This window comes from Ruditapes philippinarum, unplaced genomic scaffold, assembly GCF_026571515.1.
Source record: "Ruditapes philippinarum isolate M1 unplaced genomic scaffold, ASM2657151v2 ctg1364_1_1_1_1, whole genome shotgun sequence".
In the NCBI taxonomy this organism is placed as follows: domain Eukaryota; kingdom Metazoa; phylum Mollusca; class Bivalvia; order Venerida; family Veneridae; genus Ruditapes; species Ruditapes philippinarum.
In genome coordinates, this window is record NW_026852649.1 from 310,592 (window position 1) to 454,770 (window position 144,179).

At 32.0% G+C, this 144,179-nt stretch overlaps 2 protein-coding genes across 2 annotated transcripts; one reads left to right on the forward strand and one right to left on the reverse strand.

Moving 5' to 3' along the window:
- Nucleotides 1-5,996: 5,996 nt before the first annotated feature.
- Nucleotides 5,997-19,391, reverse strand: LOC132720141 (bactericidal permeability-increasing protein-like). Its single transcript, XM_060704176.1, has 15 exons — nt 19,149-19,391; nt 15,601-15,700; nt 14,958-15,080; nt 13,031-13,101; nt 12,384-12,538; nt 11,812-11,875; nt 11,228-11,319; nt 10,698-10,877; nt 10,383-10,457; nt 9,376-9,546; nt 8,555-8,622; nt 8,213-8,255; nt 7,640-7,703; nt 6,952-7,028; nt 5,997-6,459 (listed from the first exon to the last, which is right to left on the reverse strand). The coding sequence occupies exons 1-15, from the start codon at nt 19,270-19,272 to the stop codon at nt 6,349-6,351; spliced, it is 1,518 nt and encodes a 505-aa protein (XP_060560159.1). The 5' UTR covers nt 19,273-19,391; the 3' UTR covers nt 5,997-6,348.
- A 55,570-nt stretch (nt 19,392-74,961) lies between these two features.
- On the forward strand, nt 74,962-120,710 carry LOC132720155 (uncharacterized). Its single transcript, XM_060704201.1, has 7 exons — nt 74,962-75,093; nt 102,820-102,901; nt 112,679-113,598; nt 113,885-114,004; nt 114,855-114,966; nt 116,739-116,881; nt 117,888-120,710. Exons 3-7 carry the CDS (start codon nt 112,727-112,729, stop codon nt 118,417-118,419), a joined length of 1,779 nt encoding a protein of 592 aa, XP_060560184.1. The 5' UTR covers nt 74,962-75,093; nt 102,820-102,901; nt 112,679-112,726; the 3' UTR covers nt 118,420-120,710.
- The last annotated feature ends 23,469 nt before the right edge of the window (nt 120,711-144,179 follow it).

The window sequence follows — 144,179 nt, forward strand, 5'->3', positions numbered from 1 at the left end:
GCGCGTCCCTTTTTATTGGTTACGTCACCTGTATACAATGATTACGTCACAAATCTAAATATAGAACGTCAACAGTGATTTTGTTGCATAATAACACACACTTTCGGTTCGTATGTGTTCAATAGGGAAAATGCGGGTCGTGTTAGAATTTAAAGTAATAATTAATGTAGCAAAGTCGAACTCTTAACATATGCTGCCATTTGTCGTATAAAAATACATGTGATTTAAGCGTTTATGTATTAACAGTTATACAAGACAATACTTTAAAACACATGTACATTCGTATTAAAATATGTCTGCGTTAAGCGACAAAAATCCCAAATAGATGCAAATCTCTCTTTTTTTTATGAAGTTTTTAGTTTCCTATATTTAAGTATTTCAATTTATTAATGGTAGATCTATATTGTTTAAATCATTTCAGACCCCGACTGCTATTCTTTCACCGGCAGAAATGTTCGCCCTCAAATGGAGGGAGGTGCAGTAGTGCCATGCGACGGTAATGATGATTGTAAGAAACGTTACCAATGTGCGGGTTGTGGTTTTTGCTGTCCTGTGTTTGCTTATCCTCTATCAAATATTTGATGTAACCATTGAAGATTGAAATGAACTGAACAACAAGACTTGTAACAAATGAAATAAAATAATATAGAAGCATAAGTTCATATTTTGTTGTTTTAAAGTCATGAAAAAAACCTTTACATTGTATGACTTTCTTTATGCCTGAAAGGATGAAAGTATTTCTATTTAACCGTGTAAGAGATATGATTATAACCAAATTCGATACTAATAAAGACACATTTGGAGTCAATTATACCCACACATAATCACACACATAGCGTTTTGGAAAATCTGTCAAATTCTTCTTGTACTGGTATATGTTCCGATATTAAATTTTGGTTCTTAGGTACCATGCGTTAAGATTGACAAAAGAGAACACATTTTTTGTTAAAGGGCCTGCATTCCATATGTCAGAAGGATATAAATAATTTAAATAATCCTATTTAACCTTTAAAATTACGTCACATTGTCAAACTTGATCTCGTACCGCCTCCGTGGTCGAGAGGTTAGAGTCGATGACTTCTAATTCAGTTACTTCTCTGGCGTCGGTTCGATCCCCGGGAGACGTTTGAGTTTGGTAGTTTAGCGCGGAGGAAGGTAGTCTAGTACTGGTGTAACTCTCCAGGAACGATGGTTAGGAAACTACCCGCCTATATGACTGAAATACTGTTGGGAAAAGGCGTAAAATGAAACAAAGAAACAAAAAAAGATGTACTTCTTCGCAAATTGACGTGGAATACATATGTATGTGTATGTAGTCTATGTTTAATGCGGGTCCATCAGCCTGGTAAGGCACAAAAAACAGCTTTCGCTGTCGAGTACGGACCCCGGACATGTCACCAGTCATGCCTGTTGATTTTGAAGCACAAAGTGGTTATAATTTACCACGGAGTATTAGCCAAATACATGTAGATGAATTTTGAGCCAAAAGTATATGTCCCTGTACGGCGGTCAATAGGAACCTAAATGTACAGTAACCTGAGGGGTAGCCCTTAAAAGGGCTGACATTAGTGCCAAGCAAAGGGCATGTCTTACAAGCCGGCTGTCATTCAAACTAGGGGCTCACGTACCCTAGTACACCATGCTAATAGACTCTGCCTACTTTGTAAGGCCACTCTCTTCGGCTTCAGTCAGGACATCGGCAACTGGTCCCCAGTTGTTGACGAAGTAGCAGTCCCGATAACGGGCAGGGCAATTTATAGATTTACTACCCGCCAAGCCGCAAATCTTCTGCCGATGCTCTGAGCCTCCTCAGCGAAGTACACGCACCGCAGGAAAGTGAGGTGCTTGGAATACGTACCACACGCAAGCACTTTTATTTTGTACAAAACTTGATCTATATTCATCAAACTATTTTTTTAATATACCACTTTGGTACAATTTTCTTCATATTTTTAATTCAACTTCACAAACAGCTAAATTATTTTACAAAAGGGAACTCAGTAAAAGTGTTGAACATTTCTAGAGGTATTGTTTATATATGTCGTAGGGTCATATTGATGCGTTAATGTTCTTTGTTGTTTGTCAATGTATGTCCCGTATTGTACACCGTAGATTATGTTATTTACATGTCCATGTCATGTATGCCGTATTTGATACTGTATATATCTTGTGAAGTCCTATATTTGTGTCCTTTCCTATATTCCATCCATTCAACCTTTTATTCATTTACTCATTCATTTCTTCATTCATTCATTTGTTAACAAGTATGTACTAACCATTGGTACGGGTCTCAATTCTAAATATTCTATTTCCGCACTAAGTACCTTTACGCATGCGCAGTCCTACTTAAGATTTTCATGGCGCGAGCTAGACTTCGTATTCATTGATAATAAATATTTTCTGAGAGCGTATTTCTGTATTTTTATAGCAACCCTCAAGCCCAGAACCTCTTAGCAGCACCTTTCCCATATCGTTAGAGTGGACTGCGACATATACAATTTGATATAATTGATAGGAGAAATAAGTGATATCACCTGGACATAGACATTTTGACGTCAAGGTCAGATTACTGTATTGGCTGCAAAAAGTGCAAGGAAAACCGAAATATTCAATGGGACATCAGATGATTAGATGAAAAAAAATTGCGAAAAATTTGGTTGGTCAAACCTGTATAACAAGATCAATATAATGTGTAAGGCATGTCATTCTTCTAGAAAATTCACATCATTTGCATGAATACTCAATTTTTAGGTTGGTTTATGCCAGTATATGGGAAAATTAATTCAGAAGTCTGACCTTAAGATATCGACTTTTTTAACAAAAGAAAGGGCGTAAGGAGCAATTAGCTCCCTATCGGCTATACACACGATACTACGGTGGCACAAAGGTGACATGTGTGTGTGTTTTTATTTATCTCGTGCGCACGAGATACTATGACGTGGCCACGATTTACTAAGTCGTACCCACGAGATAGTTAAGTCGTGGGAACGAGATACTATGTCGTGGCCACGAGATACTATGTCGTGGCCACGAGTTACTAAGTCTTGGCCACGAGGTAGTTAAGTCGTGGGAACGAGATACCATGTCGTGGCCACGAGTGACAAAGTCGTGGTCACGAGATAGTTAAGTCGTGGGAACGAGATACTATGTCATGGCCACGAGTAACTTAATCGTGGCCACGAGATAGTTAAGTCGTGCGCACGAGATAAATAACCAATCAGATTACACTATTTATACGAATTTTCCTAATAAACTAGACATGTGCTATAGAACAAGGCTGCCCCTACTTCACCTGCTTGTAAAAGTGACATTTTATAAATACAATGTATTGATTGGTCAATGATTTTACATAAGCGTCATTGTGACTCTGATTTTGACTCAATGACCTCATAATTATTAGGTGTCATCAGGTGCAATGATCTTTCTAGGTTATTTAAACCATGGCTTATTCCTTCTAAATCATTCACCAGACAAGGATTTTACATGACGTGTCATGTTTACCTTGACCCTTGCCTTCAAACATCCTTATAGGCTAACTACTGTCCATGGGCATTGTCCCTACCAAATAAAATAAACCAAGACTCATTCCTTCTCAAGTTATCGTATAAACATGGTTAACAGACAAACTGACCAATTCTAAATAGAATTATCCCCACAAAGGGCGATAACATATCCAAAATTAATGTCTGATTTATGGGCCTTAGAAGGCGACTTTCTTATATAAACCTAAAGACATGTATCAAGTTTTAAGTGAACACTACAGTATTTTCAAAAATTAATGTTGCATACAAAACTTTAAACAGATTTTTTTTCTAGGTTTAAAAAATTCATAGTGTAATCTGATTGGTTAATCATCTCTTGTGCACGACTTAGTTATCTTGTTCAAACGACATAGTAACTCGTGACATCGACATATTATCTCGTTCTCATTAACTATCTCGGGGCCACAACTTAGTAACACGTGGCCATGACATAGTAACTCGTGGCCATGACTAAATTATCTCGTGGCCACGACTTAATTATCGACTTGTGGCCACGACTTAGTAACTCGTTGCCACGACATAGTATCTCGTGCGCACGAGATAAATAAAAACACATACATGTCACCTTTGTGCCACCGTAAATGACAGAGCATTGGAGCAAAATAAAGAAGACGCTAATTTCGATGTTAGATGAAGAGTTTATTCATAATGTTATAATCAAGTAAAATGAAAGACATATTCATAAGAAAACATAAACTAAAATGTGCTACCTTCGAACAAACACGTTAGCCCTATGACTTGTAAGTGGGTCTGGTAGGTAGAGCTGATCAAGGTGCATGTTCCTGTGAAGTTCTGAGGCCCTAGAGGTAAGGACTTTCGTGTTAGGATTAAGGTTAAAGACATACCAAAAATATATGTCTTCCCAATGTCATTTACATGTTTATATAAAATATATATGTCACATATTATACACGTATAAAATTGTTTAATATACAGAGATTCTACTGCTAAAATTTGTAAACAAGAGGGCTATGATGGCCCTGAGGTCGCTCACCTGTATATAGGCCCCCCCGACCCCCCAACGTTGCAGGGCCAATTTTAACCCAAGGGCTTTTATTTGCACAAACTTGGTAGACACCCATAAGAAGTTGTTTCATGCTATACATCTAACCTCTAGCTCATTGGGCTTTTTTAAAGAAGATTTTTTTTAAGTTTTTACTATACACATATAGTTAAAAACAATGACACCCCTGGGGCCGGACCAGTTTTGACCCCAGGGCTTTTATTTGAACAAACTTTGTAGACACTAACAAGAAGATGTTTCATGCTTAATATCTTAATTCTAGCTATTTGGGTTTTTTCAAAGAAGATTTTTTAAGTTTTTGCTATACACATATAAGGAAAATCAATGACCCCCGGGGCGGTGCCAATTTTGATCCCAGGGCTTTTATTTGAACAGACTTGGTAGACACCTATTAGAACATGTTTGGTGCTAAATATCTAAGCCATAGCTCTTTGAGTTCTTTAAAAGAAGATTTTTAAGTTTTTACTATATGCATATAGGGAAAATCAATGACCCCCGGGGCAGGGCCAATTTTGACCCCAGGGCTTTTATTTGAACAAACTTGGTAGACACCTATTAGACCATGTTTGATGCTCAATATCTTAGCCATAGCTCTTTGAGTTCTTTAAAAGAAGATTTTTTAAGTTTTTACTATATGCATATAGGGAAAATCAATGACCCCCCGGGGCGGGGCCAATTTTGACCCCAGGGCTTTTATTTGAACAAACTTGGTAGACACCCATTAGAACATGTTTCATGCTAAATATCTTAGCTCTAGCTCTTTGGGTTCTTTAAAAGAAGATTTTTTTAAGTTTTTACTATATGCAAATAGGGAAAATCAATGACCCCCTGGGGCGGGGCCAATTTTGACCCCAGGGCTTTTATTTGAACAAACTTAGTAGACACTCACTAGAAGATGTTTCATGCCAAATATCTAAGCTCTAGCTCTTATGGTTTTTTAAAAGAAGATATTTAAAGTTTTTTCTTTCGGTTGCCATGGCAACCAGAGTTCTGCATGGAATTAAATTCTTTGAACAATTTTTAAAGGTGACCACCAAAGGAACATACCTGTGAAGTTTGGATGAAATTGGCATAGTGGTTTATGAGGAGATGTCATTTAAAGTAAAAGTATACGGACGACGGACTGACGGACGACGGACGGATGCCGGACGAAAAGTGATCACAAAGCTCACCCTGTCACTTTGTGACAGGTGAGCTAAAAAATCAAACCATTGATAAATATTACAAGCTAATTTAATAAATGAAAAGGAAATAGCTCTGATATTAAAATTTTATAGAAAACATAATATTTAAAAGATCTCCACTGAGATATAAAAATCTAAAAAGAAAGAATTTGTAACAAAGAACAACTGGGGAAAATAACACGGAAATATATGCAAAATAGTAAAAAAATAAAATTGAAAGTAATTTTTATCTATGTACATGTATAAGCATTTAAACGTTTTTCACATTTTAGTCTTTTTCACAATTAAAATTATTAGATCTACTCAGCCAGTTAATGATCTGAAATTCTTCACACAAGTCACTGGTCCAGATCTACATCAAATGGTATATTGCTAAATTTCGAAAAAATATTTCCTGTCCAAGAACACCCTTTTAATCTTTGCTTATTTGAATTATCACAATAACTCTGTCAAAATACGACAGCATAAAAACTGCTTATTCTATAACAAATAAGATAAAACGTATAAATGTTCCTCTCATGAATATGAATATTAACTCAAGAGATTAACTGTATAAATGATGTGTTTCTCAAACATGTGTTCAAACATATAAGCATGTTTAATGCCTGATAAATGGCTTGAACTTCAGTGGACCAGACATGTCATGATCATCTATCTCGTACTCTGTTGATCGGCTGTATTTCAAATCTGTGCTGATCAATACTGTGTCCTGTCAAAATTAAAACGTATAATTTATAACACTGAAAGTTTTCTTTATGAAATATGTTTTTGTATACTATTTAAAGAAACACATCTCGGTGATCTTAAAAGATTCTAAAGGCTACCTTATAAAAGGATAGGTTGTATACCAACCATTTAATAATGCTCTCGTTTAATAAAGTGACACCTAGACTGATCGACATTATTGCAGGCACAGGCCTGTATCAAAGGAGAAGCACCAACTGTTTGTAAGTCAGATGATGAGCTTTCTTATAGTCTATAGCCACTAATGTTTATAAAATCTTAATAAAATTCACTTAAATTACAATAATTTAATCAGTTCCTATTTCCTAGTCTCATAAACTAAAATATTTAGCTGTATTACGTTAATTTACTGAAGTCGCTAACTAAAACGCTGTAAGAAACATGGCAAAAAATATAATAATTTCGTGTCACAGTTATGTAGTGAAACCTAAAAACAGGACCAAGTACTCATTATTACCTTTGCAAAAGAAATCTTAGTATTTTGGAATTTTATATCACCAGTTACTGGCAGTGGAAATCCTCTCTTACCAAGATCTACAAACATAAAAAATATGAAAAATATAAAAGTTGAAATTACTTAAAAAGATACTCAACGAACAATTTCCTGAACAACATTTTCATCACAACTATGATTCTTGAACATAACTAAGTTATTCCATGTGCCCTACGAAAGATGCAAATTTGGCAATTTTGCTAAATTTCACGGATACACTGAAATAATTGTTCTATGTTAAAGATTTATACAAATTTTCAAAGCGATTTGTAGTTAAGAAAGCTACAGGCAATAAATATTAAATTTTCTTGCATTATAGTATATCAAAGTATGGTTAATTGTTTAAATGCATTGTCTAACAGCATTCATAATTATATTCCTACCCATTAGAACTCGAACCGCGCATTATTCTACAGCAATGCACTCACGCAACATTACGGCCATTTCCGTCAGTCTTCGGATAAGTACTAATATGAATAATAGCCGAGGATGTTCCCATTGGCACTCATGTTTAATAACTACTTTAAAACATATAATTTTATATGTATATTATAGAATTGGATTGAATGTAAATCGTATAAAGTATATGATTTACATACAATTCAGCTGTGGTATCAAATAAGATTTTAATACATATGCATGATTTACTTACCATTCAGCTGTGGTATAAGGTAAGATTTCAACACTTGCTTGATCAAAAAGTTGAGAAAAAAATCCTATAAAATAAAGCATATATATATAATAGCATGCCTTTTCTATAATACAAGATACATTGAGCAGTAATTGGTTCAATTCAGTTAATTTACCTTAATATCTAATTATATTATTACTGAAAAAACAACTTGAATTTTTTTATAAAACTACGACATGTTAGGTCTTTTAATTATTGCAAACAACAAAAAACACACAGAAAAACAGCAAAGCATCATGTCCCGTTTGTCTGCTCTCTACATAAAGTTGACATATAAAGTATCAGCCTAGTTATAGCAAATATACATGTTTAATTAACTTATCTGCTTATAGAACACAACAGGTGGGTTGATTTACAAACTAAACAATGAATACCTTTAAGCAAGTCAAATTGTATATTGTAATAAAAAAATAAAATACAATTTTAAAGTAATATTGTTGGGCAACCTTAATTAGCACTTATGTATCAAGAAATACTATGTTAAGGTAAAAACTCCTGAAAGTTGTATTCAGTCAAATATGATATACGACTTACACTGACTTCCCCCACGGCAGATTTCTCAACTTTAAGTTTTAAACTGAAAAAACAAAACAAAATGAACTGCCAGATACAAATGCTAGTTATAATTCAAACATGAAAAATATCAACATGAAAGTAACATTGATTCCTCTCGGCCAGATAGGCTGTGGTCTACATTATTTTTCTGGGAAAACGAAAAAATAAATAAAAAACAAACACCCCCTCCCTCCCCGAAGATTTCACAAAATGTAAACAAAATGATGTCAATATTCAAGAATCACCTAAACACTGGTGAGAGGTGGGGAGATCTCCACTGTCCTCTTCCCCTTAAAATTATACTGAGAATAAATAACTTACTCTAGATCTTTGATTTTTGCAAACAACAGCTCCTTCTGCATATAAACATCAACTGTTGTAGACATTGTCTGTAATATAAAATAATACAGCCTTACACAAAATTACGTTCAGGAAAAAGGAGTAAAAGGTTTATAAACAAGTACGTTCAATTTCAAGCCCCAGACAAAACTTCTCAACTGACTGCCATATCCCCAGTACCACATTATCTGTCCCCGATCTGAACATATTCGTTGTTTTTCTCGCCTACATTTTAGTACCGTCCAGTGATCCTTGTCTACGGTCACGCTTATACATGAACCAAGTGTGCTTGGATAACCGTGCTTTATTTGCAATAACGCACTTTTTTTTCTAAAGAAGCATGCTATATCTGAGATATCGCACTCAGCGTTATTATTAATAAAGCATGTTACTGGCGTATAACAACTGAGGAACATCAAAGACAAATCGCCGCACCATGCAATAACAACAGCTTATTGCAATGACAGCCTCGGCCTTATTGAATTTCTCGCCCTTAGGTGGCAAGTTTAAAATGCGTCTTTACAGATTTTAATGCATGGAAAAAGGTGCACTATCGCTCTATTGGTAAGATTTATCGTGGCCTTGAAGTCATGTAGGCAATAAAAATGTCAAATATAACTGCAACAATTTATATTTCATCTTTATTGGCCAGCTTTAAATATTTTATAAATATTAATTAATATATTTTTTGTGTATACTAAATAAATAAAAAATAAGAAATAAAAACAAAACCTCATTAAATTCTAAGAAAAGTTAAACAATGAAACATGTGTATCAATAATTGACAAAAGTTGGCTACATACAGCATGTAGTGTCAGTAGAAATGGTGCAGCTGTAGATCCAGGCTTTGTTGCATACATATCTATCTTTCCTGCAAAACTGAGAGTAACACCACCACTGGCAACTTCCATTTTTGGTGCCTGTGTGCTGTTCATATGTAGTTCAACGTTCATATTTGGGAAGTGCTTCCCTATCTGTAACATCATAAAAGACATATTTCCTACAGTCATATATAATGTATGATGTACTATGTCATATCATCAATTTATTGTAAACGTCTTAGGCTTTACCTAATCCTGGAATATTTCAAATAATTATGAAAGTAAAATAGAAAACAAAAACAGAATTCATAATGAACGCCCCAAAACAGCTATATTGAAAATATTGCAGGCTCGGTTTGATTTAGCCTATTCATGGATGGTAATGCTATTTGCAAGGTACCGTCCATGCCCCCTAGAACCGTCTTTAGCAAAACTGAACAATTAACCACGAAAATTTTGAATTTAAAAACATCCGCAGATGTATTCATACGGCGGTTATCATGGAACCTTCAATGTGACACGTCTTATGGCTCATATTAAAAAGAGAGCGGGTGCCTTTTAGAGAAAACTGATTTTGGAAATCGCTGATTAAACAAAGAAACATAATGGCAAATTGATTTTTTTTCAATTGTATTTTAAGTATCTCATTTAATTACATGTTCATACATACCTGAGGACTTAGGACAACAATACAGCGATCAAATTAAATGTATATCTCAGGAATCAAGATGCAAATACACTATTTACAATCATGTTTATACATACCTGAGGAATTAGGATTATATGTTCATACACACCTGAGAAATTAGGATTAAATGTTCATACATACTTGAGGAATTAGGATTAAATGTTCATACATACCTGAGGAATTAGAATTAAATGTTCATACACACCTGAGAAATTAGGATTAAATGTTCATACATACCTGAGAAAATAGGATTAAATGTTCATACACGCATGAGAAATTAGGATTAAATGTTCATACACACCTGAGGAATTAGGACGCCAATACACTGAATACCACTACAGGTTGTATTGAGAGCACCCTTATTACCAGGTGGTAGCTGAAATAAAATCATTGATATATTAAATCAATTGTTGGAAGTTATAATTTCTTTGTTAAAAACATCATACACAGCACATAATGTTAAAGTGTTATCAAGAAAAAATACGTAACAAGTCTGACAAAAAAAAGTATGCCTATGTCATACATGGTTTTGTGCTATAGTTTTAACATGAATGGTTTAACGTAATATTAAACAAAGAAGTTGTTTACTAAAATATAAAAGTGATAATATACATACATCTTTCTGTGTAAGGTTATATACCAGGAAGCCATGTTTCTGTGCAGTATAACCTATTGTATCAAACATATAATCTGACATCCACAAATATAACATACTACTTGTATCTGTGTCATTAGGCATAGGGGGCGGGTTCATGGGGCTTTCTGTACCAGGATCAGTCAACCAGAACAGTTCTCCCTGAAACAATCACTTTATTCATAAAATTGTTTTACAGTTAACATTGTCAAACTCTAAGTGGCTTTCCATGTACTTTTAACATTCTTTTCTTATAAACAATTTGTAACAGGGATTAGAAAACATTTAGACAAGACTAGAATATTATTTAAATATAGAAAAAGTAGATCATTAGATTTTCATTTTTCATTTGACCTCTTTTTGTTCACAAAGACACATAATGAAGAATTCCAGGTACAACAACGAATGCACACTGACGATACACTAACAAGGCTAAATGAAATACAACTAAAGAAAAGTGTAATATTCTATAGTATATAGATTAATGAACTTTACTTTTATTTTTTTTGTACCTTATGAAATGTGTCCATATACTGAGGCTGAAATTCCGGTTTCTTTATTAGGCGGTAGTCTAGAAGAAATTTCTTTCCAAGAGGTGTTGTTACTAAAATTAGAAATAAACAAAGTAATTACTAAAACGAAAAGCTTTGCAGACATTTTGTTGTCTTATTGTGTACAATACAATTATAGTGAACATTAAACATTAGAATAAATAGTTTCAAATAATGATATACGAAATTAATTCATCGAAATGAAAATGTAAGAAAATTATTATATTTGTACTTTCAACACAACTGAATAAGAAAGGTAATTAGATAAAATATTATAAACATTACATTATTATTGCGATTTGTTTTATTCTCAATTCAAATGTCAAAACTGCTCAATCAAAAGTAATTCGTGTATAAAGTCATCATTATGTTGTAACTTTAAAATATTTCTTTAAAGTAATGATATTTGAATTAAAAAATATGCCGCAAAGACCAAAACGTATTAATATATAGGTACACGCATAGTTTACCCTCTTCGATCTGATAAACATTCATCTACGGCATACATTCATAATTATATTACATGTATACAGTTTTATAAATACCTTTCAATTGAGCAAGTTTATTTTTTGCATCCTCATTGATTTCCTTGTTAATCAATGTACACATCTGTAAAAATACACAAAACATAAGTCTACAATGCAGACTAATAATATTTTATTAACAAGAATCCTTAAAAGAGCCAAACTATTTGATCCAAATTTTTCAAAATAAAGTTAATTAAACTTGAGAATATATTTTGCTGTGAATCTTAAATATCATAAACGTCTGTGAAAATCTAAGAGAAGAAAATCCCCTATACCTTAAACAAAAACATTGATAATATAATTTTGTCGTTACTGATGATCATCAACAAACAAATGAGCCGCATCACGACAAAACCAACATAATGGGTTTGCGACCAGCATGGATCAAGACCAGTCTGCACATCCGCGCAGTCTGATCAGGATCCATGCTGTTCGCTTACCAACCCTATTACAAGTAGAGAAACTAATAGCGAACAGCATGGATCCTGATCAGACTGCGCGGATGCGCAGGCTGGTCTGGATCCATGCTGGTCGCAAACGCACTTTGTTGGTTTTGTCGTGACGCGGCTCAAATTTAAATTTCCCCTAACCTGTTTATTGAGAGTGTCTTTAATGAGTCTTCCAACTTTATCTCTAAAAAGATTGTATAGCCAGGACATGCCTCCTTTAAAGTGGAAGTTAACATGATCTATGTTGCTGGAACAACCAGTTGATGAAATAGTCGGTCTTCCATTTGTGTCTTCACCTATGTTATATGAATTTATATGAAAGGTTGAAAGGTAAAGTTTTCTGCAAGCATAACGGTGAAGGTAAAAGAGAAACAATGGGTAAATATATATAACATTGGAATAGACAAATATATTGCTCGAACATGGTGTATGTCTACTAATGAAATACTGAACGATATAACGAAGAATTAGGAAAAACCATTAACGGTGACGTAATGTTAACGTAAACATATGTGGCGTTATCACCCAACTTGATATTAGTCTTCTTAAATTCTACATAGCAACCAGTGTCTGAGTTGCCCGCTATTCACTAAGTTCATATTTTGAACATTTTCCCTATAAATGATGAATGCTTTAGTTGACACGTCCATTTAATATGTTAGCGTGAAGAGGGTTAATTATTGAAACTTGCTGTCTGGTACATTGTTTTTGTGACAAGTCAAAGAATATTTTTGAAAGGGTGTAAATGTTGACAACAACAATAAAGAGAATAAATTGATAACATTTACCAATGTTCAGTCCTAGACTGAATGATAGTCCGGATACATCAGCATCAAAACTGCCTTTATCTTTAATAAACCTGTTAATAGTAAATACGTAGTGAAAAATACTACACCACTTTTCATATAACTGACACTGTTAAAATATATATTGTAGCAAATGTAGATAATTATGTAAGAGCATTCAAAGTTATTCGGAATAGAAGTCAAAATACAGGCATTTTGCCTAACATCATGTTTGCATTTTAATTAAAATATTAATATGTTTGAATGCTATTTAGATAATTTGACACATTGTATAATCTTTCAATTTTTTAATATATAACATATGATACATACATACAAAAACAACTACCACTATTTTAAATATAACATACGATAAATTCATACATATAAAACAACTACCACTATTTTAAATATAACATAAGATAAATTCATACATACAAAAACAACTACCACTATTTTAAATATAACATACGATAAATTCATACATACAAATACAAATACCACTATTTTAAAGATAACATACGATAAATTCATAAATACAAAAACAACTACCACTATTTTAAATCTAACATACGATAAATTCATACATACAAATACCACTATTTTAAATATAACATACGATAAATTCATACATACAAAAACAACTACTACTATTTTAAATCTAACATACGATAAATTCATACATACAAATACCACTGTTTTAAATATAACATACGATAAATTCATACATACAAAAACAACTACTACTATTTTAAATCTAACATACGATAAATTCATACATACAAAAATCACTACCACTATTTTAAAGATAACATACGATAAATTCATACATACAAAAACAACTACCACTATCTTAAATAAAACATAAGATACATTCATAAATACAAAAACAACTACCACTATTTTAAATCTAACATACGATAAATTCATACATACAAATACCACTGTTTTAAATATAACATACGATAAATTCATACATACAAAAACAACTACTACTATTTTAAATCTAACATACGATAAATTCATACATACAAAAATCACTACCACTATTTTAAAGATAACATACGATAAATTCATACATACAAAAACAACTACCACTATCTTAAATAAAACATAAGATACATTCATAAATACAAAAACAACTACCACTATTTTAAATATAACATACGATAAATTCATACATACAAAAATCACTACCACTATTTTAAATATAACATAAGATTAATTCATACATACAATAACAACTACCACTATTTTAAATATAGCATACGATAAATTTATACATACAAAAACAACTACCACTATTTTAAATATTACATAAGATAAATTCATAAATTCATACATACAAAAACAACTACCACTATTTTAAATATAACATAAGATAAATTCATAAATTTATAAATACAAAAACAACTACCACTATATTAAATATAACATAAGATACATTCATAAATACAAAAATCACTACCACTATTTTAAATATAACATACGATTTATTCATAAATACTAAAGCAACTACCACTATTTTAAATATAACATACGATAAATTCATACATACAAAAACAACTACCACTATATTAAATATAACATAAGATACATTTATACAAACAAAAACAACTACCACTATTTTAAATATAACATAAGATACATTTATACAAACAAAAACAACTACCACTATTTTAAATATAACATAAGATACATTTATACAAACAAAAACAACTACCACTATTTTAAATATAACATAAGATACATTTATACAAACAAAAACAACTACCACTATTTTAAATATAACATAAGATACATTTATACAAACAAAAACAACTACCACTATTTTAAATATAACATAAGATACATTTATACAAACAAAAACAACTACCACTATTTTAAATATAACATAAGATACATTTATATAAACAAAATAAACAATTACAATTTCTTATAATGGAAGTCTCCATGAACCTTTATTCCTGCACCCGATGCTCTCCAGGACAGACCAACACCTGGGATAGTATTTAATGTACTGGCTGGGGCTGTAAACTGTACTACATTAATACTGAAACGTGAAATAATACAACATCAATGATTTAAATGAAAACAAAAGACATCAATTTTTATTCCTCATTGAAAACATAAAGTTCACGAAAGTATTTTTTTTTAAAAATGCCCGATCTCGCACTTGTTACTGTAATTACCAATTCATAAAGTATTTTGCATTATCAAAATGATACCTCACCTTTAGAAAAAAGTATAATGAAAAATCAATCAAGGTTACGCTTAAAATTCTTCGAATTTTCTTACCATTTGAAAGTTCTACACATATATGAGCCGCGTCACGACAAAACAAACGTTATGCGTTGCGCATCCGCGTAGTCTGATCAGGATCCATGCTGTTCGCTATCAGTTTCTCTACTTGTAATAGGGTTTGTAAGCGAACAGCATGGATCCTGATCAGACAGCGCGGATGCGCAGGCTGGTCTGGATCCATGCTGGTCGCAAACGCACTATGTTGGTTTTGTCGTGACCCGGCTCATATGTATTTGTCGGTTTTGACAAGGTAAATCTGCCAGACTCACTTGTTAATGGAGTAATCGAAGCCAGATGCCTTGCCTGATTGGTCGGGTATTTTCAGTTTCTGTACATTTTCTTTCAGGGCTTCAGTGGCAGAATTGATTGCTATTAATTTATAAAAATAAAGAAATTGAATTTATATGCACATCAGAAAAATATAAACAAGAACAATAAGAGAGACCAGAAGGCTTGTTTACAGTTAAATTTGATGAATCACTTGCGCTTAATTGCAATGGGTTTGAATCCCTCAAATGACTTAAAATTCCTTCTTGCTAGGAAATCTTCAAGCATCGAGGTTTGTGGTACTATTCTATTGCCATAAAGAAATAATAAAGTTGAAGAATAAATAAAAAAATTCAAAATTTAAGGGGGAAATAATTCTGGAAATATGGACGGTAGATTTACAAACCTTGTCATATCATTATGATGTATGATAATAAGGAACATATACTTAAAATCTGAAGTTGATACCTAAAGAAAGAAAGAAGTTATAAAAACAAACAAAATTTCTTTATGAAAGTTCTAAGTTCAAGGATGACAATTTTGTCAATTTAGGTGCTAGAACTATGAACCCTGCCACTAATGATTTGGATGATGATAAGAAACAAATATATGAAGTTTGAGGAAGATACATTTATTTATTTTAAAAAAAAATATATGAAAATTCTAAGTTCAATGAGGTTTTCTGACAGTTTTGATTAAATAGTTATGAACCTTGTCATATATGATGTGGTTGATAATCAAAAACATTTAATTCAAGTTCAGCTTAAGATATAAAGTAGTTTTAGTGAAAAATAAACAAGGTAAAAACTGCCGCGGTTGCGGACACTGGGTGACTAGAATAGTTCTGAGTATATTCTCTAAAGTCGAGGATAAATGAGCCGCGTCACGACAAAACCAACATAATGGGTTTGCGAACAGCATGGATCCAGACCAGCCTGCGCATTCGCGCAGTCTGATCAGGATCCATGTTGTTCGCTATCAGTTTCTTTACTTGTTAAAGGGTCTGTAAGCGAACAGCATGGATCCTGATCAGACTGCGCGGATGCGCAGGCTGGTCTTGATCCATGCTGGTCGCAAACACATTATGTTGGTTTTGTCGTGACACGGCTCAAATGTTGTGCATAATCTTCATACTGCCACCTATCTACATTTCAAGTTTCATAAAAATATATTAAGTGCTTTTTAAGTTGTCATAAAAATTGTTATATTTGCCATATCTAAGTCTATATGTGGCCATAGCAACCAAATTTCTCAATATTACACTAAGGAAGAAATAAAATGATGTGCAAAATATTAAGACTGCCATCTACACATCTGTAATATTTCATAAAACTATTTTCAGTACTATTTGTGTCATCACGGGACCCAGTTTTTATGTCTTATTTGCCATATTTTAAGTCTTTTTGTTGCCAAATTTATTCACAAAGAAAGAAATGAGGAAGATGTGCATACGCACCAGACTGCCACCTATCCATATTTCAAGTTATTTTCAGCACTTTTTGCGTTATCACGGGGTCCAATTTTGTGGACAGACTGACGGACGGACGAATGGTAAACCTAAAGAACTCTCCCGTTAAACCGATAGGAGACTTATAATGATAATAGATTTAAAAAAGAAACAACATGTGAAGCTGAATAAATTTGAAAGAAGTTCGAAAGTTTGTGGATGATGGAGAACATTAAATGCAACGGTATTCCCGGTGATAAGATGACAGAATAAAGTGTTTAACACAAAAATTAATTTAGCTGGAATTTATAATTATTGTATAAGAATTTATAAAATTTTATGACAAGAAACTATATATATCTAAGTTAAATCACAATGAAGAAATAAAATTGCATAAAACAAGTCATCAAAGTTATTTGAAAAGAATATGGGTTATTTTTGAATATTTTTTTTTCAGATTAAGATTATTGAAAGTAATTAAACTGCTTAAACTTGTTAGAATCGATTTAATAACAAGAGCTGTCGGAGAACAGCGACACTCGACAATTTGAAAGAGTTGTCACAAGGTTGTTTCATTGAGTATAATAATATTTACCTATATGAATACATAAAATTGTCCAAAAAGTACAAAGACTTGTTATTAACATGTTTTATCGAGTAAATCACTGCTTTATTATTATGAATGCATACAATTGTCTCAAAAAAGGCAAATACGCTTCAGTAGTTACGGAGATACCAGCTTACACGCAAAACTTAACCAAGAATTTTTAAATCAAACATGCAAAAAAGCAAATCAGAATTATGCGACTTAAGCCAATCATGTTAAATAATCTCAGAGAACAGGTGTGTCAAGTTTCAATCCATTCCCTTTAGATATTAATTTTCATAAGTTTGGAGAAACAAGCTAACACGTGAAAACTTAATCAAGAATTTCTAAGTCAAAAAGGGGCATAAATATGCAAAAAATAGCAGAGTTGTGGTACTTGTGCCTGTCATGTTAGATAATCACACAGAACAAGTGTGTGAAGATGCAATTTATTCCCTTAGTTATGGAGATACCAGCTTACACGCAAAAACTTAACCAAGAATTTCTTATTTGAAAAGGGGCATAATTATGTAAACAGCAGATCAGAGTTATGGGACTTGTGTCAATAAGGTAAAATAATCACTGAAGTTTCAATCCATTCGCTTCAGTAGCTATATATATATATATATGGAGATACTGCCTTACCCGTAAAAAAACTTAATCACAGGGACGCCGACTTCGACAAATGGGTGACTGAATTAGCCCGAGTTTTCTGCGAATAGTCGAGCTAAAACCCGATAAAGACTATGAAATTACCGTCGAGGTGTTCAGATTGCTTAAATCGATATTTTTGGAAATTCCCCTTATCACACAGGAGTTATTTTTGGACATTGAAACAGGAAGCTAACACTTATGTCATGTGTTCATTACGGAAGATATTACGACAGTTAATTTTATCTAATGATAAACATTGAAATAAAACGGGAAAGCACCCTTGGCCAGCCCAATATTACAACAAAATGTTAACCCTTTTAGCTGACGTACACAATAGTATATCTTGGAATATTACACTGTAGCTTTAAAATTAAAACGTCAGATGAATTCATTGCCTCAACTATAGCTTATCAATACACATTATATAGATAATTCCGGCCAAGCCTATCTTATTTATTACCCTCCAAAACTGAAAATAAAGATGTCCCTACCATGAAGGGACTTTAAAGTATTACATCTATTTTGAAAAAAAAGTATTATTAATTACATATCTATAAATTTGTCTCAGATGTGACTGTAATGTATTATAATTATATAACATTAACATAAATATGGGTACTAATTACATATGTACTTCATAATGAAAATCCACACCTGTAAACAAAATTCTTTTATATCGAATTAATCTACATGTACATGTATTTCTATTTAATAGCATTTATGTATTTGTTCTTCATGGTTACACAACCGGAACATTTATTGGAGAAATTACATAAAGCATTCCCGTTTTTAAGATATTTGAATTAAACCTAACTTTGCCAATCTTCAGTTAAATAAACCAAATTTGTTAGTAATAAACTTACCGTATGTAAATCCTTTCTGTGTTATCCTTGCCTTAAAGCCCGGGTTTCGAGCACACAAACCTTCTCGCAAGATAAACAGGAGCAAAAAGCACACAAATAGACACTTGGGCGACATGGCTGTCATCAAATTGAAGCTACAGTTTAAAATGAAATAAGATCAAATCAATTTTAACTTCCCCGTTTCTCCTAATTCTGTATTAGTTTATGATGTTTAATCTAGTGTGTCGAGATAAACAAATGTATGTAAGTGGAAACGGATAGAACATTTATTTACCTTTAACCTTTATTTCCGTTAAACTTACATAAAGGATTTGTGTCGCTTTGTGTTTTATATTGACCATCGTTTGTTTATGTTTGCCTGGTTATATACTGGTGTTTAATACAGGTACAAGCTTGTATCACTCGTCGCAGGAGAAAACTCTGTCTCTCCCCTACCCTACCCCCCCCCCCTGCCCCCTCCACTCTCGCCGTCTTGTGTTATCTATGCCCAACAAACTATTAAGAACACTTTTTTACAGAGGCAAAATTATAAACATATATAACATCCACATTAAATGATATATGTCGGAGATACGTACAGGTATTTGTACATTCAAAGGTGTCCAGTGCTTGAAATACGTGATCGTTTATTTTCATTAAATATTAAACAAAATATCGCGGTACAAGGTTTTCTCTCTATTGACATATATAAAGACTGAAAAACAGAGATGGTATAATATATGACAGCTATACATATATAATACTTGAGTTTAATGAATGTTTTACAGCATTCTGAGTTCTACAGAACATGTACATTAAGAAAGAATAAGAACAAAAATCTAATTTCAATATATTATAAAGACTAACCTTGATTCCCAACCAATTAAATTTACAATATAAAGCTAAATATTATTTAGAGCTAAAGGTCATTAAATCGATTATTGGACACAACATAATGTAGGAAATTATTTATTTATATCTTGATCATGTTTGTTCATGTGAAAACCTGATAACCACAAACAGACAGGTTTATTCCATGGATGATTGCTGTCCATAACCTATGGTTTGAGCAAATCTTTTACTGTTTATCTGTTAACTACGCCATAATTGTAAACCATGTATAATGGCATTATTTGAATAAAATAAAAGCAACATGTCACTTATAACAATTTGGTATTATAGTACTGAAATAAACTATTAGAACCAGCATAATATCATGAAATAAATCCATAAAACTGTTTACAATTCAAATATGATTTTTTTATATGAAATAATATATTTCACAAAGGTACATATATGTACATGTAACACTGTATACTCGTAACAAGTTTCTCACAAGAAAGATAGCGTATCGAGCGCCTTAGTATGTTAGATTAATTAATTTAACAAAGTTAAGTTATCTGGTGAATATAATGGTATATATTTGTTTTACCTTTAGATATAAATTCCTTGTTAAGACGCCATCTTGTAAACAAATGGATTTTCCCCGATTCGGGTCAACTGGCTTAAGGCAAGTAAACAAGGGAAAGGGGAGATAAAACAAAAAATAAATTTTTGTCAACATTTCAAAAACCGACTTTTAACTTTTATACAATTGAAAATTTAAATTTAAAACGTTTTTTACATCAGCCAGGGGGCTCGGCGGGGGTTAAACCCTTCAATGAAAATTTTTTCTTTTGGTTATTTTCCGTGGGGAATAAAAGAAAATTGGGTATTAAAAGCTTTACATAAAATTTATTAAAACATTTCCACATAAAAAAAAACAAAAAAACAAAACAAAAAATGCATTTTTAAATAAAGGGTTTAAAATAATTGTTTTGGAGGGGTATGGGGGTTGAAAGGGGGGGGGGGGGGGGGGGGGTAAAAGGGGGAGGTGAAAAATTTTTCCCCATGAAAAGCAAAAAGACAAAATAAATCTTTTTTAAATAATTTTAAAATTAACCCAAATTTTTAGACCTTGATATAGAGTAGACGAAGCGATTTTCTAGTTTAGGTCGGACAACTGTATTAATTTTCAAATAGACTTACAATATAAGGAATGATCCTTAAATCGATCATTCATGTTAAAGATGTGATTTTTCAAGGAGAACGACATGCCTGACCATCAAAATGATCTTGTTAACCCATTACTTCATATACACGCCTTTTAACGCCTTTTTCACCCCCCCCCTTTTTGTTGTCTCAAATGATGAAAAAATGCCTTATTTAGGCCCCAAACACTTGTGTTTGTTTGAGAAATGTTGTTAAAAAAATTGACCTCTTTTTCGGCGCGGCCCCCCAACGAAAAGATACATCAGGGGGTTGCCAGAAGGGGGATGTGCCCCCTTCTGTTTTGGGGGGTTTGAAGGGGGGCGGAGTCCCCCTCATCGCCAAGAAAATTTTGGACTTGTGAGAGGCTGTAAATGACCCCAGATTGATCATAAGGTAACGTGTAACCAACGCTGAAAAGCATTTGACTCTATCTCAATCCATTGATAAGTTGCAGCACTTTGAAATCAATTTTGATGAAAAAATCAACGCAAAATAGTGATTTTTGACAATTTTGAGATGTCCCCTCGTTGCCATGGTAACAGAAAATTTAAGTCTGAGCATGTTGTTGCAAGGACAATGGTCCAGTCAACATTTGTGCCAAGTTTGATTAGTGTTGAAGCAGTTTTTATAGTATTATAGCAATTTGAACTTGTAACGGGAGACTTTTCAATGAAAACAGCCATTTTTCACAAAATGCTCATGAAGCAATGGGTTAAATAGAGGTAACCGGCCACACTTCGAAACATGTTTATTATCCTCATTTCACTGAAATCTTCTGCTGATCACAGACCTGACGTATACCTTTTTGAAATGCAAATATCCAGAAAAAAAAAACATCCTAGAGGCTTATGAAACAGTTTATTTTCTTTAAAAAAAAAACCACAAAAACACCAAACAATTAAAAAAAAACAAAAAAACAAAACAAAAAAACATCAACAACAATGCATTGTTCGATTCTTAAATATTTTTCACATAACATTTAACATCACATTTTCATCCAATTACCTGATGCCCCATGGAATCTTACGTTTTTCCATCCTCTTCTTGCAGACCGTCGCTTGCAATGTTACAATGCAGTAATCTGACTTATATAACGACGCACCAGTATTTACCGTGCTATAGAAGCATTGTTCTGTATAAAGTCGCAGTACCCTTCTTGTTTTAAACGAATAAATTTTCTTTGATTTAGCTATAGCTATATTCCTGCTTTACACTTTATAAAGTCACAGCAATTACCTTATTATACAAGCTGATATATCTTGTTATAGACTCGGTTATTATGTCATATGAGCGGTGTCCAGCTAGACAAGTTTTATTTGTTACATCAGTTAAAGATACTTTAAAACCCAATGTCATTAAAAGGTAAAATATTCAAAAGAAATTTAAAACTAAAAAAGAACGTAAGCATATTTTAAAACACATCTTTATCAAAATGCATGAATTACGTCTATATTATATCATATTTATTCGATGTTTTATGTAATGATAAAAAAGAACAACTTAAACACCAAGAATATTCAATTCACAAAAGTTGAACATTTCACAGTGTGGAAAGAAAGTATCTTTATAATTTACTGAAAGTCTTCACGTTTATTGTAATTAAAAACACCATTTTACTTCCTTTGCAAACTGATACAACTCAAATTGTATCACTTCTTTAGATCACGGGAAGTATAATTTTTATGCGTTTCTACACAATGAAATTTATTCCAAATTTCCTTAAAGGCCCATTATGCCCCAGAAATGATTTTTTATATTTTATTTTACAAAGCATTTTTTTGTAAATTTTACTGCACGTTTATAGTTTCCAAAAAGTAACTCATTGGACAATGTCCTGATATGTCTTTTTCCTCTGTTGCTTTTTGGTAGTTGGTTCAGTTGAACCAATGAAAAGTATTTTGTATGGAAGTCAAAATACTACTTTGTTTATATTCTGCTATTTTTATGACAAATATTTTCACATTTAGAGCTATTTTCTTCAGATAACAAGCATCCAACATGCTCTGAAACCATTATTTAAACATTATAAAACTCATGTTTACTCTTTCAAAGAGTAAAGAAGTAAACATTTATTCGTTTCAGAGGCATAATGTGCCTCACAGTTTTCCTTGCTTTTGAAAGAAAGGTGGATGTAACAATACTTAAAATTATATTAATTAATGAACATATCTTGTCTGTGTGGCCTTTTTGTCGGAAAGAGAGAGAGAGAGAGAGAGTAAGACATGAAACTCTTGAAAAAACTAATTCCGTATATTCTTTTTTTATCTATCTTCATATATCAATGTTTATGGTGAGTTGTATCATGATTTCACGATCTTTTAACTAAATGTTGTAGTTTCTATGATTCTTTACATCAATTATTAATAAACATCTATTTTTCCTCATAGAGTTTTCCCGAACTTTGAATTTCTACACTATATTCAGCCAGAATATGTACGGATGACCTAATTGTCTATCTTTATTGATAAAGATATAAAACAGATATATCACAGGACCGTTGTTTCTGTTAATGACAGATAATTGTTCAATTGAGTTGTTGCCTGTCTTAAAATAAGCTGTAATAAAAAAGTAGTAGCATCTAGCTCCATTGCAATCTAAAACAATTTTCCTCAGAAAATATTATTTTCTGGAGAATAAAGCTGTTACTAAAACACTTGTTTTATTATTACAGGTACGGGCAACAGTGTAATGTTCAGTGTAATGTACAGTAAAATATTCAGTGTTATCAAAAGTGTAATGTTCAGTGTTATGAAAAGTTTAATGTTCAGTGTCATGTACAGTGTAATGTTCAGTGTAATGAACAGTGTAATGTTCAGTGTAATGTTCAATGTACTGTTCAGTGTAATGTATAGTGGAATGTTCAGTGTAATGTACAATGTAATGTTCAGTGTAATGTACAGTGTAATGTACAGTGTAATGTTCAGTGTAATGTACAGTGTAATGTTCAGTGTAATGTACAGTGTAATGTTCAGTGTACAGTGTAATGTTCGGTGTAATGTACAGTGTAATGTACAGTGTAATGTACAGTGTTATGAAAAGTGTAATGTACAGTGTAATGTTCAGTGTTATGAAAAGTGTAATGTACAGTGTAATGTTCAGTGTTGTGTACAGTGTAATGTTCAGTGTAATCTACAGTGTAATGTACAGCGTAATGTTCATTGTTAAGAAAAGTGTAATGTTCAGTGTAATGTACAGTGTAATCTACAGTGTTATCTACAGTGTAATGCTCAGTGTAATGTACAGTGTAATGTTCAGTGTTTTGAAAAGTGTAATGTTACGTGTAATGTACAGTGTAATGTCCGGTGAAATGTACAGTGTAATGTACAATGTTATGAAAAGTATAAGTTCAGTGTAATGAAAAGTGTAATGTTCGGTGTAATGTACAGTGTTATGTTCAGTGCAATGTACAGTGTAATGTACAGTGTAATGTACAGTGTCATGTTGAGTGTAATGTACAGTGTAATGCAAGCAGTCGATGTTTCACAAGTTAAAACATGTGACGATTCGCAACAGAAAAAATAATGCTGTAGAAACCAAGCTGTTAAATTATTTTGATATAATAATATAGATGATAAAATTTAATTGACTTAACTTTACCGGAAAACACAATGTTTGTGCTATTTTCTGAAGATATTGAATTAATAAAGATGTATATAAGTTGCAATTTCTAATTTAATCGATAGTTCACTATTAATATCTCAATATATGATTACATGTCATTTATCAGTTCTAGCCTAGACCATTACATCAGATTTCTCAATAATTTTAACGAGAATGTATAGTTTTATAAGACATATGATTGCCTACAAGATCGATCATAATCTATCAAAAGTCAGACAATATTTGTTCTTGACGCTGAAAGATAATTTATTATATGGATTTGGCGGGTGTATTGTCATATTTAAACTAATGCATAAATCATTGACGACATTATTTGTCCTTATATTTTGGCAGTTATTTTTAAGGAAATATTTAAGTGGCAAATACTTATTCACTGAGTGACATATAATTACGCATATTTATGAGCCTAAATATGGGTCCTTAGGAAAAAATAAGAAAATATTGAAGTTTCAGTTTTTAAATAATTTCATATTTGGTTAAAAAATCACATTCCTTTATGTCCCATTTTAAAACCCATTTTAACTTTTATTTTTAACCGGGGAAAAAAATCGGTTTTTTTAAACTCAGGAAGATAATATTAAAATTTTGGATAAAGATCGATTTTTTTATGCACACCATTTAATTTTTCTATAAAACGATGTTAAAAAGAAAATTTCCCAAAACCCTGGCTATTAAAGATATTTCAATGAATTTTTTACAGTTTTTATTATACCCATTCCTGGTTTGTTAAATTTTCATTTGGGGCAAAAATTTTTGTTTTTAAAAGAAAGCATCCGGGTGAGGAAACTGAGGGGAAAGTCGCACTCCCCACCTATAGTTAAATTTTCTTTTTGGAAAACATTGTCTTGGGAAAATTTTGGGAAAACAGGTTCCCCCGCCAGCCCTACAATATTCCCCTTTCTTTTTTTGCCAAAAAAAGCTCGCATGGCCCGAGGGGTTTCCATGTTAAAGCTTTTGAAATTTAATTTTTGGGGACCCTTTTTAAACATTATGTTTATTTTTAGCGTTTTTTTTACTAAAAACGAAACCATGTTCAGTTTTTAATTTTTGAAAAAAAGGCACCCGTAATTTAAAATGTGTCCCCTCAAAAGTTTGGGGCCAAATTTTATGTTGTGAAAATTTTTTTGGGCAGAAAGGACAGAAGACGGACAGGCGCCAAATAGACTTGGGAAATTTGGGTCATTCTCTGTAAAAGTTTGGATAAAAATTTTCACCAAATAGTTTTTTGAGGGGTAGTCCGGAAAAACTTTTGCGTAAACTGGGGAACACACGAAAAAAACAAACCTTTTTTTCAAAAGGGGCCATAACTAAGCCAAAAAAACTTCAACCCGAAAACCCGTGCCGAAAAAATTTTAAAGCAATGACTTGAGCTACAGATCAATCCTGTAAAGTTTCATTGAAATTGCATTAGTGGTATAAGAGAAGTAGTCCGGACAAACTTTAAAAATAAAAATTATTAAAGGGCCATAACTCTGACAAAAATCATTGAACCGGTAAATGCTGACAATATGCACAACTAGACTTGGTACTGATCATTCCCTTAAAGTTTGGATGAAATTCCACCAGTAGTTTATGAGGAGTAGTCTAGACAAGTTTTGTGACGGACGGACGGACAGACGGAAGTTCTAACAGGAGAGTAATTATGTGGCTACTCTATTGTTCTCCCTATTGTTCTTTTTAGCCACACAAAAGGAAATAGCCACATAAAAGCATTACGGAATGAATGACATCAAAGAGAAAGAACAGTTACCTATTGTCCCTCTAGCCACATAATTACTCACCTGTGAGTGCGGACAGACAGACAGACGGACGGATGGACAGACGGACAGACAGACGACGGAGAAGTGATCCCTATATGTCGCCACTACTCCGTAGAGGCGACACAAAAATGAACCGTGGGGTCAATTTTCGACGGGTCAAAATTGTATTTTACATCGGAACAAACCGAGCAATTAGTGTATTGGACTTAAGATCAGACAATGTTGTCTACGATAATTTGCTTTTGTTTTTAGTAATACAATCACGTGTAGCCTTCTTTAAGAAACATTTGCGCTTTAATGTATATCACAATGATGTAAGATGTCGGACAGGAATTGTATATACTGTTAAAAAAAAGGATACCGTTATCTAAATTTAAATATCTCAGTTCCTCGGATATGTACAGAAAGGCCGGCAGAAAATATAAGGTAAAGTGCAACAAGTTTAGTGACATGACATGAGTTATTTATTTAATTCATTTGTATAAAAACTGAAAAGCAGCTCTATTCTGTCGAGAACGGACCGACCCGAACCTGTCACCAGTAATTTCCTTAAAGGGTTACTTTCGAAACACACAGTGGTGGTTATATTCTTCCATGCAATTGGTACGGAGTATAAGCCAATGATATAAATTTTGAGCAAAAAAGTAGGTCATTGTACGGCGGCCATACAAATAATAAAAAAACTATAACAACACTGAAGTACAGAGCAACTTTTTACAGCTGTCACACGGCACTTGACGACTGCTGTTGTGATGTATGAAAATTTGTAGAAAGAGTTATCCCTCGGAGGCATAAATCACAACAAAATTACATGAACATTGCAGTTTTGGTTTGATTAAGTCTGTACAGGAGGTAAAGCATCCCTCATGTCCCCAAACACCGGCATGAGCGGTACTCAATTTTCTTCAACACTTTATTTATAAAAGTTCTGAAATCAATGATCCCGAAGGACCAGACAAATATAACAGCACTGAATTGGAGTACGGAGCAACTTTTACAGCTGCCACATGGCACTAGTTGGGTGGTTCAAATATTCCTGCTTGAATAATGTTGAATCACCCATAAGATATGTTGCCTGCTTTTAATTTTGTCTTAAAGTTTTTACTTTTTATCTGTGACAGGCAGGCTTCATAACCTCTGATCCCCTTTCAAAATTCAATTTTGTTTAGTTCCGGGAATCATATACGCCGCTTTTCTTCGAATGTCACGAAAGTGTCGAATTGAAGGTTTAATGATAACCGCCGTATGAACTTATCTGATTCGAAATTTCACAAGACAATTAGGTTTTAATACTCAGTTGAGTCTAAATAAAACTTAGCAATTCCTGGCAGATTTTTGAAGATCGGAAATGTTTCAGGAAAACACCTATCTATGAACAATATATATTAAATCATTAAATGATGTAAGTATTAACATTAGCTTGGAGATACAAATCGATTATATGTAGACGTAGATTAAAGTCGCAGCTTATAAATGATGTATAATCTTGTCTGTAATATAGAATATGTTATGGTGAATGGATGTCTTATTGATTTAATAAGACAAACTATTGTAATAAATTGTCTTACACCCAGACGATGTATTTAGAATTAAAAATCTCGAAAAACAAAGTTGGATAATTTCCTGCAAGGGGCGTAGCTAGCTATACGCACCTACGCACGTGCGTAACATTGATCCAGGAAAACGAAAACTTAAATATACTAAAAACGGTGAGAAAACTAAAGGGTATAGGCGTGGGTGGTGTTGGAGTGTTTTGAGCCATGGTTCCAACATTTATATAGATCTAGCTCTAATTATATCATTGATTCTAATATAAATATAGATATTCGAAGTATTTAGGTAGATATAATAATATAACGTAAGAGTATTAATCCATAAAGAACTATATGAAGCATAATACGGTTTTAACGGTGGTAATGCTCGCTCGAAATACACTTCGCCCGACGAGGCCAATGATGCGGCGCCCATCGAGCAAATAGCTAATGTTCTCGGGAATAGATAAACTTTATAGAGTTTCATTGTTCATTAATTTAATGTGTTCGTTTAAACGTTTGCATTGGGGGTGCCAGAAAGATAAATCACACGACGTCGCTTGTTATAACTACGTTTTATTCTGTCGAGAAAACGACCAATTATGCCTCAGAAATGAATATATTATTACTTCTTTAAAAAGGAGAAACATGATCGAGATCAAGTTTTAAAGCTGCACGCCTCCAAATGAGCAAAAATATTTCGATAAAATCAAACTTGAGAAAAGTGTACTAAGATTTTAGGAAAGGTATACAGTAAAGATTCAAAATTCTAGTAAAACTTTACATGTGATGTGCTATTAATGACCGAATTTTTCAGTATGTATAACTAAATTTTATTGCGTTACGAATGCAGTAAGGGCTATTTTTGCATATTTTGACCTCTTCATAGTAATTTACATAGGTTGTAAGTGACATTGATAATGTCTAAATTGCATTATTTTGGTAACTTTACAATATTAAACCGTTAAATACATTTTCAAATTTTCATGAAAATTAGCATAAATCCAGAGGTGTGCTGCTTTAAAACATTTTAATAATGGTTTCAGAGCTTGTTAAATGCTTCTAACATGAAGAGCGCTTAAAGTGAAATTATTTTTCATAAAAGTAGCAAAATGTAAACAAAGTAGTATTTTGACTTCCATACAAAATACTAAATCCCTTTAACTGTATTAATCGCCAAAAATGCACAAGAAGAAAAATATGTACCTATATAACAGTTAAATCGTTTTTCTTGTGTTTGTTGTTGTTGTTTTCTTTTTCAGTGATCCTCCTAAAGTATAACCTCAAAGGCCCAGTATGCCTCAGAATTATTTTATTTTTATGTCTCAAAGGCATTTTTTTACTTTTATAATTTCTTTCATCAGAACTTTACTTATTGGTAAATTATATAATCCCACACGAATATATCTGAAAGATGTATTCGTGTGAGATCATTATTAGATTTGATTGAACTCTTTGAAAAAAAATTGTGCTGGCGATACAACTTTTATTTAACTGTATTTATTTATACAAATTTGAATGCGATTTGTTGTGTAATAAAAAAGAAACTTACATTAGTTGGCATTACTTAAAAAATTCTTAAATACCGATTATACCGACCACTGAAACAAGTGTCTGCATTTTCCTTCAAGCAATGCCAGTGCTGAACGTTCCTTTATCAGTTTGAAAAGACTAAAGACTTTCTAGCGCTCAACGATGAGCACTGGTCACCTCTCTGGCTTAGGACTTTTGCAGATCCATAGATACAGGGTGATCTAGGCTGACGTTGTTGTAGATAAATTTGTGTTTGTCATTTTTTTTGTCACTAGTAAAAGCGTGTACACACGTCATTTGTTTGCGTCTGTTTCAATGTATATCCTTATATAACGTTTATCAAATACCTTGAAATATTATTATACGATCTATCAATTATATCTAAGACGTTCTCTAAATCACGTCACATATTAACACAAGTCATATCATTACATAAAAAGTTATTAATGATAATATTAAATTCCTTCTGACTTCAATTTGTAATTTTATATACCTCAAATGGGCATGAAAATGCATAATTTTAACATCTCTAAATGGTGAAAAATCAATAAGCTTCCGGGGGCTTCGCCCCCTGGACCCCTACCAGGGCTCTGCCCTGGACCTGCCTGAGAGTGCGTAATATCGATTTCGGCCTAGATGTTTGCAGACATATCTCTGAAATGTTTTCTTGGAAATACATTCCTTCTAAAAGACTGCATAAACAAGATATAAATCTGAAGAATATGTCGAGATCTAAAAGCTATAGATTTCCCCTTGCCAAATTTCGATGTGAAGTATAAAGTGTCTCGATCGAACTTGAGCGTGTGTAATAAAGTCCACTAGACACAACGCGGATATCAAAACTTGTCGTGCTATAATAAAACGCTACAACGGTTTAGAAATACAAAGTCATCAACATAGAAAAACTTTACTTTATGTGTTTTTATCATCTATTTCCAAATTTTTCATTTTGATGACATTTTATTTCAAAAACGTGAGTATGAAGAGTCTCGAGGGGTGAAGTGTCTAGTGAATGCCTGTGCTTTGTTCCCTAAATTGTAAATATATCCGATGTAATGGAATATTGAGACTCACAATTCTCAGTCCAATTTCTTTTTTCGAGCAATCCTCAAATAAAACATAATATATCAAATTACCTTGTACGAGTACTACAGTAGCTTTCAACTTTATACCAAACATAATTGTAAGAAATATAAATGGATTTTAAACATAAATAATATTCCTGACTTATGATCCCTTAAAGTTCTCAAACCAATTCCTAACTGAAATAGTTTAGTAATCACATTTAAACAATTTAGATAAATGTGGATAATATCCTAAATTTTGTTTCGAGCACACAATTTTTTTAGACATGAAATTAATACAAATTTTAGAAATGTCATTTTCATTGATAATTTTGTTAATTTCATAATATATATAAATCAATATCTATATAACCATGTCAGTATGTCTCGTATAAGCATGGTAATAAATTTATATCCATATAAGCATGGTAATAAATCTTTATCTATATAAGCATGGTAATAAATCTATATCTATATGAGCGTGGTAATAAATCAATATCTATAAAAGCATGTCAATAAATCTATATCTATATAAGCATGATAATAAATCTATATGAGCATGTCGATAAATCTATATCTATATACGCAATGTAATAAATCAATATCTATATAAGCATGTCGATAAATCTATATCTATATACGCATGGTAATAAATCTACATCTACTCGTATATACGCATGGCAATAAATCTATATCTATATAAGCATGGTAATAAATCTATATCTATATAATCATGTCAATAAATCTATATCTATATATGCATGGTAATAAATCTATATCTATATAAGCATGGTAATAAATCTATATCTATATAAGCATGGTAATAAATCTATATCTATATAAGCATGTCAATAAATCTATATCTATATAAGCATGGTAATAAATCTATATCTATATAAGCATGTCAATAAATCTATATCTATATAAGCATGGTAATAAATCTTTATCTATATAATCAGGTCAATAAATCTATATCTATATATGCATGGTAATAAATCTTTATGTATATAAGCATGGTAATAAATCTATATCTATAAAAGCATGGTAATAAATCTATATCTATATAAGCATGGTAATAAATCTATATCTATAAAAGCATGACAATAAATCTATATCTATACGAGCGTGGTAATAAATCAATATCGATATAAGCATGTCAATAAATCTATATCTATATAAGCATGATAATAAATCAATATCTATATAAGCATGTCGATAAATCTTTATCTATATACGCATGTTAATAAATCTACCTCTACTCGTTTAAACGCATGGCAATAAATCTATATCTATATATTATGGCAATAAATCTAAATCTATATAAGCATGGCAATTAATCTATATCTATATAAGCTTGGTAATAAATCTATATCTATATAAGCATGGTAATAAAGCTACATCTATATAAGCATGGTAATAAAGCTATATCTATATAAGCATGGTAATAAAGCTATATCTATATAAGCATGGTAATAAAGCTATATCTATATAAGCATGGTAATAAATCTATATCTATATAAGCATGGTAATAAAGCTATATCTATATAAGCATGGTAATAAAGCTATATCTATATAAGCATGGTAATAAAGCTATATCTATATAGGCATGTCAATAAATCTATATCTATATAAGCATGGCAATTAATCAATATTTATATAAGCTTGATAATAAATCTTTATGTATATAAGCATGTCAATAAATCTATATCTATATAAGCATGGTAATAAAGCTATATCTATATAAGCATGTCAATAAATCTATATCTATATAAGCATGGTAATAAAGCTATATCTATATAAGCATGGTAATAAATCTATATCTATATAAGCATGTCAATAAATCTATATTTATATAAGCAGGGTTAATTAAAAAATTTTCTTTTAAAGCGGGTAAAAAAATTTAAAATCTATAAAAAGCAGGGTAAAAATTAAAATTTATAAAGGGTAAATTTAAATTTTATTCTATTAAGCAGGGGTTTTAAATCTATATCTTAAAAGATGGTAAAAAACCTAATCTATAAAAAGCATGGTTTTAAACTATATTTAAAAGCAGGAAAATAAATTTATATTATATAAGATGGAATTTATAATTTAAATTAAGTTTTAAAAAAATTTTATTATAAAAGCAGGGTTTTAAATCTTTATCTTAAAAGGAAATTGGAAATAAAAGCTTAAATTCTTTTTTATAAGATGGTAATAAACTATTTAAAAAGAGGGTAATAAATTATTTTCTTTTAAAACATGGTAAAAAAATCTAATCTTAAAAGGATGTAATAAAGTATATTTTTATAGCAGGGTTTAAAAAAATTTTAATTTTTTAAAAGGAAATGTCAAAAAAATTAAAATTTATCTTAAAAGCAGGGCAAAAAAATAAATATTTATATAAGCTTTGGAAAATTTCTTTTTTTAAATATAAGCAGGGTAAAAAATTTTATTAAAGCATGGCAATTAAAAAATTTATGAAGCTGTAATTTTAAATTTTTCTTTTTTTCCTAATTTTTAAGAGGAATAACTATATCTTTTTAAAACCAAAAAATAAAAATTTTTCAAAATAAAAAAACACAAAAACTTTATCTTTTTAATAAAATTGGAAAAATTTTCCTTAACTTTAAAAATAAAAGGGAAAAAATTAAAAAAAATTAATTTTATTTTAAGGGGGGTTTAAAAATTTTCTATTCTTTTTTTAAAAATTTTTAAATTTTTTAATTTTTTATAAAACATTTTTTAAATAAATTCAAAAATTATTAAGCCAGGTTAATCTTTTCAAAACGAAAACAAATTTTAAACGCATGGTTAATTTACATTTATTTTTTTTAAAAATTTTTTGGAAATTTAAACCCTTTTTTTCCTTAAAGCTTTCAAAAATTATTTATTAAAAAGGGTTAAAAAAAGGCTACATCCTATATGTTTCAAAAATTAAAATCTTAAAAGCAAAATAAAGTTTTTTCTATTTTTGAGAAAATATATTTTCTAAATTGGGCTTTTAAATTCAAAATTTTTAAATATAAAAAACCATTCAATCTATTTATTTAAAGCAAATAAAAATCTTTAAGGAAATTTAAAACATTAATTTGTTAAACTTTTAAATCAGTTAAATTCTTAATAGATTTAAAAGGCTTGAAATTTTTAAAAAATTTTCATTTAAAAAAAATTTTTTCCCTTTAATTTAAAAAAAAAAGGGAAATTTTTGAAAAAGTGCAAAATTTTGGGGTCTGACTTTTGAAAATTCGTTTTTTAAAAATTATCTTTTTTTTAAACTTTTTTCCCCTTTTTCCCCCAATTTACCTTTTTAACAAATACACGTTTTTGGGGAATAAAAATTTTAAATTACTTAAAGTTTTACAAATAAGGAATTTTGCCTTTACCCCCGGGGAAATTTTTTTTTACAAAGGGAAACTTTTTTGCAAAATTTTTCCTATATGAAATTTGAAAAGAAAGGGCTTTTTAAAAACACCAATTAAACCTTCCTTAACTTTTAAAAAACACTTTACAGCATTAAACAATTAAAAGAAAGAAAGTCGCTTTAAATGGTTTTTGAAAAAATAGAATCATTGCATTTAATTGAATTTAACTGCTAAAAGAATTATTAAATATTGGTGTAGAATCTTAGAGATGGATGAGCAAAGATATGTAAAATAAAAACATACAATATAATGAAATGATTTGATAATAATTGTCAAAGTATTTGGTCAAACATTTTGGGTTACACATGTTAAAAATTTGCTTCTGGTTTGATCAGAGCATACCTAATGAAAAATTGTTCCTTCAACAATTCAATCTTAGACTTAAAGATCAGCATCTTCAAACTAGGCATTCTGATGTGGGAAATAGTTCTAAGCTTTCATTGTATGTAAATTATAAGTTAACGTTTGAACATGAAATATATTATGATTGTGTAACTGATACAAAATTAAGAAATATACTGGGTAAGCTAAGGATTTCTTTACATGGCTTAGAATTAGAAAGAGGGAGGTATTCACTGAAAAAAAAATCAAAGTATATGCAAACTTTGTAATACTGAGATTGAAACTGAATTCAATTTAGTTTTAAAATGTTAGAGAGAAATGTGTACCATCAAAATTATAATGAGACTGGCTGTGTTTGCACACTGTGCTTGTACTACTTAATGATTTTGTTTATATGTGAAATTATTTATTTATTCTAGATGGTATATACCTTACTCGTGTTAAAAAAATTTTGATTTTTGTCCTTGATGTACATTTATACAAAAACTTGTAAATTTAGTATTTTTAACTGTAAGTAAAACGGTTTTTCTGTTGAATCACCCCTTTGGGTATGAGGCCCCGCTTTTTAAGTTTGGGGCTTTTTACGTTTATCTGTGATATGCGACTTAAACTCAGATCCCCTTTTAAAATTCCATTTTTTTAGTTCCCCCATTGTTTTTTTCGTTTTGGGGCACACGCTTTTTACTTTGGGACCATATCCGCTTTTTATGAAGGCACTAAAGTGTCAATTTTAAGGGTTTCCATGTAACACCATATGAAAACATCTCGGATGTTTAAAAATTTTAAATTTTACCCCGTTATGTTAAAAGTTTAAAATTTGCTTAACGGGGCTAGGGGGGGTGGACGGTAGTTTGCACTTACATACATGTTAAAATATTTTGATTTCTGTCACTTGATGTACATTGATACAAATTCTTGTAAATTTGGTATTTGATCTGTATAGTACACTGGTTTGTAATGTATATGATTGTTTGATATGGGCGGAGGCCAGAATCAGATAAATCTTTTGTCATTGTCATAATCTGTTTTATTCCTATTGTAACATCAGTTTGAATAAATCTATTCGTTTTTTTCATCAGATGGTTTATGTTTTACCTCGTTTTTTTGATATTATTTTAATAATTTTACTCATATATGTCTTATGGATATGTTTAGTATTTGTGAAACTTTTTTCTAGTAAAACGCGAGATACATACTTAGATGAAATAACAAAAAGAAAGACAACAACAAGGTTTTCTTTTTTTAATTTGTTATCTAGTCGTATTAGTGATTGTGTCTAAAATTCTTTGTCAAAGAATTTAATTAAAATAGGATTACTGCAATGAAAGTATCAGAAAATATCAGCAAACAAGATTTCTATATCAGTTAATTGGCATAACTTGTTATTTTCATTGCGATTTAAGTGTTCTGCTGTAAATCAAGTAATCAGATTAGTTCACGATTTTAATTAAACATTTGTCAAATGCCATGTATTGCACGGTTCATTCGTCAAGCTTTATAAAACATAAGAAAGAAATAAGATGATTTTATTGTATGCTTTTGAGTGGATTACTGATTTATCCGTTAATAAAATTTTACACTTTTCAGAAAAGAGGCTACATTTTTATAGATTTTCCCAATGTGGTATCTATTTTTTATTTATGCTTATTACTCCGAAATATCCAGGGTTGTTTAGAGCAAAGCAAAGCTGTAATAGGTATATTTCAACGTAATCCAAGAGATAAAACTTGTTGTTTCAATTCATTTAATTTACTGCTCACCAAATTCGTCTCTACTGACTCTAGCTCGTCTCTACGTTTTGATTTCGTTCATAACACCCCGACTATTACTCTTCCTTCATCATACCAAACAGCTCTTGATAACATTCGTGCATATTTAAGTATTCTACGAGCAATAACTGTGTCAGGCACCAGCCCGAAGGATAAGTAAATAACCCAGCGTTCGTAAGACGGCCTTCCATGTTTTCCAAATTCTTAGCCGCTTCTTGAATGTATACACATATGTCAACAATTAATTATTGTCTGTAGCAATCCACAAATTAGTATCCTATCTTATGACAAATGTGAAATTATCAAATCCAAATAAAATCCCTTTGAATGAAACACATTATATTCTTTTCTCGCCTGAAATAAATAACTGAAAAATGGCGGTAGTGATAGAGACTAAATTCTTCCCCCGCTATATATTAGTGTATATAACAGAATTAAGTACCCCTGGATTAGGTGAGAACATCCCATATTTGGCAAGTTCCAGATAACATTTATTCTAAGGAAAGTTACATGTTATGATCAATCTTAATTCACACAGAGTATAACTCAATTGTCTTTTCCTTGGGTACACATAAAGAATGAAGAAGATCGTAATAATCTCTTTTTACGTCTGAATTGAATTAAATCTTTATAAAGTGATTAATTTTGTAGATTAAATTAAATCTCAAATGTGAGAGACATCAATTCTGAAAACATAATGGGGTGTCATAGAACTGAATTAGTTTCTTGTAATGCAATTGAAGATGACTCATTTGTGAAGAAAACATAAAGTTGAAAATTTAAACATAACAAAACCCGAAACAATCTCTAAACAAGAAATCATTCAACTCTAATAAACTTATTTATGGAACGCGTTGCAAATAATTAATATTTGAAAGAATGTAGAAACAGAGACGCACTTGAAGTTTAAGACACAGGATCTATGATTACTAATATTCATGTTTGGGGTTCAAATAAAAATAATGTAGACGTCGGACTTTTTTACTCATGCATAGAAGAAATACACGCCTAATTAGGAGTTTATAACTTCTCCGTATGACTTTATAACTTCTACGTTGGAGATATAGAAACCTAATTATAACTCCTATGTAGGACTTAATAACTCCTAGGTAGGGTTTTACAACTCCTACATAGGACGTTATAACTCCCGCGTAGATTTTTTAAACTCCTACGTAGGACTTTATAAATCTTACGTGAACTTAATAACTTCTACGTAGGACATTGTATAAATAAACTTAACCCCCACTCAACATTTCAAATCTCTGGGAATACTTTACATTTTAACTTTTGAAGACATTTAACCATACCCTACAGCCCCCCCATACCATTCCCCCCACAAAAAGATTATAGTAAAACAAATAAACAATTCTGTAATACTCTTAACCCCTTGGGTAAATGTTACACTATAATGCCTTAGATGAAGTGTCTGGGGTTTCTGGATTGTCATTTACATATTTCGAAGGACAACAAATTATTCATGTATTACACATATTTATATCTACATCATCTTTATTGTACTGTAAAAATGAACGTGATAATCGTATAATATTTATATTATTTATCATATTACAACATGAAAATATATCCACATATAATCATTGTCTAAACACAAAATATAGATAATTTTTTCCGTACCATGGGGCGAAGTATAAGTTAGATTGCTGAGTGTTTCGATATTCTTTCTCTTTTGTATCTTAGGCAAAAATAAATCACATTCCCTGTTGTCACAATGTAAAACCCTAGAAAAAAGTAACAAATGAACGAGCATCTGAATATGATATTTCTATCGCTATCGCTTTCTCTGCTGTCACAATAGGTAAACCCAAGTATGACAAAACCCCATTATGATACAAGAGATAGACATCACCCACTGAAAAGTATATATTTTGTTTTTAATACTTTAGGGTAATCTTCAACTGTGGAATAGTGAAACGTGTCATTAATTAAATTATATATTCTAACCTCGTCAGCATTTGTGATTTACACGACAAATTATGTCTTTTCTTTCTCCTCAATAACTTGCAAACTAAAAAATCAATTTAGCAAATTTCTAGTTTAAACGATTAATGTGATGTAACGGCGCCTCTGTGAATATGATGAATATTATAATTAAACTGAATGCAAACATGGCACCATCTTTCCTCAAAACTGTCAAGATTTTGCTTAAATTCTCATTCATGGGTATCAACACAAAAGTCGATGGTTATTTATTTTAATTTCATGCTGGAAGGATTAGTTTCTTTGTTTATTAGGAAAGCTGATTTAGTTACAGATTCGTATATTTGTACCCTTCCCTATGACTGTTTTTCTAACAATAAGAACAAGAAAATAATTCATTGAAATTCATAGCAATCTTGACGTGTTGAAAAGCAGTTTTTCTAGTTTATTGAATATCTAATATCTATAGCAAATAAAAAAAAACAGTAATCGTTTGGAGAATTTCCGAAACATTTGGCCCGGTAACGGCCATTTCAAAATCGCGAGCAACATGCCGAAATCGTTCTAATTGTCGCGGTAACGTATAAACTTCGATATTGTATAAACGTTGTTGGAAGCAGCAAGGCACATTTTTTACTCCAGGAGCCAGTAGCGCCAATGCTTTACCTCTACATTTTATCCTTCGTTTGTCTATATAATGTCGACAAACAGAAAGAAATCTGCGACATTTTTGCAAGTGTTGTAGAAATTCTACAAAAAGTCGAGGGTATTTGTTTTTCTACAACGGACTCATAGAAAATCGCAGCGGGTAATAGTAATTTTCAGCAGCGACTTTTTGGGCAGAGGCATATCCCCGCATAAATGCCGAGGGATTATGCTAAAACTTGACTTTTTACAAGGTATACTTCAAACAAAATATCGCAGATTATCATGGCCGCAATCGGCTATCTAAAGTTGGCATATGTTTGTGTGGCTTAGTCTACTATGTAGACAGAAAATGTCGCGGTTTCCTTCGTTAAGCTGGACTTTTAAATTCAGAAGTTAGACAGAAAAACTCGAGAGTTTCTAAAAGTTTCTTTTACTAAACAGTTAAACAGGTTTTTGATGGGCTCTTAACACAGAAAAAATACATATTAAAGCAAAATAATTAGAATATACTGTATGCTCTTATATAAAAAAGTTTTTTTTTTATAATATATTATATTAACTTCATGTTATATTTACTGTATTGTACCATGACGGTATAATTCTTGCAACAAAACAGTATTATCTTAATTAGAGTAGCAATTGAGTTGAGAAATTCACACTTAACAGTTTAATCAGTGGCATTGACGGGCGCATAATGACACTTAACAAGAATTCTGAACAAGTTGTATCATGGCGTTATCTCTTACGAATTCAGTAAATTAATATGATATCAATTTTGCCGTTTCTTTCTAATTTGATGTCGTTCCCGTTTCTGTTGCCGCCCAGAAAATTTAACGCTAGCCATTATATTTTTAATTTCTTGATGGATTGTCCTCATTCATAGACTCAACAACTCTTTTGGCAAGGCCTTCACGTAAATCAAATTTAATCGTGACCTTTAACTGACCTTGACCGTCAGGGTCAAATTAATTAAGTTAACTTAAATTTACATAACTGCGAGATTTATGAATTTTATTATTTTTTCACAAAAGAGCACTTAAGATATGTCTGATATGATGATTTATTCATATTTGACCTCTACATTTGAATTACCTGGTTCAACTACAAATTTGACCCACGAAGTGCTAAGATAAACTTCAAACCTCAAAGGCTCTAAATGGCTAATTCAAATTTCATTTACACTTTTTAAATCACAGGACATTTAAAATTCAAATAAGAGTAAACTTAAGTATATTCGAAAATGCATACTATCCTTTTGATATAACAAAACGTTTTTATTTACATTACAAAATGCTGTCAATCCAGATAAAAGTATCTCCTTGAAACAAGTCAAACATGGTGTAGCATAGGTATTTTAATTTTTCCAAACAATTGTTAAGTCTCGAGATTTTTAAAGCAAAACAGATATACTACTACTTTATCCTCTACTTGTGTCTGCTAATTATAAAAAATATTTAATAAAGCAGAGAAGGTTAAAGTGTTATGATAAAGGGCCATGCCATATTAAACATTATAGCAATATCAAGCTTCTAAATGCACATTAAATATTCAGTTATAATTAATACAGCTTTATTGATTGGAGTATTTTCACGTTAAACAGATAAATCTTGAGATCAAATTTGATGTAAATGAACCTGCAATTTTACAATTTATAGTTGTTTTCATCTGTTATATAATCATAAATACGCTTAAATGTGATTCTGTAGGAAAATGCCTCAAACAAGATAAGTATGAATTTTTGCATCAAATATGCATGAGTTTAGTAAACCTTTTATAATAATCATAGGATCGATTACGCAATATTAGATTTATTTAGGAACATTAAATCTTCCATATTTGAGAGTAAAATGACATATTAAAGGTATTCAATAATGTTGAATAATAAATGTTTTACAGTAGGATTGGGTAACGTTAATCGTTACACTATTCAAATCCAGAAATTATATGCACTTATCAAATTCAGTAAAGTTAATCCATGCACTACTCAAACATAGTAAAGTTAATTTGTTCACCACTCAAGTTCAGTAATTTAAATATCAATCTATTCACTACTAAAATTCAGTGAAGAATACGAGAATGATACTGTCAATTGTTTTCGTTCAATGCAATTATTGTTTTAGATTCGGACTCATTGGTTTCTAGGAAAGTAACATAATTATAAACGCAGAATAAACAAGACTGTGTATTTTGTATGTCGTTAAAAGAGGACGAGAATATAATCAATTATATCATAGAAATTAAAAACAAAACCAACATATTTTTATATCATAATTATTTAAGTTTTAGTATCTAGATTCAGCAGAATGCTTTATACAATGTCCAACCGTCCAAAGTAGTGTCCGCTGTTTAGTAACCAAAAAGTTAGCTAGTCATACGTTAACACACAAATGTTACTTATCTAAACTGTATTTTTCATTTGAATGTCATGTAATCTCTAACGGAAAAACTAAATAAGTAAATTGTGAAACGTCATGACAAATCAATGAATAATTTCAGGGGCAAAATTCATTTTTTGGCTAATATCAACTCTAGATTTTTTATGAGGTATTTACAATATGAATATTGATTGTATAGATGGGCATCTCTATCTTTTGCTTTGGTCTAGAAAATGAATATTGTTTACCTACAAAGGTTATAATGCCTTCCTCCAGAGACTTTTTGCTGGACATATGGCTTTATACGTTTGCTTTTTGTATTTATCTTGGCAAGATTAAATTAAAAGATTGGTCACAGCTACCATTATATTCAGAACGGAAATGATTGGATCTGATGAATTAAGATGTCGAGTGTCAAAAAGATTAGTTATTCATCAAAACTTAGATGTATTTTTTTTTACAGAATCAAACTCGAAAAAAGAAGAAAAAGAAAAAAAAACACCGGGAAAATTGCTGTTCTATTTATATATGTTTTTATTACGTTTTTGTGTATATAATATTGTTGTAAGATAGCAGAAATAAATAATTTACCAAATAAATCTATACTTGAAGTGTATAGGTCAATTTGTTTTGGAGTGTAAATAAGTTTACCGACAAGAACTAGCAACATTTACATAGTGCTGTGATAGATCCGTAAGTTACACATGTGCTAAAGTCGTGGTCATCCAGTATATATGTGAAATAACGAACTTTTTCCAATTTTCTTTATTTACAAACTTTCTATGTCAGAGTAAGTTTTTGTAATATGAAAAATAAGGATCTATTCATTTTTAGAGGATTTCATCACAGTTTCTATCGTCTGGTGTTGCAAATACAAAATGCGAATTTGATTTAATTATCATCTGTTGGCAATGAAAAAAGATCTCATCAGGGACATTCGAGAATTATGAATAATTTACTAAGGCAAAATTTAAGCAACGTCCGGTTAGGGTAAGGGTTACCTATAATCATGGTAATAAATTTTTATCAGCATGAAAAATCATACCAAAAGTAAAAAATAGTTTCCATCCACTGAAAAAAATATAATTTTGTTCAAAGCATAATTGTCAACAATGCAATAAAATGCCACCGTAAAAAAGATAATCTTTTAATTTCCAAGTTTTGATTCTGTTCTCCCATTTTTGAGTTTAATCAAATACAAGTCAAAAGCACGCGATAAATTATCTTAGGCAATATAAAATATGATTGACAGGAAATTTTACGAAATAATGAATTTTGCTGCATTCTTGGAAATTATCTTATCAGCGAAAGGAAAACATTTTTGACAACACATCACACTATATGCAATATAATGAAGATAGAAACGTTAAAACACAATATATCTTCTGTAACTTATAACAGACACTTTACAGCATTAAACTATTAAAAGAAAGAAAGTCGCTTAAAAGGTTTTTGAAAAATAGAATCATTGCATTTAATTGAATTTAACTGATGAATTATTAAGTATTGGTGTAAAAACTTAAGGATGGATGACCAAAGATATGTAAAAACATACAATATGTTGAAATGATTTGATAATTATGGTCAAAGAACTTGGGTGACACATGTTTAAAATTTGTTTCTGAGAAATGAATTTGGGCAAATTTGGTTTGATCAGAGCATATCAAATGAAAAATTGTTCCTTCAACAATTCAATCTTGTACTTAAAGATCAGCATCTTCAAACTTGGCATTCTGATGTGGGAAATGGCTCTAAACTTTCATTGTATGTAAATTATAAGTTAACTTTTGAACATGAAATATATATTTTATGATTGTGTAACTGATACAAAATTAAGAAATGTACTGGGTAAGCTAAGGATTTCTTCACATGACTTAGAATTAGAAAGAGGGAGGTGTTTACCGAAAAAAGAAAATCAAAGGATATGCAAATTTTGTTATACTGGGATTGAAACTGAATTCAATTTTGTTTTAAAATGTCCCAGATCAACCTATTTTAGAACGAAATGTTTTCCATCAAAATGATAATTGGATTGAATGTTTTTGCACATTGTGCTTGTGCTACTTAATGATTTTGCTTAAATGTGTAATGAATGCTAGATGGTATATATCTTACATACATGTTAAAATATTTTGATTTCTGTCACTTTATATACATTGATACAAATACTTGTATATTTGGTATTTGATCTGTAAAGTACACTGGCACTACATCATGTCATGTTTGTAATGTATATGATTTTTTTTAAATGGGCGGAGGCCTAAATCAGATAAATCTTTTGTCAATGTAATAATCCGTTTTATTTATTGTAACATCAGTTTGAATAAATATATTCGTTTTTTCATCAGAATGGTTTATGTTTTACCCCTTTTTCTGATATTATTTTAATAACTTTACTCATATATGTCTCATGGATATGTTTAGTATTTGTGAAACTTTTTTCTAATAAAACGCATGAGTTCGGGAAAACGGAGATACATACTTAAATGAAATAACAAAAAAGAAAGACAACAACAAGGTTTTCTTTTTTAAATTTGATATCTAGTCGTATTAGTGATTGTTTCTAAAATTCTTTGTCAAAGAATTTAATTAAAAAAGGATTACTGCAATGAAAGTATTAGAAAATACTAGCAAACAAGATTTCTATATCAGTTAATTGGCATAACTTGTAATTTTCATTGCGATTTAAGTGTTCTGCGGTAAATCAAGTAATCAGATATTTCAAGATTTTAATTAAACATTTGTCAAATGCCATGTATTGCACGGTTCATTTGTCAAGCTTTATAAGACATAAGAAAGAAACAAGATGATTTTATTGTATGCTTTTGAATGGATTACTGATTTATCCGTGAATAAAATTTTACACTTTTCAGAAAAGAAGCTACATTTTATAGATTTTCCCAATGTGTTATCTCTTTTTTATTTATGCTTATTACTCCGACATAATTATCCAGGGTTGTTTAGAGCAAAGCAAAGCTGTAATAGGTATATTTTAACGTAATCCAAGAGATAAAACTTGTTGTTTCAATTCATTTTATTTACTGCTCACCAAATTCGTCTCTATTGACTCGAGCTCGTCTCGACGTTTTGATTTCGATCATAACAGTCTGACTATTACTATTCCTTCATCATGCAAAACTGCTCTTGATAACATTCAGGCATATTTAAGTATTCTACGAGCAATATCTGTGTCAGGCACCAGCCTAAAGGATAAGTAAATAGCCCAGCGTTCGTAAGACAGCCTTCCATGTTTTCCAAATTCCTAGTCGCTTCTTGAATGTATACACATATGTCAACAATTAATTATTGTCTGTAACAATCCACGAATTAGTATTCTATCTTATGACAGATGTTTAATTACCAAATCCAAATGAAATTCCTTCGAATGAAACACATTATATTCTTTTCTCGCCTGAAATAACTTAAAAAAATGGCGGTAGTGTTAGAGATTAAAATCTTCCCCGCTATATATTAGTGTATATAACATAATTAAGTACTCCTGGATTAGGTGGGAAAACCCCATATTTGGCAAGTACCAGATAACATTTATTTCAAGGAAAATTACATGTTATGATCAATCTTAATTAACACAGAGTATAACGCAATTGTCTTTTCCTTGGGTACACATAAAGAATGGAGAAGATCGTAATAATCTCTTTTTTACGTCTGAATTTAATTAAATCTTTGTAAAGTGATTAATTTTGTAGATTAAATTAAATCTCAAATGTGAGAGACATCAATTCTGAAAACATAATGGGGTGTCATGAACTAAATTAGTTTCTTGTAATGCAACTGAAGATGACTCCTTTGTGAAAAAAACAACAACATGAAGTTGAAAAATTAAACATAACAAATCTAAACAATCCATAAACAAGCAAACCAATCAACTCTTATTTTATAAACTTATTTATGGAACGCGTTGCAAATAGTTGATAATTGAAAGAAAGAAAGAGGCGCACTTGAAGTTTAAAACACAGGATCTATGTTTACTAATATTTATGTTTGGGGAATAGATATAATCAATGTAGACAAATTGTATACTGAACTTTTGTTTTGATCATTTGCTGTTTATCTTAAAACAAAGTAAAAATAAGGAGTCATTGTGCGAGCCAAAATAAAAAAAAAATGAAAAAAAAACACAAAAAAACATAAAACAAGGACAACCATAATAAGGACAAATCTGTTAAGTCAAACGCAGTGACTAGTTTCAAATATGCATACCTTGATTTAATATCTACGGAAACGTTCTTGAGCCAATTTATAACCAGAGGGTATTTTTTCGTTTTAGAGAAATATGGAATATGTGGCATTTTATCATGTTTTGACGGTTTTTTGCGACTCTTTAAACATTTGTACTGCGTTAATGACTGAATTAAAGATATTGGTGTTCGGATTTATTTTCTTAATAATTTTTTTTCTTAATGATAATTTCTATTCTAGATGTTTTTCAAAACAAAATTCAACAAAAGTTGTATTTTATTCATCAGATTTTTCAAACAAAATGGCAAAAGAAGTCCCTGAAAATAAATATGATTTTTGACTCCGCCCACTTTCTTATTTATATTTCATATTTCTTTTTAACAAATATGAAATATATTTGACTGATATAGCACCATATTTCATGGGTAAAATTAAATAAAGCACCATATTTTACGGGTAAAATTAAAAAAATGTTCTATAAAAAAGGATAAAGTCTACATATGAGATAAAAAAAGTCTTTTTAGAAGTTTATAACTCCGGCGTCGGACTCTTTAACTCGTACATAGAAAAAATACTCGTTTAACTCTTATGTAGGACTAAATAAACTTTGGATTTAACTCAATACAGGATGGAGCAGTACCTCTAGACGCTTGCAGAAATCATTTTCAGAAAATAGACAAATATCGTTTTTTCGCCGATTTTTAAATTTTTCATTCATTATCGTACATAAATTGGAGTAAAAAGATGAAATAGACATTTTAAAGTTCATTCTGTTAGGTGAAAAGGCAAGATTTTAGCATTTTATCATTCAAGCGCCGTGTCCGGTGTATACCGAAATACGGTATTTAGTGCGGTGCTCCAAACCTTTTTTAAGTCTCACTCATAGGTAGGGTTTTATAAGTCCTCAAACTCCTCACAGTGATAAACTCCCTTGGCATGAAAGTCACATGACGTTACGTCGAAATTCAAACGTAAATATCGACCGTTACATAGAAAATCTTACTTCATTTTTCTCTTTCTATTTCATTTTTAACTTCTCGTGCCGTTATATTTTATCAAAAAAATATCAAAAGTATAGAAAATAATGAAAAATAAATTAAAAAGATAAAAAAATATAAAATATCAAAATATTGATATTTAAATGTTTGTGATGGCAGATATTTCGGTAGTGATAAGGAGAGATCACTGCGTTGGAGTTTGATAACTCCTACGTAGACGTATGTGAAAAGTTAGCAGTTAACAGTGAGCTAAGCAAAAAGGCATTACGATTTATATAGGGAAATCAATGATCTGCTGTTATGCTCAGCTGGGTAAGCAATCTAGCAGAGCATTCCAAAATAAAGTGTAGAAATGCTTTGCTGGTATGCTCTGAAAGTCTGCAAGTGTCCCAAAGTCAGTCGCAGACCAGCGAAATGAACTCTGGTGGGTCGCTAGAAGTAAAAAATGTCATAATCTCCATTGGCACCACAGATTCCTGAAAGTCTGCGAATGTCCCAGAATCAGTCGCAGACCATAAAAATGGACTCTGGCGGGTCCATAGAAGTAAAAATTGCCATCATCTCTTTTGGCACCAAACTTTCCTGAAAGTCTGCGAGTGTCCAACAATACGCTGCAGGCCAATGAAATGGACTCTTAAAGGTCCCTAGGAGTCAAAAATATAATTATTTCCATTGGCACCAACCATTCCTGAAATTCTGCGAATGTCCGAGAATCAGTCGCAGACCAACAAAAAGGACTCTGGAGGGTCCCTAGAAGTCTAAATTGTCAATATCAGCATTGGCACCAAAATTCCTGACAGTCTGCGAGTGTCCATCAAAAAGTCGCAGGACAATGAAATAGTCTCTTAAAGATCCTTAGAAGTCAAAAATATCATTATTTCTTTTGGCACCAAAAATTCCTGAAAGTCTGCGAGTGCCTCAGAAGTGCCTAGAAGTCGACAATGTCAATAAAACGTTGGCAACAATAAATCCTGGAACTCAGAATCAGTCTGCCAGCTGAGCATTCCAGCAGAGCTTATCAATACTATAATTCAGAATGCACCGCAAGATTGCTTATCCAACACAGCATTTTCACACTATTTTTCAGAATGTTCTGCTAGGTTGCCTAGCCAGCTTAGCATTCCAGCAGAGCATTTTTACACTATATTTAGTAATGCTCTGCTAGATTGCCAAGACAGCTGAGTATTGCAGCAGAGCAATTTTACACTTTATTTAGGAATTCCCTGCTAGATTGCTTAGCCAGCTTAGCATTCCAGCAGAGCATTTTTTCACTATATTTCGGAATACCCTGCTAGATTGCCTAGCCAGCTTAGCATTCCACCAGAGCATTTTTACACTATATTTAGTAATGCCCTGCTAGATTGCCTAGCCAGCTGAGCATTCCAGCAGAGCATTTTTTCACTATATTAAGGAATGCTCTGCTATAGTGCCTAGCCAGCTGAGCATTCCTGCAGAGCATTTTAACACTTTATTTTGTAATGTCCTGCTTGATTGTCTAGCCAGCTTAGTTTTCTAGCAGAGCATTTTTACACTGTATTTCGTACAGCATTTTTACACTATATTTAGTAACGCCCTGCTAGATTGCCTAGCTAGCTTAGCATTCCAGCAGAGCATTTTTACACTATATTTAGTTATGCACTGCTAAATTGCCTAGCCAGCTTAGCATTCCAGCAGAGCATTTTAACACTATATTTAGGAATGCCCTGCTAGATTGCCTAGCAAGCTTAGCATTCCAGCAGAGCATTTTTTCACTATATTTAGGAATGCCCTGCTAGATTGCCTAGCCAGCTTAGCATTCCACCAGAGCATTTTGTACACTATATTTAGTAATGCCCTGCTAGATTGTTTAGCCAGCTGAGCATTCCAGCAGAGAATTTTTACCCTATATTTAGTAACACCCTGCAAGATTGCCTAGCCAGCTTAGCATTCCAGCAGAGCATTTTTTTCAATATAACTAGGAATGCTCTGCTAGATTGCCTAGTCAGATAGCATTCCAGAATCGCATTTGTACACTATATTTAGTAATGTTCTGCTAGATTGCCTAGCTAGCAGAGCACTTTTACACTTTATTTAGGAATGCCTTGCTAGATTGCCTAGCCAGCTTAGCATTCCAGAAGAGCATTTTTTCACTATATATAGTAATGCCCTGCTAGATTGCCTAGCCAGCTGAGCATTCCAGCAGAGCATTTTAACACTATATTTAGTAATGTACTGCTATATTGCCTATCCAGCTGAGCGTTCCACAGCAGAGCATTTTTTCACTAAAGGTAGTGATTCTCGGCTAGATTGCCAAGACAACTGAGTATTGCAGCAGAGCATTTTTACACTATATATAGGAATGCCCTGCTAGATGCCCAAAACAGCTGAGCATTACAGCAGATCATTGACTTCCCTACATAAATAAAAATGCCTTTTTGCTTAGCTCACTGTTAACTGCTAACTTCTCACATACTACGTAGACATTATAACTTCCTGGTAGGACTTTTAAACTCCTACCTAGGACTTTATAAATCTTACGTGGACTTAATAACTTCTACGTCCTAAGTAGGATATTGAATAAATAAACTTTGTACAAACTAGGACAATTACAATTCAATCGTATGCATGCAAAATTGCATTTTTTTTCTGGACCGGTATATCAGCTATGGAAAAGGACACTTTACCCAACTCCAACATTTCAAATATCTGGGCATACTTTACATTTTCACATTTGAAGACATTAAACCATCCCCTACAGCCCCATACAATTCCCCCAAAAAAATTATTATAATAAAACAAATAAATAATTCATTCTGTATTACGCTTAACCCCACTCCATCTTTTCTTTTCTTGGGTAAATGTTTCACTATAATGCCTTAGGTGAAGTGTCTGAGGTTTCTGGATTGTCATTTACATATTTCGAAAGACAACAAATAATTCATGTATTACACATTTTTTTATATTTACATCATCTTTATTGTACTGTAAACATGAACTTGATAATCGTTTAATATTTATATAATTTATCATATTACAACATGAAATATATATCCACATATAATCATAATGTCTAAACACAAGATATAGATAATTCTTTCCGTACCATTTTCGATATATGATGAACAATTGCAAGAAATAGAAAGAGCATCAAAACACGAGGCTATCTGATTTGTACGATAGGGTGTAGCACCCCCCAACTCTCGAGTATAAATCAGATTGCTGAGTGTTACGATGTTCTTTCTCTTTTGTATCTTAGGCAAAACTATATGTTGTCACAATATGAAACCCCAGAAAAAAGTAACGAGCATCTGAATATGATATTTCTATCGTTATCGCTTTCTCTGTCGTCACAATAGGTAAACCTCAGTATGATAAAACCCCAGTATGATACAAGATATAGACGTCACCCACTGAAAAGTGTATATCTTGATTTTAATACTTTAGTGTAATCTTCAACTGTCAAATAGTGAAACATGTCTTTAATTAAATTATATATTCTAACCGCGTCAGCATTTGTGATTTTACACAACAAATTATATCTTTTCTTTCTCCTCAATAATTTGCAAACTAAACAATCAATTTAGCAAATCTCTAGTTTAAACGATTAATGTGATGTAACGGCGTCTCCGTGAATATGATGAATATAACAATTAAATTTAATGCGAACATGGCACCATCTTTCCTCAAAACTGTGAAGATTTTACTTAAATTCTCATTCATGGGTATCAACACAACGCCCATTTATTTTAATTTCATGCTGGAACGGTTAGTTTCTTTGTTAATCAGGGAAAGCAATTAAGGTGCAGATTCGTATATTTGTTCCCTTCCCCATGACTGTTTTTCTAAAAATAAGAACAAGAAAATAATTCATCGAAATTTATAGCAATCTTGACGCGTTGATAAGCTGTTTTAATAGTTTATTGAATATCTAATATCTATAGCATATAAAAAAAACAAGTACCGTTTGGATTATTCTCGAAACATTTGGCCTGGAAACGGCCATTTCTCACGAGCCATATGCCGATATCGTTCAAAATGTCTCTGGAACGTATAAACTTCGATATTTATAAATGTTGCAAGGAACACTTTTTTACTCCAGTAGCCAGTATCGCCAATGCTTTAGCTCTACATTTTATCCCTCGTTTGTCTATAAAATGTCGACAAACAAAAAGAAATCTGCGACATTTTTGCAAGTGTTGAGAAATTCTACAATAAGTCGAGGGTAAAATTATAGGCCGCGACTATTTGTTCTTCAACAATGGACTCGCGGCGGATAATAGCAATTTTCAGCCGCGTCTATTTGGGCAGAGACATATCCCCGCATAAATGCCAAGGGATTATGCTCAAACTTGACTTTTTACAAGGTATACTTCAAAGCAAAATATCGCGGATTATAATGACCGTAATCGGCTATCTAAAGTTGGCATATGTTTGTGTGGCTTAGGGGGCGGGGGACATATTCGAAAGATGGCCCCGGTCAATTTTTTTTAATAGACATGGTGTTTTGAAGGTACTAAACTTCTGATATTTCTCTGTAATTTTTGGGATTTTACCAGGAACTAAGCATTTTGGTAGCTTTATATGTATTTCTGAATCTCCGAATGCAGGTGAAAAAGTAAAAAATCAAGCTTTGGCAGTTGGCGCCAAACAAGTAAGAAATTTCAGATAAATTTTGTGAAATGCTAAACGTATGACAGACACTTTATTGGTCATTTTTGAAAATGCCATAGCTTGCACTGCGTGATAGTGATATTTTTAAAGGAATCGGGCGGATTCTGGAGTATGCTGCACCTTCATGAAGATTGCCCATATTGGTATTTTTAGGTGTGATTTTGGCTGGGTGGGGGTAAATATAAATTGCTGTCAGTCATTTTTTAAGGAGCAATGCATGCAACTATTATTTTCTTCAATGTTTGTCATAAATCATTGACTAATGCTGTGCAACTGGTTATCTGCCTGTGAAACAGATTTTGAAATATTCGGAATTGTGTTTCTGGTCACACTGAAATACAAAATTGTTCATTTTTAGGTCCCCTGCCCCCTTAGTCTACTATGTAGACTAAAATGTCGTGGTTTCCTTTGTTAAGCTGGACTTTTTACTTCAGAAGTTAGACAGAAAAACTCGAGAGTTTCTAAAAGTTTCTTTTACCAAACAGTTAAACAGTTAATTAATGACAGGATTCCATCAAACAAAGCCGGTAACATTTTCAATTTTTTGATTGTAATTATTTATAAACCCTATCATTCATTGCTACAGTCAGGTTGTCGTTTCTGTTGCTGTTGCCGCCCAGAAAATTTAACGCTATATTTTTAATTTCTTGATGGATTGTCTTCATTCATGGACTCAACAACCCTTTTGGCAAGGCCTTGGTAACCTGGTTCAACTACAGATTCGACCCACGAAGTGTTAAGATATAGCTTCAAACCTCAAAGGCTCTAAAAGGCTAATTCCAAATTCATTCTCACTTTTTAAATCACAGAATTTTTAAAATTCAAAAAAGATTAAACTTAAGTATATTCAGAAAGTAATGCATACTATCCTTTTGATATAACAAAACGTTTTTATTTACATTGCAAAATGCTGTCCATCCAATTAAAGGTACAGCCTTGAAACAAGTCAAACGTGGTGTAGCATAGATATTTTAATTTTTCCAAACAATTGTTAAGTCTCGAGATTTTTATAGCAAAACAGATATACTACTTCTTTATCCTCTACTTGTGTCTGCTAATTATGAAAAATATTTAATAAAGAAGAGAAGGTTAAAGTGTTATGATAAAGGGCCATGCCATATTAAACATTATAGCAATATCAAACTTCTAAATACACACTAAATATAAATTTGTAATAAATACAGCTTTATTGATTGAAGTATTTTCACGTTTAACAAGTTTACAAGTTTTATGTAAATGAACCTGCAATTTTCCAATTTATAGTTCTCTTCATCAGTTAAATAATCATAAATACGCTTAACTGTGATCCTGTAGGGAAATGCTTCAAACAAGATACGTATGAATATATACATCAAATATGCATGAGTATAATAATCATTGGATCGATTGCGCAATATTATATTTATTTAGGAACATTAAATCTACGGTATTTTAGAGCAAAATGACAGATTAAAGGTATTCAATAACGTTGAATAATAAATGTTTTTTACAGTAGGATTGGGTTAAGTTAATCTAGTCAGTAAAGTTAATCCCTGCACTTATCAAATTCTGTAAAGTTAATTTATTCACTACTCAAATTCAGTAAAGAATACGACGACAATGAGTCTGTCAATTGTTTTCGTTCAATGTAATTATTGTTTTAGAGTCGGTTTCTAGGAAAGTAACATACTTATAAACATAGAATAAAAAACACTGTGTATTTTGTATGTCGTTAAAATAACGAGGACGAGAATATAACAAAAATATTATAGAAATTTGAAATATACCATATTTTTCTACCATATTATTTAATTTTCAGTATCTATGTGACCAGGTGGGCTCCAGCCATAATAGTAAGAGTGGACCTAACTGGCCCCAGCCTGCAATAACTTGGTAGACCTGGGTTCCAATACAACAAAGTCTGATTTCGTTCTATTCTGTATATATTTTAAAGCCCTGTAAATAAGCAATAACTATTATAACATATTGCAATAAATAAAGATTAAGATATCATACATGTATGTCTATAAATGATTTCAATGAATATATTAATAGTCACACTTTAAATACTCTTGCGGTCAAGTCAGCCCTAGCCTTAAGTCAAAATAAGTAAGAACAATCATATTAATAACCTAAAATGAATTTATATTAACAATGTAGAGAATAGCATATTTACCAATTGTGGATCAGGTCCTTCATATACGAGGGACGGTCAGAAAATATCCGGACTTTTCATGCTCCTCTCTTTCCACGTGCAGCTATATACACACATTATATATTGGTGAAAACTACAATCATTCGCCAATAACGTGATCAGTTTATTTTCAATGATAGTTGTGCATTTTGCCCTCTGATATATGATAGGTGTTTCGTCTATCATGGACTCTTTGTTAGAGGAACAACGCTCTGTAATAAAGTTTCTGGATGCAGAAGGTGAAAAGCCCTGCCACATCTTTCAGAGGCTTAAAATAAGATTTACTGATAAATGTGTATCACGTTCAACCTTCTACAACTTGGTTTCTCAGTTTCGTGAAGGCAGAACAAGTGTTTGTGACAGGCCTAAGACTGGGCGGCCAGTCAAGGCGATGACCCCAACAATGGTAGCAAATGTTAAAGCTTTTGTCAACAAAAATCGTCGAGTAACTTTGGAGGAGGTAGCCAACAAGTTTAGCATCGGTAAGGCATCGGCACACAAGATTTTACACGAACACTTAGGAATGAGCAATGTAAGTGCCAAATGGGTGCCCAAACAGCTGTCCGCAGATCAAAAGGCAACCAGAGTAACCAATGCAAAGATTTAAGTCGTTTTAATCGTGAAGGAGATAAGTTTTTGAACCGCATTATCACTGGAGATGAGATGTGGGTTCATTATTCCGAACCTGAGACAAAAGCTCGGTCAAAGCAGTGGAAACGAGCTAGTTTCCCACCTCCTAAAAAGTTTAAGCTGTCTCCATCGGCTGGCAAAGTCATGCTTGTTGCCATTTTGGATTCACGAGGAATGATACTTTCTTTATTTAGGTTAGCCCCAAAAAAAAAGGGCCCTTTCTTTTACCCATAAGGCCCCCCCCCCCTACCCCGCACTTTCCCGTGGAGTTAAAACAAACTCTTTAAAAAAGGGAATTTTGTCTCAACCCCCATAAACCCAGACCTTTGCCCCCTGTGAAATTTTATTTTTTTCAAAAACTTTAAAAAAAAAATTCTGGGAAAAAAAAAACCCATTAATCTCTGTTACCCATTTTCCTTTAAAAAATATCTACTCATGGGTTTACACGGAAAAACAAAAACTCCCCCGAAATGGCCCAAAAAAATGCTTTAAAGTAGGGGGGAATGTTTTAAAAAAAGGGGAAAAATTTTTTTTTTAAAAGTGAACGGTTTTTGAAACGGTCAAAAAAACCGGATATTTTTTTTATTCCCCCCCATATAAAATGTAACAAAAACTATTTCCCAAACCCGTGACTCTCATCTGCTCATCTTTTCTCCTGGCTCACACAGTGCTCTAACTGTAAATGGTTAAATAACATTTGTGATAATAAAGGATAGTAAATAGTGGTTGCACCAATTACCAAATTATTAAATATATAGGCAGCCATCTTGATTACAATGTACATGTCAAAATATACATGTTAACTCAAATAATGACTTAATTCAAATAAAGCATTGCTCATTTGTGACTCAAAAGATACAAATATGAAGCAAAACAAAACCAACTAACATCAATCCTCAATTTCCAGGAATAACAAATAATTAAAATGGAGATAAATATAAATAATGAAATGTATAATTCACCAACTTCTCACTATGAAATTTGGCCTAAGAGGCCTAAGAGTGATCACAATGTCACATGACAGCAATAATATTTAAAAACAGCGGGAAACCAAATGCTTGAATAATCCTTCAAGTTTACAATCAAAGGGAAGTACTATACAACTCTGTCAAAATAAAATACGAAAAGGTTAAAATAAACGAAAAGACCAAAAACACGAACTGGTTACATCTAGATTCAGCAGCTAGAATGCTTTATATGTCCTAACATCCGCAGTTTAGTAACCAAATATTCAGCTATTCATACCTTTACACACATTTCTGTTACTTATTTTAACTGTATCTTTCAATTGAATTTCATGCAACCTCTACCTGGAAACGTAAATAAGAAAATTGTAAAACGTCATGACAAATCAATAAATAATTTCATGCGAAGTTCATTACTGTGTTTTGTTATGAGCTATTAACAATATGAATATTGATTGTATAGATGGGCGTCTCCTATTTTTGTTTGGGTCTAGGAAATGAATATTGTTTACTTAGAAAGGTTATAATGTCTTCCTTCAGAGACTTTTTGCTGGCATATGGCTTTAAACGTTTGTTTTTTGTATTTATCTTGGCAAGATTAAATTAAAAGATTGGTCACAACTACCACTTTCTTCTCAAGGGATCTGATTGGATCTGATGAATTAAAATGTCGAGTGTCAAAAAGATTAGTTATTCATCCGAATTAAAATGTAATTAATTCTTTTTTTCAGAATTAAAACTCCAAAAAGAAGAAAAAGAAAAAAACACCGGAAAACACCGCTGTTCTATTTATTTATATATCTATTAAGTTTTTAGTGTATATAATATTGTTATAAGATTGCCGAAATATATAATTTAACAAATCAATTTATATTTGAAACGTATAAGTCAATTTGTTTTGGAATAAGTTTACCGACAACAACTATCAACATTTACATAGTGTTGTGATAGATCTGTAAGTTACACGTGTGCTAAAGTCGTGATAATCCAGTTTATATGTGAAATAACGAACTTTTTCCAATTTCTTTATTTACAAACTTTCTATGTCAGAGTAAGTTTTTGTTTTATAAAAAATAAAGATCTGTTTAACGCATTTCATCACAGTTTCTATCGACTCGTGTTGCAAATACAAAATGCGGAATTGATTTAATTATAAAAGGTTGGCAATGAAAAAATATAATCCGGAACGCTGTGTTGAAATTGTTGAATATAATTCGTCAAATTTTATTTCATAGTGTGTACTGTTACTGATTTTTTGAATAATCATACCAAAAGTAAAAAAAAAATCCATCAAATGAAAAATGATAATTTTGTTTAGAGCATAATTGTCAACAATGTTATAAAATGTCATCGTTGTAAAAAGATAATATTTTCATTTCCTTGTCTCCCAGTGTAAGAAATTAATCCAATACAAGTCAAAAGCACGCGATAAATTATCTTTGGCAATATAAAACATGATTGCCATGAAATTTTACGAAAAATGAATTTTGCTGCATTCTTGGAAATTATCTTTCATCGAAAAGAAAACATTTTGACAAACACATCACACTATATGCCAATATAATGAAGATAGAAACGTTAAAACACAATATAATCTTCTGTAACATATAACAGACACTTTACAACACTAAACTATTAAAAGAAATAAAGTCACTTAAAAGGTTTTTGAAAAAATAGAATCATTGCATTTAATTGAATTTAACTGCTAAAAGAATTATTAAATATTGGTGTAAAATCTTAAAGATGGATGAGCAAAGATGTTTTACAAAAAAGGTTTTTGAAAAATAGAATCATTGCATTGAATTGACTTTAACTGCTAAAAGAATTATTAAATATTGGTGTAGAATCTTAAAGATGGATCAGCAAAGATATTCTTAAAAATGCATACAATTTGTAAAATATTTTGATAATCATGGTTCAAATTGCTGAATAGTATTCATAGTGTGTACTTTGAAAAATTCATACTTAAAGTAAAAAAAATATTTTTCCCTGCAGATGAAAAAGAAAGTTATTTTGTTCAGAGCATAACAGTCAACAATGTAATAATATACCATCGTTGTAAAAAGATAATCTTTTAATTTCCAAGTTTTGATTCTGTTCTCCCATTTTAGAGTTTAATCAAATACAAGTCAAAAGCACGCGATAAATTATCTTAGGCAATATAAAATATGATTGACATGAAATATTACGAAATAATGAATTTTGCTGCATTTCTTGGAAATTATCTTTCATCGAAAAGAAAACATTTTTGGCAACACATCACACTATATGAAAATATAAAGAAGATAGAAACGTTAAAACACAATATATCTTGTGTAACTTATAACAAACAACTTTACAGCATTAAACAATTAAAAAAAGAAAGTCGCTTTAATGGTTTTTGAAAAAATAGAATCATTGCCATTTAATTGAATTTAACTGCTAAAAGAATTATTAAATATTGGTGTAAAATCTTAAAGATGGATGAGCAAAGATGTTTTTACAAAATGTGTACAATATGATGAAATGTTTTGATAGTATGGTCAAAGAATTATAGTTACACATGTTAAAAATTTGCTTCTAAGAAATGGATTTGGGCAATGAAAAAATTATTCCTTCAAATTTGGTGTGATCAGAGAGCATACCCAAATGAAACATTGTTCTTTCAACAATTCAATCTTGTACTTAAAGATCAGCATCTTCAAACTTGGCATTCTGATGTGGGAAATGGCTCTAAACTTTCATTTATGTAAATTACAAGTTTCTTTTTGAACATGAAAATATATTTTGATTGTGTAAACAGATACAAATTAAGAAATGTACTGTGTAAGCTAAGGATTCCTTTACATGACTTAGAATTAGAAAGAGGGGGTATTCACTGAAAAGAAAATCAAAGGATATGCAAACATTGTGATACTGAGATTGAAACTGAATTCAATTTTGTTTCAAATGTCCCAGATCAACCTATTTTAGAAAGAAATGTATTCCATCAAAATTATAATGGGATTGGCTGTTTTTGCACATTGTGCTTGTGCTACTTAATGATTTTGCTTAAATGTGTAATTATTTAAGTATTCTAGATGGTATGTACCATACATTCATGTTAAAATATTTTGATTTCTGTCACTTTATATACATTGATACAAATACTTGTAAATTTGGTATTTGATCTGTATAATATACTTGCACTACATCATGTCATGTTTGTAATGAATATGATTTTTTATATGGGCCGGGGGCCAAAATCAGATAAATCTTTTGTCATTGTCATAATCCGTTTTATTCCTATTGTAACATCAGGTTTAATACAACTATTCGTTTCTGCATCAGAATGGTGTATGGTTTTCATCGTTTTTTTTATATTATTTCAATTATTTTACACATCTATGTCTATGTATATTATTTGTGAAGCTTTTTTTCTAGTAATAAACATATACGCGAGAGTTCGGGGAAACGGAGATACATACTCAGAAGAAATAACAAAGAGAAAGACAACAACAAGGTTTTCTATTTTTAATTTGTTTCCTAGTCGTATTAGTGATTGTGTCTAAAGTTCTTTGTCAAAGAATTTAATTAAAATAGGGTTACTGCAATGAAAGTATCAGAAAAATATCAGCAAACAAGATTTCTTTATCAGTTAATTGGCATAACTTGTTATTTTCATTGCGATTTAAGTGTTCTGCTGTAAATCAAGTAATCAGATTAGTTCACGATTTGAATTAAACATTTGTCAAATGCCATGTATTGCACGGTTCATTCGTCAAGCTTTATAAAACATATGAAAGAAATAAGATGATTTTATTGTATGCTTTTGAGTGGATTACTGATTTATCCGTTAATAAAAATTTCACACTTTTCAAAAAAGAGGCTACAATTATAGATTTTCCTCATGTGGTATCTAACTTTTATTTATGCTTATTACTCCGACATATCCAGGGCTGTTTAGAGCAAAGCAAAGCTGTAATAGTATATTTCAACGTAATCAAGAGATAAAACTTGTTGTTTCAATTCATTCAATTTACTGCTCACCAAATTCGTCTCTACTGACTCGAGCTCGTCTCGACGTTTTGATTTCGTTTTTAACAGTCTGACTATTACTCTTCCTTCATCATGCAAAACTGCTCTTGATAACATTTGGGCATATTTAAGTATTCTACGAGCAATATCTGTGTCAGGCACCAGCCCGAAGGCTAAGTAAATAACCCAGCGTTCGTAAGACAGCCTTCTATGTTTTCCAAATTCCTAGTCGCTTCTTGATTGTAGACACATATGTCAACTATATATTATTGTCTGTAGCAATCCACAAATTAGTATTCTATCTTATGCCAGATGCTATATTATCAAATCCAAATGAAACCCCTTTCGGGATGAAACACATTATATTATTTCTCGCCTGAAATAATTGAAAAATGGCGATAGTGATAGAGACTAAAATCTTCCCCGCTATATATTAGTGTATATAACAGAATTAAGTACTACTGGATTAGGTGGAAAAATCCCATATTTGGCAACTTCCAGATAACATTTATTCCAAAGAAAGTTACATGTTATGATCAATCTTAATTCACATAGAGTATAACGGAATTGTCTTTTCCTTGGGTACCCATAAAGAATGGAGAAGATCGTAATAATCTCTTTTTACGTCTGAATTTAATTAAATCTTTATAAAGTGATTAATTTTTGTAGATTAAATTAAATCTCAAATGTGAGAGACATCAATTCTGAAAACATAATGCGGTGTCATAGAACTGAATTAGTTTCTTGTAATGCAATTGAAGATGACTCATTTGTGAAGAAAACATAAAGTTGAAAATTTAAACATAACAAAACCCGAAACAATCTCTAAACAAGAAATCATTCAACTCTAATAAACTTATTTATAGAACGCGTTGCAACTAATTAATATTTGAAAGAAAGTAGAAACAAAGACGCACTTGAAGCTTAAGACACAGAATCTGTATTTACTTATATTATATTCTGAACTTTTGTTTCGATCATTTGCTGTTTATCTTAAAACAAAGTAAAAATAAGGTGTCATTGTCAGTTTAATAAGTGGCATTGAAAGGCGCATAATGGCACTTAGCAAGAATTCGGAACAAGTTGTATCATGGCTTTATCTCTTACGAATTCAGTAAATCAATATGTTTATCTTCTTGTCAGCTTCTATAGTGATTTCTGCTCACATCTCCAACATTTCACCATAGTCATAAATAAATGTTCAATACTGCTAAATCAGATTCCGGGGGATGATGTTGTACTGACCAATGCTATTTATGACAAGATTCCATCAAACAAAGCCGGGACCATTTTCAATTTTGCCGTTTCTTTCTAATTTGATTGTAATTATTTATAAACCCTATCATTTATTGCTACAGTTAGGTTGTCGTTCCAGTTGCTGTTGCCGCCCAGAAAATTTAAGGCTAACCATTATATTCTTAATTTCTTGATGGATTGTATTCATTCATGGACTCAACAACCCTTTTGGCAAGGCCTTCACGTAAAAAAAATTTGATCTTCACCTTAAATTGACCTTGACCGTCAGGGTCAAATTATATAAGTTTGCATAAATTTACATAACTGCGATATGTATGGTTTTATTATTTTTTTCACAAAAGAGCACTTAAGACAAGTCTGATTTGATGATTAATTCAAATTTGACCTTGACTTTTGAATTACCTGGTTCAACTACAAATTTGACCCACAAAGTGCTTAGATATAACTTCAAACACCAAAGGCTCTAAAAGGCTAATTCAAATTTCATTTACACTTTTTAAATCACAGGACATTTAAAATTCAAATAAGAGTAAACTTAAGTATATACAGAAAGTAATGCATACTATCTTTTTGATTTAACAAAACGTTTTTATTTACATTGCAAAATGTTGTCCATCCAAATAAAGGTACAGCATTCAAACAAGTCAAATGTGGTGTAGCATATATATTTTAATTTTGCCAAACAATTTTTTAAGTCTCGAGATTTTTATCCTCTTCCTGTGTCTGCTAATTATGAAAAGTATTTAATAAAGCAGAGAAGGTTTAAATGTCATGAAAATTGGCCATGCCATCTTAAACAATAGAGCAATATCAAACTTCTAAATACACAGTAAATATAATGTTATAATAAATACAGCTTTATTGATTGAAGTATTTTCACGTTAAACAGATAAATCTTGAGATCAAATTTGATGTAAATGAACCTGCAATTTTCCAATTTATAGTTGTCTTCATCAGTTAGATAATCACAAATACATTTAACTGTGATCCTGTAGGGAAATCCTCAAACAAGATACGTATGAATTGTACATCAAATATGCATGAGTTAGAAAACCTTTTATAATAATCATAGGATCGATTACGCAATATTAGATTTATTTAGGAACATTAAATCTTCCATATTTGAGAGTAAAATGACATATTAAAGGTATTCAATAATGTTGAATAATAAACGTTTTACAGTAGGATTGGGTAACGTTAATCTTTACACTATTCAAATCCAGAAATTATATGCACTAATCAAATTCAGTAAAGTTAATCCATGTACTACTCAAACATAATAAAGTTAATTTGTTCACCACTCAAGTTCAGTAATTTAAAAAATCAATCTATTAACTACTAAAATTCAGTGAAGAATACGAGAATGATACTGTCAATAGTTTTCGTTCAATGCGATTATTGTTTTAGATTCAGACTCATTGGTTTCTAGGAAAGTAACATATTTATAAACGCAAAATAAGAAAGACTGTGTATTTTGTATGTCGTTTAAAGAGCAATTATATCATAGAAATTAAAAAAAGCAACATATTTTTCATCTATAATTATTTGATTTTTAGTATCTAGATTCAGCAGAATGCTTTATTCAATGTTTTTACCGTCCAAAGTAGTCCGCTAGTCATATGTTTACACACAACTGTTAACTGTATCTTTCAGTTGAATTTCATGCAACCTCTACCTGGAAACGTAAATAAGTAAATTGTGAAACGTCATGACAAATCAATAAATAATTTCATGCGAAATTTATTTTTGGCTAATATCCACTGTGCTTTTTTATGAGCTATTTACAATATGAATATTGATTGTATAGATGGGCATCTCTATCTTTTGCTTTGGTCTAAGAAATGAATATTGTTTACTTACAAAGGTTATAATGCCTTCCTCCAGAGACGTTTTGCTCGTGATATAGAGAGACATATGGCTTTATACGTTTGCTTTTTGTATTTATCTTGGCAAGATTAAATTAAAAGATTGGTCACAGCTACCATTTTATTCATAAGGAAACTGATTGGATCTGATGAATTAAGATGTCGAGTGTGAAAAAGATCAAGTATTCATCAAACTTTTGATGTGATTTTTAGAATTAAAACTAGAATAAAACAACAACAACAAATTATATTTAAACCCCGGAAAAACACTGCTGTTCTAGTAATTTATCGAGGGTATTTAAGCTATTTTTATAAATACAAGATTCATTTTCATCGGGTGGTATAAAAATAAATATTTCATGAGTAGCAGTAGATACAATTGAAATATGATAATTTTCATACCACAAGAATTAAATTTTATATATTGGCTGAATGTAGAAGAAAGAAGTCCAGCAAGACACCAGTGGAAATACGGAAAAATACGGTTCAACGCAGTGAAAAAGTTTTTTTAGTGAAAATACGGAAATGAAAATACTTATTTTATTTCATCATTCATTTATAACAGTTTTAAGTATATAATAAATATATTTATTAAATTTTTGGTGTATATAATATTTTTAAAAGATAGCAGAAGTTTAAAAAATAGATTTATATTTGAAGGTCAGTTCAAAGGTATAGGTCAATGTCTTTTGGAATAAATTTACCGACAACAACTATCGACATATTGTGATAGATCTGTAAGATACACATGTGCTAAAGTCGTACTCTTCCAGTATATTATCATATATTATTAAGTCAGTGGCAATTATATTGTGGGTGGAGAGATACCGGACATCAAGTCTGACTTTAGATAAAATTGGACGTGAATTACTGTATCTTCTTTATGATGGACATTACTTTTGACTTCTCTATTATCTCCAGACAGGATGACCTCAACTTGTATTATACTGCGGGAATAAAGTCAGATAGAACGTTGAAGTGAAATAACGAACTTTTTTCGGCTTCTTTATTTACAGACTTTTCATGTCAGAGTAAGTTTTTGCTTTATAAAGAAAAATAAGAATCTATTTATAGCAAGTCTTTAAAGCATTTCATACATACCATCACAGTTTATATCGTCTTGTGTTGCATAATTATACAAAATGCGGAATTGATTTAGTTATCATCTGTTGGCAATGAAAAAATATCTCAACCGGGACATTTGAAAATTATGAATAATAAAAGTTTAGGCTAAACCTAAGCACGTCCGGTTAGTCAATGGGTTTTGAACTTTTAACTGTGTTTGGGGCGACCAGGTTTTTTTCCCGAAAGGTGCAGGTCATTTGGGTTTTGGGTGATCATAAATTTTAAATTTCCCAACTACTTTGGTGGTAGGTTTGGTTTCGACGAAAACAAACGAGTGCCTTATCTACGTGGGGAAAATGATTGGAGAATTATTCATGTAATTTTCTAATTTTTTATTTTTGAAATTATTTTGGGGCTTTGAAAACACATGTGGTTGTTTTAATAATAGATATTTTCTTTTAGTTGGGGATTCACGCGAATAACAAAGGTCGTTACATAGTTGTTATAGCATTGTTACAAATGTTACGAGACTTGAGAGTGAAATGAAAATTTCACACGTAATTGTTACAAATGTTACAGAACTAGCCCTTAATATTGGTTAGAAATCGGAATTAATAGGGTAACATATATGTTACAAGGTTGTTACAGGTTGTTACATAGTTACAGAATTGTTACAAATGTTACGAGCGTAAAAAGTGAAATAAAATTATGAATATATAATAATTTGGGCACAAAATGTACTCAATATACAAAGGAAGAAATTCAAGCAAAATTGTTACAAAATTGTTACTGATTTTACAAGCGTTACATATGTATTACTTATTGTTACACTTGCAACAAATGCCAAGTGTTTCATCAAATTGCGCCCATTTTGTGCCATAGGTGTCTGCGGTCAATACATCAAATCATTTACTATAATCCCTATGCTTTCAACTGAACTGTGGAATATGTTTTAGGTTTGAAATATGAAATGTAATTACATACATTATTATGTATATGTTTTACTTTATGTTTCTATGTATGTCGGATTTGTCATTTGGATGTTTAACATGTCTTACAATATTGCATAGAAATGTGTGTAACACAAAAAATAATCATAACCTTTAACTGACATCATATATTTTGAATAGAATAAACAGTCACGAACAGAAGCGAATCGATTCTGACAAACGTTAATGCCAAATACTCTGACAAATATGAAAACGTTTCAGGAACATTTATCAGAAAACATCCATAAATATGATTTATTTGGTAAAAATATTAGAAAGAAATACATCAATAGATTGGGAGGCAGAACACAATGACGATTGTTAGTTACGACAGCGTCCAAATTACAAATAAGAGGCAGTTGTGAATATTTTCAGAATCTCAAAAATTACAGTAATGTTTGAATTTTTAATTGCTAGTGTTGTGTTTTAGTCATTCAGTTAACATGGTTTAAGTGATACTAGTTAACCTAAGAAAAAGAGAAGGAAAGAGAGGTGTGGAGGAGGAGGGGGGGGGGTGCGGGGAGAGAAAGAGAGAATTCCCAGAATTCATAATGCTAGGTCTAAAATCAGCTGTGTAATCAAAATCATAATATTTGATGTAATTCTCAATTTGAGATAAATATCTACTTCTTGCATTTACAAAGTTATTGTTTAAATTTTGGGAAAGAACTTTTCCAAAATACAAGATGAAAAGTTGATACATACGCAAAAAATTATTTCTTTGAAGTTAAAAAAGAATAATATTTTGTTTGTCTCTGTAACGAAGATTTAGTTCATAGATAATATAATAACTAAAGCCGGTTTGCCTAATTAATAAATTACCATGTTAAACATTTGAACGATAAAACGTGCATTACTATACTACAAGGGAGGAAAACTGAATATATATTTCCATTCTAACATGCTACTAGTAATAAAAAATATAATAAAATATATTGCATTAAATTAAGCGGAGAAGTAATTTTTCTGACGTCATTTATTATATATTGACCGTGCATCTGACGTTAAAGCATTCATTTTCGTGCCGTGCATATATCATGCAATTAATCGTTAGATTGAAGTGTCTGTTTAATAGAGAAATAAAATGAAGCACATTAGAATTGTTAATTGATATGCCCATTTTAACAACCGAATATTTGCCGGAAACAACTGATTTACCGAAGCAATCGCTGCAGACACAACCGTTCCCTTGATTATGCATATTGTTCGCTATTAAGACTGGAATGTACATATTTGTTTATTTATTTTGAAAAATGGTTGAAAGTTTATTTCACAACTTCATCTCTTACATTGTCTGTTTAACGCGTCTGTTCTACTTAGCAGTGGCATGAATTCTGTTGTTTTCGCTTTTCCATTATTATTCTTCTTTTCTTTTTACATTTTACCTTTTGTTAAAATCAATTTTAATGTTGTTTTTTGTATCAAGACTAAAATGACGCTTTTATGTGATATTTACAGGTTCAAAATTAAAACGTCAACATATTCGGGTGTTGTCACTTCTTAAAATAAAACGGATATTGATCTATTTTACTGTCTTTAAGTTTACAGGGCCACGTCAGAACGTAATTGAAGAAAGGAAGAATAATTTGACATTTTTGTCTGGCGTTATTCAATAGTCGCCAGTTTTAACAACATGCAATCTGTTTAGGATATCAGATTTTCTCTTGAGAAATCACAATTCAAGGAATTGCGTTGTACTTTTGTGTGACAACATCTTTAACGGCGTGCCTTGAAATGAAACTGGGCTAATCTTACATGTTTCCATTACATTACATCCTGTAGTTGCACCATCTTTGTCTGCCAAGCATCATTCGTCAGAAATTATTATGCAAACTTGAAATAACAAACATGATTTATACCCACATCTAAAACATTGACAGTTTATATTAACGGTGTATTGTATATAAACCATTCATTATATATGTTTTAAATGGAGCCGCCAAAAGAATTACTTATTAGCTCCGGTGACAAAGACGATAACTACGGCCCTAGCAATATTTAGTCCTCAAAACAATTTTCAACAAATGAAATAAATAAGTAAATCTATTCATTTAGAGGAAAAAGAACATACACAACACATAATTGTTAAAGAGCAGTTCTATATTCAGTATATGTAGATCTATTTTTATATAATCTAAAGTTATGGTTTTGTTTCTATTTCAATTTAATCTAAAAAATCTTGTATTTGTTTTTTTTGATTTTGGGTATTTTGCACAGTTTTTTTTAAAAAAAAGAAAACTCATTGGCCACATACATACACTATCGTTTGTTTAATTTTTATGGAAGTCAAAGTACTTCTTTATTTACATTTTGTTACATGTTTCTAAATTTCTTCGTGTGATTTGCATCTCATATATTCTAACTTCATCATAAAAATATTATAAAAGACATGTTTGTCCTTTCCACAGAACGGAAATACAGTAATTTCTGATGCTAAATGTACCTGTAAGGAAACATACTGTCATATTTATATAGCAAGTGTCAGAATGTCCCATTTATAATTAAGAATAACGCCGTATAAATAAAAAAAGAGAAAAGAAGAAGACAAAGTTATAGACCGGACACCGCAAAAACCCTTGAACAGACAATATTCTCCTGTTATCCCAAAGTGTGACCTTGACATTGAAGGTAGGCCTCTTGGTGTTGCTCATGACACGTCGTCTTCTTATTGTGAATATTTGTATCAAATTATTTTCAAAAACCCTTGATTGATGAGCATGTTATGAAAAGGAAACAAAATATGCCCTATAACAGACAATATTAAGTTTTGACCTGCAAGTGTGAACTTGACCTTGGAGGTAGAAATCTGGGTGTTGCGCACGACATATTTTCTTATTATTATGAACATTTGTGCCAAGTGATTTCAGAATCCCTTCATCTATGAAGAAGTTATGGATCGGAGACCAAATGTACTCTATGTAGAATATGTTAATCTTTGATCTCTAAGAGTGACTTTGACCCTCTCGAGGCAGGGAACTGGTTGTTGCACGTGACACATCGTCTCATTTTGTGAACATTTGTACCAAGTATTTTCAAAATCTCAATTATTTTTTAAAATAATAGCAAGTATAGTTTCCTTGGATTTATGCATTAAGATCACGCTTTTCTTATTTGAGGGTAAAATTCAAAGAAAATTTAACGACCATAAAGAGCTGAGAAAATTATTGTATTTTATTTTCCGAAAGCTAAGCAAACGCATAATAAACACTATTCACCGAAATATGATTTAAGTACATTTCATTTATGCGTGGAATACGACAAGTAAGTGTACGATTAAAGAGCTTAAACTTCCTATCATGTACTGGATTCCAAAATTACATAAACATCCATATAAAGCCCGCTTTATTGCTAATTCTTTATCTTGGACTACCAGTAATCTTTCTATTTGATTGACTTCTTGTCTTACTGCCATCAAGACACATGTAATTAGATACTGTGAAACTGTTTATGAAAATACGGGCAAAAATCTGTTTTGGTCTATTAAAAATTCAACTGAAATTTTAGATAAGTTTAAAGTTAAGAATTATCAAGCTTCATCTGTAAGTACTTACGATTTCTCTACCTTATATACAACATTGCCGCATAATCTTATAAATGATAAATTAGTATCTTTAATTCAAAAAACATTTGCAAGAGAACAGGTCACGTTTCTTGCTTGCAATTCAAAGAAGGCTTTCTTTACCAACGTTATCATTAAACAATATACAATGTGGACCTGTGACGAAGTTTGTAAAGCACTTTCGTTTTTATTAGATAACATTTTAGTCAGGTTTGGTAATACAGTTTTCAATCAGGTAATAGGCATTCCAATGGGAACTAATTGTGCCCTCCTGATAGCTGATTTATTTCTTTTTTGTTATGAGAGGGATTTTATGTTAAGTCTTTCCCCTACTTCGCATCAGGAAATTATACACGCATTTAACAACACTTCCCGCTACCTAGATGATATTTTTAACATGAATAATCCTTATTTCGATCAATTGGTTTCTAAAATATATCCCAGTGAACTTAAATTGAATAAAACTAACTCTTCAGACATTATTACATCTTTTTTAGATTTAAACATTTCTATCATTAACAATACTATAGTTACTAAAATCAACGATAAAAGAGATGATTTTGATTTTAACATTGTTAACTATCCACATTTAGATGGAGATGTACCTCATGCTACATCATATGGGGTGTATATTTCTCAATTAATTAGATTTGCTAGGGCGTGCAGTCGTGTTGATGATTTTAATGAACGCAATTTATTTATTACTAACAAACTTCTTAAACAAGGTTATCGCTATCATAAATTGCGTAAATATTTTACTAAGTTTTACCATCGTAATTCAGACTTGGTTTTAAAATTTAATTGTAATTTAAAAACTCTTTTACGACAAGGTATTACCAAGCCTGACTTCTATGGAGATGTGGTTTACAAACTTCGTAGGATCATGGGTCATAGTAATTTTTCTGCCGTCTTCACTAAAATTATCAAACGGTTTATTAAAAGAGGTTATGACCCAATTATTTTAAGGCATACCGCATGCTTGGTGTTCAACCCTTTTACAGTTGGTCGCTACGCTTTCCTCTTTTGATTACATCTGACGGACCAAGTGGGAGACTCTATGATGGACAGTTCTTAAAGCCTTTGGGGACTGAATTGTCTTAATGTTCGTCTTCTGCCTTGCTTCGTCGGGCCCTTGTAGGTGATTTTCTTGTTGCTCTGCCTTCCTTTAAGGCATCGAGTACTTTAGTAATGGTCATTAGGCAGTAACTTTTTCTACATATTTACATAATTTTGTATGTGTTTTATTATTTTGTCTAATGTAACCATGACCATTGTTAGAATTTCACTTGGCCGGGATTCATTTTATATACATTTTCGTGTCATTCAGGAACATATTGGGGCTAAGAGTGAGGTTTGGCGCGCCTAAAACCGGTTTAAACTCCCCAGTGGTTTGACTACCACTGACCGTTCCAAGGCGGTACCCCTTTGTGTTCCTTCACGTGTTTTTCTTGTCTGTGATGTTACTTGTTTTTGGATGTTTACATGTTTTGTGATGTCTGTCTCGTTGGATTGTCGTTGACGGTAGGTATTTTCTCTTCCCCCTCCCCCCTCCATTTTTAACCCCCCTCCCCACCTTTTAACCCGTACAGCCCTTCTCCCTTTAATTCCCTTAGGGGCCTGTTTTTGTTTATATTATTTCACATTACATGTCTCGCCCTTGTGTCCACTCCGGGTGCTTGTTTGGTGCCTTCTGGGTGTTCTGCTTGGGTGTGTCGGGGGCGGCGTCCTGTGAACGTTGCCTATGCCTTGTTGATCTTTATTATTGTTATATTATTACTAGTGAAGTATGTTATAGTGGTGTTATGTATTTTTGGTTCTATGGCATCACTGTTTCCCAAATAAATTTTGAATTTTGAATACAACTTGGTGGTAGAGGAGGTAGACATCATATATAAAATCCTGCATAATCAAATATCTTTCATCGTTCAGGGAAGAAACAAACTAACTGAATTTTCGGTTCTTTTTTCGGAAGTATTTTAAAACAGTTTTGAATGAAGTGTACTTAGTTTATTATGGAAAACATTTTACATATTCATCCTATTCAATTTCAAGGCCTTTAAAATGTGCCGTTTTTAAGATTTATTATTAAACAAAAGATTAGTTTTCATAGGTTCAAAATTGTGGACCAAAAGCTGGCAATCTTATCGAGACATACTAATTCCGATTCGTGAAATTACAATACATCAACTACACTTGCAAAACATCAACTACACTTGTATCTTTGTGTAATCTGAAAGAGTAGCGGTAGCGTAGTGGTACAGTTGTCTGGCCTCTTAACCCAGGGTCCTTGGTCCAAGTACAATTAAATTTATTTAATACATTTATGAGTTAATATGTTTAAACAAATCAAAGTATCAAGTTTCATACTTATATGACAAATACGAACGTTACATAAGAAATACATATCTACCAGGTTTGCAACTACCTTACCATATCTACATCAAACATATACGCCTGCAACGCAAAGTTAAAATTTATAAATGTTATTTTGTTAAAAGTGATATAAATAGTGCTTTTCTCAGATTGTGTTTTATTTTCTCAAACTGTTCATGCATTTGAAATTAGAGAGATATCAAACGTACAGAACATATTGGTAGTTCTTTAGGCCACATATTTTCACATTTCTTACACTTAAATGTTGCGTGACTGATAAAATGATGATATCTGACACACGCAATGTTTCCTATTGATGAATTATTTACCACAGCATAACTACGAGACAATAGACATTATCTTAGTACCAAACACACCAAGAATTTACCATCTCTCTTATGTTTATTGATTATGTGCTACCTTTGCCTGTACAATATTTCTTGTTTCATCTAGGGAGCGAACTTAAAAGTGCCTGAAATGATCCTACAACTTTTTTCACAATAGAGACACAACTTAATCAGGTAAAATAAGCTTAAACAAAATAAACTACTGATCTAGAACTCCCTTATTCGTTTTGGGTAAATAGAAATTGCACAAACGTTTCCTAAAAGAACATCAAAAGAAAAGTATGACATATAAACTTACAAGTTAGTGGAATTTTTTTTTGAAAATACTTTCGTCAATAAGTAACTATAAGAGTATCACAAAAACAATGTTAACGCTTTAACTTAAGTAATACAGTATTATCGGTGGTGTATAATTTTGGGATGACTCTATGTTTAAAAGGCGAATAAAGCGAATAAAAAAAGTAAGAGCAGATAACTCAAAACCAAGCAAACCGACACCTTATTGTTTCAAGTTATATTTTTGTTATTTCATTTTCAATCAAAATACAAGTTTAAAACAATTCTTTTTAACAGACTTTTCTTCTATGCTTCTATAAGTAAATATGCTGCATTTTCTTCAAAAAGGGCTTAAGTGGAGGAAAAAAATCTATCATTTCATCAAACATTCAAAACAATTTTCAGGGTAGATAACTTAAAAAGGATGGTGACCCCCCCGAAAGGTTTTTCCATAGATTTTTTTCGTTTACAACTTTCTCTAATTATGCAAGGATTCAGATCATGATGATCCCGCGTTAAAATTTACTTTTTTGCTAATATCTTAATGTATTATTTCAGGAAATGTCTGTAAATTAGCAATATTAAAAAATGTTATGATCATGAGTTTACATCTCGGCGTTAGCTGTTTCTTTTGTTATGCATATAATCGGTGTTTATCAAACCGTCAAATAGGGAACGTTATAAATGTGCAATAAAGAATGACAGACATGATTGTCATAGGAACATCAAACATGATAGTGCTGTAAGGATGAGAAACTTTTATTTACCAGACATTAATCTAATACTTTCTATTTCCAGAGATTAATTTAGGAACTGTTTATTGCTCAAGATTAGAAAATCAAGGGAAATCAAGTTGTTCTTACATGAAATTACTTCTGTATTATATAGATCTTGGTCTTAGTTATTCCTGCAAAACATCAAATTCATCAGTAATATTGAACGACGAGGACGAAAATGAGTGTTTGGAGAACATTTGAAATGGTTAAAAAATTATTTTCATCGTCATCTTGCAATTAGTGTAGCTTGCTTATTATCAGTCTGAAAGAATTGTACATTGAGCTTATATTTTCAATACAAAATATGTGACTCTCATGATCTTTGATGTGGAACAACGGCGCCAAATTATAGATTCTTGTCAGAATCTTGTCAGCTTGAATTAAACATTTATTTGAAAGATAAGTCTGTTATCGCGGGTTTAATATGGAAGTGAAAAATGAATGTTATTACTCGTATAAAACAGAGCTTTAAAGACATGTAAAACTTGAACCACCATCGGCTCTCCTTTACAAACATATTTTTATTCTTACATTGCTTAAGACATTTAAAGCAGCATTAAAAAGATTTTGAGTATCTCTCTACACATTGGTTCTTGTATTAAGAAATGATATGCATGCGTTTGGAAGTCAAAATAAAAACGATTTTAGGGAGCTGAAGAGCGATCCTGCAAATATATTTCCACAGCATTTAATATATTTGTTTAAATGAATCAAGCTTATGGTATTACCATTATATCTTGTTATTAGCGTTATACCCTTTTATAACCGTTATATCTTGATATTAAACCGCCTCCGTGAGAGGTTAGAGTCGATGACTTCTAATCCAGTTACCTCTCTGGCGTGGGTTTGATCCCGGGAAATGCTTTGGTAGTTTAGCGCGGAAGAAGGTAGTCTAGTACACTGTTATAACCGTTATACCCTGTTATTACCGTTATACCATGTTATTATCGTTATACCTTGTTATAACCGTTATACCTTGTAATTACCGTTATATACTGTTATTACCATTTGACCTTGTAATTATCGTTTTACACTGTTATTATCGTTATACCTTGATAATACCGTTATACCATATTATAACCATTAAACACTGTTATAACCATTGTACCTTGTTATTACCGTTATTCACTGTTATTATCGTTATACACAGTTATTATCTTTATACCTTGTTATTACTGTTATACTCTGTTATTATCGTTATACTAGTACCATGTTATTATTTTTATACCCTGTTTTAATCCTTATACCTTGTTATTACCGTTATTTCCTGTTATTATCGTTATATCTTGTTATTACCGTTATACACTGTTATAATCGTTATACCTTGTTATAACCGTTATACCTTGTTATTATCGTTATACACTGTTATTATCATTATACCTTGTTATTACCGTTATTTCCTGTTATTATCGTTATATCTTGTTATTATCGTTATACCATGTTTTAATCGTTATACCATGTTATTACCGTTATACCTTGTTATTATCGTTATACACTGTTATAATCGTTAAACCTTGTTATAACCGTTATACCTTGTTATTACCGTAATACACTGTTATTACCGTTATACCCAGTTATTACCGTCCTTATAGAAAGTCACATGTTTGTCTATTATGTGAGAAAATTAATGTAAAGTCACATTTTTTTCAGTTATCTCCAGTAATATGTTATAATTATTAAAGATTTTGTTTTATTCCACGATTCAAACATTCTGTTTTATTGATTTACACGAAATGACATCATCATATTTATACAGTCAATCAATGGCAAATAAGATTGATAGAATATATTGAAATTACACCAGGGAAATTACGATACTAATGGCTTATTTTGATGAAACAAAATAATCTAATACAATTAACGAGAACTTTCAATTGTAGAATTCAAAATAATTGGCCCCGAAGGAAAAGACACTTTACACTGAGCATTTTTTGTTTTTGTGTTTTGCTGTGTTTTGTTTGTGTGTGTGTGACTTTTGTAAATATGAAACATATTTCGACAATAACATTGGAAATCAACATTGTTGTATTAATATCAGTTTCGGAGTGTTTTGTAAAAGAAGACATTATTTAAGTACCCTGATTAGTTTCCTGTCAATAACGTTAATTACTTTAATTTGTAAATGTACATCTCGTTCACGTTATGTGTGGTTGATATACACTTCATTCACGTTCTGTGTGGTTAATGTACATCTCGTTCACGTTATGTGTTCACTTTCTGTGTGGTTAATGTACATCTCGTTCACGTTATGTGTGGTTGATGTACACTTCATTCACGTTATGTGTGGGTAATGTACATCTCGTTCACGTCATGTGTGGTTAATGTACATCTCGTTCACGTTATGTGTTCACTTTCTGTGTGGTTAATGTACATCTCGTTCACGTTATGTGTGGTTGATGTACACTTCATTCACGTTATGTGTGGTTAATGTACATCTCGTTCACGTTATGTGTGGTTAATGTACATCTCATTTACGTTATTTACGATTGACATACACTTCATCGGTTAACGAAATCTAATTTACGTTATTTGCGATTGATGTACATGTACATCTCACCCACGTTCAGTACTGTTGATATACATCTGATTGAAGTTCTGTAATGTTTAGTTTTCATTCAAAAGAAAGATAATGATTCGAGATTGAACTTTACATAGATCGTACATGTACTAGTAATTTATCTGCATGAAAGAAATATGTTAATCTTGGTCTAGACTTCTGATTTCTAAATTGGTAGAATGCATGTTTACTTTAACATCATAGCAAATACAAGCAAAATAAAACGTCTTTTTTGGAGAAATTTTAGATCTGGGCTTTTTCATTTATTTATATATAAAAATATGTACACAGTAATATACACATGTATTTATCTATTAATTTAACTGTTTTAAAAATGAATTCTCCTTAAATTATCTCTTACAAAAATATTACATTACATATGTTATATGAATAAAAAGATGAACCTTATTAACGTTTTTACATTTATCTCTCTATCTTTTTAAATACATGCTAAGCTTTCAATTGGTTTGGTAAAACTGAAATATTTTTGCGTATTAAATTGAACGTTTTCACTGTTAAATTATTCATATTGATATACATATTGTAAAACAGAACTACATGCAACATTTGCAACATATATAAATCTCCACTGAATCTCCATTCTGGACCTGATCAGAACTATTGCTTTACTTCCAAATGTTGTCGTGAACCGGAAAGTCCAAAACCAACGATCCCTGCGTTAATGGTGGACCAGCTAGACAAAAGGGAACTATTTATTTCCATGTTTTTACTCATCATTGCGATTTTTTAATGATTATATATCGTTGAACAATGGAATATAGGATGTGTACAAAGTAATCTCTTGTGTAACAAATATATCATTGACTCGTGTTCATAGTAAGATTATTGCCAATTCTATAAATTGAAATGTAAACCGACTTTAATATCAATATATAAGCAAACATACAAACGTTTTAATTTACATGATAATAATGGAGCAGTGTTCCTAATGTATATACAGGCACCAGTCCTGTTATGATTAAATGATAATATTCATATAATACCATAACATTTTAGTGCAACTCTATAAACAATGTGAAATGAATCAATAGATGATATAGCCGGGATATAAAAATGATGAAACAGTTTTCGAGATTCAAGTATCTAACAATAGTTTGGTGTTTTACCAGTTGGAATATTATTGATCAGAGACATCCCAGCAGAATAAAACGGATTGCTTTTTCTGGTGTTGATTTCATTCCAATAAATGAGCTAGTCTGTGCTCAAAGAATAAAATTTACTGTATGGAATTAAGGATTCTGCATTCTATAAGGTGAAGTAAATTTTACTTATTCTGTTTTTGTTTTGATTTTATCGCAGCAGTATTAATTTGGTTTTTGTACCTATACTACTTATATGTACTTATAGCAATATTGATCATTTTTAAGTGTAGATATGTGTTGTGTGTGTGTTTTTTTTTTAAAAATATTGTATAAAATCAGACCATGCACGTTAAAACAACATTTAACAAAGGTTACCATGTGTTGGCATTGAAAGTCTATGTGAACAAATGTAATCGAGGAGGTGGACGCATATTCACTTATACAGTTTTCTTTTAGCAATGGCACACATAAATCACTATGTTGACAAGTTTACGTCAACGTGACAGATTGAGGGATAGTAACATTCTCATCAATATTTTTTTTTAATTGTTTGGGAAACTCAAAGCCAAATATTTATTCTATTTAATAATAGGATGTTTATAGGAAGTTTATGCGAATGTCTTTTTTATTTTATACTTATCATGTTCTAGTTCAAACTACTAGTTATTCTAGTTTACACAACTAGTTATTTTCTTGTTTACACAACTATTTTTTTTCTAGATTACACACCTTGTTACTTTTTAGCCGAGGGTAACAGTATTTTCACGAGGGATGATATTTTTACTGTTACACACAAACCCATATGTTATTTATTTTATTACCCCGAACAAATACTATGATGATCTGAATTTGTCAACTAAATCTAACTTACAAAAATAAACCAAGAGTAGCAATAACTAAACTGTCCTTACCTTGCAAGTTTTAAGTGTACTGTAGGCCTACTTGAGAAGCGGTTTTCCTTTTACCAGTCATAAACATACAATAGGCTGTGTTTTATTTAGAAAACAAAACACTAACCCATTTATAAGGTTATGATCTGTGAAATCTGATCCTTCTGTATCCAGAATATTCTTGGCATAGTTTTTGACAAAGTGCATTTACAAAATAACGATGCTATCCAACAGATGTCTGTTTCACTGGTTAAAATTGTTAAATAAACCTTTGTTGCATGCTTTTTGTTGCATGCTTTAATCGTCTGTATGTTCCAGTTTGACACAAAATTATTCACATTACAATTACTTCCGTTGAAAACGGATGTTTACTTTTTGACTATTCAACAAAAAGATATTTTATACGCGAAAAGAACTCTACTGTAGGGTGCAAAGAACTAAATTTTATGAAAGTCATAGTTACTTTGGTGATGCCCTGTCGTCTAAAATAAGAATGAATCGAGAGAAAAATGGCGGCCATTTTATTTCATTTTATTTAGAAAATTGACCACGTTACCAGATTTTATACTGTTAAAAAAAAATGTTACCTAATACCTATGTAACAGTAGAAAATTCTTAGTCATGTGGTACACCTGCATTCACAGTAAGAATAACTCCCAGAGGCCTATGGGAAATTAACATTACGAAAAAGGTGAGGGGTAATAATATGTAATCTCACTCAAACATGAGAACTTTAGAAAAGGAATGTAAAAGTTAAAGTACATATAAGCCTCACATTGACATCATTTTATTTGTGTTCATTTTAGCTGTGTATATTGCTTGTAATACATTCCCTACGTCTGTATTTTAATACAAAGTGGCTGGAAAAATATCAGAGTACGCCGCTCATTGTAAGGCATTGACGTTTTCTTGGCAAGGAGTGTTCAGACAATTTTGATGAAACTTCCAGTATATAGGCATAATGAAAGTTTCCCTTCCAACAGCTATTCCCTGCTTTCTTTATAATGTTAATATTGCTAAGGTTGTGAGAAAATGTTGAAGTCTCCAGTATCTCTCATGAACACAGTCAATGAAATGACTATGTAATTTTCAACTATCTGTTTTAAGTCTTTTGCTCCCGAAGGATGAAATGTTGAAAAATTTCTACAAAATACATTACATAACCGCCAGCTGCAAACAAGCGTCTGCAAAGATGATTGCTAGAATAGTGAAATAGATGCTACTGTTAGAAGTTAAAAAGCTAGTCCGGTTTAAATCTCATTAGGAGCAGCTTATACAATTTTCAAATATTATTTATGACTTTTGAAACATTCTTGCTGACATGCAAACAAGCTATTATCACTCAGACTTGTGCTTTAAGAATTTAATTATATAAAATCTAGGTAAGGAAATGCTTGTTTTATATAAGCACATATCTCATATCTATAGTAGATATTTTGCTGACACGCACATTGGTAGTTACTTGTACATCATGTATAATATAAAAGAGTTTTTTAGTGAGCCACCTTATAACAAGCACGTGCATTTTAGATAAACGTATCCATATGCCCACTAAATTGTAAAATAAAACGCATACAGGAGTGCATCACATTAAAGTTTTAACATAGCAGAATGTATACGGGAGTTCATCACATTAATTTTTTTACATAGCAGAATGTATACGGGAGTTCATCACATTAAATTTTTTACATAGTAGAATATATACGGGAGTTCATCGCATTCAATTTTTAACATAGCAGAATGTATACAGGAGTTCATCACATTAAAATTTTTAACATAGGAGAATGTATACGGGAGTTCATCACATTAATTTTTTTACATAGCAGAATGTATACGGGAGTTCATCGCATTCAATTTTTAACATAGCAGAATGTATACGGGAGTTCATCACATTAAATTTTTTACATAGCAGAATGTAAACGGGAGTTCATCACTTTAAACTTTTTACATAGTAGAATGTATACGAAAGTTCATCGCATTAAATTTTTAACATAGCAGAATGTATACGGGAGTTCATCGCATTAATTTTTTTACATAACAGAATGTTTACGGGAGTTCATCACATAAATTTTTTTACATAGTAGAATGTATACGGGGGTTCATCGCATTAAATGTTTTACATAACAGAATGTATACGGGAGTTCATCACATTAGAATTTTAACGCAGCAGAATGTATACAGGAGTCGCATATTAAAGAGTTTTAAACCGTTGCTGATTGTCATTTCAGTTTTATACAAACATGTTTTACTATTTACAAACCTATTTACACATCTGAAATGAAAGGAATTTCTCGAAGGGCAACAATAATTGACCATGTTATTTCATTCATCGACAACATCTCTCTTTGATTACTTCCGAAAATGAACACAAGCGCTGATGATATCAAGAACTAACCCATGCGTAAATACCAATGTTCAAAAGAAATGTTATGCTAGAATCAATAATCTGATCAGATTGCATCAAATCTTACACGTATACATACACAAGTATATACTTTAAAGGCACATTATGCCCCAAAAATCCTTTTTATTTTCAGTTCTTTAAAAATGTCAAATATGTTTCAAATATGTTTTGATAATGCATTTAGAGTAAATGATAGATGTTTAACAAGTGAAGAAAGTAGCACTTATTGTGCAGTAATGTGTTAAACGGTAGCAAAATGTAAAGAAAGAAGTATTTTGACTTCCATACACAATACTAATTCATATAATGAGCCTTTAAATATAACACAAGAACAATCTCTTTCTTACTAGCATTGGTAATGGGACCCATGCAAATAACTCAGATAAATTTACCAGTACTATTTTGACTGATATAAAATGGATGTAATGAAAAGTTACTTAAAGTGATTCCACTGAGGTTTTTATTGATATGACGGGACTTGAAATAATTTTTCGAGGTCAATGTTCTATGTGATGAAGATGTATGTGTAGATGTAGGTGTAGGCCCATGACTGATAACTATGAATCTAAAGTTTCAGAACATTCACTTATTCTGTTTTTTTTTCCAGAATTATTATTCTAATTGTGAAACATGATTCAAAATTGAAATACGTTTCAACGCTTTTCGCTCAAATATGGTTAAAATATCACAAAGTACGATTTTCAATTTAGTTTTGCAATACAATACAATACAATGTGCATAAGTGCTTAAACTGATCTATGTAAAAAATTCAAATTTCATATTTTTAGGCTTTGGACCTCAGTGGAGTTTATTGTTGTTTTATATACAAGTTGAAACAATTATAATCAATAATAATCTGTACTAAAAATTGACGTTGTAAATTCATGAATCAGTTGAAAAAACAACAACAAAAAAAAAAAAAAAAAAAAAAAAAAAAAACAACAATTGTTGTTATGCCTAGAAATGTTTTACATATTAATTTTATTAAATATGTTTATTGATGTTGTTTATTGTAAATTCTAAATAGGGGTAGTGTTTTCCAGTCCTTTATTATCAATTAAATTTCATTTTTAATGCAGATAATTTACATGTACTTACATTAAGAGAAGCTATGCTTTTAATTTTGTTTTCCTTTGAAGGTAAAAAAGGTAAAAAGAAAGTTTGAATATTATATGAGAATGTATATTTTTGTACTATATATACCTATACGGCTTGCAACAATTCCACCTCTACTAATTAATTGGCAGGAGAATTGGATCGATTTTCTGCTTTCGTTATGAAGTGGAAACTTAATTGGCTTCATTATCAATTATTCATACAAAACAAAAGTCGAGTTCTTGTTATTGTATCAAATCTTCAAAGTTATACTAAAATTACTTTATTTCAGTTTAAATAGTTTGTCAAGGAAAAAAAGAGAATAAACAAATATATACAAGTCATTGAAACATATTCAAATAAGTTGTTCATACGCGAAGTGTTGATGTAATACATCTTTTCTTGGAATTCTGCGATCAATGTTTGATTGTTATGTTGAGAAGTTGAGAAGATAACGCAGCAACAAATTTTACAATTTTTCATAAAAGAAACAAGTAATTTACAATAATACAAAAAGCATGATCGAACCCACAACATCGAGATTATAAGTCCCGCGCTCTATCTACAGAGCTATTCGAGAAAAATGTCCGTGAAGTACGCGGGCTAACGGGCTAGCAGTCTAGCGGACTAACAGTATGAACTGAGCGGGCTAGCAGTCTAGCGGGCTAACAGTGTGAACTGGGCGGGCTAGCAGTCTAGCGGGCTAACAGTGTGAACTGGGCGGGCTAGCAGTATAGCGGGCTAACAGTGTGAACTGGGCGGGCTGGCGGGCCAGCGGGCTAAAACCTAAAACTTTATTTATTGAACATAAAAATGTTATGATACATTACCTGGCAGTGTGAAGTGGGCGGGCTAACAGTGTAGCGGGATAGCAGTGTGAACTGGGCGGGCTGGCGGGCCAGCGGGCTAAAATCTAAAACTTTATTGCTTCAACATGAAAACGTTATGATACATTACCTGGCAGTGTGAAGTGGGCGGGCTAGCAGTGTAGCGGGCTAGCAGTGTGAACTTGGCGGGCTGGCGGGCCAGCGGGCTAAAATCTAAAACTTTATTGATTGAACATAAAAATGTTATGATACATTACCTAGCAGTGTGAAGTGGGCGGGCTAACAGTGTAGCGGGCTAGCAGTCTGAACTGAGCGGGCTGGCGGGTCAGCGGGTTAAACTCTAAAACTTAACTGATTCAACATGAAAACGTTATGATACATTACCTGGCAGTGTGAAGTGGGCGGGATAACAGTGTAGCGGGCTAGCAGTGTGAACTTGGCGGGCTGGCGGGCCAGCGGGCTTAAATCTAAAACTTTATTGATTGAACATTAAAACCTCATGATACATTTCCTAGCAGTGTGAATTGGACGGGCTGACAGTGTAGCGGGCTAGCAGTGTGAACTGGGCGGGCTGGCGGGCCAACGGGCTAAAATCTAAAACTTTATTGATTGAACATAAAATGTTATGATACATTACCTGGCAGTGTGAAGTGGGCGGGCTAACAGTGTAGCGGGCTAGCAGTGTGAACTGGGCGGGCTGGCGGGCCAGCGGGCTAAAATCTAAAACTTTATTGATTGAACATAAAAATGTTATGATACATTACCTGGCAGTGTGAAGTGGACGGGCTAACAGTGTAGCGGGCTAGCAGTGTGAACTGGGCGGGCTGGCGGGCCAGCGGGCTAACTCTAAAACTTTATTGATTCAACATGAAAACGTTATGATACATTACCTGGCAGTGTGAAGTGGGCGGGATAACAGTGTAGCGGGCTAGCAGTGTGAACTTGGCGGGCTGGCGGGCCAGCGGGCTTAAATCTAAAACTTTATTGATTGAACATTAAAACCTCATGATACATTTCCTAGCAGTGTGAATTGGACGGGCTGACAGTGTAGCGGGCTAGCAGTGTGAACTGGGCGGGCTGGCGGGCCAACGGGCTAAAATCTAAAACTTTATTGATTGAACATAAAAATGTTATGATACATTACCTGGCAGTGTGAAGTGGGCGGGCTAACAGTGTAGCGGGCTAGCAGTGTGAACTGGGCGGGCTGGCGGCCAGCGGGCTAAAATCTAAAACTTTATTGATTGAACATAAAAATGTTATGATACATTACCTGGCAGTGTGAAGTGGGCGGGCTAACAGTGTAGCGGGCTAGCAGTGTGAACTGGACGGGCTGGCGGGCCAGCGGGCTAAAATCTAAAACTTTATTGATTCAACATGAAAACGTTATGATACATTACCTGGCAGTGTGAAGTGGGCGGGCTAACAGTGTAGCGGGCTAGCAGTGTGAACCGGGCGGGCTGGCGGGCCAGCGGGCTAAAATCTAAAACTTTATTGATTCAACATGAAAACGTTATGATACATTACCTGGCAGTGTGAAGTGGGCGGGCTAACAGTGTAGCGGGCTAGCAGTGTGAACTTGGCGGGCTGGCGGGCCAGCGGGCTAAAATCTAAAACTTTATTGATTGAACATTAAAACCTCATGATACATTTCCTAGCAGTCTGAATTGCACGGGCTAACAGTGTAGCGGGCTAGCAGTGTGAACTGCGCGGGCTGGCGGGCCAGCGGGCTAAAATCTAAAACTTTATTGATTCAACATTAAAACCTCATGATACATTTCCTAGCAGTGTGAATTGGACGGGCTGAAAGTGTAGCGGGCTAGCAGTGTGAACTGGGCGGGCTGGCGGGCCAACTGGCTAAAATCTAAAACTTTATTGATTCAACATTAAAACCTCATGATACATTACCTGGCAGTGTGAAGTGGGCGGGCTAACAGTGTGGCGGGCTAGCAGTGTGAACTGGGCGGGCTGGCGGGCCAGCGGGCTAAACTTTAAAACTTAATTGAATCAACATAAAAACCATACTATACATTTCCTAGCTGTATAAGCTCGGTGAGCTAACAGTGTAATGTGCTAGCAGTCTAGTGGTCTAAATTCCATACTTAATTTTTTTAACACTAAATGCATTTAAATCCATTAACACTTATGATGCATTTGTTAGCAGTGTGAACTCGGCGGGCTAACAATGATTGTTTCATATAGTATACACGATCCTTGAGAGTACACTAAATGGTTTTAAATCCGTATTGATATTTAAGTGATGCATGGTATACAGAAAAAACGATCTTAACTAAAACAGAAAAAAAACACTGCAACATAAGATTTTAGTAGTAGGGCAGTCAAATGTAGAACCTCATGTAGTGAAGCAGAAGATGCACCAGAGGTACATACATAGGTGTATACTTCGTGCAATGACAGAAGCTTGTCCATAAACATAAGGACATCTAGGAATCTGGCGATTTAATTAGGAGCGGATCTGTGGTCTGGTGGTTAAATACATACATTTGATTAATAACATTACCAACAGTCTTTCGGATGGGACTTTAAAGCGAGGTCCCGTGTATCGGTGCATTACGCCTGACACATAAAAGATCCAGGTATGCTTCTGAAATAGGCCATCTTCTGTACTTCCTGCACTATATTACGAATGTCAAATTGTGAAAAACCACAAAGCGACGGCATACTTATACCGACAGATGTACCATCAGAGTTTCCTCACTATGTCTTATTGCAGCTCTGAGTTCGAGCCTACCATAGTGATTACATGTATTTTCATGTAAGGACGTTAACCAACTAGCTTGCGGAATGTGGGTGATTATACCAAGAACTGGTGTCCGCCTGAGCCTAAAAGTTGTCCGAAATGGCACCTGGGGTCTGAATCGTACAAAATGGAGGAGAGGTTAACAATCCGTCCAGATGATCAAAAATGATGTTTGCATTTTTGGAATGAGTTGCATTTCGTAAAAAAATCCCACAATTTTAGGATCTTATCCTCAACCATTAGGCCTACTGATTTACGGCAGATTATATCCTAGAGATATAGATTCAGAAATTGCGGAAAATGCCGCAAAACTGGGAATCAATGACAGCAGTATGTTGATTGAGATATTTCATTGTCGGTATATTTGTCACATTTTTATTTCATAATTATGTTCTGATAAACCAACAACTATCATTTCACTACTGTCCATGAACAAAACTAAAACAAAATTTTGATATGTGGTGTTGCCATGACAACGAGAAGTTATCTAGAGTTCTCTCTATTTCTTTGTCCGTTCAAAGCAGAAAATTGGATTATGTTATTACTTTTAAACAGATTGAATATATATCACCAGTCTATGACTATTCGGTTTATATAGTACATTTGTTAATTTACAATATCAGGAGGTGAGCTGTGGTGGGTAGGGAAACCAAAGGGTGTATCCACACTCGACGTGTTTTGCCAGTGACCGTTAGGCACCGGAGACCGTGGGCGATACTAAACTGCTGACGAATTAGCTGACGATATAGAATGTATAGGAAACTGCTGACAAGGATTATCGAAAACTGCTGACCAGTTAGATAAAGAAGGGGAAAACAATGAAGGTGTCAAATTGCCGTTGGTGATATTATAGGCGAGGTCGAGAAATACTTGATAAGATGTTTTTCAAGATGACAATATTACAAATGATAAATATTTATTATAAAAATTTCAATTGATATATTTTCTCAATTTCTGTTGATATAATATTTTATTTTAGTACCTTAATGAATTTTCTTCTATGTGTTATATATTGGTTAAAATTTTAAAAATGTAGTCAAAATATGATGTATGAAAAATCATTTTTTTTTTCAAGTATGTATAAAGCTATGCATCATAGGTTAAAATATATACATGTACATATATGTAATGTACATTTTAACAACATTTTAATAATTATGTCGTATCACAGATTTATATATATATATATATATAAATCCGTGGTCGTATTTAGTACAAATATGAAATAAAGTGATTTCTGTCTGTCTTATTTGTTGTTCGTATAATTGTATAAGTAATATTGAACAAAAATTAATAATGACCTAATTGTTATAGTTAATTAGCTTTTATTACATTATAAACACAATGTTTCTACAGATATCCATTAAACTGATAATTCATTTTTATATTTTTGAAAATTATCTAACGTTTTATCATGTATTGATTTTCATGTTTGTTCATTCGTTTGAACTAATGTATTATACATAAACTTTGTTGGCTTGTGTTTGTATTCAGAAATATTTTTATGTTGCATGTTGTCAGTAAGAATGCATAAGCTCGTGAAAAATTTCGAAATTTTCGAAAGGTTTATTAACCTTTATATATATATACTGTTCCTTGACATTTCTTAATATTTTTTGAAAAATAACTTTTGCATAATATTTGAGATTGTTATAAGTATAGGTTATTGTTTATTTTTTTAATTTTATGGAACTTAATGCAAGCCACGCGAAGCGCAGCATAAGTTCTATCAAATTGAAAATATAATACGATAACAAACTCGCATTTTCTTGTATCTTCTTGTCAACGCCCGTATTGAAAAAATGAAAATCAGAATTTTGATCACAGAGAAGCAACTGTTGCCATCGGCGCAGAAACTTTTTATTAATAAAAAGACGACAAAAACTCTTATGGTTGATATTTTATTTTTAACCCTTAATGACGTTTTCGGGAGTTTTCATATAGGCATATAGGCAAAATTAAAACTGTTCAATAGAATTTCTTTAAACTTGGCATGTTGTTAAAATATGATAACAGAAACATTTTAAGCAAAAAAGAATTTGGGGTCACCGTTCTCGTTTTTGAGTTATATCAATAGGCGCCAACAAGAGCCGGTTGATCAGGTTCCACAATGTTCGGTGCTTGGACTCAGTGGTTGGGCAGTAAACAGTGTAGATTCTTGGCAGACGGCGCGAATGCGCACCGACTGATGTGGATCTACGATGTTCGCAAAGGCTGAGTATACTCGGTCAAAGCCCTTAAATTAAGTGTTAATGTCTGTAGTTTGTTTCAGCCTGCCGGGATTAGGAGTTTTAAAAATGTCTAGATTTTGCTATTAAAACAAAAGATGCCAGTTCCATAACCATCCCTGGTTGGCTGAGACCATGGTTTAAATTTAATACGGAATATTTGACAGAAGTGACCCCAGAACAATCTCTGCCCCTGCACTGAGAGTCCGGTATATTAACCAGTTCGCCACAAGTTGGCTCGAGTACAAAGGTTTTTGTTTTAATCCTTTTGTAAGTCCATAACTGTGCCTGTTTCTTTGCCATGATGAAAAAACGCAAACTTCAGTTAATGAATCATGAACACGCCAGCCCTCCCACTTCACACTTCTTAGAAATGTATCATGAGGTTTTCATATTGTCACACTTCTAAGAAATATATATCATGAGGTTTTCATGTTGATACAATTAAGTATTAAAGTTTAGCCCGCTGGTCCGCCAGCCCGCCCAGTTCACACTGCTAGTCCGCTACACTGTTAGCCCGCCCACTTCAAACTGCCAGGTAATGTATCATAACATTTTTATGTTCAATAAATAAAGTTTTAGATTTTAGCCCGCTGGCCCGCCAGCCCGCCCAGTTCACACTGTTAGCCCGCTATACTGCTAGCCCGCCCAGTTCACACTGTTAGCCCGCTAGACTGCTAGCCCGCTTAGTTCACACTGTTAGCCCGCTAGACTGCTAGCCCGCCCAGTTCACACTGTTAGCCCGCTAGACTGCTAGCCCGCTCAGTTCATACTGTTCTCCCGCTAGACTGCTAGCCCGTTAGCCCGCGTACTTCACGGACATTCGAGAAAAAGACAGTTAAAACATTTAAAATAAAGCCTATATACATAACAGTTATTAAATATAGTAAATGTATGGAAACAAAAACAGTACTTATAGCTACATTAAAATGATATGAATGAGTATGATTTAATTAATTCCTTTCGAGAATCAACAACACATAAACTTTGATAAACTTCTCACAACATATAAACATGGTAGATTTCAACGTTAAAAATAAATACACGACCTATGCTCAATCTTTCTCAATGTAAACCAATTAAAATCAATTTATGTCGACCAAGAAATGTTAACAATTCAATAACATTTCCAGTTAGACATTGAATGGCAAGCATAAGAGTATTCTACACTTAAAACGTCAGTACATATCTTATAGATCGCTACACATAGTTTCAGTTATTTTTTCCTTTTTTATAATGTTGCATTCGGTTGTTGTTTCAACCTTTGATTTAAAATGTACATGCTTTGTGTTTTATAAAGGCCAGATAAACCTTTGTATTGCAACACAAACAATGCTTTCTATTGGTACTTACATGTAGTTAAGTTCCTTGTTTATGATGATTATTGCTTAAAACAATGTCAAACAAGGCCGCGTTCTCGATTTCACGGTTTCGGTTTCTATGTTGCCACACTGCCACAGATATACAATGGTATCGTCAGTGTTATGTTTTACCGCTTCAAACAATGACGTCACACAATTGTAACGACAATAAGTTAGACCCTATATAGCTTCTTTAGCTGATCGGCGTTTGCAGGGAAAAATGAACAAAATGCTTAAAATGAATAAGGTATGCAAAATATCATGTCTGATGTTTTCCACTTAGTAATGCCTAGGTCACAAATAAAACGGGCGCCGTCCGATTAAACGATTTTTATAAAATCGGCAGATTTTTTGATGTCGTGGACGCCGGGCGATTTTAAATCTGATACCTTGCGTGGTCATGAATGAAACAGTCGTCGGGCGATTTTTGCCGAGTGGATTTTACAGAAAGAATTCAACGGATCGGGCGGTCACTTCCCGATGTCCGTACGGCGCCTGTGCGATTTAAAAGTGAATCGGACGGTTGCCGCGCGGGCGCCGGGCGACAATGACTTTACATTTAAAGACATCCTAGATAAATCAGCCAGTTGTAATTATCCCAGCAAAGAAGTCAGCTGCCAAAGCCAAGTGGAAGGCCAAGGAGTTGGTCCGTGTTGTTGACAACGAGTCACCAACGGCCAGTATCGAGGCCGGTAGAAGGCGAAAATCAATCAGACATTCGCATGGACATTGAAGAAAAAATTCGTGTTTACTAGTATTCATTCAAAAGAAATTCACTAATATATTTTTGAGGCATTTACAACTTTTTCAAGCTGAAATTACAACAAACACAAGCAGCCCGGTCGCCGGACGACAAAACGATGACCGCCCGGTGCCTGTACATGAATCGTCCGGGTACAGGGCGATAATCGTTTGACTACTTAGCTCTATTCAGGCACCGGGCAGGGCCCGGCCGATGTCCGCCCGGACGCCTTTTAAATCGGACGCTGTTTTAGTAGAACAAAAAATCGCCCGATCAAAAAAATCATCGCCCGGTCGCCGCCCGGTGACCGAACGATGTCCGCTCGATGATATTTATACTCAGTGACCCCAAAAATTATCGTCCGGCCGCCGTTAGCTTTTATGTATTACTTAAAACTCGAATGCGCCCGCCCGATGAGCAAAATTTTCAGCTGCTGCCGTCCGATAGTCACTGCCGCCGGACGGACGCTGGCCGATATTGCGATTTTTTGGAGAAACAGACGCCGCCCGGCGGCATTTTCTTATGTGTGACCTAGGCTTAAGGCAACTACTTTCCTGTAAGAAAGTCATGTTTTTGACATTGTTGGTATCAGTTGAGTAATGTGTGTATACTTAATTTTGTATGTAAATTCAAATTTCTACCATTTCATGTTACATTCTGCTTAAGCCGGCATTAGAGTGTAGACAGCACTTTCCAGTACCATCCATTAACAAGCTCGAACAAATCGAGTCTGCAACATTTTCAATTTCACATATTTCGATGTTCTTTACGGAGTCTTTATGTTTAATCTATTTCAACACGTCGTTAATGACCACCATTAAGGCACAGAGCAATGAAAGCTTCGTGAGGGTTCAGACTACAACATAATATTCATATGAACGCAAATAATCACCAGGGATAAACTTTAGTCAAAACGCCTTTGTAGCTTTGACTCCGTCTTGAGATCATCATGCACCAAATATATTTTTTCTTGCGATATTACGGAGCCATTAGTATTGTGGGACAGAGGATAAAAAAACTAGATAAACATTTTAATAAAACTAGCCAAATTTCGATATCATTAAGCATGTTGTAAGAAGCAGGATTCTGTTCACTATCATACGTGATTCTGCCAAAATGAAATAAAATAAGATAAAATGAAATGAGGCATATATACAAAAGTAAACGTAATATATACCTCTAATAATCAAAAGGTAGGCGTTCCAGTCTACAAATTATCACACAGTTTAAAGCGTACCAGCCCTTGTCTTGAAACATTCCGGAACTAACTTACAATAACTAAAATGCCTTTTTATCAAAATAATTTTAATTGTGGAAAACAATATATTTTTAAATACATATTAAGTTGGACTAATGTTTATTGTCTCATAAAAAAGAAAAGAAAAATATACAAGGGAGAAAGACATCCACTTAAAGCAGTCCCATCCGTAAGTTCATTATGGCATTCACTAAAAGCAGTCTTATCCATAAGTTCATTTTGAAATTCATTCACTTAAAGCAGCCTCATCCATAAGTTCATTATGACATTCACTTAAACCAGCCTCACCCTTTGAGTCCATAATGACATTCACTTAAAGCACCCTCATCCATAAGTTCATTATGGCATACATTTACAGCAGCATCGTCAATAAGTTCATTGTATGCGTCTTCAAAGGGTGAGGGTCAGGGTTTAAAGACTTACATCTCTCCTGTCTGTTTTTTTCTGTTTGTGTGCGTGTACGTGCGTGTGCGCTTGCTACCCTCCTTGTCGGTGGTCCTGTGTTACTGTTTTTTGTTGAGGATGAGTTTTTCTACAAAATACTTTTTTCTTTTGTTCTGTTCATTGCTTTCGTGCGTGCACGTGTATGTTTAACTTTGAGACCATAGGTAAAACCCATATAATTAAAGATCAAATCAATTTCATATTTAACTACTTAAGTGAATTTAATATTTTCAATTGCAATGCAATAAATTATTGTACAGGGTAATTCATATTTCAAGTACATGTATTACCTACTACATTTTATAGACTTGACATTAACATGTACACATTCGGTGAGAGAATAAAAAAATACTCTGTACTTCCTGCAAATTAGGAAATAATTACTCGCATTTTTGTGTATGTTTCAATATTATACGGTTGAGATACGATATTTGTTTTGCTGTTTGATAGAAACATAAGAACATATAATCATAGTTATTATTTATCATAAAGCTCCGTCATACAACAAGATCATATAAGTTTGTTAACACAAATTAAAGGCTACAACCATTAATATCTGCTTCAGCTTATTGTATTATCCATGTGTAAAGTTCGGCTAGAAGATAAAAGAAACCATTATTTGTCTTTAATCGTCATATGTTTGGTTGACTATTTTAATATTCAATCAAAACTTGGTTACTGCCGTGTAAGTGATTGTTTATCTTTAAAATGTTCTACTGAAATGATGTTTACACAAAACCTTAAAATCAATCATCTTCATTTTCATTTATAGTCTGATTTTATTGACCTGTCAATTTTGAATACATTATAGCACTCATTTAAATATTCGATTTCACTTCGGTTCTGTCCGTGTAGTTTACGAGAATTAATATGGAGTAAATAACTAATGTTTTGAAAAGTCACACCAGCTTAATGCATAGGCCATGTCAAATCCGCGATAGCAGAGACGGTAGAGTGATTGTCTAATATATGTCTAATATAGGTATGTAGTTCGATCCCTACTTTTGCCGTTGTTTTAAGGCCTACTCTTTTTCTTTATTTTTGCAGTATATTTTCATGAAAATGGCCGAGTGCTTCCAATATTGTCTACACATATATGAATCAACTAAGAAATATTGTCTCAATTTGTATTGTGTTTTACGCCATTGAAATGGCATTTTCTAATTTTAATCCGAATTCAATATAAATTTTAATTCTGAAAGCATGTTATTTAAAAGGAATTTAATCGCTAAACATATTAAATCAAAACGAACAACATAACAAGCAAATATAGTTCCGATAATGTTGAAAATAGTTATAAGAAGAAGAAGAAGAAGGAAACAAAAACAAAAAAACATTGGAGGTACGCGGTCTCGATCTCACAACAATTAGGACACTTATAAATCTTTAACGTGTAGCTTACCCTATTCCGCTATACCGCTCAGTATAATTGCTCCATAGGCACAAATTATATTTAATCAAATCTCACTGAGTACATCTCACGGAAATTACCGAAAATCTTTCGATGATTAATATATTTTGTGCATTGACCGTGTAATTAGTATGGAATTGACAGGTTAATAAAACCAAATGATAATATGCAGTGTGTACTTTTTCTCAAAAGCATAAAATGGAAAATTGCTAAAACAGTACCCAGTCATTTATCATGAAATAAGATAATAAAAATTACATGAAATCATCTGTATATGTAAACAGGGGCCTCCATGGCCGAGTGGTTAATGTCGCTGACTTGAGGTCACAGGTCCCTCACCGCTGTAGGTTCGATCCTCTCTTGGGTCGAAATCTTTCATGTGAGGAAGTCATCCAGCTGGCTTACGGAAGGTCGGTGGTTCTACCCAGGTGCCCGCTCGTGCCTGAAATAATGCCCGGAGGGGCACCTGGGGTCTACCTCCACCAATAAAAGCTGGAAAAAATCGACGAAAAAATCTCGGCGGGACGCTCTAGGATGGCCCGACTTGAGTGTACGGTCGCCCATATGTGCTTTCCGGCGGCGACCTTAACTAAACGCATAAAAAAACTGTATATGTATAAAATCTCAAATGTCATTATTTCAATTATTCCTCAAACTAGCATGCCAAATATTCATTATTAATAAATAACCTATTTCAATATATTCAATACATGTATATATTTGGTTCAATTCAGTTCAGTTTTTTTGTGCATCATTATACAACAAATTGCAGCAGTTCTCTAAAAATAATATAAAAGTGGAGACACAAATAAGTCTAATCAGTCAAGTTGCTGTATTGATTTATCTATAAATATGCAAGGCAAGTATCCCTTTGGGAATGCTGTTGAATTGAACATACGACTTCAAATACTTGCATGGTTCTATTATTCAATGTAACCTTTACTAATTGTTAAAATATAGCATCTTCAACAAATGAACGTTTTGTAGATTTACTTACAAATGATAAATAAGATGAAATATTCCCGGTCTGAGAGATGTATTTTGGCTACTAAACACCGTTTTGGAGTTTTGATGCGTATAAGTTTACGTGTTATTGTTTCGGTTCTTACTTGATGACCAATAAGGGGAAACGAACTAATGAAATAATATGAAACAAAAATCTCACATTTTAGAACTTTTATAAAATTTTGTCTGTACAATGTGACATATTTATCGACTTTAATAATCATTTTATTTTATATTGTTATTTTTTAAACCGTCTTTATTCATATGTTGAGTGTTATTGTTTACTGGATCAAGGGTAAGGTCACATTGACATACAAAATTTGATAAAATTAAAATTAATTTAATCAAAGGAAGATAACTGTGTTTGAACGAGATCATTACAATGCTATCTTTATTTTTTTGAAAATACTTTTTATTGGTCTTAAAAATATACAATGTATATAAAAGGTTTTAGTGGAGAGTTATATTATTGTGGACATTGAAGAGAAGATAAAATTTACAGAGCGCAGATTAGAGCTTACTCGGGTCAAAGTCAGGGTCACACTTGGTCATCATGTATGAATTTAAACAAAATGTCCGCTTTGTACACGTATATACTTATAAAGGAAAAAAACATATAAGATTTACTGTGTGAAACTATATTATTCAATTACATTGTGGACTTCAAAATGGCCAGTATTGGCGATGTCTTATGAGTCACTTATTGTATTTGGACCTAAATAGTGAAACACATTTAATTCTTCTTGTGCACTAACAACATAGAGCTTCGTGACCGGCCTTTACGGACCTCTACAATAGTTATAAAAATGTTACTAGTATAAGAAAATAAGTCTAACTGGTGGAGTTTTATAGATTTATAGTCACATAAATTTATATTGTAAACATGTCTTAAAAGTATTTACCTTCAAACCCCTGTTTGGCGTGTTAAACGTTGCAATATTCAATAAATTTAATTTTTGGTCTAATTCCAATATTTATATTGTATATCTCTAATTTTATATGCCAAACCATAATATTTGTTCTATCCTACTAAAAATATTTGTTCATCAAAAAATATTTGTGTGCGACAACTTTCTATATATATATGTATGTTCTATATTTGAAAATATATATTGTATAATTTGAAATTTTTATTGGATACAATACTGAAAAATATTTATTCGATAATTTGAATCATGGAATAGAACACTTAGCATATTAAGTCCCGCCTATAAAGTTAGCACGAAATTCTATAAAGCGTTATCATCCTGATAGACTATAGTATGTTTAGTTGAAATGATCAGTGTCCCTGTGAATGTCACCTGCAAATAGAGCATATGCTTAATCCTGCTTATGAATAATTATATGTCTAAAAATGAAATTTTAAAGTCTTCAGGACATACGAGGGATGATCAAATATAAACCGGACTGGGTCTGTCAATTGAAGAATTTTCAAACTATCAATTATTGTTATATATCACAATTTATCGGAATACTATACCATTTCTAATTTGATAACGCAAAAAGATTGTACGTAACAGCGAATTAAATCAAAGCACAGAAGGCGCTGAATTTGTTTGGGTCTCAGAATGTCAGAAAGGTGAAAGTTGTGAGATTATAAACCAATTTGTTTTTGTATAGTGCCACCAATGCTGTTTCCAGTGTTATAACTCTAGTAAATTGGCTATAAGACTAATTGCAACAATGATGTTCAATTCAATGTTTATTTGGCTTAAACAATTAAAAAAAGTTGCCTTAACTGGGATTTGAAATCCAGACCTGCTTCCTAAGCGAGCGTGTAAACCCCTCGACCACGGGGAAGTTATAAGAAAAAACACATTATTCTAAATTAGGGTTTTAAACCCTTATTAATTTCGATATATTTTGTTCACGGTAAACCTGTTGTTTAACACTGATGTAAATAATCATGAAGCTTATAGGTATGTATATCTATAAAGAATAACACAATATTAGAAATCTTTTTTTCCCCGAGAAGGCTTGAAAATTAATGCGCCTGTCATTTGACAATCTTTACGCAGTGATCTCCCTTTATTTTTTTTCGGCGTTAGTGTACATATAAAGGGAAGTAACCGCTTCGAGGAGTTTGGACTACTTTCGGTTTTTGCAAATAAGCACAATAGGGTCTGAAATTTCGCTACCATTATTGGTTTGGTCTGACGACCCAAACAAATAAAAACCATGGCAACGCACACCCGGCGCAGTGTATAAATTTGCGCTGGCAATAGGCGCTTTATGAAGCGTATATTTTACAATATCACACAATTAGATTTCAAAATACGAAACGTCATGAGCCATATTTGACGTTGTCAGAAAAAAATGACTTCATTTAAACCACATTTATCTTTGCAATCACAATTCATATGTCACTTGTAAAAGAAAAACTTGCGTTAAAAGTATGCCGTCGGAACGTCACGTTCGATTAATAAGAAATTGTGTCAATAGTAAGTCGAGAAACTGTCTAAAACATAGAAAGGGATGATGGAAAAAGGGAAAAGGTTAAGGTAGCCACAGTACAGTTTTTGATTTAAATAAATGATTAAGAAAGGGTGATTGCAAAATCTGAAAAAGGAAATAAAGGAGAGGCAGAAAGAAGAAGTTTTCAAGGCCGTTGTTGACGTCAATCGCCGAGAGAGACGTTGAAAAGTGGCAGGCGATTGACTGCGGTCATTATAAACGATGTTCGACAGTAGCTACGTGCCTGTGCATTCACATTTAACTAAGGAATTTAAAATGATAAATATTAATGCAATTATTATCACACTGGCCATAGCTTTTGCAGAAGCGGTTAGTTCATCGCAGTGTCGATGGAGATTACGTCACAAAAGTGGCGGATAAAATATGGCCGTTTGCTACTAAATTTTACTTTATGTTTTATTTTTTTACCGGAAACACCTAGTGAGACTGGAGCCCACATATGTACGTTTCCTACTTATTACACGCACACGGTGCAATTCATTGCCATTTTTGATAACACTGATATGTACAGTTTGACGTGGGGACGCCACTTTTGCTCATTTTAGGTTAAACACGTACAATTGTGTAAAACGGCCCCTTAATGCACCAGTATTACATCATATGTATAATACTTGCACCAATTAAAACAACCATAATTTGGAATTCTTAAAAATTGTTATTGCCTTTGTAAAGAGGAATTGACAAAAATTGATTACAACGCAGACGGCAGTGGATTCGATTGCAATGCAGTGCGGTGGTCCCGATACCATTAATATCTGTGTGAGGGTTTAACTTGACATAACGCATTTTTTCAATTTAGAGCGACCATTTTCTTACGTTGACATCAGAGAAACGCTTTGTTTTAGTGTTTATAACAATATGATTATATATTATAAGAATCTTACACTGGCTGCCGGTAAAACTGCACTCCAGTTAACGCACTATGACTGTATACGTATACGATTGAACTCTGACACATTTTCAACATATTAATTTATGGAGATATCAATTGAAGAATATAATACCTTCTTTTATACATTTAATGTCATCAATGATTCATCGAGTCAGTCAAATGCTTTCTGTGTTTTAATTGATATTTAATTAACGGCTAATTGATCTCCAGATCTATCTGATTCACACAGTGTTTTGTAATTTATTTCTGAATACTAACACCACATTAATAAAAAGTCAGAATTGTTGATGAGGGGAAAATATCTAACATAAATGCGCAATCCGCTTGATCGATTTAGCAATACATGTGATACGTTTTTTTCCTGAGGGGAGTGTTCTGGTGTTTTGTAGTGTTTATATCGTGCGCAACATGGCTTGAAAACATACTGACTTGTTACAGTTAATTCATTACAAACGTAATATCGATAAGACTGAGCTCTCTGTCAAAGTGGATCACATACTGAATACACTGAATTACTCACATACGTATATACTTTATAAATGAACATTTAATCGTGTGATTATGATACCACAGAACTTTTATTTCAGGTAATATTAAAGTCAGCTGTCTTACATCGGGAACTTTTGTTACACATACGGATAGCAAACTAAGGTATTTTTGACAACAGTAAACAGTCTTTTGTAAACCAGTTGATGGATAATTGCCTACGACAAATTATCACATTTAATGCACTATACTGTTTTCAAATTTCCGATATTGTTTTTAAAATCACTGCAAAGTTTCATTTCAAAACTACCGATGGTTTATCAAGCTTCATAATTATTGTGGATAGAATGCATACAATTTATCCTAAAAAGCTGGAAGCAATAAAGTTGAAGTTTTTATTCTTCATCTCCTGTACTGACAAATTGCAATTTTCATAACAACACTAAGTCTTGTGTGTTAGCATGCTCATGTAGTCTAAAGTCTGTAGGAATATAGCAACGTTTAACACAAGAAATATATTAAAATAATTTAATTTGACAGTTATGGTCCCAATCTTTTCAAACTACTTTCCATCAAAGTCACTTTACTTAGTAAAGCAATTCATCACTTCTTCGAATTAAGAAAACGTGCACGTCTGTCATATTATGTCATATTATGTACTGCGAAGACATAGTATATATTGTTTCATGTTTGCATTAAATTCGAGCATACCGGAAATTTAAAATGATTCAAACCTATCAAAAAACTTATTGCTTATGACTTATTGTGGACATATTAATATATTGAAACATACGTATAGCAGCAGTTTCTTTAAAGAAATAACAAGATGTCAAAACGGCAGCCATTTACGGCAACAAAAATGCATTTATTTAAAGGCATTTACTGATCGAGAGATCTGTAAAGAAGTAAATTGTTTTACAAACTATATTTCTTTTAAAATTTTAATGATTTTCGACATTATATACGTTTTCATAAGCGATGTCTTGTGGTCCACATATTAAGGTATATCGAACATTGCGAGATAGGATCATGCAACTTTTCTTTTATAAATGCTACTTCTAACTTACTTGTTACAATTCATTTAAACAGAACTTGAATTGTTTGAAAATAAGATGCAAAGAGATGATATTTACTGAACTTTATACCGTCTCCATCATATTCAATTAAGGGTTCAATATAGCACCAAAACGTATCAAGTAAATGACTGACACAACAAAATGCTCTTACAAGCATATTTTATTTTCAAGAATACATTTACAATATATATATAATTAGTTATCTTCTGTATACAAACACATTTCCGAATTATTCCTAAAACTGGTTTGTACAATGTTTTCTATGTGACATATTTAGCGACTTTCAATGTTCTCATCAGTTCATTTAATTTTATTAAAAAAAAATGTTTTTATTCACATTGTTAAGTGTTATTCGTATACTAAAACCTAGTATGATTCCATTTTACTGAGATCAAGGTCAAGGTCAAAAGTTAATCAAAAATGAATCAAAGGGAGATTACTGTGAATGTAATAGTTCATTACTATGTTATCTTTTTTGTGATAAGAAATGATACTTTTAATAAGTTTTAGAAAATGTACTAGCGGTCTGAATATCATTTACGGACCCCTACAATACTTTCAAAAACATTTTATTGGTGTTAAAAGATGATAAATCTATTTGGTTGGTGGGGGTGTTGTCACTTGAAATACATGCACATAAAAATATTTATAAAACATGTCTTAAAATTATTTTTCCCAAACCCCTACAGAGGACGGCTCATAAATATTAATCTGTTTTAGGTTGTGTTTTATCTATTAGGCTTCAGTCGGCATTTTTCGCATTGTTATAAATCTTTGTTATGTAAACAAAGGCTCAAGTTATCATTCTGGGACAGTGCATTCTATTTTCTTTGCGGTGCTATTTGAACAAAACAAGGTCAATTATGTAGAATATTTTTTTTTAAATAGTTATCATGTGTTATATAAATCAAGAGTATGATGTTTCGTTGCTTATTGGACTGCTTATGATTTTTCCATTTCCATACTATATATTAAACATATATTAAAGAAACAGAGAGAGTTAGCGAGCACTGTTTACATGTAATAAGTATGCTGATCATAATTATATGTCTTCATTATTTACTTAACATAATTTTTAGTGTTTACTATCAGCTTATTTTAACTTCACTTCATCACAAAAATATTCAGAAGGTAGATATATTCTCCGTTCTATTTTTGTCAAGAGCGTGCGCCATGCCTTTGTAATAAGAAAGAATTTAATATCTTAAAATAAGAAACACAAGGCAGATGCAAAAAAAAACACTCTTTAACCACCGTGCATATCCAGTAACGCAGGAATGTGCAAGTAACGTAAATGTAACGCCGAATCTGTGAAACGCTATTGCCAAAACGAATATAGTAAATAGTAGATATAGTAAACGAACCAAACTAGTTCACTCTAAATCAAATTTAAGGAAATGAATTAGCGCATACGGCTGCTACGACATTATACTTTAACCAGCATTACATTTTTTCAGGATTATATTTACTTCTTTAGCTCATTCGTAAGAAAACAAACAGGGTGACTTTCGTATTTCGTCAAAAAATATGTTCATTTAACACATTTAAAACATTTTTTTTCATAGTCTGTATACCTAAGACATTTGTCAAACTTCAAGTTTCGTATGACAATAGAAGGAAGCCGGTAAAAAAAGAATTAGCTACTTTTAATGTGATAACCGCCTTGCTTAAGTGCTTCATTCACAAACTCGGTGTTACCTCTTAAAGTGTTATATGACACGAGTAGATTTGAAAATGTCTCTGGTACACCGAATATAAAAATCATGAAGTAATATGTATGATATTGTATTTAAAGATGTCCATGAAACTAAAATTCGCCATTAATACGCTAGTCAGGTCGTCATTCATTCTCACTAATGATCTTGAAAAATAAGCATCTTCATCGAAATATTTTGATGAGGTTTACAGTATAATATCTCTGCGACCGTATGCGCTAATTCATTTCTTCCAATTTTGTGTACAATAAAAAATATTGGTCCATTTACTTATCGCGGTACTCGTTTTAGCCACTTAATTGCACAATTCTGCCTTACTTTTGCACAATGCCCGCGTTACTGGACATAAAAAGTGTTTACAAAGTCTTCAAATTAGAAGAGTGAAAAGTTGTTAAGAGTGAACAAAGATGTCAAAGAATCGTTAGTATCTGAAGTTTGACGTTATTGGAAATATATTAGTTTCATGTCTGTTAATACTGAAGACAACAACAAGAGAGGCTTTATCATTTTTCTGTCGTTGTCTGTTTGCCTGTCATAAATGACAATATGATATTATACTTTCCAAAGAAACACAGACAGATATTGACGGATACAAATATCTTTTAATCATACGTACACAAAATTCTTCTTTTTTCATCTTTTTTTTATGATTTGCTCTGTGTATATATAATGAGCGTTTGTTTTTTTGTTGTTTTTTGCCTTTTTGCTTTAACTAGAATTAGTTTTTATCACGTTGTTCAGGACTTCGTATGATTCAGATAGCAAACTGTTTTACTATTTATCCCTGACAGCTTATCATCCTGTTGAAGATGGGTAGAACAGATTGCGTAAATTATTCATTCTTCTTTCATTTAGTCGAATGTTATATCTTTTTTCTTTTTTTCATGGACATGAAACATTTGTTATTTTATCATTCAATTGTGAATTGTAAAAGTTCTGCTTCTTATAAAAATAAATCCATGTTTCCTACATTTTATAATTTTGAAGTACATGTATTATAGTCTTTGAAACAACCACTTTTTCTGAAGACGGAACAATAAGTCGTTAATAAAATGTCAACATTAAGAAGCTTTTAGAACATTATATCAAAGGATATTTTTGGAATTGTTTGGTCATGTTGTAAATCTAAATAAGGATTTCTCTACGATATCTTTCTATTTTTGTTTCTTTTTCTTTCTGTTTTGACAGAATATGTCTTGCTTCTTTTTCTCCTCATTTAAGCATTCATTTCTGTTCTTATAAGATATTAAGACATTAGTCAATATAAACAAAAAGGTTATTATAATTACACAAAACTTATTACAATTTTGTTCTTTCAGTTAAATGCTGTTTGCACTAAATTTAATTGATATATAACCGGTTAACTTTTAACCTTTTGAAAATTTGGAGTAGGAAATGAAACAGAAATGCAAAGTTTTTGTTTCAAACCGTATTTTTTTTCTATACTTTTATATGAAAATTATGGTGGCATATTTCTGCCACCAGATAACCATATAACTTTCTAGTTAATTAAGAGGTAAATGGTTATTGAATGTTAAAATGTCAACAAATACTCTATCATTGTATTCTGAACTTGGAAGATTTCCAATGTATATTGAAAGATATGTAAGGATAGCAAAATATTGGTTAAAGTTACACGGCGATAAGAGTCAAAACTGCATTTTAACAACTATTCTAAGTTTTCAAAGAAATGATATATCAAATAACTCAAATGTTGTCAAATGGTCATGTATATGTATGTTATGATGATGGTTGTCGAGCCCAAGTCAGAAATAAAGTATATGTTCTGTTCTGATCTGTTAATTAAGAGGTTATTTTGTTACGTAACTAGTTAACCTTTTAATTAACTAGTAAGTTATGTGGTTAACTAGTTACGTAACTAGTTAATTTTTTCAATAAATAAAAGATCATAATTAATGCATGTTAGTGCCTACAACTGCCATCCTTTTATTATTTTACCAGCTTAATATTAAGTGGTTAACTAGTTACGTAACTAGTAAACCACATGATTAACTAGTTAGTTATATGGTTATTTGGTGGCAGAAATAAGCCTTCATAGAAAATGTTTAAATTTTTGAAACTAAATACAAAGTTATGACATAATTAGAGTTAATTACCTTTTTGTTTTGCTTATTAACACGGGAATGTTATAATTACATTTTCAAAAGCTATTTAGTCATCAACATAGAACATGATCATATTAAATTATATACACATTGTAACTGTCTAATAGCCGGGATATTATTGCAAGTAGAAACAATCCCTTTGTTTTTTGTCTTATTTCCAAGATAAAAGAAATAGTGTACTGTTACGAATCTAATTTCATTTACTTTCGCGTAGTTTTTATTTTGCTGCCAAGTAAGCGTATGCAACGAACTTTATCAGCTGTGGTAATGTCGAAACAAAAATAGCTTATATTTAATAATTATTAATTTATATGAGGTTTAATCATCTTCTATCTTAGTATTTTTCTCTGTTATTGTTAATGTTTCTCCACTCAAGAAAAAAAGAACTAAATCATGGTTAAATATTAAATCTTACAAATATAAGGGGCACACAAATATTTTTAATCTCTTTTGTAGCTGATGGAATCAATTCTTAAAATCTATATGGAAATGTTTTTGTGTTTTTGAAGTATATAATTACTAATTAGAATCCTTCTGACAAACTTCGAATAAGAACCTCGAACACAGTAGTAAAACATACACAGAACGGATACGGTATTTTGGTCATACCTACGCTAAGGAACTGAATGCAAACAAAAAGTTATTACTGGAAGTTGTTAAATAAGATTATATCTAGTAGAAGTCTACCTAAATTAATTAAATATGTAGATATACAAGAGCTGTCAGTAAGACAGCGTGCTCGACTATTCTGAGTTATTGATAGTAATGGGGCATAATATTGTAAAAAAAGTTTGATATACGTATAGTAGCCTACTCCTGTACAAAGGTTGAAAATATGATAATGAATAAGTGTGCAAAGTTTCAAAGCAATATGTCAATGGACTTTGAAAATATTTGAGTTGGTACGCAAACTTTAACGTAAATTCTAAGTCGAAAAAGGGGCATAAGTCTGTCAAAATGCTTGATACAGTTACCTCCTCCTGTCTACAGTTTGGTGTCATGATGGTGAACAAGTGTGCAAAGTTTAAAAATCATACATCAATGGACTTTAAAAATATTTGAGGTGGTACGCCTCTTATAAGTGGTTACTCCGTGGACTAGCATAGCTTTCCTTATTCTTCGAATAGTCGAGTTAAAAAGTCAACAGGACATTATTTATAAACTTATTAATACAAAATTTTAACATTAATTCGGATTTGTTTACAATTGTACACCAGACGGCATTTTATGATTATCAGACATATTTTCAATAATAATTTTACCAAAACAGACTATAATTCCCTTTGAATGTGAAATATATACGTTTGTTATCCATTTTACGAGATTACACTCACATATGAAACCACGTGATAAAAAACCCACTTTTAATCTCTGTAAAGTCCGAGGTTATTATAAATCATAGCCGAGGATTTCAGATTGGGTTTCATGTTATTTTAATATTTTACAAACTAACATTAATGATGTTTGAATTCAATATTGCCCTTGTTTTAAGCCTTATTAACACCTCATCTTAGTTGTCCTTTCACACATTAGCATTTAACATTGTTAGAATTTAAAACAGTGCTATATGACTACATTAAAAGCGATGGAAGAAGATAGATATAAAGAATTGTGCTAAAATTGTTTAAAAAGGTTAAAAAGAGAAAATTAACACTCACGTGACAAAATATAGAGACATTCTGGAAGTAAAGATCATACTTAAATATGCTCACTCGAAACAACATTTTTCTAGACCTCAACGCTACACGGGTTTAAATGTCCATACTCCCGTCTATTTGTTCTAATATATTGCGACAAAATGCAAAATGTGTATGTGTATTTCATTTTCCAAAATATATATTGGTATAATAATGGTACCACCGTAAATGTAAATGTTATCTTGTTCAACTTAAATGTATAATGGGTTGTGCAAGTCATTTAATTATTACATTTTGCATTTGTATTGCAATATAATAGAAAGTAGAAATGGACACACGAACCCGCGCAGCTTAGTAGTTAGAGCTTTTTAGTAGGTCAAGTATTCTGCAAATGCAATATGATTTTTATGACTGTGAGTGTTCATTTTGTATGCTATAAATCTTTTTATCATGATATTGTATTACTTTAATATATTTTATGTTTTGCACCGCTTAAAGTTAATCATACAATTTGAATCTCTGAATTTCATAAGCCACTTTTTAAAACTTTGGAACATTTGTATTTAACCATTTTCTTTGATTGCTATTTATTCAGTCATTTAGTACCTTAGGTATTAGACGTTTTGACTTTAACTCTTTGTAAACCTTTATGTTCTCAAATCGCCTGTAATGTATGAAAAATGCCTTTTCTAGGATTCAAACCAGGGTTTCTACATTTACGATGCGAACACTCTACCACTACGCTTTTTCGCTTTGAAATGCACATTCGGGATCTAAGTGGTAAAAGAGTTAGGCGATGAATATTATACTTTTATAAATAATTATCAGCACCCCAATATGTCAATATTAATATAAACAGATAATGAAAAGAATAGCGAATTCGATCTATACACTAGGTATTTTGTAGCTGGTAACTTTATTTCTCTAATTATCTTGATCAATTTACATACATGTTATATCGGTAGTTGTTTAGTGTTAAAGAAACCATCCGTATTATTCCATTATTGATTCCATTTGTTGACTCGCTTCTTTATTTATTAATATCTAGCGTTTGTTTTCACTACAGAGAGAGGAACGCTGTATCGGTGTAGAATATGCATGAGAGAACTGACAAAAGTGAATGACAGTATGGATATGAAGTGATAGAGGTAAGAAAAGTTTTACATTTATCTTCATTAATTTCAATTTTAAATTTTGGCAACTATCACTTCAAATAATTTAAATAAATTTACAAATATTTATATGAGTATGAAAGATAGAGTTGCGAATCATTATGTAAGTATTTCTGAACCTTTGTTTTACATAGTATTAATTGCTCATCACCTTTTAGGCTTGTAGTCCCGCCTGCCTGGGACTCAAACTCATTTTACAAGCTAGCTGACCGAAGGGCGATATTGTTTTAAGGAACCTGTTAATGACTGAGGTAATGCTTAGATAAGCATCGGAGATATTTTTACAGCAGAAAGGCTGGAGAAACGTCATATAATACATATATAATGCTTTAAATCTTTAAAAGTTGCCATAATCGTATTATTTTTTTTTTAAAGTTTTAATTATGTGATTATTCACGTACTGACGAACTGAACAAGTGCGCTTAAAAATTTGATCGATGGCTTCTTCAAATATGTTCTACATATACTGACCATGTATTACTATGTTAACCATTGCTAATTTATTCATAGTATTAAATTTGTTATTTGCTGTTAGCACCTGTTTATGGACATATATTTGAATGTATAATATTGTTTTTCCTTTTTTTCACATAAGTATTGTTATGTTTTCTATGTTTCCATCCAGTAAAATAAATTCTTCTAGTAAGTATGTAAGATGAACTATATTTACATTGATACATACTTCAAAACATAAATTACAGATTAAAAATATTTTCTCTCAAGACATGTGTAATTCATAAATGACAACATAATTATGAATTCGCCTTCATCATTTTACATTACATACAGTCAAATACAGTTTACCGGAAATATACTTTCTACATACCTTAACACCAAAATCAGTCAAACATTTTTTAATTAACTGTTTTATCAGCAAATGGTCATATTCGGCCCTTTTGGTTCATGTTTAAAGAAGGAAAAGGAAAAAAACGTAAAACTTTATCTGCCTGTTTGAAACATTGTAAAATTATAACCTAATCAATTATTTTCATTGAAGATGGCCAGCGAGAAAATAAATTTCATTATAAATATTTAATAAGCTATACTTTGAGAGGCATACAGTTGAACAAGAAATGAGAGTGATTATAAAATAATCCCAATATCAACTTTCCTCAAATATTCAAACATTGAAGTTAGATCAATCTTTATTGACTATACTTAATAGGAACATAAATTGTGATTGAAAGACCAAATCGTGCAATAATTGGAATTTATGCATGGTTTGTTGTTTGAAATAGTTCATATAATCGTAAATACATGTAACAGGCGACGCACTGTTTCAAATTAAATCATTTGAGCCGCGTCATGACAAAACCAACATAGTGGGTTGCGACCAGCATGGATCCAGACCAGCCTGCGCATCCGCGCAGTCTGATCAGGATCCATGCTGTTCGCTATCAGTTTCTTTACTTGTTATAGGGTCTGTAAGCGAACAGCTGGCTGGTCTGGATCCAAGCTGGTCGCAAACCCATTATGTTTGTTTTGTCGTGACGCGGCTCATTTATTCCATACTGCTATTGATTAAGAATAATACAAATTGATCAATTTGCAGCAACGTCTAACTATATTTGTTCTACTTGATCGTTTATGTCGGATTCACCAGATCTAAAATCCTGATTGATATTTAAACATCACTATATCATAAATATTTTAAGATTTAATTACTTTTTTCGAGTTTAGTGTGTTCTATATATTATATTGCAATAATAATTCATGTTTTCTTAGTGAAGCGTCTCTCTCAATACGGGTAGTAATAGACTGTTCTCCGCTTTCCTCTATAACTAAGTATTTCAAGGCTTTAGACAAGTGTTAGGACTGATGCCAATTTAAGGTTAAATTATAAACATGTATTAAAATTCAGGATTATCGACGTTTGATTTCGTCTAAATGATATAATTTATATGATACTAATGAACGGGATAGCTTTCATTTTATAACTTTACGATGTAAGCAATTTATGCATTGATATTACAACGTTATCGGGTCATTATCAGAATTTATTGAATGACTCTTGTACACAATTAAGCTTACTTAATTGTGTACCGTTTTTAACATACCTTTATTAATTTAATTACATAGAACCTTATGGCTTTATAAAACAATGGAGGACGAAATTTTATGAGTGAGATTAAAAAAATGTTGGAGTTTTTAATGTGTTCTCATGTAACATAGAACTCTTACTAGTTATCTTAATTATAATAACATTATGACCAATATAAATATAATGATCAATATGTTTATATACTTTTATTTAATTTCTTTAAGTTGGAATTGAATTGTAAAACAAGAATACTTTACATTTAAGGACTGCAGCTAGAATATATTTGAATGAGTAAATATTTGTAATGTCAGTGTAGCGTTTTTTTATTTTGCGTTTGAGATAGGCCTAAGGAGACCCACGTATAAACCAGTTATACTTATTGTTTACAATATTGACTTTATGATTGATTTGTTAATAGATACAGTAGATATTGACCAACGTATATACCAGTTATACTTATTGTTTACAATATTGACTTGATGATTGATTTTTAAATAGATAGTTGTAATCGTATATATTGATCATGCTGTTTAATCTTCTTTTAACGACTTCTCTTTCTAAGACAAAGACCATTTATTATCTTTATATCGAATTTATATCCTGCACTTTTTCGCTATATAGTGGAGCGGGAAATTGAGAAAATAGTGCAAATTGTGATACAAGCATGAAACTTTCAGGAAATCATCTTTAGACCATGTAGATTTCAAAAGTGAAGTGGGCCCAAAAATATCTCTGCTCATTCAAGATGGCCGCCATTTTCAAAATGGCCGCCATATACATTTGACGTACATACTAGCTCATTCATTCCAAGTTTTGGTAGAGACCTTTAACTTACACCAAAAGCATGCATATAGTTTCTCCTTTTCAAAAATTTAAATCTTACAAAATTTCTCTTTCATACGTCTTCCAAATCCAAGATGGCGTCCAATATGGCCGTCGATTTTGTGCAAAACTGTTATATCATTTTTATAGTATAATTTGTTGCACAAATTATGTTTATTATGATAAAAAGTGTTTAAACATATCAGAGATAATCAAATTATATGTTAATTTCAATAAAAGTAAACATTTTAAAAGTTTTTGTCTTAGAAATATCTTTTAGAAAGATCAAGAAAAAAATCCATTTTTTTTTCATATTTTTCAAATTAATGTACAAAGTTAAAAAAGTTACTTTATATCTTAAACTGTATTTGACATTCCATTAATATCATGTGTTTATTGTAAAAAATGTAAGAAAAACATTAAATCTGTAGGTTCTATATTTTGTGAAAGTGGGTGGGGTAATTTTATATGGTAATTATTGTAAAAGAAAAAATAACAGAAAATAAACATAGCTAAGTTCATTCTATTTCTTTGCCTTTTTGCTTTTCTATGAATTCTAATGCAAATGTTCCAACTTAAAACGTATTTTCATTGCATGAAAGTATTTTTGTCTTCCTTCGGGCCAAGTGGCTAAGCAAGAAATGCACATACAAACATGTGTATACATTCAGTTCTTAAATTTGGTTGCATGATATTTTTTTGTTTCAATATATTTGATATCATATATTAATTGTTAATTGTAAAGACATATAAGAAGACAATAAATCAACTAAACGTGCTTAAAATAGCAAGCATGTACATGAATGTAAGGTATAAAGGTAGTCCATAAACGCATATTTTTGACTCCTTCACAATTTTATATTTATAATATAAACATGGCTTAAAAGCCAACAAAATGTATATAATGTGAAACAGATATATCAATGATATGGCCTGGCCTGCATGCAGTTTTTTTTTAAGTTAAGATACAAAGTAAGTGTATTTCCTAAAGTAATCATATCTCCTTTTTTCTTTCAATAAGAGGGCAATGATGACCCTGGATCATTCACCTAAGACCATTGTTGGAAAACAGGTAACAATATCATTTTGGGAGTGTCAATTATGTCATAACACACATGATTTGTGTCATAATTGAATCCGGTTGCGTTTAAAGAAACATGCTCAATATCTAGTTGCAATTTTTTTCACACGAGAGGACTTTAATAACCATATTCATATATGAGTCCATATAAACTTATCAAATTTTGACCATGTTGACCATGATATATCAAATATTTGTAGAGTATAACACAATTATGATGATACATGATTAATGTCTATGCGTCGGATACTGTTGGTTAGGAGAAAACAGATTTAATACATTAGTCTTTGTAAATTAAGTGATACTCATTGCAAAACCATTTTAGACTGCAGAAGCATCATACAAATGTATGCATGTTATATCAGGCTACATCCCAAATATCTTAGTTAAAGTCATTGTTGTTTAACACTTGATGTTTTAATATGTTTTTCTAAACAAGACTGTGAACCCAGGTGGCTCTATGAGCATGATACAATAAATATGTTAATAAAGAAATAAGGTGGGGCTACATGCTTAGTACCTGTGCTCAGTGCATTTTGATTTTTGAGAAGATTTTTAATTTTGCATGTACACTTAATGACCCAAAAGTGTTTTGTGTAACTTTAAAAGAGGTCTTCTTTACTTGGAGAGGTTATATGGTGACTATCTAAGCTCTAGGCATTGTAGTTTCTTTTGTTGGTGATTATTTTTTTTAAATAACAACAACAACAAAAAAACTTCAATAAGATTCCCTACACAGGTCTTTAAAAACTGTGTTCCTCGTGAGGGCCTTTAAATCATGCTCCTGCAGTCCAAAATGGCTTTACCTGTCACTTTGTTTACATTGACTTATATAATAAAATTCTTCTCCGAAACTACAGTGTACAGAGAAGAAAATATATCGTATATCATCACATTGTGATGCTATATAAAGATTATGAACTATTTTGGCATAGGGTCAAAATCACTTAGTTTACATGGACTGTTATTGGAATATAGTTATATGAGTCTTTTTGAAGTTCTAAGAGCCTAGTTATTGGGCATGTTTCTTTTCAAATAGTTTATAAAATTTAATCATGACTGTATTTGGTGAAAAAAGATACACCTTATATGTTTTTAGCATTCTTCAGTATTAAAGAATTATAGACCTTAAAATTCCAGCAGTGGATCTTACACGAGTGATCTAGGGTCAACTTTTCTCTATTGTTTAATGGGGAAAATAAAGTATGAATGCATTTAGTTTATATTCCAAATCATAAGCTATGTTATGTGGGTCAAGCGGTTTTATTGATACCTATTTTAGCACACATAGATAATATGATGTATCAGTCGCGTTATTTTTTTTAAATATTATGTCTACATAAGTTATTAGAAATGGACAGTACTAACTCCATTATACTTGGTTACAAAGATGTGCAAGTAAATATAACTTAGAATCATTCTGTTACAAGCTTTTAGCAAGACTTAATTGTCCAGGAAATAATTTTATTCATAAATAGACAACATTTCACTTAGGTCCAGGCATGATTTTATCTAACATATGGTTCGTTGATAAATGTTCAGTCTTCTTTCTGTACAATTATCAAATTATATTAAGAATATTGAAACAACTTATATCATGCAAACACATTTAAAATTAAACTGAATGTATACATATGATTGCATCTGCATTTATTGATATTTTAGTACACCCTCTAGACCTGAAGGAAGACAAAAATACCATAATACAATAAAATACTTTTACAGTGAATATTTGCATAAGAATTCATAAAAGACGTTATTTTGTACTACAATTGTCTGATAAATTTACCCCACCCACTTTAAGTATAAAACCTTCACATTTTTTTGTTTTTGTTACAATTATACAATAAAACATAGTGTTGATTCAATATCAAATACACTTTAAGAAACTATGTAACTTTTGGAATTTTGTACATAGACCTAGAAAACCATGTTAGAGAAAAATGCAAAAAGTGGCACTTTTTCTTTGATATTGTTAAAGATTTTTTTTGTACAAAAAACTAAAAACATGACTAACAATGTGGTTAACCTAAAATTTGATTTTTATTCTAATATGTTTAACAATTTTATATGGAAATAAGCATACTGTGTGCAAAAAATTATACTACAAAAGCGATATATCAGTTTTCATTAAAATTGGCAGCCATATTGGACGCCATCTTGGATTCTGAAGAAATATGCAAGCGCAATTGCTTAAAGATTTAAATATTTGAAACGGGGAAACTATATGCATGCTTTCGTGTAAGTTTCAAGTCTGTGCAAAAAGATGGAATGAATGAGCTATTATGTACGTCAAATTTATATGGCGGCCATCTTGAAAATGGCGGCCATCTTGAATGAGCAGAGATATTTTTGGGCCCACTTCACTTTTGAAATCTACATGGTCTAAAGATAATTTTCTGAAAGTTTCATGCTTGTATCACAATTTGCACTATTTTGACAGCAGAGACCTTATTTCCCGCCCACTATATACGGTATATTTATTCTACCAAACCAAATATTATTGTCTTAATCAGCATCCTAAAAATGATTTTGCTGCATTGAGAAGATTTGTGGAGATTGTTATGTCCCATGAGTAACTTTGATGAATAAAAAAATGATATATTCTTTTCTCATTGGTGACCATTCAATTGATTGTCTAGACAATTAATATAACATCATTAATTATTTTTCATATTCATAGATGTAACTTTTTAGCTCACCTGTCACAAAGTGACAGGGTGAGCTTTTGTGATCGCTTTCGTCCGGCGTCCGTCGTCCGTCCGTCGTCCGTCCGTCGTCCGTCCGTCGTCCGTAAACTTTTACTTTAAATGACATCTCCTCATAAACCACAAGGCCAATTTCATCCAAACTTCACAGGAATGTTCCTTTGGTGGTCACCTTTAAAAATTGTTCAAAGAATTTAATTCCATGCAGAACTCTGGTTGCCATGGCAACCGAAAGAAAAAACTTTAAATATCTTCTTTTAAAAAACCATAAGAGCTAGAGCTTAGATATTTGGCATGAAACATCTTCTAGTGAGTGTCTACCAAGTTTGTTCAAATAAAAGCCCTGGGGTCAAAATTGGCCCCGCCCCGGGGGGTCATTGATTTTCCCTATATGCATATAGTGAAAACTTAAAAAAATCTTCTTTTAAAGAACTCAAAGAGCTATGGCTAAGATATTGAGCATCAAACATGTTCTAATAGGTGTCTATCAAGTTTGTTCAAAGAAAAGCCCTGGGGTCAAAATTGGCCCCGCCCCAGGGGGTCATTGATTTTCCTAATATATGCATATAGTAAAAAACTTAAAAAGTCTTCTTTTAAAAAAACTCAAAAAGATAGAGCTAAGACATTAAGCATCAAACATGTTCTAATAGGTGTCTACCAAGTTTGTTCAAATAAAAGCCCTGGGGTAAAAATTGGTCCCACCCCAGGGGGTCATTGATTTTTCCTATATGCATATAGTAAAAACTTAAAAAAATCTTCTTTTAAAGAACCAAAAGAGTTAAAGCTAAGATATTTTAGCATGAAACATGTTCTAATAGGTGTCTACCAAGTTTGTTCAAATAAAAGCCCTGGGGTCAAAATTGGCCCCGCCCGGGGATCATTGATTTTCCCTATATGCATATAGTAAAAACTTAAAAAATATTCTTTTAAAGAACTCAAAGAGCTATGGCTAAGATATTTAGCATCAAACATGTTCTAATAGGTGTCTACCAAGTTTGTTCAAATAAAAGCCCTGGGGTCAAAATTGGCACCGCCCCGGGGGTCATTGATTTTCCTTATATGTGTATAGCAAAAACTTAAAAAATCTTCTTTGAAAAAACCCAAATAGCTAGAGTTAAGATATTAAGCATGAAACATCTTTTAGTGAGTGTCTACAAAGTTTGTTCAAATAAAAGACCTGGGGTCAAAATTGGCCCCGCCCCGGGGGTCATTGATTTTCTTTATATGTGTATAGCAAAAACTTAAAAATCTTCTTTGAAAAAACCCAAATAGCTAGAGTTTAGATATTAAGCATGAAATATCTTCTAGTAAGTGTCTACAAAGTTTGTTCAAATAAAAGCCCTGGGGTCAAAACTGGCCCGGCCCCAGGGGTGTCATTGTTTTTAACTATATGTGTATACATGTACTAAAAAACTTAAAAAAAATCTTCTTTCAATGAAGCCCAATGAGCTAGAGCTTAGATGTTTAGCATGAAACATCTTCTTATGGGTGTCTACTGAGTTTGTGCAAATAAAAGCCCTTGGGTTAAAGTGGCCCTGCAACGTTGGGGGGGGGGGGGGGGTGGGGGTTGGGGGCCTATATACAGGTGAGCGACCTCAGGGCCATCATGGCCCTCTTGTTTTATTTGTCTTGCTTGAAATCAATGCTATTTTTACACACATACAAAAATAAATATTCAATTAGTTTGCAAACTGCGTTATCAAAATTGATTAAATTACCTTACATATATTTTAAAAAAAAACAAAAAAAAAATCTGAAGCTTTGATGAAATTAATTGTAAGTTTTTTTTTAGTTTATTAAAGTCACACCCATATTTACACGTTATACACCAAACCAGGCAGAACTTACAACATATAATCATTTTTATAACAAGATATGGGAGTCTATCATAATTTGTTAACCACATTTTAAAGTATACAATTTTACTATCGAAATTTTAAAAGTCAGATCAATATTTCTGATATAAATATAAAACTAACTTTAAAATAACTACAAATAAAGTATTGAAGAAAAATAACTAGCACTATCATTTAATTTACACAGTGATATATTAATAGATAAGCTGATTTGTAATAATTATCTGATCTACAACTTAGTATGATATGGTAACAAGAATATTTTTATGATATTGTTTTTTTATTTCATATACATATAAACATATTTGCATGAATAAAGAAACTGGTGTATATTTGATGTACCAACCTTTATTCATAAAACATACAGTATCCTAAACAAACAAAAATGTTTATGTTTCGAATCTTTTAAGTACGATTCTCTGAGAAGCTAAGTAAGAATCCCTAACAAAAATGGCGACAATGTTTTTCATACATTTTTAATTTTAACGAACGAACGAACGAACGAACGAACTTTACAGTTTCTAGTGACTAGCCACTACATTTTACAAAATCTAGGTGTACATAGAACATACAATTGTGACAAATATCAATTATGTATACTCAAAAGATTAGGATATAATAATATAATAAATTAAATTGATCTCATATTTATGGTGATGGACAATACATGTATGACCATGTTTGTTTTATATCATCTCATATATCATCAGAAGTAATAAGAAACATCATGATATCAATTCGTTTCGCGTAAATTTATAATAGCATGTGCTGCGTTATAATTATTTAATTTTAAATCAGCATAATATTAATAATACATTATTTCGCTTGCTTTATGCTTTAACTAAGCGTGCAACTTGCAGGCAGTTTGTATTCATCTCGTACTTGGACTTATATTCTACTATAGACGGTAACTATCAATTACCAGTTACTTGTTCAATTAACGTGGCAGTAAATATAACTAATGTCGTATTGTTAGGAGCCACAATAGAATGACCGTGTCCCAAGAGTATAACACAGACATTAAGTCAAATGCTAATTGTTCGTTGTGGAGACAATTTGATTTATGTTATTACGTCATGACCTCTGTAACTTATGTGGCGTGTTTATTGGAATAGTGTCTACATTGTCAATTGGCATTCGTACACTATAATATGATTAACATATTTGCTTGCTGCATTAGAAATAAAAATAATGTACTATATTCATAATAGTTCTTTTGAAAATTGGTAATCTTTTTTTTTACAGTCATTTATGAAAAGTATACAGAACTGAGTGATTTCGCAAACAAAAACAATGGCTAAACTTCATCGATTTTTAAAACTGAACGATAGATTTGATTCCCAAGTGTTCACGTTCCTTTTACCAAGTAAGCTGGTAACGGATGATAATCCGGATACATACACTAAAGACGTTGTGTATGGTTATCATAAGTGGACCGCCTACTTCATACGTACAGAATTACATCTTGGATGTTTCCTGAAGTTGCAGTCAGCATGTAATGGGATGAAATGTCAGATCGATTTCTCATTTACGTTACTAAATAGAGAACACTTTACAAGAAACGAGACATTTATTGAAAAAGGGTGTGTATTTACTACCGAGTCCAGTCAACACGGTAGGAAAAATTTCGTCGGTCTCAATGATTTATTGGAGAGAGATTTCACACAAGTGTCTGGTGATTATCTCATAGAGCTTGAAATGAGGAAAATAAACTGCTCATTTGAATGTTATGTGAGAATACCCCGTGAAACACACTCGAGATATGCAAGCGATACCAAGTTAGAATCATCATATTTTTCATACGGTCTGTTTGACTGGAGTATTTCATTGTATCCGAATGAGGGATCTGTTGAGCAAGATGAAAATATTGCTATGCAATTACACCGACATACAAGCTTTGATCATATATGCAATGTTAGGTATTATGTGTCAATAGGCGAAAATGGTGCCTTTCAATCTGAGGAATTAGACCAGCTAGTTGACATCGCAGGTAACGGAGAAGTATACATCGTGAATGGTTCACTAAACCAGCTAACAAAAGGGAGGTCTTCCCTAAAAATGAAGATCACTATGGTATCTGTTGTATCAATTAGCGAAGTGACCTTGAATGTAGCCGGAAAGTCAAAGAGCAGGGCACATCTTTATGACAGGGATAAACAAGCGTGGTATGATTACTTAAACAATTCAATAAAAATTTAGAAAAAAAACGTCAATTTCAATTATGCATGTGCATGAAAAATGATAAATAATATAAGTAGCAATAAACTGACTGATAATTCCATTACATTTTACGCTCGATATGATGAATTATCAAGGTCAGTCCATTTTTAAAATGTGTTAAGCTCAGTTTCATTAGTTTTGAATTATAATAAAATATATAATTTGTTTGTCATGAACTTAACAAAGCTCAATAGAAATCTTATATATTTGATATTTGATATTTATTTTCAGGCTTATGGAGGCAGACACAACTGGTAAAACTTTGTCATTCCGCCTGTACTATACTGATATCACACATGTGCCTAGAAAATACAGCCGCTATGTGTGTTGGAACATACTTGTCTTAACTAGGTAAAACAAAGTGGTATACAATTAACACATTTCTTTTTCGCCTTTATGACAATTTTCTTTCCCTTGTTATTAAGTATATTTTTAAACAAACATAAGCTATAAAAATAGCAGTCATGAGTATTTTTGCATAAATTCATGTAAAAAAAAATGGAAAAAGATTGGATGGTAAAAATAAACGATACCTATAACTTTTTAAAGAATAATTTACCTCTTTATTGTTTTTTTATCTTTACGAACACAGATATAAGAATAAGAAAGAAAAATGATATTAAATAAATTGTACTGTTGTTGATAACAAAATTATGAGCAGTTTTATTTTTATGTGGTTGCTGTATTGTGCAACTATTGTGCTTGAATTGGACATACCAAAAACACAAAAAACACTGTATTTATGTGCCAAATATGTAATAGAATAATAGAAAGAGCATCGAAACACGAGGCTATCTGATTTGTACGATGGGCCGTAGCCCACGGTTATTAATCAGATTGCCGAGTGTTTTGATGTTCTTTCTCTTTTGTATCATAGTCAAACATAAAAACACATTTCCTGATGTCACAATATATGAAACCCCGGGAAAAAGTAATTTGAATATGATATTTCTGTCGCTTTACTTTTCTCTGTCGTCACAATATGTAAACCCCAGACAAAATGAACCAATCAATGGTCTGGATTGCGGGTAACTAATATCTGTACTCCAGTTAACGCACTGTGCATGTATATGTATGCGATTTAACTCTGACACATTTTCAACAGAAAGGTCCCCAAACTATGATACATGTTGATACCAAGCTTGCGTATTTATTATTTTAGTTCACCTGATTTGATATATTCATCGGTTTTGTATTTCAGATACATTCCTGAGCATAAAGTGAAGACAAATTATGGCCCTTTTGCCAAATATTATGTCCAACAAGACCTGGATGAAGGATACAATATAATGACAAGTATTCCAGTTGTTGAGGTAATTATACATACATACTTATATAATTATACGTATATATTTTGTTATACAATATTATAAAAATATGTCCTTTTTAACTAGTGAATATGATTTGATGTGTACTGAAAAAATGAATAGTTTTCTGGAATTAAACAATTTTCATTGCAATATTTTCTTTTGCAATCCATTTATTATTTAAAAAAAAAACAACAACAAATTCTCGGACAGTGTTAACGCCTGGTAATAACATATTTAAAGGGAAAATGTGACTTTATTAAATCAAATGATTAAGTTAAACTGAATACTCTTTAATATACATACAAGTTTTTGTTGAAATTTATTTATGCAACTTACTAGATATGATTATTTGACATTTAAGCATTTATTTTACTTATCTACGGTATTATATTAAATATGACATTTTTATACAAAAGAGACATTGTCTTGTATTTTATAAATATGTAAACATATTTTGCCGTCGACCTAATATCAAGCATTCTACAGTTTCATTAATCTTTTTAACAGTATTGTTGAAATTTAATCATCAAATATTGTTCAGAAATGTTTTTTTAAAGGAAACCCCCATGGTATCACTTAAGGTTGTATACGAATTTTAATATGCAAATGAAGACTAAAATCAGCTCTTGTGTGCGATTCGTCTCAGTGTTAAACTTTAAAAAAAAACACCTAAAAGTTGTTATCTTGAATACGGCAAATGTAGTTCCCATATATCCTATTTTACTGTTATAACTTCACGAGACATAAGGCCTGTCGTTAACAAAAGACAAATCATCTAAAGCCACAACAGACGGTAGGATTTAGTCGTACAACACTAATTAGAGAGATAAGATGTATTTTCAAAGGAATACAACACAAAAGTCTTGCATTCAGACGGTAATTCTGCATTATAGGAATCATCTCAGGTTTCCCTAACAAAAGTTCCCTCCCTATTGATCCCTTACATACTTTACTCACTAAATAATCTTTTTTCTCCATGAGTAATGATTGAAACACCTCCATTTTTTTTAAAAACATGTTAATTTTTTTTTTAATGTGCAGCCTGATCGAGACTCAAAACTGGGACCCTCGGAATACCGTACTGCGGTTCTACTGACTGAGCTATCCGGCCGCCTACAAACTACCTCCACTGATTAGAGAACAGTTCAATACCGTGACATAATCATTTTCGGAACAATTTGGGATTCGAACATAAAACAACTTTGGGTCTCCTGAAGAGTTTTTCAACATCATTTTACCCCATCTTAATACTATGTTTACCTTTAGCCCTAATTATTCTGGAATTTCATTCATTACACCCATTATCAGGAGATAATTTGGTATTCTGTTACTTGTCATGGTGGGAGGTCTGTAGAAATCTGTACGACAAGATTTTCAAAATAGAACATGTCCTATCCTTTACATCTAGACTTAAGGTTTCCGAATTCAAGAAATAGTAGCCTTCACACATTAAGATTTGTCTGTACATCTTAGTTTTAATTGGTGTTGTACTTCAAAATCCTACCGTCTGTTGATGCCTTAAAAATTTGTGCGAAAACATTTGTTATCTAACGCTAAAATATACCGTTAAATTCGGGCTGCTAGATAAGATAAAAAAAATTACAGACTATTACGCTTACTAAACTCATTTTTGTCGTCTGTATACCAACCAAAGTATAGGAGTTGATATGAAACCCATTTTATTAACATAATATACCTATTTTTGTTTTTATGAAATTTAGAAATTGCAGCTTTAATCATAACCTTTAAAAGCCATTACTGTTTGTATTATATAGCTACAAGATGAAAACTGTTTATATACTGAACCAGATGATCCAAGGATTACAGTACATATTGAATGGGTTGACTCGCATCTGTTGTCTCAACCGAATTACCACGCGTATGACGACATTGACAAACTTCAGAAACAACAAATGAAGTAAGTAAAATGTTGGTAATATGTTCAATAAAGTTAACCTCAAGGTTTTACGACTTCTTATACACTTCAAATGGATATAGGTTATGCGTTATATACAGTTAATTCATATATTTTCGTATTTTTCATTATCTGAGTTTGAATATGATATATGATATAGCAATATATGATATAGCCCATTCAGCAAAATGTTCACAAAGAAATCAATAGGCCGACAGTACGGGAGAATTCTAAACAATAGTTAATAATAGAGTTAACTATATAGTTACCAAATATTCTATAATGGAATACAAATACCATTGTACCACTTAAGCATTCCCTTAGGAAATATTATACCAATAGATTATTAATTTTGTACGAGTATTTGCATAAAAGAAGCTTGTCCAGAGGCTTGTGTTTATTTCTCTCTCGAGACTTTATGAATAGCACAAACAAATAAACCAGATCGTCTGGACTTTACTTTTCTTCCCCACGATGTTAATAAAACAATATCAAATTTGCTGACATCAACAAGATTGACGCTACTTGGTTATTTTTCCTTTGTTAATATTTACACCCGGGTCGTGTTTGTTGTTTTGCTAAAGACAGAAAGAATATTGTCTGCTTTTCTGCTAACGTCCAGTCACCTTTCAGCCAAGAAGTTTTTTTTGCATATTATAAGATTGTTTGTGATGAAGGATAGATACACAATAAAGTAGATAATCGATTTTTTACTTAGCGAAAAGAAATAAAAGTCTCACATGCCGAGTTGAACTATTTAGTTTACAAATTTTACTTATTCATTTTGTTATTATTGCGCTAGACAAACTTTACTTTTCAAACTTTTACTTTTCAAAGCCATTAAATATCGTTTTGATATTTTTACCAAAGGATATTGTCACACAATGTCTCGTCTAAGCAAGAGTTTGTATTTTCTAGAAACAATTTAAATGAACCTGATGTGAATTTAAATTGCAATATACATGTATATATTTTATGTGGTGTACTAGTTTTTTTATATTTATTTCAGGAGAGAAATATTGGCTTTGCAATCTGAAAATTTTGTGCTTGAGAAACAACTTCATAGTTATCAGCAATCTATCGCTAAGACAACGGAGAAAGAGACAGAGAAGGAGAAAGAGAAAAACCATACACAAATAACGCAGCCAAATAACGTTGTTGACAAAATTCAGTCTCGTGAAATCCGATACAATGAACGAATACCGTCATCAATTCCCTCAGAAAGGAAGAGTTCGCGAGACGAAAGTGGTTACTATAGTGACAGAACGTCTAGTTCTTATTACAATGAAAAGATGGCAAGTAACCTTACGGATAAACCACGAAATGACAGGCCGAAAAATGAAAGCAGGCGAAGTAGTTCCTCATCCAGGGATGGAAAAAGAGATAGAAATTATGACAGGTCAAATTACGAACGATCTAATTATGACAGATCAGGCTACGAAAGATCGAATCCGGAAAGATCAAATTATGATCATGTTAACCAAGAAGGATCAGGTTATGAAAGGTCCTCAAGCGAAAGAATATCTTACCGGTATAGATAACGCTTTGTATAAGTAAGAATGGGAGGCAATATCTTATGAAAAATATATTCATGTTTTCACAACACTTTCTATTCCATATATGTAATGATATATATTAACTTGTTTATCACTGTAAAATTTCACTACCAAACTAAGACCCTTTCTTTATAATGAAAGGTATAACACATTTATTGTACAATTAGGTAAAACAATATTCAGTTTTTGGACTGGCGAGCGTCAAATCGCAAGACCATTTTGTTTTAACCATAATGTCAAACTCGTGCAGTCTACTCTTTCTGCTTTAATCAAGCTGACCGGCCCGGAACAAAAACGCCATCAATGCCAGGGTAGGCATTTAAATATAGTTCCAAAGAGCGTATTTCTTTTACAGAATTTCTGTGTATACATATTTTTAGTGTGGAGAGAGACAACAAACGTCTTAAAGATACAAGTCCTGGACATTCATAGACTTGCTTATGTACCTGTTATAGACTGACTACCACATTCTTACAGACTAAGAGTGACAACTTTGTACTTTTTTATATACTTTCACGCCTCTCAACTAACAACAATTAGCAGTTTGATTCTTCTTTTTTCTTTTGTTTTTGATATACATACATATATATGCATATGTTTTTTGCACTCTTTTTTACTCCTTAAACGCGAATGAATGCACAAATAATGATTAAAATATCATTTATTTATATGGCTGGGTTTTACACCACAACAACACAATATTATTCATTTTACAACTTTCCAACTTTATTGATGGAAAAAGATTTCAGGTGTCCTTTCGTTCATTATTGCTGGCTGAAACGGGTACCTGCATAAAACCACCGAAGTTCCATATGCTAGCTGGATATCTTCCTTACATAAAAAAGTTCAAAGTCTCTGGCAGGATTCGAACCCTCAGCGGGGAGGGGCAATTGTATAAATTATCTAATGTGTAAGAACATATATTTATGCTTGCTTGAGTAAAATAATTATCTATCAAAAACATTTTGGTGATGATACATTCGGATAAAGATATTATGAATATATTTTTAGGAGAAACCACTTTAAAATTTCATGCATTAAATAACGAAATTGTTAGAATGAAATCTTCTTTTGGAAAAAATTAGAATGTTCTACATGGTCATTTTCAGTTTAAACTGACAGAGATTTAAAAATAAACTTGGTTAAAATCATTTAATTGATCGTACACATTCTAAATTCACACTATTTTCTATTGAAAGCAGTTCAGACTGTATCAAATGTCGATAGTGATGAAACCGATAGCACATCTTTCTGTACTTTTTAAGTGTTCACATTGATTTACTTATGCAACTGTTTATTATATAATGTATTTACTTTCACTGTTATGAGAACCATCTTTCTCTACGTCGTGATAACTTACTATAGCATTGACATCTGCTGCAAAAACAACACACATACCTTTGCAATCTATATTGAATGTTTGCACCGCAGACAATATAATAGCGTGTGTATATATATACATGTATAAAAAAGTATGTTTTGGGAAATGCAGAGTACAAAGTTCGTTATTTTTTATACGTTTATTTCTGTTAGCGCTTTCAATGTTTTTTTTAAATATCTTCAGACAGTAACGTATAATATAATTATAACAGATATAACAATGACGTAACGTTATAAAAGTGCGGATATACATGTATATATATTTATTAGATTTATAATGAGTGCTTAGTATAGACTATGTTTAATGTAACATGATGTACAATATTATTAATGTATTTTGTGGATAAGATAATAAAATATGCATATACATGTACCACAAAATAATAACTGCATTCCTAATACTGTTTTAGTTGTCATATTAATATTTGAAACTGATAAAATATCAAATACAATTTATATTCATTTGTTGACACGAAATTTTGTGCATTGTTTATTTGGAGTGTATCATTCTTAAAACAATTTCAACGTTCTAATTTGTTTATCCGTGATAACTTGTATTGTTATTGTTATTCATATTTACACAATTAACTATTGAATTTATATCAAATAATTATATTGTAAGAGTTATTTCTTCCCACAAAAAAAAGAGAACTGTATCTGTTAAGTTATGATAAAATGTTATATTCATGTATAATACACTAAAATGAACTCTTTGACATATAATTGGATATGTTCAGATAATTTCAAACAAATACATGAATATATCATGATTAGAATCAAATATTTCTAACAAAATATATACAAATAATATAAACAAACTTTTCTTTGACTATTGTTCGGGCCGAAAAAGAAGAAATATTTCTTTCTATGGAAACAATGAATAAAGACAGCAGCCCATTAATTTTACCCGTTTTGCCTTATGATTTGTTTTAAAAAAAAAGAAATATGAGATTTGATTTTTGGGTTTGTTTTCCTCGTATTTCTGCTCATTTCGTCGAAGTCATAGGATTAGGTCAAAGTATAGACCATTATGAGTTTTATTTCCATGTGTAAAACACTTAGATGGTCAGAAGTGTTTCTTTTTATAACCCTAACGTTAAAGTCGAAGAACAAGTTTTTGAATTGCCCATATTTGGTCAAGCGATTGAAAAGCTGAGCAATGACAAAATGCCGATGTGTCATGAAAAAACATCATAAGTGCTATAATTTCGTTCAGGTAAGTGAGATGTTATGTAATTTGTGCAAATATCCCCAAAAATATAAATAATTGTACACCGGACCGTGAACAGACAGCCCGACATATATTCAATTGCATTTTTTTCCGTAAGTATTTAACTATGTCTATAATAAGGCTTACATATTTTGAAAATACATGTATATTGTATGTTGAAAATCAAAGTGCTAGCTCTGGACCTGGAGTAGAGGGATCTGTAAAAAGACAAGTATGCGCTACCCAAAACATGTATTCTTCTCTACAATAAAATCGTGGCCTGCGACAACAATTTCTCATTTTAAGTGCAAATATGAAAATCACAAAATAGGAGAATGGTAATATATATATATATATATATATATATATATATATATATATATATATATATATATATATATATATATATATATATATATATATATATGAGTAATAAAGGCATCATATGCAAAAGTCTAGTTCCCTGTAAAAAGACAAATATGCGTTACTCAAAGTATTTATTTTTCTCTATAACAAAACCGTGGCCTGCGCCACATGCTTTGTGCAGATGAGCGGGGGAATTGAAAAATTAGCGAAGAAAGATAATCGAATAGGTTGAAAAGGTTATAAAGTTATATTATGCATAGGTCACGGCTTTTTGGTATGGGAATTGAGCTATGAGTATATGAATTAAAGAATTAACTACGGAAAACAATCAGGGGCATGGAGAATTATACATAATTGTGAAGAGGCAAACATTGACACGAACATAACAAAAACATACAACACTCTGCAATACGGGCAAATTATACTTGACCCTGTGACATTAAAGATAACGTTAAAATAACAACTGTGATTAGAAACTAACACAAATTGCGGACTCCGACACATTGGCCCGCCTTTGCGCGTAGCCAATCAAATCACTGTTAGTGGGCAGGAGACCTAAAAATGAACTATTTTGTAGTTCAGGTTGGCCAGAAACATCATTCCAAATATTTCAAAATATGTTACACAGGCAGATAACCGGCATTATTCAAGGATATATGTCAAAAACAAAATATAATTTTGGTAGATGATATAAATGAAGACCAACTCAATTCTTCCAATCATAAATTCTATTACTAAATAATATGACTAATTTTATAAATGCCCCAACTCGAATAACATCTAGTTCACAAACATTACTTGATCCTATCGCAGTTACAAACAATATTTTCTTTTTTGATTCGGGTATATTTGAAACACCAAAAGAAGATAGTAACATAACCATTTTTGGAATATATATTTTTCTAAAAATCGTTTTTGATTCAAATAAACCATTCAAAAGACGTGTTTGGAACTACAAAAAGCTGATTTTTCAACACTAAATTATCTTATCCGCAATACGGATTGGTCAGATATAAAAGATGGAAATATAGATCAAGCTTATGACATTTTTACTGATAAATTCCTAAAACTTGCAAAACATTGTATTCCTGCATATATGGCGTTGATAAATCCTAAGGATAAACCCTGGTTAAATTCAGAAATTCGCAGAAAATCGCGCCAAAGAGATAAATAGTTTCACAAAGTATTGAATTCTAATTGATCATCAGACTGGGTATTATAAAAACAATTAAGAAATACAGTTAATATGATTAATCATTTTCATAGTTTTAAGTAATTAACTATGTCATGGTACTAAAACGATCTGGTTGAATGATATTTCAAACTAGCTGGCAAATAACAACCGGTCACGTGTCAATCTGTTTGACACTGCCAATCCACTTTCAAAGGAATACCAATTGTGTTATATTATGTTTTACATGGGTAATAAAATGTGATCATTAACACCCTTCTGTTTTAATTGAAATTACTGATAAAAAGTCACTTAATGATACCTTGAAAAGAGGACCTTTGGTCGTTGAGTTATAAGTCCCGCTAATTTTGTATATCTGTTATAAATATCAATTCTCGTTTTAAGTACTTACCGCTTTAATTCATCCCAAAATTTCTTTTTTCTGGGTGACATAACTTGAAATCACGCCTTTTATAGCCTTTAAGTACGATAAAATGTATTCTATCGTTATTGCGCTTTTGCCCTACGCAGAATGTGCATGCGCGAAATGCAACATACGTTGCTATTGAAAAAATCGTACTGTAAAAAAGGTCTATAATAACCTCGCATTCTTCGTTAATGACTTAAATTCTTCCAATCCGTAAATATTGGCATACAATTAAAATGCTTGTCAAGGAAAACTCGTCAAAGTATACCTCCTTTGAAGTTTAATACAAGTAACAATAACCATTCAATGACAGATATTGAAAAAGCTAATACGCTTAATGATTTTTATTGTTTCCATTTCAGATATTGACGAATCAAATATTGATCTTCCAGAGTTAACTTTAAGAACAGAGGCCATTCTTAAAAAAATGCAATATGTGAACATGAAATTACATATATTTTGCAAATATATATAAAAAAAAGCATATTTTTAACTATCTACATGAAAATGCTGTAATATTTCAAAATCAGTCAGGCTTTTTACCACGTCAGTCAACTGTTTTTCAACTTATATATATATATATGATCCAATTTTTAATGCTTTAGACGAAAATGAATCTACATGTATGGTTTTCTGTGATATATCAAAAGCGTTTGGCATAAGTGTTTGACAGTACGGAATTTCAGGTGATTTAATTCTTTGGCTAGAAAATTATTTTATGAACAGAAACTAGAAAGTTTTTGTTAAGACTTCCTTTTCTAATTAACGTTACCTTCATAGCGATGTCCCTCAAGGCTCGGTTCTTTGGCCTCTTTAGTTCTAATTTATGTTAATGATATAACTGTTTCCCTTTTAAGTATAATTCGACTTTTTGCAGATGATAGTTCTTTAGCTGTGTCTACAAATAATATCAGTACGATTGACTCAATCACGATCTCAACATGTTAAAAAATGGTCTAAAGAATGGTTAGTAATTTTTAATGCTTCTAAAACCGAGGATATGTTATTTTTCATTTTGTAATAGAGATCGCCCACAATTATACTTTGATAATGTTCATTAAATTTTGTAGAGCACCATAAACACCTCGGCGTTACTCTAAGTCAGGACGGATCATGGCACGAACATATTTCTATTATAGTTTCTTCGGCATTTAAAATGTTAGGTTATATGAAAATGATAAAATCTCAAATTCAAAGAAGTACACTCAATATCATACTTATGTCCGCGTCTTGAATATGCTTCACTTTTATGGGATAATTGTATCCAGTATGAGAAAGTCATTTTAGAAAAAATGCAATATGAAGGGGCTAGAGTTACCGGCTTAACAAGATCAGTGTCAATTCAAACATTATGACAAGAAATAGGGTTTGTATCTTTAGCAGAAGAATAAAATTTCAAACACTTGATTTAGTATACAAAGAGAAACATAATTTACTACCATTATATTTATCACAGTTATTTCCCCCTTTAGTAGAATATACAATTGAAAATCAGTATAGTTTAAAGAAATTACATCAACCATGTAACTAAGGCAAGGAGAACCGAATTATAGTCAAAATCAGTTATACCGTCATCAATACAGCTTTATATATAGAGAATATAAGAGAATCTGACTCGTTAGAAAAATTTAAAACAAAAACTGAAATAATATTTTTGTATAAACTTCCCATTGTTCCGTCTTACCATGAGCGTGCACCATATAAACTTCGACATATATAACAATCATATTAAACAAAACCCAGGTTGTGAATGCAATGCGTTAAAAGAGGACGCTGAACATTTTTATTTCAATTCAAAAAATATATTCATCAGAGGATAGAACTCTTTAGAAATTAAAGACAATTCCATACTCTCAGTACGCAAAGTCTTGGTATTAATACGTTAAATTAATCTCAAAACATGCTTTTATTTCATCGTGTTTATCACACTGTTAAAGAAAAGAAAATGTTTTGATAGTTTTACAACATTTGATTTTCTTTTATACTTTGTTTTGTGATTCTATACAAATTGGTTAGATTATAATTATCAACTGTAAAAATTCATAGTAAATCTGCTGGAGGGAGGCAGCGTGGTTTTCAAAATATCAAAAAATGTATTTATTTACTAATTGTTTTCTCTAATTATTTTTTCTTATATTTCAATTTAATAAATCATACTTTACATATGTCTTATTCACATCTATTTTTAAATAACATTGCAGTCAGTATTTCAGGAGAGGGCCCCCGATAATGTTGTTATTACTTTTGGCCCAACCCTTTAGTATATTTACATTAATGTATTTATATAAAATTGTGAAAATATATATACAATAAAATATGTTTAAACTAAGGATATATGACATACATTGAAGAAAGAAAAAATAGTAATAATAATAATAGTAATAATAATAATAATTATAATAATAATAATAATAATAATAGTAATAATAAAATCTTTATTTATAGAAGGTATCATACGAAGTTTACACAGTAAGAAAGTATACTTATTTTCAGTATGGCCTTCTGATTTAACAAAACAAAGAAATAAATGTAGATCGATACAAACTTTAAAATATTTTTGTATAAACACATTTGTTTTTATATAAATATTCTGGAATGTACAGGTGAGATATTTTCATTCATTCACATTCATTCATCCGACTGACAATCATATTAATAATAGTAATTATAGATAAACTTGTAATGATAAAAAAAGAAGAAGAAAACGATGATATCAACATTTACAACAATTAAAATATAAAGTGGTCAATTTGAGTCATGTATCTAACTGTAAACTTAGAAAATAAATTTTACAGTTGTTTTGAAAGATTGTAAAGTCGAAAATTGTTTGATAGTAATTGGTAATTTATTCCAAACGTCAATACTGAAATAAGAAAAAGAATCCTTTAAATAATTAGTATGAGATATACTTTTCAGTACAAGACCCTTATGAGCGATTGAGCGTAAATTATGTAATTCATTGTGAGAGAAACTAAAAATTTCACTCATATATAACGGTGCCAGATTGTTTAAAGATTTATACACCATAACTGCTGTGTGGTATTTTACTCTAAAATTGAATTTCAGCCATTTAAGTTTATTAAAAAGATCTAATGCTGGTGAACGTATCGGTCTATTAAGTATAATTTTTGCAGCTTTTTTTGCAGCTTGTTTTTGATTGAATTTATTTTATTGATGTATGAGTATGTGTCCTTTCCCCATACCGTACAACAATAATCAAGCCCAGGAAGGATGTACGCGTTGTAATATATCTTTCTTACTTCGTTAGTAAGGTAAAAAATGATATGTTTGAAGAGGGCAATTTTTGTATTCAGTTTATTTTTGCAAATAGTTTGCATGAATTGCTCCTAACAATAATGACTGACAGAAATTCATATTTACTCATCCAACAAAAAACACACCTAAATATACTAATATGGGCCATATTGATGAAAGTGCAGGAGTATTACTCCAGAATTCTTTTTTTGTTGAAAATATCATTAATTCACAGTGCAATCAATGGCATTTTAAATTTTTTTACAGCAAACAGCTGTCGGCCATACGTTTAGACTTTTCACAAAATTTACCCGAAGCTCTTACTTTGATGCCAACAGTTACTGTAAAAAGCTTTTTCATTTTTTTATCTTCTTCGGAGGGTCACAAACACATACAAAGCTACCAAAAAATGTTTAGTTTCTGCTAATTTCCTACACACAAACAAGAAATAATCACAATGACAGAGAAATATCAAAAGTTTTCAGCACCTTCAAAACACCATGTCTGAGTTATGAATAAATTTAAATATTCGAATATGTCCCGGCCGCCTAAGGTGTTTAGAGGATTTCGGAAATATTCGGAGCGCTCCGAGATAGGTTGAACACCACCAATTGATTCGTTTATATTTACGGAACATACTTATTTACGCAGTGCAAGAAAGATCTGATTTACATGTATACTGAACATGTTATGCTTGATATAAAATCATTAAAGCTTTCCGCGCCATAGGTAGCACCTAATTTCATATAAATTTGTTTTCTTAAAACAATCATTTTTTAAAGTCGTGTAAGCTAAGAAAGGTGACAAGGTAACACATTTGGCGCCAATATTTATACAATTGCCAGCCAGGAACTGAGCGACCGACTGTATCTTTTGCACCTTTAGCCCTCAAACCTTACCTTTACCTTAAAAGACATATATTTTACCGAAATGTAATAACATATGTACGAGTATACAGCACATCAAATAAAATGCTACATGATATGAGACAATCATTTGTTTAATTTTTATTCTTTATTTCAAATTTCATTACTTTGATAAATATGAAAAATTTCATTAATAAAAAAATGAAAAATAAAAAAAAAAAAAAATAAACCGGAGCCTTGAGTGTAATTCCAGTTCTAGGGTTGTTAAATAGCACTGTGTTATTATTTTATTAAACGGACCCAACATTCTCATGTTTTCACCGCTATGCATTATTATTCCGAAAGCCAGTCATCATACCAAAATGTACTTATGCCCAGTTAAAAATATTTATCAAATAAAGACTATCAAGGAGCATATTAAACAACACTAATATTTTCCAACTAGTTCCGCCCATTGCTTTCTCGTTTAGGAAAAACGCTTTCTTTTACTTGGAGACAAAACGCCACTTTTCATGGAATGGCACGAGATTGCGACATTGAAGGTTCCATGTTTACCGCCGTATGAAAACATCTGCAGATGTTCTTAAATTCAAAATTTTACCATTACATGTTTAAAAGTTGAACACTGCTTTGCTAGGGTAGGTGGACAGTCGTTTGCACTTGACGGTACCGTCCATGAACAGGCTCAATCAAGCTGAACTTGCAACATTTTCAATTTTGCCGTTTTGGACATTCTTTAGGGATTCTATTTTCTCAATTTTACAATTTAATACAATAGTGCATATTACACGGGTCTGAGGCACGCAGAGCAGAACGGCCAGGGGAGAAAACTAGAACATTACGTTTTCTTAAGTCTATATATAGATAACTCGCCCCTGTTATGAATATGTTTTTCAGGGTTGTAGTAGGGGTCCAGGGGCAAATAGGGTGAGGTGTCCAAACACCGATAATGCCACCTGTGAATGTGAAGTCATATGGTGTTATTTCGATATTCCCCAGGGGCGAGTTATACCTATATAGACTTAAGAAAACGTTGTGTTCTAGTTTTCTCCCCTGGCCGTTCTGCTCTGCGTGTCTCAGAACCGTGTAATGTCATTTATAACCCGTTGTAGTAGGGGTCCAGGGGCAAATAGGGGTGGGGTGTATAAACACCGATACTGCTACCTGTGGTCACATTAGGCTATACAGTAAAAGGTTTAAGCGAGGTTAAGGTTAAATCCCTAAATAAATTTGAATATCAGTATAATTTATGTCGAACTCCGATAATCTGAGAAAAAAGTCATCAAAGTCAACAGATTTAATAAGCCAATTATCCGATACAAATATATTTTCTTTTCATCGAACAAATGAGTTAACAATTTTTTAAATTAAATGTTAAAAATAATAACATAGTTACAAATGATAAAACATGTCGTGAAAGAGTTCATCATCTTGATGCCGCCCTTATTCCATTGACATCGCAAAACAGAAATTAATGTCCATATATAACTTAAGATATATTTATTTTTCAATTTATTTGAATAACTAAACAGATTCCGGTTTAATTAATCAAAGGAAAGTATAATTTACAGGGTCAATTGAACGAAGCCCCAAATGTGACATTTTCCACACTTTTTTCCGGGGACTTAATTCGTTTTTACGAAATATTATTTCCTTTTTACGAAATAATAAATGAAATACGTTTTTACGAAATAACAATTCGTTTTTACTCAATAATTATTCGTTATTACGAAATATTTATTCGTTTTTACGAAATATTTATTCGTTTTTACGAAATATTAATTCGTTTATATGAAATATTAATTCGTTTTTACGAAATATTAATTCTTAATTACAAAATATTATTTCGTTTTTACGAATGATAATTTTTAATTACGAAATAAAATTTCGAAAAACGAATTAATATTTCGTAATTAAGAATTAATATTTCGTAATTACGAATTAATATGTCGTAATAACGAAATAATATTTCGTAAAAACGAATTAATATTACGTTATAACGATTTATAATTTCGTAAAAAACGAATTAATATTTCGTAAAAACGAATTAAATATCGGGGAAAAAAGTGTGGAAAATGTCACATTAGGGGCTCCGTACAATTGCAATAACATTTCTGACTATCTTGTGAATGTAAAAACAAGTTTAGAAAAAAAAAACTTGGTTTTTTACCTAAATGTAATACTTCATATTGTAACATGTAAAGCTAATTGCGTCACACAAAATCTCACACATGCACATATTCAATGAATAATCATGCTCATTTGTGATATACACCGTTGGTTAGTAAAAATGTTCTTCCAATTCTATGAATTAATTTTACAATGTGTTCTTTAAAGAATACTCTATAAAAATGCATATCTAACTTTTATGTTACTATTTATTTTAAAATATCACAAAAACTGTGATGAAATTAAGTTCGAACCTTAACTACTTACCTTTTACGACTTGCCCAGATTCTATGAAACGCAAACATACCTATAATAGTCTCATACTTTAGCAGACAGCCATACGTACACAACTATGTATGATACAGATTAATACTGAGCCTGTGGGTCTCGAACGGGGCAGTTGATCCTTTTAATATCGCAATAATTAATATAAAATATGAGTTCGAACCTCGACTACATACATCTAATGACTTGCCTAGACCCCTATGACCCATACATATACCCATTTGTACTCTTTTATCTTAGCAGACATCAATACCAACACAACCATGTATGATACAGTTGTATACTGAGCCTGTGGGTCTCGAACCGGGGAGTTGATCCTTTTAATATCGCAATAATTAATATAAAATATGAGTTCGAACCTCGACTACATACATCTAATGACTTGCCTAGACCCCTATGACCCATACATATACCCATTTGTACTCTTTTATCTTAGCAGACATCAATACCAACACAACCATGTATGATACAGTTGTATACTTAGCCTCTGGTGCTCGAACAGGGCCGTTAGTCCATTAAATATCTAAATGTTTGTGAAAAAATATCAGTTCGACTACATACCTTGTATGGCTTGACTTGATCCCTATGAACCACACACATACCTATATGTTGTATCATACTTTAGCAGACATTCATGCCTACACAATCATGTATAATACAGATGTATGCTTAGCCTGTTCTTCTGGAACAGGGCCGTTAATTCATTAAATATCCCAGCATTTTTAATAAAATATAACTTCGAACCCTGACTGTTAAACTTGTATGGCTTGTTCAGGCCCCTTTGAACCACACACATACCTATACGTGGTCCCATACTTTAGCATATATCTATACGTACACAACCATGTATGAAACAAATGTATACGTAGCCTGTGGTGCCGTAAATCTTTTAAATATTTTAATAATTGTGATAAAATATAAGTACGAACCTCTATTACTCACCTTTAATGGGTTCGGGTTAGGGTTAGGACTATAGTCTGTCCCACCAAATTTGAATTTTTTATTAAATATAATAGTATAATCATTTAAATTAATGTCATGTTAACCCTGACGTCAATAACTCTGGGTATGTTTTTCATTTTTTTCCATAAAGTCATTAATATGGTCAAAATGTTAAAATTATATTGTAACCTGACGTGACGTCCATTTCAAAATGGCGTAGCCCATACAGACGTCATTTAGGCACGCCTGGCAAACTGTCGCTCCACTTCAAAATTGTGGTGTACGGTAAAATGAGCGAACGGCATTTCCGAGATAGAGCGGAAGGCCGATTTAAACGCCTAATTGTAAGTATTGTTTATGTTTTTATCTTGTTATTTATTTAAGTTGTATTTTTTCGAAAAACGGAAAATGTAGTTCCGTGTAGGATTGATTTAGGCTTCCAATGATCTAACCTGTTACAAAAAGGAAATTATATTAAGCCCGGGAGAACTTTTCTCCCTGACGAAGCGAACGATGATTTGTAGAATATTAAACTTCCCAACCATAGAAATGCCATACCTTTCGGATTTCTTGAAAAAGTGTATTAGTAAATTATCAACCCGTAATAAGAACTTGTCCTTCGTGCAAAATAAATTACTCGTGAAGGATTTCTTAAATTTGTAAATCGATATTTTTCGAAAGTAGTGGAGCGAAAGGGCGAGAGATGGAGCAAAAGGTTCGATGTTGAGCGCAAGGCGATATTAATTTGACGTATTAGGAGGAGCGTAGTCAATGATTTTTTTATAAATAAAAGCTATAGAAGTTAAAACAGACATGATCAAGTGTTAAGACCGAGATATATATACCTTTTTAAGAGAACTAATAAATTGTGATATCATTTCAACGACTATAGCGTAATAACTGTAATCGCGAAGGTGTCACCTATGGCTGCCGTGTAGATTCCATTATTTATGTTCGAAATTTGGATGAGGCCCGACCATTGAATCATACACATTAATGCATGGCATAATACAGGATGCCACTTATTCGAGGTCAATCATGATTTTTGACACGGTTATGTACATTTAAAAACGTGTGTCCGTGCAAATGCGACAAAGTCGAATATTTTTAGTTCTACCGCGACTCGATTGTTTACGCCAAAATGTTATGTTTTCGAAAAGTTAGAAATTCAAGGTGCAGAACAGAAACACAATTATGCAATGCATGGAACGCATTAAATTAAATGGATCACTACTACCAAGTTCAGTTCACAATGACTTTCTGTAATTAATAGCTCTAACGTACCTGTACTGAGCAAAAACACAAATAAGCCACGTTTTTATGAATTTGTAAGGTGGGGAATCGCTATGAAAATGGTTGACAAGGTGTCAGTCGTTATAAGGATATAACACGTGTTCAAGTTATGTTTCAAGATACTTCCTCCCTTATTTAGCATTGTTGTTTAGTTTATTATTTTCGTCTGTAAGTGTAAATAGAAATTTCTACTATAACTAGGTCTATTATATAGAGGATATTGAATGAGTGTAAGTTCAATACTGAATTTATTGCACGAGTTGAATAAAATTATATTATGCGAGCCTCTGGCGAGCATAATATTATTTTATTCAACGAGTGCAATAAATCCAGTAATGAACTTACACGAATTTAATATTATATTTATCACATACCAAAAATAAAGACCGTTTAAAGTGAAGTAAGAGTCATTTTCATTGACGCGCCTATAATATAACGCTAACATTTAGCACATCTTTACACTATGTTTGTATAACGCTAATGACGTCACGTCAAAATATATGCACGGCCGTGCAATACCATTTTTACGGAGTCACAAAATCGGCACGGGTGTGTGATAAACATGTATTATTGATAATTTTAGTCCGTACACCGACTGAGTTCTGCCTCACTTTCAGAGGAAAATAATAAACTAAACAACAATGCTAAATAAGGGAGGAAGTATCTTGAAACATAACTGGAACACGTGTTATATCCTTATAACGACTGACACCTTGTCAACCATTTTCATAGCGATTCCCCACCTATTCATAAAAACGTGGCTTATTTGTGTTTTTGTTCAGAACAGGTACATTAGAGCTATTAATTACAGAAAGTCACTGTGAACTGAACTCGGTAGTAGTGATCCATTTTATTTAATGTGTTCCATGCATTGCATAATTTTGTTTCTGTTCTGCACCTTGAATATCTAACTCTTCGAAAAACATAACATTTTGGCGTGAACAATCGAGTTACACGTACCTGCTCGGAAACATTTGTTCGCGGTAGAACTAAAAATATTCGATTATGTCGCATTTGCACGGACACACGTTTTTAAATGTACATAACCGTGTCAAAAATCATGATTGACCTCGAATAAGTGGCATCCTGTATTATGCCATGCATACATGTGTATGAGTCAATGGTCGGGCCTCATCCAAAATTCGAACATAAATAAAGGAATCTACACGGAAGCCATAGGTGACACCTTCGCGATTACAGTTATTACGCTATAGTCGTTGAAAGGATATCACAATTTATTAGTTGTCTTCAAAATGTATATACATTTGTATATCGGTCTGAACACTTGATCATGTCTGTTTTAACTTCTATAGCTTTTATATGTAAAAACTCCTCCTAATACGTCAAATTAATATCGCCTTGCGCTCAACATCGAACCTTTTGCTCCATCTCTTGCCCTTTCGCTCCACTACTTTCGAAAAATATCGATTTACAAATTTAAGAAATCCTTCAGGAGTAATTTATTTTGCACGAAGGACAAGTTCTTATTACGGGTTGATAATTTACTAATACACTTTTTCAAGAAATCCGAAAGGTATGGCATTTCTATGGTTGGGAAGTTCAATATTCTACAAATCATCGTTCGCTTCGTCAGGGAGAAAAGTTCTCCCGGGCTTAATATAATTTTCTTTTTGTAACAGCTTAGATAATTGGAAGCCTAAATCAATCCTACACGGAACCACATTTTCCGTTTTTCGAAAAAATACAACTTAAATGAATAACAAGACAAAAACATAAACAATACTTACAATTAGGCGTTTAAATCGGCCTTCCGCTCTATCTCGGAAATGCCGTTCGCTCGTTTTACCGTACACCACAATTTTGAAGTGGAGCGACAGTTTGCCGGGCGTGTTAGGGTTCGTCTCACAATCAGCGTGAAATGTACTCGGTAATTATAAAAAAATGATTATTCTTATTTACTTACTGATCAATAGCTAAATGTTATCATTAAAATGAAAAATTAGAACAAAGTTGTCAAAAGGCAATTTTACTAGCAAACCATTATCTAAAATAACTAAAATCATTTGAAGTGAAATATTTGTAACCGCTTTATAAAAATTCTAACACTCAAAGATTTTATATTCTTTTTAAGAGAAAAAAAGCAATGAAGTGATTTGATTAGATAGCTTTTCAGTCAAGCGCATATCTGGAATATCGCAACGCGTTGTAGGGGAACGGGAACACTAGCTTGAATAATAAAAAAGGGTTCTTCGTTAATGTTTAATAACACAATTCTGTAGTTGATTGAATTCTGTCCATTAGTATGTATCACGTCTATTTAAAAATAATTAAATTGACCAGGTCCGATGGTATTCACAATATGTTACCCTTCTCATTTCGGGTGCGATGTCCGTGCGCTAAAACTTTTCGTAGGTTTCAACTTTCACAACAGAAACCTGACGTTAAAAATCGCAAACAAATACTACATTATCATGCAAATCTGACAAGAAACATAAAGAAAGGGGAGAAAGGGGAACTGATTCACTATATGTTTAGCATTGGTTTGTTTGTAACCACAGTGTCTACTTTAACTAGCTCCCTCGCTAATGAGAGAACACAGACTCGCGTGCGAGGAAAAATGTAAATTATAAGAATATGATATCATGCTTTCTAATTTTAGCAACCAAACGTAGGCCTATACACTTTAAATTCGGAAATACAGATTAAACTTTTCGTCTCACTTTAACAAATTGTCCAAAAATAACAGTGATTTGATATTATTAAGAATAATTTGAATTGAAGCATTCATTAAAGGACAATCAGTTTTTTTTGTAGACTCAAAGTGTTACATAATTATTATGTTAATATGAAGGGGAGATCGAGTCAAAGAGAAACACAGAGTGACGTCCTCAATAATTTAAGCCTTCCTAAAATTTCTCGCGGGAGAAAAAATACCGCATATTGTATATTTTGTAGCTAAAAGAGTAGGATTTACAGAAGTCTTGAATAACGAGATGATATGTAGGGAAATTATTTCTGAGAAATATATAAAATAGTTTAAAACAAAAGTTATATGTGAATTAATGGAAGAAGTATTGTACTGTCATAGATTCATGTCATTTAGTTTGTTTAAAATCATTTAAATGTTATCAAAAGTTTTATTGTTAATATATGAATTGAAGGAGACTGCAAAATCTGGGTAGAGCTATACAAACATTATTTTAAATCAAGACAAATTTATCGCAACGCTTAAAGTTATCTGTATGAGGTTACATAATTATGCCTAACCGCCCTTAATCAATGCCGCAACTAGAATCACCCATAAAAAGTGCGAGGCATTTTAGTTACGTCATACATTTCGTAAATTGTTATTGACGTAATATAATGTTATTTTTTTTCGTCAGGAATCCATAAACATTGTGATGATGACAACTAAAATTGATGGGCCGTTCTTGAATTATGGATTTGGAACATACTGCATTATGATGTGTTTCATTTACATATTTCATTTGCTAACTCATATATAACGGTACAAATGGAACAATCTGTTGAAGGGGGACACAGGCAAAATTTTCATGTCTTCGTTTTGAATTTTTCATTCATTATTCTTCAAATCTTTTCTCATTATAAAGTATTAAATGGTGGTTTTCTAACCTGACCCAGGTGGGTTAAACCGTTAAGAGTTTACAATAGTTGTCAAAGTGAACTTTAGAAACGTAGAATAACATGTCAAATAAATGACTTAGACTTGTTTCAATCATACAATATCAACAATGTCTGTTATTTTAACTTCCAGGTTTTTTTTCCAAGTCACATGACTTGTTTTAAACTACTTGTTGATTCTATCTGCTTCTTAATGTTGTTCAACATATATAAATATATTTACGCTTCAGATCCAACATATAATTATAGAATTTAATGCAGATATTCATGCTGGGATTAAAAAAGCGTGATTTGAGTTCATAAGATCATTTTAATATTTTTGTCATGTTTGTCATTAATTTGCCGGAGTATCCCTTTAATAATGAGACGGATCATTAACAGTTTTAAAAAATCTGGATCATCATATAAGTGTAGGAGTCATGCCATTCAGGAGTTTCAAAGGAAAAAAATGGGATCTACGGAACTGGATAGAAACTAGCGATGAAGGAATTTTCAGAATGCGAATTTGTCGTGACTTTTATACACAGAGTAAAGATCTATTTCGAAATACATAGGGATTCTATTTAGCTTAAAAGTAAGTGCAATTTCTAGATCTCCTCCATGTGACTCGATGTTCTTATTGCTTATTATTTATTTTTTTAAGTTTTCCATCATGCATTACAACTAAACTGTTCCATCTTGTAGATCCAGTTTTGTAAAATAATCATGAAACAACCCCGACAACATAATGCACAATTTAGAAACATGACACGTGCTTTCTCCTTTCATCTTGAAATGAAGAGTGCTTCGGCAATGGCTACGGAAAATAAACAACAGAGACTTGCCGTAGAGAAATTACAAAAAAAGTAGGCACTTAAGTGAAAAATCCTGAAAAATCTCGAGGATGACTTTTTTATTTACAAAAAAGTTTTAATTTTAATTCAACGTCGTTTTGTTAATTCATATCAGGCAAAAGTTCATTTCCATTTTTAATGGGACAGACTATAGAAACTATCCTATATGAAGGGTTATGATTAGGGTATAAGCATTGTGGAGAGATGGGTCGCTAGAGATGGGCCCCGGGCGATCTGATCGGCTGAATCTGTCACATGACCAAAAAAGTTTATTACTGTTGACTGTCAAGTGTTTCTTTCTTTAAAAAAAAAAAAAAAAAACAACAACAACAACAACAAAAACACGATGCGCATGCATTCTCATAGAAATTGAAGGCGAGTATGTTCTTTGGAGTTTTAGTATTGTTGAACTCAAGTCTTGTTATTGTTCGTAAACTTTTTTATTAGTGACTGGTTTTGTTTGATTATATTTTTTTTATTACAGTATATATAAATCTTTTAATATTATTTTTGTGGAATTTTGTTGAAAATAACGGCAGAGAATAAAAGGTAATATTCTTTTGATTTTACTTGAAAACAATATGATGAAGATTTATCTTCGGTGTATGCCTTTGGTGATTATAATGAGTCTGATGATGATGATGGTGAGATTTATTGATTGATTGATTTACTGGAAAAGTCCTTACCAGGATAAAATATTGTAAAAGATGATATTGACGATGATTGATTGATAGATAGATAGTTCGATTAATTGATTCATTCATTCATTAATCAACCGATTGATTTATCGATCGATTGATCGACTGAATGATTGAATAATTGATTGAATTACCTGTATACTATAGACATCGTTGAATGTAAAAATGTAGAGGAAAATGTATTCTTTTAAAGATTAGTTTTGGCGCCAATTAGAAAAAAGCGGCTATATTCATTAACAAAGCTTACTCACCCTTACACCTTTGATAAGTATGGAAGTACCGCTTCTTTTACGTATTATTGTTCTACTTTAGAAAAAAGGTATCCAGGTTAGATAAACTTACCCTTCAGCTTCAGCCATAACTCCCCATAACACTTTATAACTCTATTACCCGGTCTAATACTCCCTTATTACCCACCTTGATATTTTTTCTAAAACACCTATTACCCAGTCTATCACTCTCAATTACCCAAACCCTTACACTTCACCCCTTACTCACCATAACCCTCTATTACTCTTTTACCAAGTTTATTACTCTCCTATTACCCACCTTGATATTATTTCCAAAACCCATATTACCCGGTATATTACCCTCTATTACCCTAACCCTTACACTTCACCCCTTACTAACCGTAACCCTCTTTTACTCTGTTACCCAGTCTATAACTCCCCTATTACCCACTTTGATATTTTCCAAATCCCATATTACCTAGAATATTACCTACCATTACACAAATCCATACATTTCACCCTTTATTCACCATAACCCTCTAATACTCTGTTACCCAGTGTATTAATCCCCTTTTACCCACCTTGATATTTTCAAAACCCTATTATCCAGTCTATTACCTTTTTTTCCAAAAATGCTTACACTTCATCCTTTACTCATTATAACTCTCTATTAATCCATTACCAAGTCTCCTATATGTTCCTATACTAAGGCATTCTGAAAATAATTTAGAAGCCAAAATTTGGTAGTGGGGGGGGGGGTAACCCTAGTGACCGAAGCCTTGGTATAGCAGTTCCTTTATAGAGGCTGATTTTCTGTACGAAATCTTCTGTGGTCATAGTATTATTTTTTTTACAATGCAATGATTTTTATTGGTGTAAAATAATTACAATTAGAAGACATTTCCAAGAAATGTTCGGTGGCGGTTAAACAAACGATAACGACCAACATATCTCCGAACATTCTAATTCTAATAATATTTCGTTGGATTTGAAAATATCTAATGCAGAAATCTGTGACGCTGTTTTCATACAAAATAGTTACAAATCTCTTGGATTAGATAACCTTCCCGCTGAAATTTTTAAATCAACATTTGACAGAATCTTTCCCTTTCTCAATAAATTATACAATAAGATTTTTGATGATCATGAATATCCCACCGCATGGGGACAATGAATCATAGCCACAGTCTTTAAAAAGGGTGATATAAACGTTGCTAAGAACTGTCGCATGATAACACTGATTAACATAATAGCGAAAATATATTTGCAAATATTACTGAATCGTTTGAGTTAATGGTCGAAACATGATAAATTGTCAAACAACCAATTTGGTTTTCAAAAAGGAAAAAAAGGAAAATATTTCACTGACTGAAATTTTATATTAAAGATACTATCTAAGATACATATCTAAGATACTAAATCCAAGCAAAAACTCCACTGTATGTTCATTGATTACGAGCAGTGTTTCGATAAAACTGACAGGCAATTCTTGTGGCGAAAGTTGATAAATGAAAATGTAAGTAGTAAATTTGTTATGGCGTTAAGATCCATGTATACTGCGGTGAAGTCATGCGTGCGTTATAATTCAGAGGTCATTCTGATTTTGGATTAAAACAGGGAGACCCCAGTTCGCCTCTTATGTTTACACGGTGGCAAGGGTTTACGCATCATTTTCCCGTGTACCGTCGATAATTTATCATCCTAGGTTCAGCACCGTATCATTTTAGACAAAACAAACACATAATCACAACATGTATGATTGAGAACGACCTGATAGTTACACTTTTGAAGTAAAGGTATTAATAAAAGTGTATCTTCGAAATATTATGATCATTGAAGGTTTTATTTTTTCTTTCTTTTTATCAAATAGAGAGAAATAAAAAATATTAAAGAAAGTCCAACACGACAAAATTAAAATGTTGCAGGCTCGGTTTGATTGAGCCTGTTCATGGACGGTACTGGAAAGTGCAAGTTACCGTCCACGCCCCCTAGCACCGGCTTAAGCAGAATTCAACATTTAACATGAACTGTTAATATTAAGAATTTTGAAACATCCGTAGATGTGTTCATATGGCGGTTATCATGGAACCTTCAATGTGACACGTAAGTGCCATTCCTTGAAAAGCAACATATGGTCACCAAGTAAATAAATGCGTGTGTCCTAAACGAGAAAACAATGGGCGGAACAAAATAAAAATGGCATTTTGAAAGGGGATCTGAGGTTAAGAAGCCTGCATATCACAGATATGACGTCAAAAGACAAATTTAAAAAGCAGGCCACATATCCTAAGGGTGATTCAACAGTATTCAATTGAGGAATACTGGAACTACCCAACAAGAAAGATGGCGAATAGAAAGAACTGAAATATGACACACAAGCACAACAATAATGCCGTGCTGAACGATCTTTAAGGATCGAAAATATAACATCCCTGATTGAATGTACGGGGCGACAATTTACAGCCTCGACACGGCACAAACAACGCTGATGTGGCGATAAAATAGAGAGAAATAAGAATCATTAAAGGAAGTCCAACACGGCAAAAATGAAAATGTTGCAAGCTTGGTTTGATTGAGCCTGTTCATGGACGGTACTGTGAAGTGCAAACTACCGTCCACGCCCCCTAGCACCGGCTTAAGCAGAATTCAACATTTAACATGAACTGGTAAAATTTAGAATTTTGAAACATCCCCAGATGTGTTCATATAACGGTTATCATGGAACGGAACCTTCAATGTGACACGTCAGTGCCATTCCATTCCATTCCAAGACTTGTACGAGTTCTTAGTTTTAATGAAAAAAGCTAGAGCTGGCTTGGAGAAAATGATCATTTGGAATACTTTTAAAATTAGAAAATTCTGTTGTCAATCAAAATATTTATTTAATATAACTGCAAGCATCAAAGAAATGTATACGCAGAATATTGCACACAAATTTAACTTGTTTAATTCCTTAAAAAATCATAAAAGCATGACAACTAACCGAGTTCTTTGTACCGTATCATGAGTCCGCACCGAAAAATGTGGCACTGTATACATTAGCGTTAGACTTGCACCGCTTCATGATGATTTACCTTATGCTAAATAATCTTATTTGTATTCTTCTGGGCGAATCTGTATATCAATCATTTACAAACCGGAAGAAAATGCATAAATACTAAAGATGCTTCAGTTCTAGAAGCAAAATTGGTTCTTTTGTGTGTCTGGCGTAAACACATGTGACCATGGTCATATTCGAAAGTCTATACTTTATCCTTAACATCGGTTCGATTGGGACAAACAAAATGACAATTGCTAACTTTCTTGTACATGTAAAGAATCAGGTTATATTGAAAATGTTATGAATACATGTAACACAAATATTCATTTATAATTGTAACCATTGTATACATCATACTCTTTGAGATAGTGCTTACGGAGAGTTTCTAAAGAAAAGCTTTTCAAGATTCCTACTCAATCGAAAAACTCCCACTCAATATGTATACTTTATTATTTGCCAATTATCGTGTAAATGAAATGTTTATAAACAAAATATTGTTAAAAGTAAAAAATTTGAGTAAATACATTGGAAGAATTAGGAATCGAACCGTGACTTCTAGACTGAAACGTCGGACTTGGAATTCTAGCAACGCTTGACAAGGTGTTAGCCCGAACCCCGCCAGCGACCATCCCATGTTTCCTTGAGCAAGAAACTTTCTTTGGTTTGGTAATCTTTACGTTTTATAATTGTATAGCAATAACTTCAACAAAGTGTGAAAAAATAGGAGCATGCCGACACAGATATTAATACTAAGCGGATATTTTATCGTTTGAGTGAAATAAGGAACACATTTTCACGAAACATGATAAAATGCCACATATTTTCAAATATGTGGCATTTTATCATGTTGAGTGAAAATATATACCATATTTCACGAAAAACGAAAACATAATTTTTAATTACGAAATAAAATTTCGAAAAACGAATTAATATTTCGTAATTAAGAATTAATATTTCGTAATTACGAATTAATATGTCGTAATAACGAAATAATATTTCGTAAAAACGAATTAATATTACGTTATAACGATTTATAATTTCGTAAAAAACGAATTAATATTTCGTAAAAACGAATTAAATATCGGGGAAAAAAGTGTGGAAAATGTCACATTAGGGGCTCCGTACAATTGCAATAACATTTCTGACTATCTTGTGAATGTAAAAACAAGTTTTGAATAAAAAAGCTTGGTTTTTTACCTAAATGTAATACTTCATATTGTAACATGTAAAGCTAATTGCGTCACACAAAATCTCACACATGCACAGATTCAATGAATAATCATGCTCATTTGTGATATACACCGTTGGTTAGTAAAAATGTTCTTTCAATTCTATGAATTACTTTTACAATGTGTTCTTTAAAGAATACTCTATAAAAACGCATATCTAACTTTTATGTTTCTATTTATTTTAAAATATCACAAAACCGGTGATGAAATTAAGTTCGAACCTTAACTACTTACCTTTTACGACTTGCCCAGATTCTATGAAACGCAAACATACCTATAATAGTCTCATACTTTAGCAGACAGCCATACGTACACAACTATGTATGATACAGATTAATACTGAGCCTGTGGGTCTCGAACGGGGCAGTTGATCCTTTTAATATCGCAATAATTAATATAAAATATGAGTTCGAACCTCGACTACATACATCTAATGACTTGCCTAGACCCCTATGACCCATACATATACCCATTTGTACTCTTTTATCTTAGCAGACATCAATACCAAACACAACCATGTATGATACAGTTGTATACTGAGCCTGTGGGTCTCGAACGGGGCAGTTGATCCTTTTAATATCGCAATAATTAATATAAAATATGAGTTCGAACCCCGACTACATACATCTAATGACTTGCCTAGACCCCTATGACCCATACATATACCCATTTGTACTCTTTTATCTTAGCAGACATCAATACCAACACAACCATGTATGATACAGTTGTATACTGAGCCTGTGGGTCTCGAACCGGGGGAGTTGATCCTTTTAATATCGCAATAATTAATATAAAATATGAGTTCGAACCTCGACTACATACATCTAATGACTTGCCTAGACCCCTATGACCCATACATATACCCATTTTGTACTCTTTTATCTTAGCAGACATCAATACCAACACAACCATGTATGATACAGTTGTATACTTAGCCTCTGGTGCTCGAACAGGGCCGTTAGTCCATTAAATATCTAAATGTTTGTGAAAAAATATCAGTTCGACTACATACCTTGTATGGCTTTGACTTGATCCCTATGAACCACACACATACCTATATGTTGTATCATACTTTAGCAGACATTCATGCCTACACAATCATGTATAATACAGATGTATGCTTAGCCTGTTTTTCTGGAACAGGGCCGTTAAATCATTAAATATAACTTCGAACCCTGACTATTAAACTTGTATGGCTTGTTCAGGCCCCTTTGAACCACACACATACCTATACGTGGTCCCATACTTTAGCATATATCTATACGTACACAACCATGTATGAAACAAATGTATACGTAGCCTGTGGTGCCGTAAATCTTTTTAAATATTTTAATAATTGTGATAAAATATAAGTACGAACCTCTATTACTCACCTTTAATGGGTTCGGGTTAGGGTTAGGAACTATAGTCTGTCCCACAAATTTGAATTTTTTTATTAAAATATAATAGTATAATCATTTAAATTAATGTCATGCTAACCCTGACGTCAATAACTCTAGGCATGTTTTTCATTTTTTTTTCCATATTTCAGTAATATGGTCAAAATGTTAAAATTATATTGTAACCTGACCATACAGACGTCATTTAGGGTTCGTCCTCACAATCAGCGTGAAATGTACTCGGTAATTATAAAAAATTGATTATGGCGACGCCGGTGAGCGGCGTCGTCTTTTATGGAATGCTTTTTTATTTTTGCCTATGGAAGGAGCTGTTATTATTAGCAGTTAATTTCATGTTGTGTTAATTATATTTTATTTTGATTCGTAAAAATCAAGTAAACAAATATGTTGTTATATTTGTATTTAATAACTTTATATAAAAAGCATGTGCATTGTGATATAATTTTCACGAAAATTGCAGGCTCTGATTAACAGCTTGTCCCTTTGTTTTATTGACAATACTAAAACCCCGGATTTCGAATATCGTTGTGGTCTACATTGATGCTCATTCATTTATATATTTTTCAAAACTTTCCTACAAGAAGAAAGTTCACACTGGTCCTGCAAATGAGTATTAGGATAGGTAATGGACTGTTTAAACGATTATCCTATTGATTTTATCCATATTACGTTTATCTGTTGAACAGAAATGGGTTTGTTTTACAAAGTGTACCAGTATCCGGATGTTGACAGCTATCCGATTTTCTTGCAATTACTGCTGTCACATGGCCCATCTACTTTTTTATGAATACTTTACCATTAATTTGCATGGCATAATTAAAATGAGCCTGCAACATTTCTTAATTTTGATGTTTAGGGTGTTCTTTTTGGTTTATGTTTTCTTTATTTCAAGGGGAAGTAACTCATGTTTACTAAATTATTTGTTCTTTTCTGTCTATCTTAGGTATTAGTTACAATTTTTGTTTTATAAAATTTACCAAGTTGTAAGGTCATCAAAAAGCATAGAGGCCCTGATGAGTGAATATTGATATATAAGATACTTTTACTGGCTTTATCTACCCAATATTTCATATTTATTTAATAGAAACTTGGAATTATTATGTTATGTGTGCATACATTTATATCTTAGTATATTGGTATGATAAGACTTATAATATTTCTGAATTTAAAGGAGTTGCAGTTATGTCATTATTATTAAAGGGATGAGACTTTTTCATTTAAAGTTATAAATGATAATACATGTATTGATTGAAAATGTCCTGAAACTTGGATCAAGCAATATAATTTGATAAAGCCTCAAAAATCATGTTCTGAATAGTTATTCTAATTTTTTTCTAACATGTGCATA

Coding starts and splice junctions, on each gene's coding strand:
- LOC132720141 (XM_060704176.1), bottom strand. CDS start 19,272: ATGACAGCCATGTCGCCCAAGTGTCTATTTGTGTGCTTTTTGCTCCTG. Junction 13,102..14,957: donor GACTTCCATTATAAGAAATT/GTAATTGTTTAT, acceptor TACTATTAACAG/GTTTATTAAAGATAAAGGCA. Junction 8,623..9,375: donor TTCTACTGACACTACATGCT/GTATGTAGCCAA, acceptor TTTATATTACAG/ACAATGTCTACAACAGTTGA.
- LOC132720155 (XM_060704201.1), top strand. CDS start 112,727: ATGGCTAAACTTCATCGATTTTTAAAACTGAACGATAGATTTGATTCC. Junction 114,967..116,738: donor CAAGTATTCCAGTTGTTGAG/GTAATTATACAT, acceptor TGTATTATATAG/CTACAAGATGAAAACTGTTT. Junction 116,882..117,887: donor CTTCAGAAACAACAAATGAA/GTAAGTAAAATG, acceptor TATTTATTTCAG/GAGAGAAATATTGGCTTTGC.